Genomic DNA, 144,179 nt, shown 5'->3' on the forward strand with positions numbered 1-144,179 from the left:
CTAACTAATGCAGTATTTCATAACGGTATCCCTATTCTATCTCAAGTTGTGGCCAATCAAAGAGTTATTGCTCCTCCTAATGCTCCTACTGCAATTTCTAGACTGAGGGATTTTTAAAGTATGAATCCTGCCAAATTCTATGCTTCAAAGATCGATGAAGATCCCCAAGAGTTAATTGATGAGCTGTATAAGGTGATGGATATAATAAGGGTAACTTTGAAAGAAAATATGGAGTTGGTGGCCTACTAACTCAAAGGTGTTTCTCAAGTATGGTACAACCAATACAAGTCTGAGAGAGTTGACGAGGGTCCTATTGGTTGGGACGACTTCAAGCTTTCTTTCAATGATCTTATCTTCCCAATTGAGATAAGGGAGATAAAGGTGTTAAAGTTCATAAATCTCAAACAAGGTAACATGGGTATGAGGGATTATGCCCTCAAGTTCACCATGATATCCAAGTATTCTCCTTGTTTGGTTTTTGATCCACGAGCCCAAATAAGCTAATTCATATCAGGTGTGTCCTACTTGGTTGCAAAGGAATATCAAACCACAATTCTTTGTTAATTCTTGCTAACGAAATGGACATATCTCGGCTCATGCCATTTGCTGAACAAATTAAAGAAGAGAAAGTTAAGGAGATAAGGATGAGAGACTCTAAAGAGAGCTTGGTTTGAAGGTGGGTTCTAAAATTCTAAGACCGGTGGTGGTAATGGTCATTTTCAACATGGCCAAAGATTCTAAGGCCAAAGGTCTTCTGATATTTCGGGAAATAGGTTTGATAAAGATAGGATGACATACCCTAAGTTTCAACGTGGAGGTGTGAATTCTAGTGGTACTACTTTTCCCAAGAGTGCTAAGTGTTGGAAAAATCAGGTAGGAAAGTATTTTGATGGGAACGGGTGCTTGCTATGGATATGGCCAGATGTGCCACAAATAATGTGAATGCCAAAATGCTGCTAATAGAGGTATAAAAAGTCATCCTCGAGGATAAGTTTCTCATGGAGGGAAAGTGCAACAAGGTGCCCAAACTCAACCAAAAGGTGATCAACGCATTAACCGGTATTATGCTCTTCATGTTAGGCAAGATGTAGAAGTGACTCTCGATGTTGTTACGGGTATGTTACAAGTCTTTTACTTTGATTTTTATGCATTGCTTGATCCAGGTGCCAACTTTTCTTTTGTTATTCCTTACCTTGCTATGAGATTCGATGTGTGCCCTGAAATTTTGTTTTGAGCCTTTTTCGATTTATACTCCCATTGGTGATTCGGTGTAAACCAAGAGAGTTTATAGAAGTTGTCCTATTTTGGTTTTGCATAAAGTTATTCCTTGTCATCTTGTTGAACTTCACATGACCAATTTTGAAATTATTCTTTTTATGGATTGGTTACATGCCCCATATGCCTCTATTAATTGTAGAACCCGAAGGGAAGAGTTTAAATTTCCTAATGAGCCTATTCTTGAATGGAAGGGTACTAATTTGGTGATTGATGGTCGATTCTTCTCATGTATAAAAGCTCAAAAAATAATTTCTAAGGGGTGAATCTATCATATAGTACGAGTTGGGGCTATTGATTCTGAAACTCCTACTCTTTAGTCGGTCCCTATTGTAAATAAATTTCCTGATGTGTTTCTCAGTCGTTTTACCGGTATTCCTTATGATAGGGAAATAGACTTTGGCATAGATCTTCTTCCTGATACTCAACCTATATATATTTCTTATTATCACATGGCTTCGATGGAATTTAAGGAGTTGCAAGACCAATGGAAGGTTGTTGGATAAAGGTTTCATAAGGCCAAGTATTTCACCAAGGGGTGCTCCTTTATTATTTGTTTGGAAGAAGGATGGCCTACTTCGAATGTGTGTAGACTACCAGCAATAGAATAAGGTCACCATAAAGAACAAATATCCAATTCCGAGGATATATAATTTTTTTGACCAAAAGAAATGGACAAGTTACTTCTAAAAAATTAATCTCCATTGTAGTTATCACCAACTAAGGGTAAAGGAGTGTGATATTCCCAAGACAACGGTTCAAACAAGGTATGACCATTTTGAATTCTTAGTCATGTCATTTGGGTTGACTAATGCTCCCTCTATCTTCATGCATTTGATGAATCAAATATTTAAGCCATACTTATATATGTTTGTGGTGATGTTTATTGATGATACCTTGATTTATTTCCAAAATAAGGAAGAACATGTGAGTCACTTGAGGTTTGTGTTGCAAACTTTAAGGGATAATCAACTACTTGCCTAGTTTAGTAAGTGTAAATTTTGGCAAAGAGAAGTTGCATTTCTCGGCCATGTGGTGTCCGGTGATGAAATTAAGGTCGATCTAAAGAAAACGGAGGTGGTGAAGGATTGGCCTAGAATATTGTCACCTTCGGACATTAAAATATTTTTGGGCTTATTTGGATACTATATAAGGTTTGTTGAAAGGTTTTGTCTATTGCTTAGCCTTTGAAAAATTTTACCCAAAAGAAAGTGAAGTTTCAATGGTCAGACAAATATGAGAAAAGTTTCCAAATATTGAAGGATCATCGTACGTCAGCTCCTATTTTGACATTTCCCAAAGGTTATGATGGGTTTGTTGTCTATTGTGATAACTCATGTATTGTTTTAGGTTATGTTTTTATGAAACATGGAGAAGTTATAGCATATACCTCTAAGAAACTCAAACTGCATGAACTGAACTATCAAACATTTGATCTTGAACTTGCGGCAGTTATGTTTGCATTGAAACATTGGCCTCATTATCTTTATGGGGTGCATGTTGATGTATACACTGATCAAAAAAGCTTGCAATATGTGTTTATCCAAAGGTTCTTGAACCTTAGGAAAAGGAGGTAGTTTGTACTACTAAATCACTATGATATGAGTGTGTTGAAAAATCCGGGAAAAGCAAATATTGTAGAAGATGCTCTTAGTCAGTTGTCCATGAATAGCACTTCCCAAGTGGTGGAAGGTAAGAAAGAATTTGTTAACGAGGTACATAAATTGGCCCATTTAGGTGTTCGTTTGGTTGATTGTAAGGATGGGGGTGCTCTTGTGCATAATGGCTCAGAATCATCACTTGTGGCGGATGTTAAGGCCAAACAAGAGCATGATCCAGTTTTGATTGAATTGAAGAAATTATTTGCCAAAAAAGTCATTGAGGATTTCTCCTAAGGGGGATATGGGATACTTGATTAGCAAGGTTTCTTGTATGTCCCTAATATTGATGGTTAAGAAGATTGATATTGGATGATGCCCATATTTTTTGATATTCAATTCATCAGGGATCCACTAAGATGTATCGTGATTCGAGAGAAGTATATTGGTGGAATGGCATTAGGAAGAACATAGCAGAGTTCATTGCAAAGTGTCTAAATTGTCATAAGTGAAGGTTGAATGTCAAAAACCAAGATGTTTAGCTCAAGATAATGAGATTCCTACTTGGAAGTGGGAAGATGTGAATATGGACTTTGGACTAGTTTTCCTCGTACTAGAAGGCAATGTCACGACCCAACCCCATAGGCTGCGACTGGGGCCCGACCTGGACCCCCCGTATACCCAACTATCAGATGTGGTCAAATTGAACTGTAAATAAAACAATATTATATAACATAGCCCTATTGGGCGACAACATTTTCATAAACCTGTAGCCCTTTTCGTTTGTATCATAATATGACAGGGCACGTAAGCCGATAAGGCTGCCATAACATAATAACATATATCATTTAACATGTAGACCTAGCTGAACCAAAATGACATACACAACCTACATATATATATCTGCATACCTCTAAAAATATAAATGACAACATATGGTGGGACAGGTCCCTCGCCATACCCTTGAATGGACAAAACAATTTTTATACATGAGTGGATAGTATCAAAACTAGGCCCAGATACAATGGGGCCTCTTCCAGCTGAGCTGCATGGAATCCTAAGCTGATGGACTCCCAAAACCTGTATCTGTACATGCAGGCATGAACACAGCCCCCCCGAGAAAGGGGGTCAGTACGACATATGTACTGAGTATGTAAAATGTAACATACTACACTAGAGGTATATTCAAAATACAGAAGTAGGGGAACAAATTATTAAATCGAAGTCATGTACCTGTACTCTGTGAATCACAAAAACATGCATGCTTAAATTTTCAATATAGCCGGCCCCGTCAGGGGTCCGGTGAATCATATATACAGTATATCAGTATGAAGCCCCAGGCCATCGTCATAGTATCAGTATCAGGCGCCAGGCCATCATCATAGTATCAGTATCAAGCCCTAGGACATCATCATAGTTTCAGTATCAGGCCCCAGGCCATCATCATAGTATCCGTACGGATACCGGCCCTCTAGCGAGGGACTCGGTGAATAATGTAGTGAATTGCATGAATCTGTTAACCGGCCCGAGATTCGGAGAAGAAGTGTTACAATATACACGAGTAGAGTAGTGAGAAACCAAAGACAGATTAAATCATTGTCCAAGACTCAACTATATAAGAGAACTAAGTTATTGTCTAAGAATTCGAGTAACAGTATAGTCATTCTAGCTGCCCTCTAAATGCCATTAGGGGCTACACTAATTATATCTCGAGGTTCCTAGACATATACCAAAGTAAGACTATTCACTTAAGAGTTCCAAAAAACAGTTTGACTATTATAGGAATTCAATACTTAGAAGTAATTAAGAGATGTTTCAGAATGGAGTGACCTCGGAGTTCAGATCAGATTAAACTTACAACTAAAACTAGGACATGCCCAAAAGAAGAAAGAGAATAAGCTCTATATAGTGTATACTTTCCTTCAGGTGATCTTCATATAAATATTTCATACCCTGCCCTTCAGGGGCTCGGTGAACCACTATGGTATTGTAATCTTACTTTCGTTTCAAATACATGTCAATGGAAATGAGAGATAGCTTCCCATACATTACATTCTGACACATAGAAGCCCTACTAGGCAATACTTAATCTTCACAGGAACTCTAATACTGAACAGTAGATAGGAGTTATGAGGCATACTCGGAATTCTGAGAATGGAATTTTCTCCGCACTTCATATACAATTCACTTAAGTCTAAACATTTCCAAAAGGAAAGAAAGATAGTTGTATGAACTTATACCAAAACATGCCAAGAGAAAGCTCTACATACCTCTTCGGAGTTACCCTTTATCCTGCTTGTATCGTCGACTTCTGAACCTATTAAATATGAAAGTAATACTAATATCAACTACTTTTAACTTTCCAGCATCTTAGGTAATGCGTTCATATTAATGGGATCTATTTCTTTAGTCGTTTCCTCGACTAGTTCTTTAGTTTGTTAAGGCATTAACTAAAGTTGGGCAGCACCTCCCCTATAATGTACCCTATCTGAATTTCCATTTAGGTCCCTAATACCTACATCCAACCAACAACGACAACCTGCAGCAATTCATACCAACAATATACAACATAGACTCCGAACGATTTATTTAAAAATACTATATCACAATAGGGCGTCTAGCCTATATTTTGTAACGCCTTTAATTATACGCAATGGGGGGTCGTGTGGCTTCAACAAGAATAACCTTAACCCACATTAGAACATATTTAGGCATTGCAACAACACACCACACCCCTGCAGCAACAACTCACTCAAAACTATCAAAACGTGAATTCTGGACAGCTTACTATTTTACCTTATCGCTTCATTTCGAAGGGGTAATGGAGGGAAATAGGATTTACGTCCTTCATGAAAGTTATAGACATGTGTATTAGGGTCGCATACAATTTTATACAAAAAGATATGCCCAAAACACCAACAGCAACCCGTGTAAGATTTCCAAAATAAAAATCTGGGTAGTACTTCCAATAAACTTCATCACAATTTTTCAAGAATCTAAATTCAAAAATGGATTTTGAAGTCTAAATGAAAGTTATAGAAATATGAAATCCCTTTCCAAAACATATTAAATCATTCGAAACGAATCTGTAAACAAGAAGTTATGCGAATATTACTAACAACAGTCCTTTCTAAAAACGGGTTTGTTAATTAGTTCTTAACATTTTCTCCTTCAACTTTCTCTTATTTCTTTCCAAGTGTAAACTGCAACCATGGTTCCGTAGGCATCCTAATACACATGTATACACCCTAAAATAGTTGAAAAACATTGTAGATAATTAATTCACAGAGGAAAATTGAAGAACTCACCTTAAATTTGGCCAAAGTCGTAGCTAATCCTTTTCTTGCTTCACGTTTGTTCTCTCTTCTCTTTAGTTTCTTTTTTGCTGAAAATGAATGACTTAAGAGTCATTAACATACCTTTATGTGCTGTTTTGGGAGGTGACATGTGTCATCTCCATAGGGGACATGTTTCCACACCTTATTGGGCCAACGTAACCATGCAACTAGTTAGGGGCTGCCACGTGTCCTTGGTGGGGCCGATCCCTAAGTAGGTGGGTCACCTACTTGACCCCAAGCAGGTGGGTAACATGCTTGCTTGAGGTGCTTCCACGTGTCTCCTTTCTAGGATGCCACGTGTCATCTTCTCCTCTTCTCCGTGGGTTCATAATCTCATCTTATTTTAAGAACCCGTTTAATCCATGCTACGTAAATTTGGTATGTCCTCAAGTAGCTTAGGTATGTAAGACTTCTAAGCTAGTATCTTACGTAGGTAATTCGAGTCATACGTCTCATTTCTTGGCCTCCAACTCATTCCGGATTCCTACGATTATATTTCCAACCTTCCCTCTCACGGGGTATCACATTCTTCTTTCCTTTGGTTTATTTAATGTGTGTGGATAGTAGGGGTCTCATGTATACTTTCACGAAGATTAGGGACACGTTTCAAGGTTCAATAGTGTGAGTTGTAACATCCTTCCCCCCTTTAGAACATTCATCCCCGAATGTTAAACAAAATCTCTCTTAGAACTTATACAGACCATAAGGGGATTCATTTCTATTTCCCTAACACATATTTCCATCAAAGTACTCAGTATACGAGTTTCAGGAGTTGGGGTTACCTGTTGACATTAGGAATGGGTACGAATACTGGTGTTTTATGTCCTCTTTTTAATTTCTCAGGTCATCCCCTTTTCTGGTTGACTCCGTTATGAACATCCAATAATCCATTTGAACTCTGAATGTTGATGTCGATTATCTGTATATCATTTCTGCCGACTCTGGGTTGTTAGTCAATAGTTTGTTTAATCCTGTTTGTCCTACCAATTTAGTCTTTTTCCCCAATAGGGGGACTTATACACTTTGCCTTACAACATCTTGAAGGGGGTCATCTGAATACTGGAATGGTAGCCGTTCTCGTAGGCAAATTCAATAATTGGTGGACGATAGTCCTAGCTACACTTAAAGCCAACCTCATAAGCTCGCAATATATTTTCTAGCAGTTGATAGTATGCTTAGTCTATTGAGAAGCCCGAGGTAAATGTGGTATGAAGGCCTGTCTGTGCTCCTGACCTCCTCTTGGACTGAGGTCCAAACGTTAATCATATTTGAAGTCCCTTTATCTGAGATATTGGCTGGGTAAATTTCCCAGAACCTTATTACTTCCTTGTCCTGCAACTTCACTTAGTTCCAGCTGCAAAGATGGTCTTGCTTGAAAGCAAATGAGCTGATTCGTTAGCCTTCTCGCAACAAGCCGTATAGCACCCTACTCTTGAAGAGTATAACATATGTATGTAATAATGTTGATAATTTGGGAATCCTTAGCCTCGTATAGGCCTTCCCATCATTTTGTGTCATTCTTTACCTTTGCAAGATTATTAGAGGGTACAACAAGTATTCTAGCATTACCTCGCTAGTCCTCATATTTTACCCTGCCTTTTCTCACTTCCTACACTCGATGTCGGGGTAGATCTTTGGTCCAATCATAGACATGTCTTACTTCACCCGTAGTACTAATTCCATCTCGGTAGTTTGGCTTAACTTATCTTCGCACCTCTCGGTAGTTAATTGCAACTTAGGCTCTTTTGCCTGGGATAATAGCTGTGGGGACTCCGTAAGGTCCTACCACTCCCTTACCCTACAATTTTACACCTTCTCGTCGAAGTATGTATCCTTTGATCGAAGGAGCAGGGGTTAATATCGTTAATCCACAAGTAACCTTCCCTTCAGAGTCATCTGGCGCTGGAGTGCGAAATGAGTCTTGTAGACCTGGTCACATTGTGGAATTTTTGACCTTGGGTATTGCTTCCCGTCATTCGTAAATTACATCAGCTGGTACCCTTAACTTTTGGGTTTGCTTTTCTTCGCCCTCAGAATTGGTTGCCAAGTGATGTCGAAATCCCCTTGCCCACTAGTCCATATAGACCTTCGGTGGTTTGCCTCTCATTAACAGGTACTATATTGAAGAACTGTGGCTTGATTGTGTCGTCAGTTAGCAATTAGCTAATCCTTCTTGTTTTGCTTAAGTCCTTGTTACAATTGCCTTAATGTATCTTATAATACTCCGGGTACATAATCTCATATCGTTTCTCCATTGCTAGTTTAGATTCTTCTATCTCGCGTGATCATACCATCACTAACGCATTAAGTTCCATCAGAATTTCGAGGTTAAGCGTGCTGGGGAGAGAGTAATACTAGGATGGGTGACCTCCCTGGGAAGTCTTCGTGTTGCGTTTCATTATAATCCTTTCCATAATATATGGAGCACTCAACTTAGCTCCCAATTTACCTCAGCGTTGTCTCGCGAGTCTTTATGTTTTGCCCTGTCCTTTCGTCTGTTATCTTGCATCCAGTATTGGCGTAAACCTTTAGCTCCATCATCCTCTATTTACTTTGTTTTCTCCTCATTTTCTACCACAGGAGGCTCTCTATTCCTTTTTCTTTGGTTATTTATCTATCGCAACATTATTTGCGACTAACTCTATAACCAATGTTTTGGTTTTTGGTCTAGCATGCTGTCATTATCCTTCATAGTGTCTTTTGAATTATTCGATATCCTTTCATTGGTACATTCTTCTGTTTTTATACGTAGACGCCTTCTAGTGTTATGTTGTTCAGGGTCTCCTCGCAAACTTCTTAACACTGCCTTATGTAGCATTCTGTCTTCCATCCAATTATTGGTAGCTTTCAGACCTTTCGAACTTGGTTTGGCAAGATATCTTATTCAAGTTTAGACACCCATCTAAAATGAGGACCGTTATCCGTTGTTACTGAACCTGCTTGATTCGTTGTAGACTGCTTTCAAACCCATATATTCCCATATCGATTGCCTTCACCTTACTTTTGCCATTTTCTCATTAACTTCCCCCTTTAGAGGGTACTCGTATTTTCCTCTATTTGTACTTGTAGTTGTTCCAATTTCAATTAGGCAGTACTAGTATTCTAAGGATGACCATTTATGATTTTCCTGAAGTAATAGCTTTATTCCAACCTTTATCCTTTGCTTCTTGTGGCGAATAGAAGTTGCACCCTTTATTCCTTAAGTTTGCCATCCTCGTCCCTTGAGGGTTCCACTATTTTTGGGGCGACGTGGTGTACACGCGTCATTTTTTTTGGATCTTAAGCTCCATGCTCTTGCTGCGTTCCCAACACAGGCTTTTAACTTAATCAACGCATACTAAGTGCACCTTACTAGTGGTCCCACTTTATCCCTGCATACTCGTATCACACTATTCAACTTATACTTACCTATCCCCCTTTTTGTTCATATTCATATTCAGTTCCTGACATCTCTCTGAGGTGCTTCTATTCGAAGCTCTTTCTCCAATTAGTCAGTGGAGAACAATAAACTATTATCGTAAACCCTTTTCCAATCATTGTTGGAAGAAACTCGAATACCTTAATCATCATAGTACTTCCATTTTTATACTCGACCTACCTGGTTTCCTTTTGAGTTTATCTCGAGTTAGGAATAACTTATCTAATTTACAATTAGGAATTGGAGGTTTGGTATTTTAAAACGAGCGAAGCTCAATTACTGGACATCTTACCCTTCAACCTGAGCTTTTTTTTTTACAACACAGTTACGGTTGGAGATACTACGGTCTGAACTATATTGCTTAGACAGACTTTTGTTTCTTCAAAATAATTTCCTCGAGTAAGAAGAGTATACCTTATTGACGATATGAAGAGTACCTCTTATAGCTTTAACTAAACATAATAGGGGTACTTGATATCAATCTCAAGGACATCCTAAAAATATATGTTTCATTCCCTGTTCTCGTCCTAGGAAAATTTTGGTAAAGTTTCCTCTATATTTCTTACTTATCCCAAACCTGCACGCAGAAAATACCAACAATGCCTCAAAGGGAAAACACATATATATATTCATGTCACAGCCGCACAGGGCTTTCAACGTCAACAATAATATAAAAATACTGGACTTACCTCATATGTCCAACTTCAAACTACATCCGTTGCACTTCCTGTCTGTTTTCCTTTCAAATTTCACTTTACATTTCAATATTAGTTCAATACCTTACCAAACAGATATCTTCCGTGCCTTTACTTTACTTACCTGCATGCTTCGTAATGTCCCATGTCGTCAATTACCTTCTTTTGTTGGTGTCCTCCCTCAGTTAAGATCCAATTTTAGAATAAGGAATTTTCCTATGACTCGTATCTATAGCACAATCTCAGATGTGAAAGGAAGGTAGCATCCTAAATGCCTTGTAGCTTCCTCTTTATAGATGTGGCGTGCAACACACCGATAAACAAGATTCTACTAGACATGCTCTGCAGACAATTTGAGGACGAACTGCTCTGATACTACTTCTGTCACGACCCAACCCCGTAGGCTGCGATTGGGGCCTGACCCGGACCCCCCGTATACCCAACTATCAGCTGTGGTCAAATTGAACTATAAATAAAACAATATTATATAACATAGCCCCATTGGGCGACAATATTTTCATAAACCTGTAGTCCTTTTCGTTTGTATCACAATATGACAGGGCACGCAAGCCGACAAGGCTGCCATAACATATTAACATATATCATATAACATGTAGACCCAGCTGAATCAAACTGACATACACAACCCATATATACATGTTTGCAGACCTCTAAAAATATAAATGACAACATATGGTGGGATAGGGGCCCCGCCGTACCCTTGAATGGCAAAACAATTTTTATACATTAGTGGACAGTATCAAAACTAGGCCCTGATACAATGAAGCCTCTTCCGGCCCACCCTTCACTCTGTTCACGGTTAGCCGGGAATGAGACAGGGAGTTCTATTTCATTTATGACTTTCGCCTTGCACCTGAGCTGCATGGAATCCTAAGCTGATGGACTCCCAAAACCTGTATCTGTATGTGCGGGCATGAATGTAGCCCCCCGAGAAATTGGGTCAATACGACATATGTACTGAGTATGTAAAATGTAACATAATACACTAGAGGTATATTCGAAATAGAGAAGCAGGGGAACAAATTATTAAATCGAAGTCATGTACCTGTACACTATGAATCACAAAAACATGCATGCTCAGATTTTCAATATAGCCTGCCCCGTCAGGGGTCTGGTGAATCATATATACAGTATCACTATCAGGCCCCAGGCTATCATCATAATATCAATATCAGGACTTAGGCCATCATCATAGTATGAGTATCAGGCCCCAGGCCATCATCATAGTATCAGTATTAGGCCCCAGGCCATCATCATAGTATCTGTATGGATACCGTCCCTCTAGCAAGGGACTCGGTGAACAATGTAGTGAATTGCACAAATCTGTTAACTGGCCCGGGACTCGGAGAAGAAGTGTTACAATATACACGAGTAGAGTAGTGAGAAACCAAACACAGTTTAAATCATTGTCCAAGACTCAACTATATAAGAGGACTAAGTTATTGTCTATGAATTCAGGTAACAGTATATTCATTCTAGCTACCCTCTAAATGCCATTAGGGGATACACTAATTATATCTCGAGGTTCCTAGACATATACCAAAGTAAGACTATTAACTTAAGAGTTCCAGAGAAACAGTTTGACTATTATAGGAATTCAAAACTTAGAAGTAATTAAGAGATGTTTCAGAATGGAGTTACCTCAGAGTTCAGATCAGATTCAACTTACAACTAAAACAAGGACATGCCCAAAAGAAGAAAGAGAATAAGCTCTATATAGTCTGTACTTTCCTTCAGGTGATCTTCATATACATATTTCATACCCGGCCCTTCAGGGGCTTGGTGAACAATTATGGCATTATAATCTTATTTTCGTATCAAATACATCTCAATGGAAATGAGAGATAGCTTCCCATACATTACATTCTGACACATAGAAGCCCTACTAGGCAATACTTAATCTTCACAGGAACTCTAATACTGAACAGTAGATAAGAGTTATGAGGCATACTCGGAATTCTGAGAATGGAATTATCTCCGCACTTCATATACAATTCACTTAAGGCTAAACATTGCCAAAAGGAAACAAAGATAGTTGTACGAACTTATACCAAAACATGCCAAGAGAAAGCTTTTCATACCTCTTGGGAGTTACCCTTTATTCTGCTTGTCTCGTCGTCTTACGAACCTATTTAATATGAAAGTAATATGAATATCAACTACTCTTAACTTTCCAGCATCTTAGGTTATGCCTTCATATTAATGGGATCTATTTCCTTAGTCGTTTCCTTGACTAGTTCTTTAGTTTGTTAAGGCGTTAACTAAAGTTGGGCAACACCTCCCTTATAATGTACCCTATCCGAATTTCCAATTAGGTCCCTAAGATCTACAGCCAACCAAAAACGACAACCTGCAGCAATTCATACCAACAATATACAACATAGACTCTGCAGCAATTGAACGACTTATTCAAAAATACGATATCACAATAGGGCGTCTAGCCTTTATTTTGTAACTCCTTTAATTATACGCAATGGGGGGTCGTGTGGATTCAACCAGAATCACCTTAACCCGCATTAGAACATATTTAGGCCCTGCAAAAACACACCACACCCCTGCAGCAACAACTCACTCAAAACTATCAAAACGTGAATTTTGGACAGCTTACTGTTTTACCTTGTCGCTTCGTTTCGAAGGGGTAATGGAGGGAAACAGGATTTACGTCGTTCATGAAAGTTATAGACATGTGTATTAGGGTTTCATAAAATTTCAAATCATCCCTACATCAATTTTGGACAAAAGGATATGTCCAAAACCCCAACAGCAACTCGTGTAAGATTTCCAAAACCAAAATCTGGGCAGTACTTCCAATATACTTCATCACAATATTTCGAGAAGGTAAAAGAAAAGCTGGATTTAAAAGTCTAAATGAAAGTTATATAACTATAAAATAACTTTCCAAAACATATTAAATCATTCGAAACGAATCTATACACAAGAAGTTATGGGAATATTACTAACAACAATCCCTTCTGAAAATGGGTTTGTTAATTAGTTCTTAACATTTTCTCCTTCAACTTTCTCTTATTTATTTCCAAGTGTAAACTGCAACCATGGTTCCGTAGGCATCCTAATACACATGTATACACCCTAAAATGGTTGAAAAACATTGTAGATAATTAATTCACAGAGGAAAATTGAAGAACTCACCTTAAATTTGGCCAAAGTCGTAGCTAATCCTTTTCTTGCTTCACGTTTGTTCTCTCTTCTCTTTGGTTTCCTTTTTGCTGACAATGAATGACTTAAGAGTCATTAACATACCTTTATGTGCTATTTTGGGAGGTGACACGTGTCATCTCCATAGGGGGACACGTGTCCACACCTTATTGGGCCAACGTAACCATGCAACTAGTTAGGGGCTGCCACGTGTCCTTGGTGGGGCCCACCCCCAAGTAGGTGGGTCACCTACTTGACCCCAAGCAGGTGGGTCAACTTCTTGCTTCAGGTGCTGCCACGTGTCATCTTTTCCTCTTCTTCGTGGGTTCATAATCTCATCTTATTTTAATAACCCGTGTAATCCATGCTACGTATGCTTGGTATGTCCTCAAGTAGCTTAGGTATGTAAGACTTCTAAGCTAGTAACTTACGTAGGTAATTCGAGTCCTACGACTCATTTCTTGGCCTCCAACTCATTCCGGATTCCTACGATTCTATTTCCAACCTTCCCTCTCACGGGGTATCACATTCTTCTTTCCTTCGGTTTGTTGAATGTGTGTGGATAGTAGGGGTATCATGGCTACTTTTACGAATATTAGGGGCACGTTTCAAGGTTCAATAGTGTGGGGTATAATAGGCAACATGATTCTATTTGGGTTGTTGTGGATCGAATGACTAAGTCGACATTTTCTACAAGTTATGACTTTTTATAGTGATGAAGATTATTCTAAGTTGTATATTTGTAAATTAGTATACCTTCATGGTTTTATCTTTTCTTTTATATCAGACCTAGGTAATCAATTTAGTTTATATTTTTTGATATTTTTCCAAAAGGGTTTCGGTACGAAGGTCTAGTTAAGTATCACTTTTCACCCTCAAACCGATGGTCAAGCCAAAAGAATGATTCAAACTTTGGAGGATATGTTGAGGTAATTTTTCATTGATTTTAAAGAAAGTTGGGATGAGCATTTACCATTGGTTGAGTTTGTCTACAATAATAGCTATTATTCTAGCATCCAAATGGCTCCTTTTGATGCTTTGTACGGGAGAAGATGTAGGTCCCCTATGGGAAGGTTTGAAGTACTGAGATGGTATTGATTGGTCACTATTTGGTATTACATTCAGTGTAGAAAGTAAGGCTCAGAAGAGAAATATTAAAGACAACTCAAAGTCGCCAAAAGTCATATTCAGACATAAGAAAAATAGACCTTGAATTTGATGTTGATGATTGAGTCTATTTAAAGGATTCGCCCATGATTGGTATCATGCGTTTTGGTAAGAAATGGAAAATTGAGTCCTAGGTATGTGTGTCACTACCCAACCCCATGGGCCGCGACTTGGTGTCCGAGCTGGACACTCGCATATACCCTTGGTAATCGTAAATAAACCTGTTGTCGTTTTAAGTCACAACATCTCAATAGGCAAAACAACTTATAAGCCAGCGAGGCTATCATAGCTTGTGGGGTCGTCCCATTATAAATATACACGTGAGTCGACAAGGCTGCTCGACTAAAGGAACATCCCAAAATCTAATTCATACAAGCATAACTGAATACACATATATACACAACCCACACACATATCTACAGACCTCTAAGAGTATTAGTGATAATATAAGGCGGGACAGGGCCCCCGTCGTACCCCTGAATAAATAAATATACATAAGAGGTTTAGTTCCAAAAGCTAGGCTCCGACACAGTGGAACTTTTCCCAAACTTGCCGAGTGGAACCCTAGGCTGTCAGATCCCCAAAGCGCGCGTCTGTACCTGCGGGCATGAAATTCAGCCCCCTGAGGAAAGGGGGTCAGTACGACATATGTACTGAGTATGTAAGCATGTAACAATATATGAAGAATTATAGTTAAAACAGGGATGCAGGGACAATATTAATATTTAACCATTCATCGTGCCTGTATTTTATGAAATAAAGTCGTACATACTATTATCACGTATCGTACTTGGCCATTTCAGGGACTCGGTGTTACAAACATATCATCTATCATGATAGGCATATGCATATTATTAGCACTGTGGGACGTACATCCCGATCCATATATATAGCAAACACATGTCGAGAAACGACAACCCGATCTGTATGTCACATGATAATGCCGAGGTATGACAGCCTAATCTATATAATGCATAATAATGTCGAGGTACGATGGCCCGATCCGTATAATACATAATATGTCATGGAACGTACAACCCAATCTTTACATAGCAAAATGTGCCGAGGTATGTTCGGCCCAATCCATATATATCATAATGCATATACGTATACATAAAACTTTATAAAATATCAAACATCCCAAATATATCATCCTAAAGCATGTTTAATAGCCCCTAGGTATAGGATCTTACACATCCCAACACTATTCATCCTATAGGAGGCTTAAGGGCCGTAGTTCAACTACCTCAAGGTCCTTATCATTCAGAAGTGGGTACAAGTTATGAGTTACGACCAAAATCTATAAATGGGGCTATCTCCAGGTCCATCTTTTGTAGTACCTAGCGTCCAGTCTTTCTAGAAGTAGGAAAACACAAACTTTACATGTATCGTTTCCTATCACATGGAAGACATTGAAAAGTAATGACTCAACTTGTTACAGGAGTTCTAATCAGTAGGAAGTGAATAAGATCCGTAACTCACACTCAGAATTGTAAGAGTGGAATAAATTCAAACTTCATATACGTAATACTCACATCTAATTCATGCCAAAAAAGAGGAAGAATAACTTTACATACACCACTTCTCAGCATATAAAACACTTAAGGAATGGAAGCTTAACTACTTTAAGAGTCTTAATATTCAACAGTGAACACGAATTATGAATCATGAATCATGTTTAGAGCTCACGAATAGAGTTACCCCATGCTTCATACACATATCATTTGTCACTTAAATCTAAGACATGCCCAAAATAAAGGAAGGATAGGCTTTACATACTTATTCCAAAAACACGCCAAAAGAAAACTTCACATACCTTGTCTGAATTATTCCTTATCCTGCTTGCCTCACCGTCCTTTGAACCTATTCAACATGAAAGTAGTATGAATTTCAACCCCCTTTGCTTTCCATCACCCTAGGTGACATCTTAGTATTAATGGAATGTATTTCCTTAGTCGTTTCCCCGACTAGTTCTGTTATTCGCTAAGGCGTCGATGAACATTTGGCAGGACCTCCCTTATAATGTGCCCTATCCAAATTTCCAATTAGGTCTATAATACCTACATCCAACCAACCACAACAACCTGCAGCAATTCACACCAACAATATACAACATAAAATCCAAATGACTTATTCAAAAATACGGTAGGACAATAGGGCGTCTAGCCTTTATTTTGTAACGCCTTTCATTATACGGAAGGAGAGGTTGGGTGGATGCAACCAGCAGCATCCACACCTCTTTTAGAATGCATTTAGTCCCTCCAACAATAAATTACACCCCTGCAGCAACAACTTACAAGAACGACACTTTATTTCGACGACAATTCACTTCTAGCGACTCCAATTTAGTTTATTTCGGGCGTCAAACATATTTATCATATTTTCACATTTCCAGGAACTTAAACAACGTATAATACCCTCTATAACAACACCATAAATTCAAATTTAAAAGGTAAGTCCTTACCTTACGTTAAACATGTCAAACTCGCCAAAAATATCCAACAGGTGAAATCTGGATAGCCCACTGTCTTATATTGTCGTTTAGTTTCGGAGGGGTAATTGAGGGAAACAGGATTTGTGGCGTCAATGAAAGTTATAGACATATGTATCAAGGTCAGAAAATATTTTGAATTACCCCTACAACAATTTTTTACGAAAATATATGACCAAAATACTCACAGTTGTCCGTGTAGAATTTCTATAACATAATCTGGGCAGCAGCTCCCCCATGCTTCACCACCATTGTTCAAGCAGAGAAAAGTAAAAATGGTTGTAGAGTCTAAATTAAAGTTACATACCTATGAAATATCTTTCCAAAACATCTTGAATCACTTAAAACGAAGCCTTACACAAGGAGTTATACTAATTTTACTAACAACAGTTTAATTCAAAAACGGGTCTGTTCCCTAGCTTTTTCTCTTTAAGCTTCTCTTAGTTTTCCAAGTGTAGAACAGAAAATATGGTTCCGTAGGCATCGTAATATACACATATACACCTCCACATAGTTGAGGAACACCGTACATAACTAATTGACGGAGAAGAAGTGAAGAACTCACCTTTAATTCTTCTAAACCATGGCTACCTCCTTCACTTCTTCTTCTCCACGTTTTTTTCTCTATGTTTTGGGCTGATTTTGGATAAATAATGACTTAAGAGTCATTAGCATACATATATATGGTTCCTTAGGAAGTTCCACGGGTCAGCCCCTAAGGGTGACACGTGTCAAGCCCTTATTGGGCCACGAATCCATACCTAGCCTCCAAGGCTGCCATATGGCGGTGTGGGACCCACATTAAGTAGGTGTGTCACCTACTTGGTCCAAGTAGGTGCATCACCTACTTAGTCAAAGTAGGTGCATCACCTGCTTGCTTCCGAGTAGGTATTATGCCTCATTCCGCCTCTCCCATGGGTTCGTAATCTCGTCTTACTTTAGGAGCCTATATAATCCTTTCTACGTAAGCTCAACATGTACTCTGGTAGCTTAGTTATGTAAGTCATCCAAGTTGGTAGCTTATGTAAGTAAGTCGAGTCCTACGACTTGTTATTTTGGCCTCCAACTTGTTTCAAATCCTTATAGACCTATTTCCAACCTTCACTCTTACGGGGCATCACGTCCTTCCTTCCTTAGAGTGATTTAATCATATTATAGATAATTTGGGTCACGGGAAAAATTTCAAGAAGCTTAAGAAGATGTTCTGAAGCCTAAAGGTACGGGGTATAACATCCTTCCCCCCTTTAGAACATTTGTCCTCAAATGTAAACCAAAACCTTCCTCCGGACCTTATATCGATTATATGGAGAGGTCCTCTGTCCCATTGCCATAATATATACTTTAATCGAGCAATGAATATCAGAGTTCTAAAGGTCAGGATTACCTATACATGTAGGAAATAGGTACAGATACTTGTGTTTCATTTCCTCTTTCCCTAATCCTCTTGTCTTACCGATATTGTTACTTCTTTCAACTACAGGTCGTCATAGTTTATCCCTGTATATCCATTCAGACGGTGCCTTAATATCATTCTATTTAGATCTATCAGTCTTCTCTAAACCATCTTTTCATTTTTTGGATTATGAGTCTTTTCCAACTTCGTTTTACCATACCAGTATCGACCTCCTAGTTTTTATTGTCATCAATTCAGCAATTACCTCATTCCTCGAGGTCATCCACACTCGTAGTTTAATCAAATCTCATCATTGTTGTGGGCACAACCTTTCAAGACATACTACAGGCCTATATCTTATTCTCTTCTTATTTCTAGGAAAATTTGGGCATAGTTTCCTTTGTATTTCTCCCTATATTAACAACTGCATGCAGGAAATGCCAACAGTGCCTCACAGGGAACGCATGTATATATTCAGATCATATCATATTACAGCCACACAGGGCTCCCAATATTAACGCATATATATTTCGAAAGGAAATTGATAATATACGTGTACCACATCTGGTGGCGCCTCCTGATCCTTTCTGCTAGCTAAGGCATAGATACGGTTTGAAGGACCACTAGAACTAGAAGTTCCACCACGACCTCTACCACGGCCTACTATTGTCTATGTACCCTGCCTCATAGGGCGTATAGAAACCAAAGATGAAGAACCAGCAACTGACCCAGTAGGCTGGGCTACACTACCTTGGTTAGCCTTAAGTGGGCAATCTCTCATGAAATGGCCTTGACGACCACAAGTGAAACAAGCACCCAGAACAGAACGTCATTCCCTAAAGTGAGACCTACCACAATGAGAGCACCAAGGCAAAGGCAGCCTCGACCGACGCAAATCCCTATTCATCTGTGAGCTCTGACCGGCCTCTGAATACCCTGTGTTATTGAACCCCCTAACCATAAACTGTGGGGGTGTACTCTAAGCTAGTTAGGAAATATACCTCCTATACTATTGAGGTTGCTGGCCACTATCATAATCTCTATCGGGTTGTCGCCCTCCATGCCGATCCTCTACCCCTTGTGCATACGCCTGTACTCGAGCAATATCCATGCCTTGCTGAGAATCCATGGCCATACAACTATCAATCAAGTAAGGATCTAGCCCCATCACATAGCGATGCACACTATTAGCCATATCAGCCATAATAGTGGGCGCATGCCTCGCATACGAGTCAAACTCAAGACTATAATCTCTAATGTTCCTGCCATCTTGACTCAACTATAAAAATCTATCAACTATGGCTCGCTTTATTTCTAGAGGTAGAAAATGGTTAAGGAAGGCTTTCACAAACTCATCCCAGACTGTTAAAGGGGTACCCTCGCCACCTGATAATTTCCAAGACTCATACCAATTAATGGCTACATCACGCAGCCGATATGAAGCCAATTTAACAGACTCGATATCAGAAGACCAAATTACTGTTAACGTACGCTGCATCTATCGAATGAACTCATGTAGATCATCTGTGGGTCTCGACCCGTAAAACTCTAAAGGGTTACAAATCAAAAAGTCAGAAACCCTCAAGCTATCATGTCTATCCACATCATCGGCTCCTAGCCCATGCCTTCGAGCCTGTCCTGCAACTATCCTAGTTAGAAACTGAACTGCATATATCATGGCCCTATCTTTCGACCCTGGCTGTGGGACTGGAGGTTCAGGCACTGGAGTCTCGGGCTCTGCAGTTGCTTCTTCCCTATGTTCCTCCGGAGGTGGTGGTGTAGTAGAGCTGCTGCTGCTCTATACTTCTCTGAATGTAGCGGTGTAGTAGAGCCTGCTGACTGGAGCGCAACCCCCGGCATAGACTGGGCACGCGCCGTTGTAACTCTTGGGGTCTGACTAGTTTCCTCCGCTACTAATTTGCCCTTCTGGGCAGTTGTTACTTTTCTTGGAGGTATTACCGTAAACAGAATAAATTGTTAGGGAGGAATCATGTTAATATTATAGCTCTATCGCACAATATATAATAAGAAAAAAAACATCATCCTAAATGTCCCATAGCCTCGTGTTTATAGATGTGGTGCACAACACACCGATAAAAAAGACTCTACTAGACACGGTCTATAGACACTCCGAGAACAAACTGCTTTGATACCACTTCTTTCATGACCCAGCCTTGTAGGCCGCAACTTAGTGTCCGAGCTGGACACTCGCATATACCCTGGTAATCGTAAATAAATATGTCACCTTTTTGGGTCACAGCATCTAAATAAGCAACATAACATATAAGCCGGCAAGGCTATCGTATCTTGTGGGGTCGTCCCATTATAAATATACACGTGAGTCGACAAGGCTGCTCGACTAAAGGAACATCCCAAAATCTAATTCATACAAGCATAACTGAATACACATATATACACAACCCACACACATATCTACAGACCTCTAAGAGTATTAGTGATAATATAAGGCGGGACAGGGCCCCCGTCGTACCCCTGAATAAATAAATATACATAAGAGGTTTAGTTCCAAAAGCTAGGCTCCGACACAGTGGAACTTTTCCCAAACTTGCCGAGTAGAACCCTAGGCTGTCAGATCCCCAAAGCGCGCGTCTATACCTGCGGGCATGAAATTCAGCCCCCTGAGGAAAGGGGGTCAGTACGACATATGTACTGAGTATGTAAGCATGTAACAGTATATGAAGAATTACAGTTAAACTAGGGATGCAGGTACAAATATAATATTTAACCATTCATCGTGCCTGTATTTTATTTAATAAAGTCGTACATACTATTATCAAGTACCGTACTCGGCCATTTTAGGGACTCGGTGTTACAAACACATCATCTATCATGATAGGCATATGCATATTATTAGCACTGTGGGACGTACAACCCGATCTATATTTATAGCAAACACATGCCGAGGAATGACGGCCCGATCCATATGTTACATGATAATGCAGAGGTACGACGGCCCAATCTATATAATGCATAATAATGCCGAGGTATGATGGCCCGATCCGTATAATGCATAATCTTTCGTGGAACATACGACCCTATCCTTACATAGCAAAATGTGCCGAGGTACGTTCGGCCCGATCCATAATATCATAATGCATATATGTGTACGTAAAACTCTGTAAAATATCAAACATCCCACATATATCATCCTAAAGCATGTTTAAGAGCCCCTAGGTATAGGATATTACACATCTCAACACTATTCAACCTATAGGAGGCTTAAGGGTTGTAGTTCAACTACCTCAAGGTCCTTATCATTCAGAAGTGGGTACAAGTTATGAGTTACGTCCAAACTCTATAAATGGGGCTATCTCCAAGTCCATCTTTTGTAGTACCTAGCGTCCAGTCTTTCTAGAAATAGGAAAATGCAAGCTTTACATGTACCATTTCCTATCACCTGGATGACTTTGAAAAGTAATTAGTCAACTAGTTACAGGAGTTCTAATCGGTAGGAAGTGAATAAAAGCCTTAACTCACACTTAGAGTTTTAAGAGTGGAATAAATTCAAACTTCATATACGTAATACTTACATCTGATTCATGCCAAAAGAGAGGAAAAATAACTTTACATATATCACAACCCAACCCTGTGGGCCACGACTGGGGTCTGACCTGGACCCCCGTTTACGTAACTGTCGACTACAGTCAAATTGGACTATGTATAACGTGATACTTCTCACAAAAACCTCAATGGGTTAAAACTTTTTCATGTTCATATAGCCTCCTAGATATAGGAACCAAACAAATGAACCCAGTGGGTGATAAAATATTCATACACGTATGGCCTCTTTCATTTGCATCATATCATGAAAGGGAAAGCCAACCGATAAGGCTGCCACAATATAATAGTTTTTACAATATATCACATAGGCATAACAGAAATAAACTCCTAAACAACCCACACACATAGGTCTACAGAACTCTAAGAATAGGAACGACAACATATGGCGGGACAAGCCCCCGCCATACCCTTAACCAATATGTACAAATGTACAAAAAAATGCTAGTACCAAAATAGGGCTCTGGACAAGGATCACTGCCAACCAATAAGGTGGATGTCCTAGGCGAACGGATCGGCAAACCGAGCGTCTGTACCGGCGGGCATGAAACGCACCCCCCGAAGAAAAGGGGGTCAGTACGAAAAATGTACCGAGTATATGAAGCATGGACTGTAATAAGTAAAGTCATTACCAGAGCAGAATTTGCAAAAATGAGCAAAATATCCAGAATATCAAAATGCTTTTCATAATCCTTGATAATGTATGTAAAAAAACATATGCCACATCCGGCCCCATTAAGAGACTCGGTGAACAAATATAAAACGTGGTCACCACCCCTTCACTGGCGCCATAGCACATCATAACACCATAGTAGGGAATATCTCCATAACAGATTATATCATATCAGATCATATCATACCATAAGTGTACATGGCACATCATAACTCCACAAAACCCATGTACAGGTCGTACCTGCCCCCTCACGTCGGGGCAGGGCGAACAATGCAGAGAAGTACGCATGATAACAAAACCTTGCCCGGGCTCGGTGAAGAAAATATTGAGGCATCTACGAGTGTAGTAGTGAGAAACTACATGCAATTTAAATCATATTGAGACTCGAAGGAATAATCAAAATGAGCTTTCCTTCAAAATCGACACAAAAGTCATATCAAGTACCTTTTGAAAGTCACTATGGACTATATCAAAATAGAACTTTATGAAATCATATATATGTTTCAAGGCATAAGAAAATATCTTTTGTAAGTCGAAAAATTGGCCATCCTAGTGGCTTTAAGAATAGGACTTCTTGGGAATCATATGGAAATCATATACTTGTTTCGTAAAAACATGCAAAAAAGGGAGATTAGCTTTATATACTTATGTCAAATTATGATAAGAGAAGGAATAAGATTTACATACTTATGCCAAAGAAATACTAAAATAAAGTATAAGCCTTACATACGTATGCCAAAACATGCCAAACGAAGGAAACGTTAGCTTTACATACCTGTTACGGGTTACTTCTTATCCCGTTTATCTCGTCGTCCTTTAAACCAAAGTAACATAGAAGCAATACAAGTATCAACAACCTTAGTCTTTTCAGCACCTTAGGTTACACACGAATATTTATAGAACTCATCTCCTTGCTCTCCTTCTCCCCTATAATGTGCCATATCCGAATTTCCAATTATAATCCTAATAGATACAGCCAACAAAAAAAAATAACCTTCAGCATATATATATACAATTCACATCAATCTTATACCACATAAACTCCAAACGACTCGCTCGAAACCACGATACCAAAGTAAGGTTTCTAGTTTCCGTTTTGCAAAACCTTTCACCGTACGAAGCGGAGGACCATGTGGATGCAACAAGCAGCTCCCACACCTCTTTTAGAATAACTTTAGGACCTGCAACACACCATCACACAGCTTCAACAGCCCCCACATGCACAACACCACATTTCGACTATAATTTAACTATAGCGATTCCAATTTGGTTTATTTTGGACGTCAAGCATATTTATCATATTTTCACATTTCCAGCCACTTACACAACGTACAATACCCTCTATAACAACACCATAAACTCCAATTTAAAAGGAAAGGCCTTACCTTACGTTAAACTTGTCAAACTCGTCAAAACTATCAAAATGCGAAATCTGAACAGCCCACTGTCTTATATTGTTGCTTAGTTTCGGAGGGGTAATTGAGGGAAACAGGATTTGTGGCCTCAATGAAAGTTATATACATATGTATCAAGGTCGAAAAATATTTTGAATTACCCCTACAACAATTTTGTACGAAAATATATGACCAAAATACTCACAGCTGTCCGTGTAGGATTTCCAAAACACAATCTGGGCAGCAGCTCCCCCATGCTTCACCACCATTTTTCGAGCAGAGAAAAGCAAAACTGGGTTATAGAGTCTTAAGTAAAGTTACATACCTATGAAATATGTTTCCAAAAAATCTTGAATCACTTAAAACTAAGCCTTACACAAGGAGTTATACTCATTTTACTAACAGTAGTTTAATTCAAAAACGGGTCTGTTCCCTAGCTTTTTCTCTTTAAGCTTCTCTTAGTTTTCCAAGTGTAGAACTGAAAATATGGGTCCGTAGGCATCGTAATATACACATATAAACCTCCACGTAGTTGAGGAACACCGTAGATAACTAATTGACGGAGGAGAAGTGAAGAACTCACCTTTAATTCTTCTAAACCATGGCTGCCTCCTTCCCTTCTTCTTCTCCACGTTTTTCTCTCTATGTTTTGGGCTGATTTTGGATAAATAATGACTTAAGAGTCATTAGCATATATATATATGGTTCCTTAGGAAGTTCCACGTTTAAACCCCTAAGGGTGACACGTGTCAAGCCCTTATTGGGCCACGAATCCATACCTATCCTCCAAGGCTGCCATATGGCGGTGTGGGACCCACCTCAAGTAGGTGTGTCACCTACTTGGTCCAAGTAGGTGCATCACCTACTTAGTCAAAGTAGGTGTATCACCTGCTTGCTTCCGAGTAGGTGTTACGCCTCATTCCGCCTTTCCCATGGGTTCGTAATCTCGTCTTACTTTAGGAGCCTATATAATCCTTTCTACGTAAGTTCAACATGTACTCTGGTAGCTTAGTTATGTAAGTCATCCAAGTTGGTAGCTTACGTAAGTAAGTCGAGTCCTACGACTTGTTATTTTGGCCTCCAACTTGTTTCAAATCCTTATAGACCTATTTCCAACCTTCACTCTTACGGGGCATCACGTCCTTCCTTCCTTAGAGTGATTTAATCATGTTATAGTAATTTGGGTCACGGGAAAACTTTCAAGAAGCTTAAGAAGATGTTCCAAAGCATAAAGGTACGGGGTATAACATCCTTCCCGCCTTTAGAACATTCGTCCTCGAATGTAAACCAAAACCTTCCTCCAGACCTTATATCGATTATATGGAGAGGACTTCTGTCCCGTTGCAATAATATATACTTTCATCGAGCAATCAATATAAGAGTTCCAAAGGTCAGGATTACCTATAAATGTAGGAAATAGGTACAGATACTTGTGTTTCATTTCCTCTTTCCCTAATACTCTTGTCTTACCGATATTGTTACTTCTTTCAACTACAGGTAGTCATAGTTTATCCTTGTATATCCATTCAGACGGTGCCTTAATATCATTCTACTTAGATCTATCAGTCTTCTCTAAACCATCTTTTCTTTGTTTTGATTATGAATCTTTTACAACTTCGTTTTACCATACCAGTATCGACCTCCTAGTTTTTATTGCCATCAATTCAGCAATTACCTCATTCCTCGAGGTCATCCACACTCGTAGTTTAATCAAATCTCATCATTATTATGGGCACAACCTTTCAAGACATACTACAGCCCTATATCTCAGTCTCTTCTTATTTCTAGGAAAATTTGGGCATAGTTTCCTTTGTATTTCTCCCTATCTTAACAACTGCACGCAGGAAATGCCAATAGTACCTCATAGGGAACGCATGTATATATTCAGATTATATCTTATTACAGCCACACAGGGCTCCCAATATTAATGCATATATATTTCGAAAGGAAATTGATAATATACCTGTACCACATCTGGTGGCACCTCCTGATCCTGTCTGCTAGCTAATGCGTAGATACGGTTTGAAGGACCACTAGAACTAGAAGTTCCACCACGACCTCTACCACGGCCTACTGTTGTCTAAGTACCCTGCCTCATACGACGTATATAAACCAAAGACCAAGAACCAACAACTGACCCAGTAGGCTGGGCTACACTACCTTGGTTACCCTTAAGTGGGCAATCTCTCATGAAATGGCCTTGACGACCACAAGTGAAATAAGCACCCGTAACAGAACGGCATTCCCTAATGTGAGACCTACCATAATGAGAGCACCGAGGCAAAGGAGGCCTCGACCGACGCAAATCCCTATTCAACTGTGAGCTCTGACCGGCCTCTAAATACCCTGTGTTATTGAACCCCCTACCCATAAACTGTGGGGGTGTACTCTGAGCTAGCTAGGAAAGAAACCTCCTATACTATTGAGGTTGCTTGCCTCGAAACTCCCCTAAATAATGACCCAACCTAGCTTTCTTATGCTGGCCACTATCATAATCTCTATCGGGTTGTCGCCCTCCATGCCGATCCTCTACCCCTTGTGCATACGCCTGTACTCGAGCAATATCCATGTCTTGCTGAGAAGCCATGGCCATACAACTATCAATCAAGTAAGGATCTAGCCCCATCACATAGTGATGCACCCTATCAACCATATCAGCCTTAATAGTGGGCGCATGCCTCGCCAACAAGTCAAACTCAAGACTATAATCTCTAATGTTCCTACCATCCAGCCTAAACTATAAAAATCTATCAACTATGGCTCGCTTTATTTCCGGAGGTAGAAAATGGTTAAGGAAGGCTTTCACAAACTCATCCCAGACTGTTAAAGGGGTACCCACGCCCCTTTATAATTTCCAAGACTCATACCAATTAACGACTACGTCACGCAGCCGATATGAACCAATTCAACAGACTCGGTATCAGAAAACCTAATTACTGTTAACGTATGTTGCATCTATCGAATGAATTCATGTGGGTCATCCGCGAGTCTCGACCCGTAAAACTCTAAAGGGTTACAAATCAAAAAGTGACGAACCCTTAAGCTATCATGTCTATCCACATCATCGGCTCCTAGCCCATGCCTTCGAGCCTGCCCTGCAACTATCCTAGTTAGAAACTGAACTGCATCTCTCATGGCCCTATCTTCCTGCCCTGGCTGTGGGACTGGATGTTCAAGCACTGGAGTCTCGGGCTCTGCAGTTGCTTCTTCCCTATGTTCCTCTGGAGGTGGTGGTGTAGTAGAGTTGTTGCTGCTCTATGCTCCTCTGAAAGTAGCGGTGTAGTAGAGCTTGCTGACTGGAGCGCAACCCCCGGCATAGGCTGGGCATGCGCCCTTGTAACTCTTGGGGTCTGACTAGTTTCCTCCACTACTAATTTGCCCTTCTGGGCAGTTGTTGCTTTTCTTGGAGGTATTACCGTAAACAGAATAAATTTTTAGGGAGGAATCATCTTAATATTATAGCTCTATCGCACGGTGTACGATAAGAAAAAAAACATCATCCTAAATGTCCCACACACCGATAAATAAGACTCTACTAGACACGATCTATAGATACTCCGAGAACGAACTACTCTGATACTACTTCTTTCACGACCTAGCCCCGTGGGCTGCGACTTAGTATCCGAGCTGGACACTAGCATATACCCCTGGTAATCGTAAATAAACATGTCACCTTTTTGGGTCACAACATCTAAATAGGCAACACAACTTATAAACTGGTGAGGCTATCGTATCTTGTAGGGTCGTCCCATTATAAATATACACGTGAGTCGACAAGGCTGCTCGACTAAAGGAACATCCCAAAATCTAATTCATACAGGCACAACTGAACACGCATATATACACAACCCACACACGTATCTACAGACCTCTAAGAGTATTAGTGATAACATAAGGCGGGACAGGGCCCCTGCCGTACCCCTGAATAAATAAATATACATAAGAGGTTTAGTTCCAAAAGCTAGGTTCCGACACAGTGGAACTTTTCCCAAACTTGCCGAGTGAAACCCTAGGCTGGCGGATCCCCAAAGCGCGCGTCTGTACCTGCGGGCATGAAATTCAGCCCCCCAAGGAAAGGGGGTCAGTACGATATATGTAATGAGTATGTAAGCATGTAACAGTATATGAAAAATCACAGTTAAAATAGGGATGCAGGAACAAATATAATATTTAACCATTCATCGTGCCTGTATTTTATAAAATAAAGTCGTACATACTATTATCAAGTACCGTACTCTGCCATTTCAAGGACTCGGTGTTACAAACACATCATCTATCATGATAGGCATATGCATATTATTAGCACTGTAGGACGTACAACCCGATCTATATATATAGCAAACACATGCCGAGGAATGACGGCCCGATCCATATGTTACATGATAATGCAGAGGTACGACAGCCCGATCTATATAATGCATAATAATGCCAAGGTATGATGGCCCGATCCGTATAATGCATAATCTGTCGTGGAACATACGACCCTATCCTTACATAGCAAAATGTGCCGAGGTACGTTCGGCCCGATCCATAATATCATAATGCATATATGTGTACATAAAACTCTGTAAAATATCAAACATCCCACATATATCATCCTAAAGCATGTTTAAGGGCCCCTAGGTATAGGATATTACACATCTCAACACTATTCAACCTATAGGAGGCTTAAGGGTTGTAGTTCAACTACCTCAAGGTCCTTATCATTCAGAAGTGGGTACAAGTTATGAGTTACGTCCAAACTCTATAAATGGGGCTATCTCCAAGTCCATCTTTTGTAGTACCTAGCGTCCAGTCTTTCTAGAAGTAGGAAAATGCAAGCTTTACATGTACCGTTTCCTATCACCTGGAAGACTTTGAAAAGTAATTAGTCAACTTGTTACAGGAGTTCTAATCGGTAGGAAGTGAATAAAAGCCTTAACTCACACTTAGAGTTTTAAGAGTGGAATAAATTCAAACTTCATATACGTAATACTTACATCTGATTCATGCCAAAAGAGAGGAAAAATAACTTTACATATATCACAACCCAACCCTGTGGGCCACGACTGGGGTCTGACCTGGACCCCCGTTTACGTAACTGTCGACTACAGTCAAATTGGACTATGTATAACGTGATACTTCTCACAAGAACCTCAATGGGTTAAAACTTTTTCATGTTCATATAGCCTCCTAGATATAGGAACCAAACAAATGAACCCAGTGGGTGATAAAATATTCATACACGTATGGCCTCTTTCATTTGCATCATATCATGAAAGGGAAAGCCAGCCAATAAGGCTGCCACAACATAATAGTTTTTACAATATATCGCATAGGCATAACAGAAATAAACTCCTAAACAACCCACACACATAGGTCTATAGAACTCTAAGAATAGGAACGACAACATATGGTGGGAAAGGGCCCCCGCCGTGCCCTTAACCAATATGTACAAATGAACAAAAAAATGCTAGTACCAAAATAGGGCTCTGGACAAGGATCACTGCCAACCAACAAGGTGGATGTCCTAGGCGAATGGATCGGCAAACCGAGCGTCTGTACCAGCGGGCATGAAATGCAGCCCCCCGAAGAAAGGGGGTTAGTACAAAAAATGTACCAAGTATATAAAGCATAGACTGTTATAAGTAAAGTCATTACAAGAGCAGAAGATACAAAAATGAGCAAAATATCCAGAATATCAAAATTATTTTCATAATCACTGATAATGTATGTAGAAAAATATATGCCACATCCGTCCCCATTAAGGGACTCGGTGAATAATTACAAAACATGGTCGCTGCCCCTTTACTGGCGCCATAGCTCATCATAACATCATAGTAGGGAATATCTCCATAACAGATTATATCATATCAGATGGTCATATCAAATCATATCATACCATAAGTGTACATGGCATATCATAACTCTACAAAACCCATGTACACGTCATACCTGCCCCCTCACGTCGGGGCAGGGCAAACAATGCAGAGAAGTACGCACGATAACAAAACCTGGCTCAGGCTCGGTGAAGAAAACATTGAGGCATCCACGATTGGAGTAGTGAGAAACTATATGCAATTTAAATCATATTGTGACTCAAAGGAATAATCAAAATGAGCTTTCCTTCAAAATCGACACAAAAGTCATATCAAGTACCTTTTGAAAGTCCCTATGGACTATATCAAAATAGAACTTTAGGAAATCATATATATGTTTCAAGGCATAAGAAAATATCTTTTGTAAGTCGAAAAATTGGCCATCCTAGTGGCTTTAAGAATAGGACTTCTTGGGAATCATATGGAAATCATATACTTGTTTCGTAAAAACATGCCAAAAAGGGAGATTAGCTTTATATACTTATGTCAAATCATGATAAGAGAAGGAATAAGATTTACATACTTATGCCAAAGAAATACTAAAATAAAGTATAAGCCTTACATACGTATGCCAAAACATGCCAAACGAAGGAAACGTTTGCTTTATATACCTGTTACGGGTTACTTCTTATCCCGTTTGTCTCGTCGTCATTTAAACCAAAGTAACATAGAAGCAATAAAAGTATCAACAACCTTAGTCTTTTCATCACCTTAGGTTACACACGAATATTTATAGAACTCATCTCCTTGCTCGCCTTCTCGACTAGTTCCTTAGTTAGTTAAAGAGTTAACCAAAATTGGGCAATATCTCCCCTATAATGTGCCCTATCCGAATTTCCAATTATACTCCTAATAGATACAGACAACAAAAAAAATAACCTTCTGCATATATATATACAATTCACATCAATCTTATACCACATAAACTCCAAACAACTAGCTCGAAACCACGATACCAAAGTAAGGTTTCTAGTTTCCGTTTTGCAAAACCTTTAACCGTACGAAGCGGAGGACCATGCGGATGCAAGAAGTAGATACCACACCTATTTTAGAATACCTTTAGGACCTTCAACACACCATCACACACCTTCAACATCCCCCACATGCACAATGCCTCATTTCGACTACAATTTAACTATAGTGATTCCAATTTGGTTTATTTCGGACGTCAAGCATATTTATCATATTTTCACATTTCCATCAACTTACACAACGTACAATACCCTCTATAAAAACACCATAAACTCCAATTTAAAATGAAACGCCTTACCTTATGTTAAACTTGTCAAACTCGCCAAAACTATCCAACAGGGGAAATCTGGACAGCCCACTGTCTTATATTGTCGCTTAGTTTCGGAGGGGTAATTGAGGGAAATAGGATTTGTGGCCTCAATGAAAGTTATAGGCATATGTATCAAGGTCGCAAAATATTTTGAATTATCCCTACAACAATTTTGTACGAAAATATATGACCAAAATACTCACAGTTGTCCGTGTAGGATTTCCAAAACACAATCTGGGCAGCAGCTCCCCCATGCTTCACCACCATTTTTCGAGCAGAGAAAAGCAAAAATGGGTTGTAGCGTCTAAATTAAAGTTGTATCCCTACGAAATATATTTCCAAAACATCTTGAATCACTAAAAAAATAAGCCTTACACAAGGAGTTATACTCGTATTACCAACTTAGTGTTTCTCCAAACCATGGCTGCCTTTGCTTTCTTCTCCACGTTTTTCTCTCTATTTTTGTTCAAGTTTTTGGCTAAAAATGACTTAATAGTCATCCATACATATATATATATATCTTTTTGGAGAGTGAAACATGTCATCCCTTAAGGGTGACACATGTCACACCCTTAGGCAGCCACCTCAATTATGAAACCAATCCATGGTTGCCACGTGGCAGGTGGGGTCAACCCTATGGTGTGTCACCTGCTGCCACGTGTCACTTTCATGTGATTCCATGTGTACCTATCACGTGCTACCATGTGTCAAGTAGGTGAGTCACCTACTTGCTTCAAGTAGGTGCGTCGTTTCCTTATTTCTCTTCCGTGGGTTCATAATTTCGTCTCACTTTAAGAGCCTATGTAATCCTTGATACTTAGTCTCAACACGCACTCGAGTATCTTAAGTACGTAAGACCTCCAAGTTGGTAGTTTACGCGAGTTAATCGAGTCCTATGACTCATTTCTCGGCCTCCAACTCCTTTCGAATTTTTATAACCTTATTTCGAATCTTCCTTATTATGAAGCATTTCGTTCTCCTTTCCTTGGAGTTATTTGATAGGATTATAAACTATCCAACTCACATAATGATTTTTAAGAAACTTAAGAGCCTTCCCAGAAACTTGAGAAGCTTAAGAAGCATTCTAAAGTACCAAAGTACGGGGTGTAACATCCTTCCCCCTTTTAGAACATTCGTCTCCAAATGTTGACTAGCCTCATAAGGTCTTACGAGTGCTTCAGGATTCTTTTGTACTGGCTGCCGTTCATAGGCCTTGTATCAACTCATATGGTCTATTTAAGAAGGTAGATTACCTGTAGGCATAGGGAACAGGTGATATTTCTTTTCCATTACTTCTTTCTAGTTTTTTTACCACACATCATATTGCACCTTTTACACAAACATGTGTAGGAGCTTAAAATAGTCCAAAAGATGCTTTAGCATCACCATACTAGTCTGTACGTAAACCTGTATCATTTCTTACTTCCTTCCTCTACTTACCCTTGAGTTTCCTCATATTCCGGTATAGGAGAGATCTCTCATCCCTTCCTTGTTTTGCTGCTTGTACACCACAATATTAGTAGTCAGTAACTTTGTTACCAATGTCTTACCTTCAATCGAGTATAGCCTGTCTATTCCTTACAGTATGTTTAAGTTCTCATCAAAATTCTCTTGTTGTATTCATCCCCTTTGTATGCACCTATTCTTTGATGTCATACTATGTAAGTCCCTATTATTAATTCTCCGCACTGTCTCCGATATCATGGCTTCTATCCATTAATTGCTGGCCTTTAGATCTTATTAACTCGTGCCAATATGGGATCTCACTTGAAGCCACTTCCCCCCTTTAGGGTGTACCCATGTCACTATCTGTTATGTTCTACCTTACGCCCTTATTTCCAATTTTCCAATACGTATGATTATTTTCCAACACATTCAGTATACTGTACCACATCTAAGCCTTCCTTTATATCTTCCATACCTTTCATTGCCTAGGTACGACAACTTAACACAATTATGAGGTTCTAATCCAGTCTAATTATGGGTACTCGAGTCACGTAGCAATTTATTCGAAGCCACTTTCTCATAAGGCTTTACTTATTTTCATAATTATCCTTATTATATTCACATCATATCTGAACATTCTACCCCATAGTATAACACTTCTTAACCTTTTTCACGATTCTTACTGTGGGTTACTTACCCTTCTTAGTTAGTCTTATCTTTAATATATCATTCTATCCAGAACTACCAGTCTTTCCTAAATCATTTTCCTTTTATTTCAAGGAAAATTTAGGCAGAGTTTCCTCTATATTTCTTACTATCTCAACACCTGCATGCAAAAAATGCAAACAATGCCTCACAAGGGCAATACACATAAAGATACATATATACGTATCATATCACATCATATCGCAGCCTCACAGGGCGCCCAATATCAACAATAGTATAAACTGATAGACTTACCTCGTATGTCCAACTCGAACTGTACCTGTTTAGACTTTCCGTCTACTTTTCCTTTCAATTTTCAACTTTACATGTCAACTGTAATTCAATACCTTATCTGGCACCTATCATTCGTGCCTTGCTTACCTGCGTGCTGTGTAACTTCCAATATCATCAGTAACCTTCTTATATTGATGTTGTCCTTCTGCTGAAATCACAAGTTAGTATGAAGAATTTCATTCCCTATGACTCAGCTCTATCGCACGATCGTAGATATGAAAGAAAGGTAATATTCTAAATGTCCTATAGCCTCTTTTCTATAGATGTGGTGCACAACACACCGATAAACAAGACTCTACTAGACACGGTCTATAGACACTCCAAAGACGAACTGCTCTGATACCACTTCTGTCATGACCCAACCCTGTGGGCCGCGACTAAGGTCCGACCTGGACCCTGTTTATGTAACTGTCGACTACAGTCAAATTGGACTATATATAATGTGATACTGCTCACAAAAACCTCAATGGGTTAAAACTTTTTCATGCTCATATAACCTCCTAGATGTAGGAACCAAACACATGAACCCAGTGGGTGATTAAATATTCATACACGTGTGGCCTCTTTCATTTGCATCATGTCATGAAAGGGAAAGCCTGTCGATAAGGCTGCCATAACATAATAGTTTTTACAATATATAGCATAGGCATAACCGAAATAAACTTCTAAACAACCCACACACATATGTCTACAGGCCTCTAAAAATAGGAATGACAACATATAGCAGGACCGGGCCCCCGCCGTACCCTTAACCAATATGTACAAATGTACAAAAAAATGCTAGTATCAAAATAGGGCTTTGGACAAGGAGCATTGCCAACCAACAAGGTGGATATCCTAGGAGAGCGGATCAGCAAACCGAGCAGCTGTATCTGCGGGCATGAAACACAGCCCCCCGAAGAAAGGGGGGTCAGTACAAAAAATGTACCGAGTATATAAAGCATGGACTGTAATAAGTAAAGTTGTTACCATTGCAGAATATGCAAAAATGAGCAAAATATCCAGAATATCAAAATTCTTTTCATAATCACTGATAATGTATGCAGAAAAACATATGCCACATCCAGCCCCATTAAGGAACTCGGTGAACAAATACAAAACGTGGTCGCCGCTCCTTCACTAGCGCCATAGCACATCATAACACCAGAGTAGGGAATATCTCTGTAACAGATCATATCATATCAGATGGTCATATCAGATTATATCATACCATAAGTGTACATGGCACATCATAACTCCACAAAACCCATGTACAGGTCATACCTGCCCCCTCACGTCGGGATAGGGCGAACAATGCAAAGAAGTACGCATGATAAAAAAACCTGGCCCGGGCTCGGTGAAGGAAACATTAAGGCATCCACGAGTGTAGTAGTAAGAAACTAAATGCAATTTAAATCATATTGAGACTCGACGGAATAATCAAAATGAGCTTTCCTTCAAAATCGAGACAAAAGTCATATCAAGTACCTTTTGAAAGTCACTATAGACTATATCAAAATAGAACTTCTGGGAATCATATATATGTATCAAGGCATAACAAAATATCTTTTGGAAGTCGAAAAATTGGTCATCCTAGTGGCTTTAAGAATAGGACTTCTTTGGAATCATATGGAAAGCATATACTTGTTTCGTAAAAACCATGCCAAAAAGTGAGATTAGCTTTATATACTTATGTCAAATCATGCTAAGAGAAGGAATAAGATTTACATACTTATGCCAAACGAAGGAAACGTTAGCTTTACATACCTGTTACGGGTTACTTCTTGTCCCGTTTGTCTCATCGTCCTTTAAACCAAAGTAACATGGAAGCAATAAAAGTATCAACAACCTTAGGTTACACACGAATATATATATAACTCATCTCCTTGCTCGCCTTCTCGACTAGTTCCTTAGTTAGTTAAAGAGTTAACCAAAATCGGGAAGTATCTCCCCTATAATGTGCCCTATCCGAATTTCCAATTATACTCCTAAAGGTACAACCAACAAACAAAAATAACCTTCAGCATATACATATACATTTCACATCAATCTTATACCACATAAACTCCAATAGACTCGCTCGAAACCACGATACCAAATTAAGGTTTCTAGTTTCCATTTTGCAAAACCTTTAACCGTACAAAGCGGAGGACCATGTGGTTGCAACAAGCAGCTACCACACCTCTTTTAGAATACCTTTAGGACCTGCAACACACCATCACACACCTGCAACAGCCCCTACACGCACAATGCCTCATTTCTACTACAGTTTAACTATAGCCATTCCAATTTGGTTTATTTCGGACGTCAAGCATATTTATCATATTTTCACATTTCCAGCCACTTACACAATGTACAATACCCTATATAACAATACCATAAACTCCAATTTAAAAGTAAAGGCCTTACCTTACGTTAGACTTGTCAAACTCGCCAAAACTATCAAAATGCAAAATCTGGACAGCCCACTGTCTTATATTGTCGCTTAGTTTCGGAGGGGTAATTGAGGGAAACAGGATTTGTGGCCTCAATTAAAGTTATATACATGTGTATCAAGGTCGCAAAAAAATTTGAATTACCTCTACAACAAGTCTGTACGAAAATATATGCCCAAAATACTCACAGCTATCCGTATAGGATTTCCGAAACAAAATCTGGGCAGCACCTCCCCCATTCTTCATCACCATTTTTCGAGCAGAGAAAAGCAAAACTGGGTTTTAGAGGCTAAATGAAAGTTGTAGCCCGACAAAATTTCTTTCCAAAACATCTTTAATCACTGAAAAAGAAGCCTTACACAAGGAGTTATACTCATATTACCAACTTAGTGTTTCTCCAAATCATGGCTGCCTTTGCTTTCTTCTCCATGTTTTTCTCTCTATTTTTGTACATGTTTTTTGCTAAAAATGACGTAATAGTCATCCATACATAGATATATATCTTTTTGGAGAGTAACACATGTCAGCCCTTAAGGGTGACACATGTCACACCCTTAGGCAGCCACCTCATTTATCCAACCAATCCATGGTTGCCACGTGGCAGGTGGGGGTCCACCTCATGGTGTATCACCTGCTGCCACGTGTCACTTTCATGTGATCCCATGAATACCTATCACGTGCTGCCATGTGTCAAGTAGGTGAGTCACCTACTTGCTTTAAGTAGGTGCGTCATTTTCTTATTTCTCTTCCATGGGTTCGTAATTTCATCGCACTTTAAGAGCCTATGTATTCCTTGATACTTATTCTCAACACCCACTCAAGTAGCTTAAGTACGTAAGACCTACAAGTTGGTAGTTTACGCGAGTCAATCGAGTCCTATGACTCATTTCTCGGCCTCCAACTCCTTTTAAATTTTTATATCCTTATTTCCAATCTTCCTTATTATGAAGCATTTCGTTCTCCTTTCCTTGGAGTTATTTGATAGCATTATAAACTATCCAACTCACATAACGATTTTTAAGAAACTTAAGAGCCTTCCTAGAAACTTGAGAAGCTTAAGAAGCATTCTAAGGTACCAAAGTACAGGGTGTAATAACATACAACACTTCTCAGCATATAGAACACTTGAGGAATGGAAGCTTAACTACTTTAAGAGTCTTAATATTCAACAGTGAACACGAATTATGAATCATGAATCATGTTCAGAGCTCACGAATAGAGTTACCCCAAGCTTCATACACATATCATTTGTCAATTAAATCTAAGACATGCCCAAAAGAAAGGAAGGATAGGCTTTACATACTTATTCCAAAAACACGCCAAAAGAAACACCCCTTTTACTTTCTAGCACCCTAGGTTACATCTTAGTATTAATGGAATCTATTTCCTTAGTCGTTTCCCTGACTAGTTCGGTTATTCGCTAAGGCGTCGACGAAAATTGGGCAGCACCTCCCCTATAATGTGCCATATCCAAATTTCCAATTAGGTCCCTAAGACCTGCAGCCAACCAACCACAACAACCTGCAACAATTTACACCAACAATATACAACATAAACTCCAAACGACTTATTCAAAAATACAGTAGGACAATAGGGTGTCTAGCCTTTATTTTGTAACGCCTTTCATTATACGCAACGAGGGGTGTGTGGCTGCAACCAGAAGCATCCACACCCCTTTTAGAATGAATTTAGGCTCTGCAACAATACATTACACCCCTGCAGCAACAACTTACAACAACGACACTTTATTTCGACGACAATTCACTTCTAGTGACTCCAATTTAGTTTATTTCGGGCGTCAAACATATTTATCATATTTTCACATATCCAGAAACTTAAACAACGTATAATACCATCAATAACAATACCATAAACTCCAATTTAAAAGTAAAGGCCTTACCTTACGTGTGAAATCTGGACAGCCCACTGTCTTATATTATCACTTAGTTTCGGAGGGGTAATTGAGGGAAATAGGATTTGTGGCCTAAATTAAAGTTATATACATGTGTATCAAGTTCTCAAACAATTTTGAATTACCCCTACATCAATTTTGTACGAAAATATATGACCAAAATACTCACAGCTGTCCGTGTAGGATTTCCAAAACACAATCTGGGCAGAAGCTCCCCCATGCTTCACCACCATTTTTCTAGAATATAAAAGCAAAACTGGGTTGTAGAGTATATATGAAAGTTATAGACCTATGAAATATATTTCCAAAACATTTTGAATAACTTAAAACGAATCTTTACACAAGGAGTTATACTCATTTTACTAACAGCAGGTTAATAAAAAAACGGGTCTGTTCCCTAGCGATTTCTCTTTAAGCTTCTCTTAGTTTTCCAAGTGTAGAACGGAAAATATGGTTCCGTAGGAATTGTAATATACACATATACACCTCCACATAGTTGAGAAACACCGTAGATAACTAATTGACGGAGGAGAAGTGAAGAACTCACCATTAATTCTTCTAAACCATGGCTGCCTCCTTCCCTTCTTCTTCTCCACGTTTTTCTCTCTATGTTTTGGGCTGATTTTGGATAAATAATGACTTAAGAGTCATTAGCATACATATATATGGTTTCTTAGGAAGTTTCACGTGTCATCCCCTAAAAGTAACACGTGTCAAGCCCTTATTGGGCCACGAATCCATACCTATCCTCCAAGGCTGCCATATGGTGGTGTGGGACCCACCTCAAGTAGGTGTGTCACCTACTTGGTCCAAGTAGGTGCATCACCTACTTAGTCAAAGTAGGTGCATCACCTGCTTGCTTCTGAGTAGGTGTTACGCCTCATTCCGCCTCTCCCATTGGTTCGTAATCTCGTCTTACTTTAGGAGCCTATATAATCCTTGCTACGTAAGATCAACATGTACTCGAGTCCTACGACTTGTTATTTTGGCCTCCAACTTGTTTCAAATCCTTATAGACCTATTTCCAACCTTCACTCTTACGGGGCATCACATCCTCCCTTCCTTAGAGTGATTTAATCATGTTATAGATAATCTGGGTCACGAAAAAACTTTCAAGAAGCTTAATAAGACGTTCTGAAGCATAAAGGTACGGGGTATAACAATGTTGGACCCTATAAAATCTTAAAGCTTATTGGCAAGGTGGCATATGAGTTATAATTGCCCTTGGAGTTGGCTATGATTCATTCGGTATTCCATGTATCGACATTGAGGAAGTTTGTGAGTGATCCAAATTCTATTGTACCATTGAAAAATTTGAGTGTTCATGAAAACTTGACTTATGAGGAGGTTTCAGTAGAAATTTTAGACTAGAAGGTGACGAGGTTAATAAACAAAGAGGTTTCGTCTGTCAAGGTATTATGGAGGAATCAACAAGTAGAGAGTGCTACATGGGAAATGGAAGCGGACATGATGAACCGATATTTGTATCTCTTTCCTCCACTAAAGCCTAAGGTGCTTAGTTTTTCTTGCTCAATTTTCCTAAACTTCTACATTTCATCTTTTCTATGCCCATCATATGCATGCTCATGAAGTTGATTTTAAAGTCGTGTTTTATGATAAGTTTGAATATCTCATGGTTTATGCATTCTTATGTGTCATTTCATTCATGTTGGGTTGCTTGTCCTCCTTCCGCGTCCTTTCTATGCTAGTTCATTCTCATTTGAGGATGAATATTGCCAAGGGGGAGATATTATAAGAACCCAAAAGTTAAAAAGTTGAAACAAGGAAAAATGTAAAGAAGAATGTGAATTGTCAAATGTTATGAGAGGACATACAAGGCATAGGGATTACTATGAGTCGTAGGAGTGATTCGTAGAGTGGATGCTAAAGCTTCAAATTTAGTTAAGTCAGGAAGCGAGTCTATGGGTCGATTGAGAACTCATGGAAATTATGATGACTCGTGGAAGTTAGTCATAGGGACAGTGCCTCAATTATGCACATAACAAGTTTTCACATTTTTATCTACAACTCAATAAGATGACTTGTACAAGTATTGACGAGTCATAGATGGACTCATTGTCACAACTCGACACTATAGGTCATGATGGTGCTGTTATATCCCACCTATAAACAAGCAACCCGATAACTAAGATGACTTGTCTAGCAAACTGTGAATGGCTTTAGCTAAACAACAATAATTCAAGCCAAAGATCTCCTATCCCAGAATAAGGAAGTCAACTGTACAGAGTAATATAAATATAAATACAAACCAAACTATGTACATAGGCTAGTGTCTAGATACAAAGACATCCAAGCTAGACAGAAGAAGACTATAGAAGATCCCAAAAGCCACATACTGCACACCAAAAGTCTCGTAGGATGGCAATGATATATTGAAGTTAGCAACGGTGGTTCATGCTCGAACCTGCACCATGGAAATATGCAAAAAAGTCAAGGTGAGTACCAATATGAGGTATCCACTAGACATCACCGGTCGAACGAGTGAAATATAGTAAACAAAAGGTATTGGTATACTTACGCACAAAAATAGGGGTATATAGGTATATTGGTATAGGTATTGGTAAAGAGTTGTACGATATCTCAAATTGAACATAACCCCAAAGCCTCATCGAGCCTCTAACTCCTAAATTATGCCTAGCCATTACAGACATCTTCCCAACAAGGCCTCTAGCCGGGAAAGTAAGCCAGGGCCAAGTGGTATGAAAATCAAATGAGCATCTAACCCAGATAAACTAAGGATCTAATTCTTGAACAATCAACTAAGCCTCCATCTCAAGAACAATCAATTGAGACTCTACTCTAGAGAACTAAAGTCTAAAATATGCTAAGCTGGTCTATAAGGATCTACGCCTCCAAAGTCACACAGTGTGTCTTTGTAACAATTACCTGCTCTGAACAATGCAAGTCTAGGGATTCATTATCCTAACCCTAGAGCAAGGCCCAATAATCAACATATTGTCAAAAATACTATAGATAGCCAAAATAGCAACATAAACCCACAAGTATCACATATTAATTAGTATACAACACACAACAATTCTAGCAGGTTAAATGGATACCATGTCAGCCCTATGTATCAGTTAAAAGATCAAATTCTATAGTTATGACCTTTAATGCATCAAATTTAGTAAGTGTAGTCTTAATCTAATAATTCTAACAATTATCCAGCTATCCAGGTATGATTTACGTATTCAAACTCAGCCTGAGAGAAAGGGAAAGCCTAGCCTACTTCGAAGGTGAATACAAGTACTCTGGCTCAGTCTTCATAATCTTTCCCTTTCCTTATCGCCTCCAAATATTTGGCTGTTGTCAAAACATAATTCATGACGTTAATATGATCATATCAATACCAAAATACCAAGAAAAATAGAAGAAAAGTTAATTGTGACTAAAATGGGAAAAAAGTGGGGCATGCACCCAAAATCCCGAAACAACCCCCGTAACACGACCTCTATGCCTCCCCGATCCTTTAGCCATCAATTGAGCTCAAAATGATTAACAGATCAACGTAAAATAACTCAAAACTTAATAACATTTCTTATCGGGAAACTTATGTTTCAAATAGTTTCTTCATCAAATTCTCTAAAATACAATAAAATCAGCAGAATCTAAAATACCACGATGTTAAACTCGGAAAATCCTTCAATTTAGACTAAGATTTCACTAAATTCTAATAAGAAATGGCGAGTTATTGCATTCCAAAGTTTTTGGCTAAATTTGATACCAAATTGCAACAAATATGGAAAATTTACACGGAACAAAATGCCAAAAGCTATTTTCGACACTCCCATGATGTTCTCCTCAAAATATGACCTAAGATTGCCTCCGGAATAACTCAAATCAGCCTAAAATTGAATGAGAAATTGAGTCCAAAGTTTCCTTTTAAAAGTTTCTATTTTTGGAAAGAAATAAGGAACCTTGACAATATAAATACACACTGCCACTTGACGTCACATCACCCAGCCACGTCACCACCACCTTAGATATGAGCTACCCTTCAAACTTACTTTGGATGCTCCGGCCTCGTCTAAAGTCAGAAAAACACAAACTATATATGGAATCTTTTGGTGCAGGTTCCTACAACTCAACCTACGATCCATAGAAAGTATTATGACTTGTAGAAATGACAGGTAAGAAGCCTAGAACTTGGGTAAAATTTGAGTTCTGATACGAGTCAAGTGACGATCCATAAAAAGTTTGAGGATTCGTAGAAATGACCTATAAGAAATGTCTTATGAAACAAAAAAATCACTTAGTTTGAGCCCACATTACGAGGGGTTCTATGGACCATTGAATTTCCTAAGATTCGTAGGAAAGACTCATAGGAAAGAGTTACAATTTAGATTTACACATTTTTTGAAATGTTGTAGGGCAAGGTGTATATACAACTCGCAAGGCTTTCGATGAGTCATATAAAAAGGCCATACTTCCTAACTACAAGTTCCATTAGCTATTTTTTTGGGCCCACGAGTTCTATAATTGGAGTTGACACCCCTTAACAACCCTACCACTCCTACAAAGTGAGTCATAGATCCCTTCAGCTAAATTTTAATGAAGGGCATATTTGATTTTTTCTTATTATTTTAGCCATGTATAACGTTTTTAGCGTATGATGCAAAGCCTATAACTACTTAGGTCCTTCAAATTATAACAATTCCTTCTTATTTTCTCAAACTCACTCTAACTCTCTAAGGATTCTCTCCCAAAAATGTTCTTTTTCTTCATTAGACTAGGATTCTAGGATTCCAAGCTCTCCTTCAAAATTTCAAGTCAATCTTCATCAAGGTAAATAGGACTTCATCCATGCGTACCTATCACCCATGGAATGCCATGTTTTTCTCTCCAAATTCCCTTATGATTTCTTATTCAAAAATCCCTAATTTCATAATTTTATTAGGTCTTCTTAATTATGATATATCTCAATGTTATTAGCCTAATTATGTATAATTCAAATAATATTGTATGATTTTAAAATTAATTCCAATGGCCCATACTATATGCTAGTTTTGAAGTATTATTTAAGGATTATGATTATCATTTCCAAGTTATATTCAATGAAAGCTTCATAAATTATTGTCTAGATTTATGAATTTCTCATGAAAGATTTTCAATGATGTTCAATGATTTTTCAACAAAGATTAATGAAAGGGTCACTTAAGATCCTTAATTAATAATGTGACTTAAGACACTAATGATGTTTTATGAAAAATGATTTGTAATGATGGAAGACCTACACCCACATTAGATGAATCACATGATAATGAGCTATTCTTATGAACAAGTATCTATGAACTATGATTATGAAAAAAAAACTTATGAACCATGATAAGCATGATTTAAGATTATGATATGATATGTATTCCATGGAAATATTTACTTAGAACTGAGAGGACTTTGAGGTGGGGCATTGACATCCATTTTGAAAAGGTATGTTCAAGGAATTGGTTTTTCTTCGGGGATATGTACACATAAAATCAAACTTCAAGAGGATTGCTTACCTTCAATTAAGAACCAATGACCTTTGATTTTACTTATGTAAGAGGTGATCAAGAAATTATTTATCAAGTTGTTAGATATCAGAGTGGTGTATCCTATAACGGTAGTGCTAGGGTGAGTGTAGTGCCATCACTGTCGTCCAAAACTAGTGTGTATGGACTATTGCAAGTTCAATTCATTGACAAAATGAGATCATTTTACATTGCTATTCATGTATCAAATATTGGATAGGCTTGATGGCCAAGCATATTATTGTTCAATAATGGGTACTCCGGTACAACCAAATCTCCATCTCTCTGAAACATCAAGAGATACTAATTTCACATGTCACTATTTAACATTTCCTTTAAGAAAATGACTTTCATCCTCTGTAACCCCCTACTACTATTTCAATATTGTATGATGTCTATCTTATCAAAAATTGGAAGATTCCATGGAAATATTTATGGACAATTTTTTTGTGGTTGGTGATTAATTTAAGGAATGTTTGAAATAGTTTGTTGAAATATTGAAAAGGTGCGAGGAGACCAACTTATTACTCAATTGGGAAAAATATCATTTTATGATGAAGGAAGGGATTGTTTTTGGCATAAATATTTTTTAAAAGGCTTCCAAGTAGACCAACCGAATAAAAATTATTTCTAAGTTGCCACCACCCTTGTATGTTAAAGGAGTTCATAAATTCCTCAGTTATGCGGGTTTAAAGTGTTTATCAAAGAATATTCAAGATTGCTTTCCCCTTATGCATGTTATTGGAGAAGGATGTCAAATTTTAAATTCCATGCGACTTACATGAAAATATTTGAATATTTGAAGAAGAAGCTTACTTCAATATCTATCCTTATAGCTCTATAGGTCTAAACCATTTGAAATAATTTTTGATGCAAGTGGGGTAGCTTTGAAGGTTGTTCTTGGTTAAAGACATAAAAATTATGCCCAGCAAACTACTCAAGTAAGACTCTCAATAATGCACAAAAAATACACACAATCACAAAGCAACAATTGTTTGTTGTTGTATGTGCTTTCGAAAAGTTTCATGCATATGATAGGTGATCGAAATCGCTCAGGTAAGTGAGGACTCACTCACTCATCATTTGCTTTCTGGTTGCCCTTCTTTTCTATTTGTTGTAGTGTAGTAAAATAATTGTACGCGGACCATGCAGCTATTTAATATCTCATGAAAAAGAAAGAGGCAAAGCCTATGTTGATTCATTGATTTTTACTTCACCAAGAATTTGAATTTGAAGTCAAGGATATAAAACTTTGTGAGAATCAGGTGGTTGGACACCTTTCTTAGCTTGAGGAAAATGGGATACCATCGGGGGATTGACATTGCTAATTTATTTTAAGATGAACTTGTGTACATGATGTTATACCATGGTATGTCAATTTCTCTAACCATCTCACTTGTGATGTAATGTCAGATAATCACAAACATTACCAAAAAAAGAAGTTTTCCATGTTGTGCATAATTAATATTAAGATGTGATAATGCTCAACTACACTCTTATAAATCAAAGTGTAGGTGTCAATATCCAAGCTACCCCGTAAGAGTGACATGACGAATAGAATCAAGAAAGACACTAAACAATCCACTTGACATAAGCATGATACTACGATAAACAACATAGTCAATTAAATTGGAAAGCATAAGATCAATGTCAAATGATAATCTCATTATAGCATAGAAAATATGTAAGCAAGATCGTAACAAGGAATCTAAGTCTCACATAACCCTATAGTAACATAGGAGGGTTTCAAGGACATGTCAATAACTAACTTTGAAAATCTGAAACTGAAAATATAGTCTAAAAGGAAAATAAGAACTCATAAGTGGCATGTTGCCGAATCATAAGGATTTTGTCATGACCCAACCCCGTGGGAATTGACTGGGTGCCCAAGATGGACACTCGCGTATACACGTGTAAACTGTAAGTAAGCTTGTCGTATGACCAAGTATTAGCCCAACCTATCTCTTGAGAGGCTACAACTTATTATTCAGGAAGCATAACATATAAGCCGACGAGGTTATCATAGCATGTGGGGTTGTCCCATTATATACATACATGCGAGCAGATAAGGCTTCCACTATAGAGGGAACATCCCAAACATACCTCATACAAACACAATTAGGCACACATATATACACAACCCACTCTCATGTCTACAGAACTCTAAGAGTAGTGACGATAACATATGGTAGAACAAGACCCACGCTGTACCTTTGAATAAATGAAAGTAAATATATACACCAAGGATCAGTACCAAAAACTAGGATCCGATATAATGGAGCTTCTTCCAAATTGGCTCAGCAGAATCCTAAGCTGGCAGACTACCAAAACTTGTGTCTGTACCTGCGGGTGTGAAATACAACCCCCTCCAGTTAAAATAGGGATACAATGGGCAAGTATAATATTTAGCCATTCACCGTACCTACATCTATAAAATAAAGACATACATACTATCATTATTGTCATCATGAGCACCTATGTATTATTAGTATTATGGGACGTACATCTTGATCCATATATATAAAAAATACACACCGAGGAATGACGGATCGATCCATATATCATATGATAATGACGAGAAATGACGGCCAGACCCGTATCTTATATATTAGTGTCGAGGAATGACGACTCAATCTGTATACATACATATCAAATAATAGTGCCAAGGTACGATGGACCGATCCATATATCATATGATCATATACACATATATTATAGCCGGCCTGGGACTCGGTGCAAGATGTATTATAGTATGTATGAGCAAGGCAACACGTAATCATATTTAAATAAATTACTATCCAAGGCCCAACCGAGTAATCAAGCGAACCATCACCTGAATATCAAGGTAGTAGTCATTTTAAGTACCCTCTAACGGTCAGTAAAGATCATATCGAGTGAAGTCTCAAGCATCAAAAGCATGTGTCAAGGAGATGCCATATAGTTTATGTAATTAGAGACTTTTACTCTTATAGGCTTTTAACATTCACGAGTAGTATGAGTCATGATTTATATACAAAACTTAGGAATGGGATGACCTCCAAGCTCATATTATACATAACTTAACTTGAAGATATGCCAAAAGAAAGGAAGAGATAAGCTTTACATACTTTTTATCGAGTAATCATAACCACTCTTGCCACGTCGCCTCCTCAACCTATTTAACATGAAGGTAATACTAACATTAATAACCTTCAACCTTCCATATTCTCAAACTATTAACAAGTATCCATAGGAATCATTTCCTTAGGCCTTTCTCAAGTAGTTTATTACTTGGTTCAGAAGTTAATGGAAATCGGGAAACATTTCCCCTATAATTTGCCCTATCTGAACTTTCAACTACATACTCAATTAATACAGCCAACCAACAACAACATTCATTAGCTTATATATAAGTAAACCACTTCAACATTACGCAGCACAAACTCCAAACAACTCGCTTAAACTACGATACCAAAATAAGGTTTTCAATAATTAATTCATAAAATCTTTAACCATGAGGAAAGGAGGGTTAGGTGGCTGAAACAAGAAGAAACCACTCCTATTTTTACCCAGGTTCCATCCCTGAAACACGCCATAAAACCATCTCCAAAGACAACGCCACAATCACAACAAAACTATACAACCTTAACAACTTTAATTCGTCTAGAACGACTTCAATTTAGTTTGTTTCTAACGAAAAGCATACTTATACATTTTTCCTACTTTCAACGTAATTTAACAACTGTAATACAACCCATATAAACATAATTAACTCCATCATGAAAGGGAAGAACTTACCTTGTTCAAAACATGCAAAAACTAGCCTTAGAAGTTCCTTAATGCGAATGAAAATTAGCAGACTATTTATTACCTTTCCTTGTTGCCCCAAACCAATAATTTACATTATTAAACACCGTAAGATACTTTAAATAATTAATTCATGAAACAAAATCGGTACTTACACTTTTGTCTTGCTCAACCCGTAGCTCCTTCTTCTCTTTCCCTTAGGTTTTGCTCAACTCTCTCTTATTTTCTAAGTTAAAATCTGAAGTTAAGTGAAGATAAGTCTTCAAATGACATGTATATATTATTCCTTAGGAGGTGAAGCATGTCATTCCCTAAGGGTGACATATGTCAAGCCCTCATTGGGCCACCACAACCATGCAACCTCTCCTAGGCTTCCACGAGTCCACATGGGATCCACCCTAAGTAGTTGTGTCACCTACTTGGTCCAAGTAGGTGCATCACCTACTTAGTAAAAATAATTGCATCACCTACTTGCTTCTAAGTAGGTGCTACGCCTCTTTTTGCCTCTTTTGTGGATTCGTAATCTCATCTTACTTTAAGAGATTATGTATTCCTCACTATTTAAGTTTGACGTATAATCAAGTAACTTAAGTAAGTAGGATATCCAAGTTGATAACTTATGCAAGTAGATTTTGTACCACGACTCATTATTTGGTCCACCAACTCCTTTTATGTCCCTCTAGACCTATTTCTAATCTTCCCTCTTATAGGGAATCACATTCTCCCTTCCTTGGAGTTATTTGGTAAGGTTGTAGATAATCTGGATCACAGGGCATCTTTTAAGAACTTTAAGAAGTGTTTCACAGTATAAAATTATGGGGCATAACATCCTTCCCCCATTTAGCATATTCATCCTCGAATGTTAAGCAAAACCCTCTTCAAGGTTTTAGACATCAGGAATAAGTATGGATATTTTTTCTTCATCTCCTCCTCAGATTCCCAAGTAATCTCTTCTCTATTTTTATTTCACCACAGCACCTTGACGGAGGTCACGTCTTTAGTGCGCAATCTCCTGACTTGGTGATCTAGTATGACTATAGGGAGTTCCTCATAAGAGAGTTGCTCAGTCACCTGGATATCATCTACAGGGAATATTCTAGAAGGATCACTGGCATATTTGCGAAGTATCGATACGTGAAAGACGGGGTGTACCACTTCCAGATCCGATGATAGGTCCAACTCATAGGCAACCTTGCCTATTCTTCGGATGATCCGATAAGGACCAATATATCTTGGGCTAAGCTTTCCCTTCTTACTTAAACTCAACACTCCCTTCATGGGTGTCACCTTCAAGAACACCAATCATCCACCTGAAACTCTAATGGTGAATGTCAATTATCTACATATACCTTTTGTTGACTTTAAGTAGTTAACAATGTTTCTCGAGTAAGCTTCATTTTATCCACCTCTTGTTGAACTATATCTGGTCCTATTAGTTGTGTCTCACTAATATCAAACCAGCCAATCGGTGACCTACACTTCCTTCTATATAAAGCTTCATACGGTGCCATTTGAATATTAGAGTGATAGTTGTTATTATAGGCAAACTCGTTAAACAGTAGATGATCATCCCAGCTGCCTCTAAAGTCAATAATACAAGCCCGCAACATGTCTTCTAATGTTTGAATGGTACGTTCAGCCTGCCCATCCGTTTGAGGGTGGAATGCTAAACTAAGATTTACCTGCGTCCCCAATTTCTCTTGAAATTATCTCCAAAAGTCAGCGGTGAATTAAGCTCTCCTGTCTGATATAATCGATATGGGTACACCATGATGTTTTACCACCTCCTTGAGGTACAACATCGCATAATCCTTAGCTGAGTATGTGGTCCTAAATAGGAGGAAGTGGGCTGATTTCATCAGTCTATCCACAATAACCTATATGGAATCATATTTCGGTAGAGTGCGAGGTAAGCATGTAATGAAATCCACATTGATTTCTTCCCACTTCCATGCTGGTATTTCCATCTCCTATAATAGCCCACCAGGCTTCTGATGTTCAATCTTAACCTATTGACAATTTGGGCAGTGGGCCATGAATTCGGCGATATCTTTTTTCATGCCATCCCACCAATACATATATTTGAGGTCATGATACATTTTGGTCGACCCTAGATAAATAGAGTAGTTGGTATGATGTGCCTCCCCCATCACCTGCTGCCGTAGCCCCATAATTTTAGGTATACAGATTCAGCCTCTACATTTTAGTACCCCGCCGGGCGTGATCTCAAATGGAGTTTTTTCTTTGTAAAGAGTTGTGTCTCTATACTATACAAGGATAGGGTCCTTGTACTGATAGCGCTTTAAATCGTCCTTTATAGAGGATTCGGCAACTCCTCGAAGCACAACTCCACCATCCTCCAATGCGGCCAATCGAACTCCAAGTCTAGGTAATTCGCAAATTTCGCAAACTATCTCTTTCTGCTCGGGTTGTACATTTGCCAAACTACCCATTCATTTATGGATAAGTGCATCAGCCACAACCTTTGGTTTCCTTAGGTAGTATAAAATATCGACATCATAATCATTCAGCAATTTTAGCCACCTCCTTTGCCGTAAATTCAGCTCCTTCTGTATAAAAATGTATTGGAGGCTCTTATGATCTTTATAAATATCAACATATACGTCGTATAAGTAGTGCCTCCATATTTTCAATGCATGAATTACTGCTGCCAGCTCCAAGTCATGGGTTGGATAGTTCTTCATGTGTTTCATGAGTTGTCAGGTGGCATAGGCTATGACTCTATCATGCTGCATTAGCACACAACCTAGCCCAATACCGGAGGCATCATAATAAATAATGTAACCATCCGGTCTCTCAGGAAGAGTTAGGACTGGGGTTGTAGTCAACTTGTCCTTAAATAACTAGAAGCTCCATTCGCATATATCGGTCCATTAGAACTTGGCTGCTTTCTGATTTTGCCTGGTTAAAGGTGCAGAAATCGAAGCGAAGTTTTCTATGAATCTCTTATAATATCCTGCTAACCCCAGAAAACTACGTACTTCCATGGGAGTCGTTGGTCTAGGCCACGACCTTACAGCCTCAATATTCTGCGTATCAACCCGAATGCCATCCGCCCCAATAACATGCCCCAAGAATGATACCGAGGTCAACCAGAATTCACATTTAGAGAATATTGCATATAATTTCTGGTGTTGAAGCACCCTGAGTACCATCCGCAAATAATCTGTATGTTCTACTTCAAATCGTGAATAGACCAGGATGTCATCAATAAACACGAACACAAATAAGTCTAGAAATGGCTTGAACACCTGGTTCATCAAGTCAATAAATACTGCTGGGGCATTGGTCAGTCCAAATGACATTACCCTAAACTCGTAATACCCATACCGAGTTCTGAATGTAGTCTTTGGAATATCTGCTTCTCTTACCCATACTTGATGGCAGCCTGACCACAGGTTTATGTTTGAGAAACACTTAGCACCTTACAACTGGTCAAACAAATCATCAATCCTGGAGAGAGGGTATCTATTATTTATTGTTGCCTTATTCAGCTGATAGTCAACACACATTCGTAGCGACCCATCCTTATTTTTCATAAATAGTACTAGTACTCCCCAAGGTAATGTACTGGGCCTAATCAAGCCTTTTTTTAACAAGTCCCTCAACTTTTCTTTTAATTCCTTCAATTCTGCAGGTGGCATTATGTAAGGAGGGATAGATATAGGCTGAGTATCTTGTAACACATCTACAGTGAACTCGATCTCCCATTCAGGTGGAAGACCTGGGAGTTAATTTGGGAATACATCTGGACACTCATTGACCACTAGTACTGATTGAGGAATCGATACCTCTGCTTCCAGGTCATGCACCTGCACCAAATGATAAATATACCCCTTTCGAACCATTTTCCTTTCCTTGAGGTATGAAATAAACTTACCCCTCGGCGATGTTGTATTCCTCAACCATTCGATAATTGGCTCATCTGGGAGCTAGAACCGAACTAATTTGTTTCTATAATTAACATTGGCATAACAAGAAGCTAACTAATACATACCCATAATAACATCAAACTCCACTATATCTAACTCTAGTAAATCAGCCAAGGTATGATGACTACTTACTTTACTATAATAGAGTTTCCTATTGGGGTAGCCACCTCAAACAGATCTATTGACTCATGTTTTATTTCGAATCAAATCGCAACAAAAGGAGATATATATGATAAAGTGGAACTTGGATCTATTAATACACATACATCCTAGGAACAGATTGATAATATAATTATAACCACTTCTGGTGACGCCTCTTGGTCCTGTGTACTACCCAAGGAATAAATGCGATTTACAGGGCCGCTAGAGTTAGAAGCTCTACGAAAGCCACTACCATGGACTGCTGGTACCTGAATACCCTACCCCATAGGGCGCATAGCCACCGAAGACGAAGAACCAGCAACTGACCTAGTAGGATGGGCTGCACCACCTCTGTTACTCTTAAGTAGGAAATCTCTTATAAAATAGACTTGATGGCCATAAGTGAAACAAGGAAACGTAACAACATAGAATTCCCCAAAATGAGACCTACCACAATAAGAGCACCAGGGCAAAGGTGGCCTCGACTGACGCAAATACCTATTCATCTGTGAACCTAAAACCCCGGAGCTATGACCAGCGTGTGAATACCTTATACTATAAACCCTCCTACTTATGAATTATGAGGGTGCACTCTAGGCTGTCTAAAAAGGGTATAGACCATACTGTTGAGGCTGCCCGCCTCAAAAACCGCCATAATAACCAGCTGATTTTGTCCTCTTATGCTGGCATTTGTCAAAATATCTCTCGGACTAACGTCCTCTGTGTCGATCCTCCACTTCTTATGCATACGGTTGTAACCAAGTAATATCCATGCTTGGCTGAGAAGCCATGTCCATACAGCTATCAACCAAGTGACGATCTAGTCCCGTAATCTGCGATAAGTTTGTAGAAGCATTGTTTGTCCATTTTCTACCTCCAAAAATAAAATAAGTAAGAGTTGATAAATTATTGTAGCTGAGGTGGAATGGTAGGAGCATTAAGGACTATAGCCTTGATTTTGACTCATTGGCGAGACATGCTCCCATTATTGTGGCCGATATAGCTGATAGGGTGCATGGAAGAGCACCCTTACCCTTCGATAATTCCCAAGACTCATAGCAGTTAACGGCTACGTCATGCAGCTGATATGAAGACAACTCAGTAGACTCAGCCTCAAAAGCCTTAATTACTCTTAATGTGCGCTGTATCTATCGAATAAACTCCTGTTGGTCATCTACAGGACTTGACCCATAGAACTCTGGAGGGGTACAAGTCAAGAAATGATGAGCAGTCAAACTAATATGTCTATCAACATTATCTGCTCCTAACCCATGCCTTTGAGCCTTCCCTTCTAGTATCCTAGTCAGTAGTTATACTACATCCCTTATGACCCTATCTTCCAACCTTGTCTATGCAGCTGGAGGCTCAGGCATTGGAGCTTCAGAATCTATAGCTGCTACTATTCTAGGATCCTTTGGAGGTGGTAGCATAGTAGAGATCACCGATTGTAGCACAATCCCTGGCATAGACTGGGTAGGAGCCCTAATAACTCTCGAGGTCTAACTAGTTTCTCCTTCTATTGACTTGTCCTTCTAGGCAGTGGTCGATTTTCTTAGAGGCATTGTAGTAAACATGATGAACCGTTAGGGAGAAATTATCTTAATATTACACCTCTATCGCATGATGTAATATAAGAAGGAAAGACAACATACTAAATATCCCGTAGCCTCCTGTTTATTGGTGTGGTGCATAATACACCAATAAATAAGACTCTACTAGACATGATTTATATATAATCTGAGGACGAACTGCTCTGATATAACTTTTATCACGACCCAACCCCATAGAATGTGACTGGGTGCCCAAGCTGGACACTCGTGTATACACCTGTAAACTATAAGTAAGCCTATCATATGATCACGTATTAGCCCAACCCATCTCCTAAGAGGCTACAACTTATTATTCAAGCAGTATAATACATAAGCCAATGAGGCTATCATAGTATGTGGGGTTGTCCCATTATATACATACATGCAAGCCGACAAGGCTGCCACGATAGAGGGAATATCCCAAAAATACCTCATACAAACACGATTAAGCACACATATATACATAACCAACTCCAATGTCTAAAGACCTCTAAGAGTAGTGACGATAATATGTGGTGGTAAAAGGCCCCCATCGTACCTTTGAATAAATGAAAGTAAATATACACACCAAGGCTCAGTACCAAAAACTAGGCTCCGATATAATGGAGCTTCTTCCAAATTGGCTAAGCAGAATCCTAAGCTGGCGGACTCCTAAAACTTGTGTCTTCACCTGCGGGTATGAAACGCAGCCCCCCTCACCCCTGGAAAGAGGGGGTCAGTATGAAATATGTACTGAGTATGCAAGCATACAACACTATAAAGAAGTTATAGTTAAAATAAGGATACACGGGGCAAGTATAACGTCTAGCTATTCACCATACCTGCATCTATAAAATAAATACAAACATACTATCATTACTGTCATCATGAGCACCTGTGTATTATTAGCGTTGTGGGACGTACAACTCGATCTATGTATATAGCAAATACACATCGAGGAATGATGGCCCGATCCACATATTGTATGATAATGCCAAGGAATGACGGCCCGACCTGTATCTCATATATTAGTGCTGAGGAACGAAGGCCCAATCCATATACATATATATCAAATATTAGTGCCGAGGTACAATGGCCCAATCCACATATCATATGATCGTATACACATGTAATTAGAGACTTTTACTCTTATAAGGCTATAGGGCCTTTAACATTCACGAGTAGTATGAGTGATGAGTTATATACAAAACTTAGGAATGAGATGACTTCCAAGCTCATATCATACATAACTTAACTTGAAGACAAGCCAAAAGAGAGGAAGAGATAAGCTTCACAAACTTTTTATCGAGTAATCGTAACCACTTTTGTTGGGTCGCCTCCTAAACCTATTTGACACGAAGGTAATACTAACATTAATAACCTACAACCTTCCAGCTTCTCAAACTATAACCAATTATCCATACGAATCATTTCCTTAGGCCTTTCTCAAGTAGTTTATTACTTGGTTAAGAAGTTAATGGAAATTGGGCAGCATTTCCCCCATAACTTGCCCTATCCGAACATCCAACTACATACTGAATTACTACAACCAACCACCAACAAATTCAGCAGCTCATATATAAGTAAACCACTTCAACATTATGCAGCACAAACTCCTAACAACTCGCTTAAAACTACTATACCAAAATAAGGTTTTCAATCGTTAATTAGTAAAATCTTTAACCACGCGGAATTGAGGGTTAGGTGGTGCAACCAGCAGTACCCACTCCTCTTAAAACTACGATACCAAAATATTTAGTTTGTTTCTAACACCAAACATAATTATACATTTTTCCTACTTACAACTTAATTTAACACCTGTAATACACCCCATATCAACATAATTAACTCCACCTTGAAAGGAAATAACTTACCTTGTTCAAAACTTGCAAAAACTAGCCTCAGAAGTTTCTTAATGCGATTGAAAATTAGCAGACTGTTTGTTACCTTTCCTTGCTACCCCACACCAATAATTTACATTATTAAACACCGCTATACACGTGTCAAGCCCTCATTAGGCCACCTCAACCATGCAATATCTCCTAGACAGCCATATGTCCATGTGGGACCCACCCCAAGTAGGTGTGTCACCTACTTGGTCTAAGTAGGTGCATCACCTACTTAGTCCAAATAGGTGCATCACCTGCTTGCTTCCAAGTAGGTGCTACGCCTCCTTTTCCCTCTTCTGTGTGTTCATAATCTCATCTCACTTTAAGAGCTTATGTATTCCTCACTATTTAAGCTCGACGTGTACTCAAATAACTTAAGTGCGTAGGACATCCACGTTAATAACTTATGTAAGTATATTGCATACCATGACTTATTATTTTCCCCCCTAACTCCTTACAAGTCCCTCTAGACCTATTTCTAATCTTACCTCTTATGGGGTATCACATTCTCCCTTCCTTGGAGTTATTTGGTAAGGTTGTAGATAATCTGGGTCACAGGGCATCTTTTAAGAAGTGTAAGAAGTTTTTATAGTACAAAAGTATGGGGCATAATAGATTTACATAGAATTGCAAAGCTAATAGGACCACTAGTAATCGGTGGTGTAAGATGGACCGTCAGAACCTATATTATGAAATAATATATATAAAAGTATGTGGTCGGTCTATGGAATGTACCGAGTGTAGAGAATGTGCAATGCATGATATGAAACATGTTAATGTAATGACTAAGCTAAAACATGATATAAAATCCTCAAAACATCTATAAAAACATGATGCATGGTCTATGAAATAATCTTAAGAAAATCATACTCATAACATAAGTGGGAGATAATATTAATATATATAAACCATATCATCTATGACATGGAGTCTGGTGTCTTTCTCCTGCACCAAAAAAAGAATGTCATACTTTTAAGGACCATGAAACATAAGCTAATGTGAATCCGCTGAGCTTAAGCTTATAGTCCAATCAGACATCCTATAGGAGAACATAGTTAGGGGGAAAAGGGGATTTCTTTTAAGAAACTTCACCTCTACTAATGGGTGAGCCTTCATTCAAAGTCCACTTGGCGCATAGTAAACTCTCAACAAGATATCATGCATAAACCTATGCTTTTTAAATGGTAAGAATCTAATAATAACAAGTTCATCATAACATACATAAATTATAAGAATTTCTCATTTTAACATAATAATGATTTCATAGAATACTCATACGAAACACTTATCTAAAGTATCTAAATCATGCTAAGGTTTTTATAGAAAAATTACACTTTTATCGAAAGTGGCTAAATCATAGAAATCCTTCATAACTAGAATACTTTAATTTCAAGCAACCTTGTTTTCATAAAATATGTATTGATACTTCATTCAAAAGCATCCTTAAATCATTGTTTCCTCAATTCATTATGCATGCTTAAAGTCTCAATACTTGATTTCAAAATCAACGTATTCATATAGTATGGGTTCAAGTAGCAATCCATAAAAATATGTAAGTAACATTAAATCATGCATAATATGATCCATAGGAATAAAAAAAATCCTAACATATTGAACCCATAGCATAATCATAAAAATTCTACAGTTTTGGATGAAATCATAGAGAGAATTTGAAGGTTCTTTCGGACATCATAGATGAAAAGGGATCCATAGATGAAATTTCCATATACCTTAAGGATTCCAAACATTGGAATTGGAAGAGGAGACATGAAGATTGAAAAACCCCAATTCACCTTAAGAGATTACATGGAGAAGAAGACTTAAGAACATTGGGGTTTTGAGTGAATGAGAGGGAATGGGAGAATTTTGAAGGGTAGAGTTAGCTATACAAGTTAGGAATAGGCTTGAAATGACATATTATAGGTATTAAAGGTGTATGAAAATACCTAAATACGCTTTGTTAAAAACTGCGAGAAAGACTCCATGTACCCCACCTATGGTCCGTAGGAGGACTAACAGACCGTCTATGATATCATGGAAAACAAGGGAAGGATATGGGTATCTAAAGTTTGGTCTATCACAAAAATCTATGGGCCATACTTGCTTCTACGGTCTGTAGACCCTCTCATCCTATCAAATCACTAAACTCAACTCTATTAATCTCCTCTATAGGGCCATCTGTGAGATATATTTCCTTACATGACCCATAGACACCTCTATAGAACCAAAGTACAGAAATTCCCCAAGTCTAGAACATCAACAATGAGTCACTTGCACAAACCATATTTCCTTCAAAAGGTCTATAGGTACACTTCATAGAACTCAAGACTAAAATCACTTTAGCTGAATCTCAACTTACGAGGATTGTCTATGGCTTGTAGACCCATCAACGAGCCGTCTTATTGGCTCATACAAAATATCTAAGGCTTGAAATATTTTCCAAATTTTAGGCCATAATCTATGCCTAATTACCTATAAGGCATAGGATATTATATGGTCCATAGGTGGCATTATGGAAACTGGCACCAACAACATTTTTTGAACTTTCCATTCTAAGTAAACTTCCTAACACCCCGAGGTGTTATAATATCTCCCTATGGGAATATTCGTCGTCCAATAAAAGTTAATCTAGCATAAATAGATTAGGTAAAGAGATCTAAAAACCTAACATGAATGAAAATCACGTCAAAATGCATAAAACTATGGAGAAATAGACCCCAATATAAAATATGAACTTTTAAACTGATTTCATGAACATGCATGCACATAGAAATATGAGAATAACTGAAACACATGGGTATTGCATTTTCCAAGGCTTCTGATCAAATCCTGAGGCCCGTTGTGGAAATGGACAAAATATTGCACTTGGGTATGGCGCCCACTTTTCATTTAATTAACATTGTATGGGAATTTCAAATGCGCTAGTGAGTCTAGAATGTGGAATTTGGTGAGGTAGAATATCACATTTGAGAGCATAGAATTTTGAATGAATTTTGAGTACCCAGTCAGAGAGTTAGACTTTGTAAAAATAATTGGGTTGCAGCAGTTGCTGGTTCAAGAAAACATTATCTTCATGTACATGACCCCCCTTGGCCACGTTAATGGAGGAAAGGTTCTTTTTCCTCCATATTATTGGAGACCTAATGGTTACTTCTCCGCGTTCTCAGGATAGGCTCTGCATTTCCAGATCTTTGCTTTTTCCTTCTCCATATTTGTATGGACTCCTCCGCATTTGTAGAGATTGAGCTTGTTCTTCTATACGATCACTGGATACAGTATCCATGCTTAGACATAGTAAATCCCTGATCTTTTAACTAAAGATAAAGGAAGAACTCAACATTTGCCTTAAATTTGAAAACATAATTTTTAGAGTTATACTTGTCTAAATTTGGTGATTAGAAGTATTGATGTCTGGAATGGTTGTGGTTTTGTGGGTTAGTGTTCAAAAAGAGTTTTATATTCTTCTTGTGAGGTAAAAACACGTATTTAGTTACTGTCCTTTGTTCTTTATGGTGGAAAATGTAATTTCAAGTTGTTATTTTGGCTAATTTGAGCCCCGAATTATGTTGACTTTGGTCAACATTCTGGGTAAATGCACTCGGATGAAAATTCTGTCTGCACAGTTAGTTATGGAATATTGAGTTTGGTCTAAAATGATACTTCATTCATTTTTTGAGTCTTCTAGTCAAATCATGAGGTCCATTGTGGAAATGGACTAAATATTGCACTTGGGTATGAGACCAATTTTTTATTAAATTGACATTTTATGGGAATTTCATGATATTTCACGCCATTCCTCCATAATTTTGCCTATTAAGGAGGAGACAGTCTATTGTTTTGTGCATGGTCTTTGATTTTAGCTGAGGATCGAAAAGAGTCGATGGCTTCAGTATGATGGTGTTTTCTAAATGTGGTGGATCATCCCTGGATTATGGATCTTATTCATGGTGAGGCCCATGGGTCTCAATCTAGGCCTACTATGATAGATATGACCTACAGTTTTAGAAGACTCAATCTAGCTGGCCTATTAGGGAGCATTACCTACGTCAAAGGGTAATCAGCAGTGCTTGGGTAATCCTAGAATAGGCCATAGTTCTAGGGATTCAGATTCAGGGTCTATAGGCAATGGTGGCCAATTCCATGTGGGTCATTCTTCTAAGGAGTACTATGGTTATGCAAATGTAGACCACAAGTATTAAGATGGCCCAACTCTTACTACATCCAGACCACGTTCAGCAGTACCCTCTCTATCTAGTGGTGGTAGTTAAGTTAGGACTATCATGACAGCCTATAAGATGCTAGAGGTGGAGTACAGAAAGGTAAGTCAGGTGGTAGATATGCTTAGGGCCAATTTTATGTAGCACCAGCGAGGGCGGAGGTAGAGACATCTGTCGATATCATTAGAGGTATGTTTTTATTATGCCATCAATGTGCTACAATGCTATTTGATTTGGGGTCTACATTTATGCATATTTTTGTGTATTATGCTCTCCAACTAGGTGTGTGTTCAGAGTCTTTGGAAGAACTAGTTCATGTTTTAACCCTAGTATTGGAGTCCTAATGTCACAACCCAATCTCGTAGGCCGCGACTGGGGTCTGACCTGTACCCCCGTTTACGTATTTGTCGACTGTAGTCAAATTGAACTATGAGCGAAGCAATACTGCTCACAAAAACCCCGATGAGTTAAAACTTTTTCGTGTACTTATGGCCTCTTTCATTCATATCGTATCATGGAAGAGAATGCAAGCCGACAAGGCTGCCATAACGTAAAAACATTTACAACATGCCGTAAAGGCACAACCAAAATAAACTCCTAAACAACCCACACATATATGTCTACAGACCTCTAAGAATAGGAATGACAACATATGGGGGGACAGGCCCCCCGCCGTACCCCTGTGTAACTAAATATATACATAGGTGGTTTGGTACCAAAACATGGCTCCGAATCAATGGAGCTCCTTCTAAACTTGTTGAGTAGAATCCTGAGCTGGTGGACTCCCAAAATCTGTATGGTACCTGCAGGCATAAAATGCAGCCCCCTAAAGAAAAGGGGGTCAGTACGATACATGTACTAAGTATATAAGCATAACATAACTGAGATAACAATTGAAACAGGGATGCAGGAAACCAAGTATAACATTTAGTAGGGTACCGTACCTGCATCTCATAAAATAAAGTCATATATACCATTATCACGTACAGTATCTGGCCCACTCGAGGACCTAGTGTTACAAATACATCATCTATCATGATAGGTATATATATACCATTAACGCTGTGGGACATATAGTTCGATCCCTATATATAGAAAGTACATGCCGAGGAATGATGGCATGATCCATGTATCATATAATAATCCCGAGGAACGACGGCCCGATCCGTATATCGTATAACAATGCCGAGGTACGATGGCCCAATCCATATAATGCATAATAATGCCAAGGTATGACGGCCCGATCTGTATAATGCATAATAATGCGAAGGTACGATGGCCCGATCCGTATAATGCATAATAATGCTGAGGTATGATGGCCCGATCCATATAATGCATAATCTATCGTGGAACGTACGACCCAATCCTTACATAGCAAAATGTGTCGAGGTACGTTCGACTTGATCCATATATATATCATAATGCATATACATGCACGCAAAACTCTATAACATATCAAACATCCCTTAGATAGCACCATACAACATGTTCAAGAGCCCCTAGGTATAAGAGCTTACACATTCCAACACTATTCAACGTATAGAAGGCTTAAGTGTCGTAGTTCAACTACTTCAAGGCCCTTATCATTCAAAAGTGGGTACAAGTCACGAGTTACATGCAGAGTCTATAAATGGGGATATATCCAAATCCATGTCTTATAGTACCTTTAGTCTAGTCTTTCTAGAAGTAGAAAAAGACAAGCTTTACATGTACCATTTCCTATCACATGGAAACTTTGAAATTACAGTAGTTCTAATCAGTAGGAAGTGAACAAGAGCCTTATATCACACTCAGAGTTTTAAGAGTGAAATAAATTCAAACTTCATATATATAATACTTACATCTAAGTCATGCCAAAAGAGAGTAAGAATAACTTTACATACACTACTTCTCAGCATATAGAAGACTTGACGAATGGAAGCTTAACTACTTTAAGAGTCTTAACATTCAACAGTAAACACGAATTATGAATCATGAATCATATTCAGAGCTCATGAATAGAGTTACCCAAGCTTTATACACATATCACTTTGTCATATAGATCTAACACATGCCCAAAATAAATAATAGATAGGCTTTACATATTTATACCAAAACATGCCAAAAGAAGGAATGGCTTTACATACCTCTGGACTTTCCTTCAGGTGATGTTCACATACATATTCCGTACCCGGCCCTTCATAGGGCTGGGTGAACCACTATGGAATCGTAATCTCATTTTTGTATCAAATACATCTCACTGGAAATGAGAGATAGCTTCCCACACATATTATATTCTGACACATAGAAGCCCTACTAGGCAATTCTTAATCTTCATAGGAACTCTAATATTGAACACTAGATAGGGGTTATGAGGCATACTCGGAATTCTGGGAATGGAATTATCCCCAGACTTCATATACAATCCACTTAAGTCTAAACATTGCCAAAAGGAAAGAAAGATAACTGTACGAACTTATACCAAAATATGCCAAGAGAAAACTTCACATACCTTGTCTGAATTATTCCTTATCCCGCTTGCCTCCCCATCCTTTGAACCTATTCAACATGAAAGTAGTATGAATATCAACCCCTTTTACTTTCCAGCACCCTATGTTACATCTTAGTATTAATGGAATCTATTTCCTTAGTCATTTCCCGACTAGTTCTATTATTCGCTAAGGTGTCGACGAAAATTGGGCAGCACCTCCCCTATAATGTGCCTAATCCAAATTTTCAATTTTGTCTCTAAGACCTACAGACAACCAACAACAACAACCTTCAGCAATTCACACCAACAATATACAACATAAACTCCAAACGACTTATTTAAAAATGCGGTAGCACAATAGGGCGTCTAGCCTTTATTTTGTAATGCCCTTCATTATACGCAACGAGGGATCGTGTGGATTCAACTAGAATAACCCTAAACCACATTAAAACATATTTAGGCCCTGCAACAACAAATCAAACCCCTGCAGCAGCACCTCACACGAACAACACTATCCTTCGACGACAATTTAACTATAGCAATTCCAATTTAGTTTATTTCGAACGTCTAGCATTTCTACGACATTCTTAAAATTCCAGTAGCATAAAAGGGGTTTAATACACCATATAACAATACCATAAACTCAAATTTAAAAGGAAAGGCCTTACCTTATGTTAAACTGGTCAAACTCGCCAAAACTTATCAAAATGCAAAATCCGGGCAGCCCACTGTCTTATATTGTCGCTTAGTTTTGGAGGGGTAATTGAGGGAAAAAAGATTTATGGCCTCAATAAAAGTTATACACATGTGTATCAAGGTGCAAAAAAATTGAATTACCCCTAGAACAATTTTGTACGAAAATATATGACCAAAATACTCAAAGCTGTCCGTGTAGGATTTCCAAAACACAATCTGGGCAGCAACTCCCCGATGCTTCACCACCATTTTTCGAGGAGAGAAAAGAAAAACTGGGTTGCAGAGTCTAAATAAAAGTTATATACCTATGAAATATATTTTCACAACATCTTGAATCACTTAAAACGAAGCCTTACACAAGGAGTTATACTCATTTTACTAACATCAGTGTTTGTCCAAACCATGGCTGCCTTTGCTTTCTTCTCCACGTTTTTCTCTCTATTTTTGTTCAAGGTTTTGGCTAAAAATGACTTAATAGTCATCCATACATATATATATATATCTCGTTTGGAGAGTGACACATGTCATCCCCTAAGGGTGACACGTGTCACACCCTTAGGCAGCCACCTCAATTATGCAACCAACCCATGGTTGCCATGTGGTAGGTGGGGGTCCACCCCATGGTGTGTCACCTACTGCCACGTGTTACTTTCCTGAGCTTCCATGTATACCTATCACGTGCTGCCATGTGTCAAGTAGGTGAGTCACCTACTTGCTTTAAGTAGGTGCTTCATTTCCTTATTTCTCTTCTGTGGGTTCGTAATTTCATCACACTTTAAGAGCCTATGTATTCCTTGCTACTTAGTCTGAACACGCACTCGAGTAGCTTAAGTACGTAATACCTCCAAGTTGGTAGCTTACGCGAGTCAATCGAGTCCTACGTCTCATTTCTCGGCCTCCAACTCCTTTCGAATTTTTATAACCCTATTTCCAATCCTCCTTATTATGAAGCATTTTGTTCTCCTTTCCTTGGAGTTATCTGATAGCATTATTAACTATCCGACTCACATAATGACTTTTAAGAACCTTAAGAGCCTTCCCAGAAACATGAGATGTTTAAGAAGCATTCTAAGGTATTAAAGTACGGGGTGAAACATCTTTCCCCCCTTTAGAACATTCATCCCCGAATGTTAACTAGCCTCATAAGGTCTTACGAGTGCTTCAGGATTCTTCTGTACTGGTTGCCGTTCATAGGCCTTGTATTAACTCATATGGTCTATTTAAGAAGGTAGATTACCTGTAGGCATAGGGAACAGGTGATATTTCTTTTCCATTATTTCTATCCAGTTCCTTTACCACACATCATATTGTACCCTTTACACGAACATATGTAGGAGGTTAAAGTAGCCCGAAAGATGCTTTTGCATCACCATACTAGTTTGTACGTAAACCTGTATAGTTTTTTACTTCCTTCCTCTACTTACCCTTGAGTTTCCTCATATTCCAGTATAGGAGAGATCTCTTGTCCTTTCCTTGTTTTGCTGCTTGTACACCACAATTCTAGTAGTCAATAACTTTGTTACCAACATCTCACTTTCAGTCGAGTATAGCCTGGCTATTCCTTATAGTATGTTTAAGTTTTCATCATAATTCTCTTGTTGTATTCATCCCCTTTGTTTGAAACTATTCTTTGATGTCATACTATTCAAGTCCTTATTATTAATTCCCCTCACTATCTCTAGTATCATGGCTTTTATTCATTTATTGCTGGCCTTTAAATCTTATTAACTCATGCCAGTATGGGATCTCACTTGAAGCCACTTCCCCCCCTTTAGGGTGTACCCATGTCACTATCTGTTGTGTTCTACCTTACACCCTTATTTCCAATTTTCCAATAAGTATGATTCTTTTCCAACACATTCGTTATACTGCACCATATCGATGCCTTCCTTTATATCTTCCATACCTTTGGTTGCCTAGGTACGGCAACTTAACACAATCATGAGGTGCTAATCTAGTCTAATTATGGGTACTCGAGTCATATATCAATTTATTCGAAGCTACTTTCTCACAAGGGTTTACTTATTTTCATAACTATCCTCATTATATTCATATCATATCCTGTTCGCATTCTACCCCATAGTATAACACTTCTTAACCTTTTTCACAATTCTTACTGTGGGTTACTTACCCTTCTTTGTTATTCTTATCCTTAATATATCGTTCTATCCAGAACTACCAGTCTTTCCTAAATCATTTTCCTTTATTTCAAGGAAAATTTGGGCAGAGTTTCCTCTGTATTTCTTACTATCTCAACACCTGCACGCAGAAAATGCCAATAATGCCTCACAGGGGAAACACGCATAAAGATACATATATATGGGGTGTAACACCTAAGTAGTGGATCACCTACATCAATCTTGCTTAGTGTCTATATAAGGTAATAATACTAGAATTGATTTTATATTGCTTGATATGGTTGATTTTGATGTGATTCTGGGCATAGACTGGTTATCTCCCAACCACGCAGTCTTGGATTTTTACCTTAAGACCATCACCTTATCCATGCCTAGCATTCCTTTGATGTTGTTGGAAGGAGCTTATAGTCGCACATCGATGGGGATTATTTCTTTGTGAACTTAGCAGTTGTTTTCTTCTAGGTGCTTAGCTTATTTAGCCGATGTACGAGATATCACTTTGGAGGGACTTTTTGTTCATTCAGCTCCTATCATCCAAGAGTTTGTAGATACCAAACTACTTTACCTACCCTTGGACTGTTATATTGGTTTTTCTATAGACTTGGAGCCAGGTACCCATCCTATATGTGCTCTGCCTTATAAGATGGCCCCCGCAGAGCTCAAGAAGCTTAGTGTTAAAATTGAGGAGCTTTTAGGAAAGAGGCTTATTTGGCCTAGCATTTCTCCTTGAGGTGCGCTAGTCGTATTTATAAGGAAGAAATATCATACCATGCAGATATGTGTTGGTTAATGTCAATTGAATAAGGTGACTATGAAGAATTGTTAACCCATATCTTATAATAATGACCTCTTTGATCAGTTTAATGGGTGCCGTAGTGTTTTTTGTGATTGACTTGAGATTATGTAACCAGCTGTTTCGGATTAGGAAGAAGACATCCCTATGACCACATTTAGGACTTGAGACGACCACTATGAGTTCGTAGTGATGTCTTTTGGGTTGACTAATTCCCTTGCTGCCTTTATTAACTTGATAACCCATGTAATCATGTCATACCTTTATTCTTTTTTCATAGTCTTCATAAATGACATTTTGATATACTCTTAGAGCTGGAGTGAGCATGAGCAGCATTTGATATTAGTACTCCAAACTTTGAGAGGTTAGAGGTTGTATACCAAATTATGAAAGTACAAGTATTTGCTTGATTCAATAGATTTTTAGGGGTATATGGTTTCCAAGGATAGCATCATGAAAGATACGATAAATATTGAAGCAATTCGAGATTAGGTTAGGCCCATCTCTATTACTAAGATTCAAAGCTTCATCAGACTAGCAAGTTAATAGCATCGATTTGTCAAGGGATTCTCTACTATTGTAGTGCTATTGATTTGGTTGACTCATAAAGATGTTTTATTTGAATGGTTTGAGGATTGTGTGTTTATGTTTTTAAAGCTCAAGGAGTTACTTACCACCACTCCTATATTAACTCTTCAAGTTGAGGGCGAGGGCTTCATTGTGTGTTATGATGCATCCGACATTGGTTTGGGTTATGTACTGATGAAGTGTGGCCAATCTATTGCTTATTCATTGAGTCATCTTAATTTGCATGAGCGAAACTACCCCTGCATGGCTTAGAGTTGGCTATGGTAGTGTTTGTACTCAAGATATAGAGGCATTACTTGTATGGATTTCATTGTGAGTTCTACACCGATAACAACATCCTTCAGTATATTATGAGCTAAAGAAACCTTAATTCGAGGAAGCACCATTGGTTTGAGCTCCTGAATGACTATGATCTCTGTATTCTATACCATTCGGGTAAGGCAAATGTAGTAATAGATACCTTGAGTCGGAAGGTGGGGATTATAGGTAGTCTAGCCTTTCTTTCTACTTTCGAGAAACCTTTGGCTTTTGATGTCCATTTATTAGCCAACAGGATGACTCAACTTGATACTTTAGATTCCAAGCAAGTGTTAGCTTAAGTGGTAGTTCGATCATCTCTAGAGATCAGATCAATGGTCAACAGTTAGAGGATGAGGTATTGGAACCACTTCGAGATAGAGTATTAAGAGGTGATGCCAATCAATGTACCTTGGATCTTGATGGGGTTTTGCAATTTGATGGTCGCTTATGTGTTCTTAGAGTTGGGGGTTCGATCCAGCTAATCCTTAGCAAGACTCATAATTCCAAATACTTTATTCATCTGGGCATAGCTAAGCTGTATCATGACCTGAGGTAGCATTACTGGTGGAGAGATATGAGGAGAGACATCACAGACTATGTGTTTCATTTCTTGTGTTACAAGCTGGTGAAGGCCGAGCATTTAAGGCCTAGTGGTGAGTTTCAGAGATTACCTATTCCTGAATTGAAATAGGAGTGTATCACCATCGACTTCATTGGGATGCTGCCTCGCACTTCTAGAGGTATAAATAGTATTTGGGTCATCGTAGATTAATTGACCAAGTCAGCACACTTCCTTAAGTGCTGATAGATTGGCATGTATATACATATGGGGGGTGGTCAGTCTTTATGGTGCCTATTTCTATTATCTCAGGTTATGGCTCATAGTTCACATCTACATTTTGGAGGACATTTATGAAGGATTTAGGTACATATGTAGATCTCAGCATAAATTTTCACCTGCAGACTGATGGTTTGTCGAAGCACACTATTCAAGTTTTTTATAATATTTTGTGAGCTTGTGTTTTGGACTTTAGGGGTTAGTGGCACCATTTCTTTTCCTTAGAAAAATTTGAATTGAACAACTACCACGCTAGTGTTCAGATGGCCCCGTTTGAAGCCTTAAATAGTAGGAGTTGTCACTCTTCATTTGTTTTTCTTGAGTCTACAAAGCCGAGGCTATATGGTACAGATTTGATTGAGGGGTCATTTGATCATATGAGGGTGATTCAGGCTAGGATTAAGATAACTTAGAGTATACATCAGAGTTATGAGGAACGCAGGCATTGGTTATTGAAATTTTCCTTTAGTGATCTAATATTCCTCTTAGCGTCACCCCTGAAGGGCGTGAAGTTATTTGGTAGGCAGGGCAAGGTTAGGTCCAGTTAAATTGACCCTTTGAGATATTGAGGATAGTTGGTGAGGTTGCATATGAACTTTGCCTCTGATATTATTAGCTATTCATCTAGTTTTTCATAAATCAATGTTGTGCCAGTATGTTCTAGATGAGTCACATGTGCTCCAATATGATGCGATTAAGTTAGATAATTGCCTCAACTTTATTGAAGATCCAGTTGCCATTCTAGACAGAAATGTGAGGCTATTGTGATCTAGAGTCATTCCTGTTGTTAAGGTCTAATGCAGACATCGTCAAGTCGAGGAGGCTACATGGGAGACTGAGCAGGAGATGCGCGAGCAGTTCCCTAATTTATTTAAGCCTTCAGGTAATTCTTGGCTCTTACTTTTGCGATGAAAGTTCTTTTACTAGTGAATATCGTAATGACCCTCTAGGTTATTTTTTAATTAATTCATTTAATTCATCGTGTAGAGTATTTCTTTAGTGATCCCATAACCTTTATAAATTGTTGGTATAGACTGTTCGGTCTTCTAGTCATTCATTTGGGTTTTAGGCCAGTTTCTCTATTTTTGAAAATTTATAAGTTGAAAAAGTTCATTTTTGTAATTCTTTCAATTAAACCACCTCATAACAAAATTTTGACAGTTTTATCTGCTCTGGAATGGCCAAATAAGGCTAGTAGCATGGTTAGCAGGAGTATTAAGGTAATCAGTGTAAGTTTGAGGCCATTTGACACTTTAACCTTTGAAATTTGGCCAAAGGTTGTCATTGGTCAACGTTCTTGTTAAACGCACTTGGACGAAAATTCTATTTGTACGGTTAGTTTCACAATATCGAGTTTGGTCTATAACGACTCTTCATTCTCTTCCCGAGGCTTATAATCAAATCTCGAGGCCCTTTATAGAAATGGGATAAATATGACACTTGGTTGTAGGGCCCACTTTTTGTTAAGTTTACCTCGTATGGGAATTAAAAATGCGCTAGTGAGTTCCGAATGTCTAATTTTGTAGGGTAGCATATCTTATTTGCATGCATGGGATTATGACACAATTTCGAGCACGCCTTTAGAGATTTGGACATTGTAAAAATAGTTTTGTTGCAGCAGTTGCTTGTACAAGGCAACTTTCTCTTCTTTTTGCGGGACCCTTGTCCTCTTTCGCTAATAAGAGGCCCTTTGTTCTCCACTTTTGCGGGCCACTTACCACGTTTTTGGAGGCCTAATGGTTGCTTCTCTTAGTTCATGGGTCAGGCTACTATAGCCGCTTTTGTGGAGAGTAAATCCCCGGTCTTTTAATTAAAGATTAAGGATGAACTAAGCATTTGCATAACATTTCAAAATAGGATTTTGAGATCTATACATATCTAAATTTGGTGATTCAAAGTTTTGCACATCCGTAATCATTTTAAGTGTGAGGATTAATATTTAGAAAGAGGTGGAGACACTTCGTGTGAGGTAAAAATAGGTATCTATTTGTTGTCCATTCTGCTTTAATGATGGAAAATATGATTTTGTTGCACATTGCTGTTAGGTTGACTTGAGCCCTGAATTGTTTTCCATTTTGGAACAAAAGTTTGGTGTGAGGGTTAATAATTTGATGGAGTTAATTTTGGAATTTCTAGAGCGGTTCTCGTATTTCTGTTTTTCACTTTGAAGATGGCCCATCTCTGAATTTAGTAATTTTAATGTCAAAATCATCGTGTTAACATTGTGTATCTATTTTTGATAGCATGAAAGCATGCAGAGTCCATTAAGAAGGGGAAAGGTCTTATTCTGTTATTTGGAGGATGCATGATTGGACTACAGGTAGGCTACGACTTTACTTTCCCTAGATTGAGCTTGACAATGTGATTTTCGGTGGAAATCATGCCTTAGGTTTATTACAAGGAATTTTGGGTTCTTGCAGGCATGTGTTTCATTGTACATTGATCATCCATGCCTTGTAGGCTTATTTGACTATTATTTCGTGATTATAAGCCTGTTGGCTCTAGTCCAGGATTAGACTAATATTGTTGTTGACTGGAGATAGTTGTAGCCATTTGGTCTGTCCTTTACTTCGACATCGATTCGGACGACTTAGCTCCATGTAGACTAGAATAACAGACTTGGATGTGGTAGGTGAGCTTTAGATTAGGTGTTACCTCTGCTGGACGAACTTCTACCCTCTCTCTCTCTTTTTACTGGTTGCTTATGGATTATTTAAGCTTTGGGGCCTTTTTAGCAGAATAGGATCAGGTTTGGGTAAAGTTTGGGAGTATTAAATGGACTATCTGAGAATGGAAGTATATCCACGGTGACTTTTTTATGATAGAATGAAATGATATCTTTTGGTAATCATTATCATCGAAAATTTAAAATCTTTTCATGCGGTCCACTTATCCTCTACGGAGATGGCTTATCTGATTACGGACCATTTTTCCTTTGAGATACATCCACTGTTTAAGGTCCGTACACTGGAATTCTTAGCTGCATTATCCATATTTACTATCTAGAGATTATTACCTCTTTTCAATTTTGAGACACATCTGCAATTCGAGGTCCGGGTACTGGACTTCTTAGTTGGGTTGTCCATATTGGCTATTGTCATGACCCGACCTAGGACCTAATTATAATACAATGATTGAAAACCAGAAGGGCTCCAACCAATCCTATTAACATATCATTAAGCATACATAAGGTAAAGTAAATAAGGAAATAACATAAAAGAATTCAACTCATGAATCATAAAAGAATAATGTAACTTGACGACGTGGACTCTATAACCTTTGTCCAACTAATGTCTCTACTAAGAAAAAAGAATGAGAGATCAGACATGTCCCTATCTCACCCTCAAACATGAATAAAGTAAAAATTCTTTGGGATAGGACAAAGTCATAACTCGCCCTTGATAAAATGAGGACTCACCAACACTTTGCCAAATGAAACTCAACTAGTCACACATATGAATATGATCCCCAACCACTACATTATGAGAAAATATATGAAAAATATACGTTACTTCGTTTGAATGTACTAAGTATGTGGGTATGACATACAACATAAACCATAGGATGCAATGACTAGGTAACATAAATAATAAGAAGAGTCAAGTAAAGTCATGAGGAAAACATAATGATCAAAGTTTTTAAAAGACGTATTAAGATCATAGGAGAGCATAAGGGAAGTATACATACGTGGGATATGATTAGTCATTTAAATCATTAAAAGGACCATACATATGTGGGATAGAACCATAACTGACAATAACACCATACAATTTATAATATGGAATCCTTATGTCTCCCTATACAATGGAAGAAAGGGGAATCTACTAGCCAAGGTAGACTCTACCCCGCTAGGCGGGTCATGTAGATATATTATATGGGGATCCAATAGCTAAGACATAAAGGAAACCTACGGTGGAACGTAGTTTAAGGGACTAGAGGCTACTACTATGGCTTTTGGTAGGGCCCCATTCAAGTCCTCTCGCTGCTAAGTCAAATCCCACGGAAGACATAACATGACATAGTAATTATAGTTAACATATATTATAGACTTGGTCATAGGTTTGAAATTCATAGAATTGCTCATTTCATAAAATAGTGACAATGTGAGTATTGTCCTTTCATTATTACAAATCATACATACATACAACAACAACAACAACAACCACCTAGTGAAATTCCACAACTTGGGGTCTGGAGAGAGTAAAGTGTACGCAGACCTTACTCCTACCAAGGTAGGATGGCTATTTCCAAAATACCCTCATCTCAAAAATCATACATACATAATACATGCTATTAGGTTCTTTGGTCCCCAACATAAGGCCCTAAGTTACCTTTTTGATAATTTGCATGAAATTTATGTTTTGGTCATAATTGTGATAATAATCATAACTTATACAAAAGTTTATCATAAAACTTGAATACATAATCAATTTGGTTGAAAACCATAAGATACTTGAAAAATTATTGGACTTCATAATCAAAATTTATATAAACTACAATGGAAAATATGTTCATGCTTGCGCATTCATAATAAAAAGGTAGTTTGAAGAATTATATATATATATAGACTTTGAAAATTGCCATAAAAGTGTCTAGGTTCATTTAACCAAACTTGGGAAAAAACAGAATTAACCTTCATTAAAAACAAAAATTTGATTGTACGAGTTGTAGGAATAATGATGAGTCATCAAAAAGACTCATCTTGTAGGATTTGGAAAATGCTTGAAAATCATGTCGCTGAAGTTGAGTTTACGAGTAATATTTATGACTCGTTATTGTGACTACGAGTCATCGATTCAACTCGTCCTACATGTGTGGAAACCTACAAAATTTGAGGGTCTCTGAAGTTTTGCTAAGACTAGACTCTATGAGTCGTAATCTTGTCTACGACTCATCCTGTTGATTCGTAGATAAGGTTCTAAGGCTTAGTAGATGTAGATGTTCAAACCCTACACTACGGCTGGTGTGTATGAGTCATAGACTTCTTTAAGATTCATCGAACGAATTATAGACCAACACACTTCCCTTACTAAATTTTAAGACTAAACTTCACTTGCACGTCCTATCTTTATGACTTGCACTAGTCACTACGAGTTGTAGACTAACTTGTAGACCTAGGGTCAGTTCCTTTTCTTTGAGATTCTTTCTTTGTTCTCACTCTACGACTTTCAAGGTCTTACAAAATCTCCCCCTCGAGAAGATTCATCTTCGAATGAGATTAACTTAGCATAGAAAAGATATGGAACAAGGAATAGCAACGTAACATGAATACAATGACACAGAGAAAATCATAGACCATGAGATTTTTAAAACTTAACATAAATCATGACTTTAAAACCTAACTTCTTGTACATACATGCATGTGAAATAAATACTAAACTAGAATGTAGGGGTTTAATCGATATGATCAAGAACACTTAGTACCTTAGGCTTGAGTGGAAGGAAAGAGATACGAGTAACGCTTTATCATATCTGCTTCCACTTCCTATTTAGCACTCTCTACTTGTTGATTTGTCCGCAACACCTTGACGGATGCAAACTCTTTGTTCCTTAAGCTATTCACTTGTTAATCTTAGATTTCCACCAAAATCTCCTCATAAGTAAAAGTCTATTCAACATTTACATTTTCCAATGGCATAATAGAGTTTGGATTACTTATAAATTTTCTCATTATCAATACATAAAATACTGGATGAACCATAGCCAAATCAAATGGAAAATCTAACTCATATGCCACTTTGCCAATACACTTCAATATTCTATAAGGTACTACATATCTAGGACTCAATTTCCCTTTATTACCAAAATGCATTACACTCTTCATTGGTAAAACCTTCAAATAAACCCAATCATTCACATAAAATTCAAGCTCTCTTATTCTTATGTCCGAATAGGAATTTTGATGACTTTGAGCCGTCTTTAATCTTTCTGTTATGAGCCTTACCTTTTTCATTGCATCAACTATTAAATTGGTATAAATCAATTCTATCTCACCCACTTCAATTCATCCCTCCAGGGTTCTACATATTCTTCCATACAAGGTTTCAAAAAGACCAATTTGGATGCTAGAGAGATAACTATTATTATTGGAAAAATAAATCAATGGAAAATGCTCATCCCAACTTCCTTTCAGATCAATCACACATAACCTTTACATATCCTATAAAGTTTTGATCATTCTTTCAGCTTGTCCATCAGTTTGAGCATGAAAGGTGGTACTTAGCTTAACCTTTGTACCAAGACCCTTTTGAGATAACTTCCAACAATGTGAAGTGAATTGAGTACCCTTATCTAATATAATAGACAAGGGAACACCATGAAACTTTACAAGTTCATCAATGTACAACTTAGCGTATTCTTCAGCATCATAGGAAGTCTTTACTGGTACAAATTATGGCGACTTAGTAATTCAGTCATAAAATAAGCCTAATAGAATAATATTGCCTTCTAGTACGAGGCAAGCCCGTTACAAAGTCCGTATTCACAATCTTCCCACTTCCAAGTAGGAATTTAAAACTCTTAAGCTAAACATTCCAACCTTTGATGCTCAACTTTAACTTGTTTACTATTTGGACACTTAGCCACGAATTTCTCTATGTCCTTCTTCAGACCATTCCACCAATACACTTCCCTTAAATCATGATACATCTTGGTTGATCCCAAAAAAAATTAATCCTAAGTATTATAGGCCTTACTCCATATCAATTCCCTTAGTCCATCCATATTAGGCACACACAAACAACCTTGGTATCATAGTTCCCAATATCTCCCTTGAGAGAAAGCCTCAATAGCTTTTTTCGTCAACAGACTTCTTCAATTCAAACAAAACCAGATTATGATCTTTTTTGGCCTTAAAGTCCACCATAAGAGAAAATTATGAGCCATTATGTACTCCATCATTGAAGTCAACCAAACGCACACCTTCACCAATAAGTCATAAATCAACGACTACAACAACGCACATACCTAAAACTACGTATCCAAGCCTACCATTCTAACCCACTTTATGGCTTACTTAATGTCAATATCAGTTATGAACTCTCATGGATACCTTATCATATCTATGTCTACATTTGCATTGATTCCTACTAATATACCTCTAATCTTATAAAAAGGCAAGGAGTAACAAAAAATAATGTGGAAGACGAGTCAAGTAAAATATAAACATCAAAGTCAAAGGCTTTTCAAATTTCCAGAGGATACATCCCAAACCATCTCCTTCCACTTTTAGTAGCCACCGGAGAATCCCTCATCTAATTCCCCATTTCACTACACTTGTAGCAACCCTTCTTACCAGCCATGCATTCTCTTAGATAATTCTAACTGCACTTCTGAAAGGTGGGAAAAGGATGCCCCGATGAAGGGTAGGGCCGAAATCTTCAATAACTATCCTCCTTATCCCTAGCAATCCAAGGATAGAGTCTCAACATATGATCCATCGCACCACAACAAAAACATGAACCCAAATCGACTAATAAATCTCCTAGATGGTATTTTCAACAATCATGGCATGCTATGATATCTATGATACACATAAAAATGAACATCTTTGAGCAAGGAATCCCTAGTTGAATGATTCCCGATCAATACAATATAAGTTTTATACCTAACATCATCATCTTGGTAACTATGGTTAGGAAACTTGTCCTTGTGATACTTAGGTACTGTAGCACTATCAAAAAATGAGCCATTTTCAATTAGGGTCTTCTTACTCATCATAGCCCTCTCTTTGAGCTTTCCCTCTTCAGTTTGATTGACATGATTCATGAGCCTAGATATATCCATTTTGTCACGACCCAACCCCATAGGCCATGATGGGTGCCCGAACTGGACACACACGGGTACTCCTGCCAATTGTAAGTGAAACTATTTCCTATTCGACTTGTAGTGTACCGATAGATTAAAAAAGATACAAGCCGACGAGGCTATCGTAACATATTGGGTTGTTCCATAATACACATACACGTAAGCTGACAAGGTTGTCACAACACCGGGAATGCCCAAAATCATAAGTCAGATAAGCACACTGTACATACATATATATAAAACTCATATACAACCCATGTATATATCTAAAGACCTCTAAGAGTAAGAACAGTAACATAAGGTGGGACAGGGCCCCTACCGTACCTATGAACAAAAATATATACATCAAGGTTTAGTACAAAAATTAAGATCTAACACAATGGTGCACTTCTAGACTGCTGGGTGGGACTCCTACGTTGGCGGATCCCCAAATTGTGTGTCTGTACCTGCGGGCATGAATGCAGCCTCCCAAAGAAAGAGGGTCAGTATGACTTATGTACTGAGTATGTAAAAGATGATATAGCATATCTGAGACAGAGAAACAGGGGACAAAATATAAAATTAGAAACCTGTACCTATACCTTATAAATCATAAAAGCATGCATGCTCAGATTATACAATATAGACGACCCTATCTGGGATCTGGTGAATATACCTATAGGACGATCATAAGCCCAGCACCATCACCACTTTATTACAATACATCATCATATATATACATACGTACTCGACCCTCTAGTGAGGGACTCAGTGAGTTTTTCATATCATTGTATTATTATGTCCTCGTGTAGCATACCCAGCCCTTTAGTGAGGGGCTCGGTGGATAATGCAGTGAACTATACACGTATACATACCCAGATTGGGACTCGTTGATATAAGCGTTACAGCATGCACGAGTAGAGTAGTGAGTAACTATATGTAATTTAAATCATTATCAGAGACCCAATTGTATAAGTGCATTAAGCTACCATCTAAGGACCCGAGTAGTAGTGTAGTCATCTTAGCTTCCCTCTAAATGCCATTACGGGCTATATTAATTAGCATATCGGGGTCCCTAGATGTATACTAAAGTAATTCTAACTACATAAGGACTAGGACTAGGATCCCGTATACTCATTAGTCCCTTAGCATATAGAAGGTTCAAGGAAAGTAGCTCAACTATTATATAAGTTCAACATCTAGAACTGAATAATAGACACTTAGGGGAATCACTTCAGAGATCATATCACTTTTTACTTACCTCTATGACATGCCAAAAGAAGAGAAAGAATAGGCTTTACATACCTGTTACGGACTTCTCTTAATCACGTTCACGTCGTCATCCTCCAAACCTATTTAACATGGAAGCAATGCAAGTATCAACAACCTTAGACTTTTCATAGTCTTATACTACCTATGAGTATTCATGGAACTCATTTCCTCACACACCTTTCCCAACTAATCGCTTACTTAGTTAAATTAACGGAAATCGGGCAGCATTTTACCTATAATATGCCCTATCCAAATTTCCAATTACACTTCTAATAACTAGAGCCAACCAACAACAATAACCTACAGCATATATATATGCAATTCACATCAACATTATACAACATAAATGCTAAACGACTTGCTCGAAACCATAATACCAAAATTGGGTTCCTAGTTTCTATTTTGCAACACTTTTAACCATACAAAATGGAGGGTCGGGTGGCTATAACCAGCAGCATCCACACCTCTTTTAGAATAGTTTTCAGCACCTTAACACACCACCACATGACCAGCAGCTGCAGCACCACAAACATCATCCACTATTTAACTTTAATTTAGCTACAACGACTTCAATTTAGATTGTTTCTAACGTCAAGAATTTCTACGAAATTCTTACACTTCCAAAAGCATACAAGGTGTGTAATACACCCTTGTATTACAAGATTACGAATACAAGGTGTTTAATACACCCTTGCACCTACTTGGAAAGTGGTCCCCATGAAGCCATATAGCAGCGTCTGATTGGAGCATAGAGGGGATGAATAAATAGGAGTTGGACACATGTCACCATTGGGGTTGGACACGTGTAAGAGTTGGACACATGCCACCCTTAGGTGCTGACACATGTCATCTTCGAGAATTATGTATAAAGCCAAGTTATGACGAAAATAAGTCCTTAATTCATTCTTTTCTTATCCTTAACCCTAAACAAAACTAGAGTGAAGACAAATAGAGAGTTTGTCCATTGTTGGAGAAAAATGAAGGATTCGAGTATTGCTCTGTAAATTATTCTATAAGGTAATTTCGACCCATTGGAAGGTGATTAGCTATGTGGGTTTCATTTCTCATCCTCACACTTGAAGAATTTTTGATAGAAAAGAGAAAAGAGCTATGGCTAGGTATGCAGCAAGGTAAAGCCTCAAATTTTGATTCATAACTTATTTATCTAAGGTATTCTTTGGTCACGTGAAGGTGTTTAATGATGTAAATTGATTGTTGGGGCAGCAAGACAGTTCACCCTTGCGCCTATAATTTTCAGCAAGTTTGGGAAGCTGTGTGTTAAGGTAAGGGTGGCTTCTCTTATCATACATTTTAGTAAGGGTTTAAATATGCCGTGGGTGTGTAAATATAGACTGGAAATATGAAATTATACCCATTAGTGTTGAAGGTTATCGAAGCCGTGTAGGGGGCTGTTTTGAAGATATTCTAATGCATTAAAGTTTGGCTAGTGTTGTCGTTTTTATGGTGTTGTATTTGAAGGTAATTTGTACATGTTGAAAGGATTAAAAGTGGTTATAAAATGAGTATATGTTCTTCTGTCACAACCACATTATGGTCCCCTCTATGTGGTTAATATTTTATGAAATAAAGATTGAAAACCGTATTTTAATGTCGTAGTTTTGAGTGGGCTGTTTGGAACATGTATTGAGTAGTATTAAAGTAATTTAATTATATAAGACTTCTAGTTGTTGTTGTTGGTTTGGATGTAGTACTCGGAGGTTAATTGGAAATTCTAATAGGGCAAATTATAGGAGAGATGTTATCCAATTTCTGATAACTTCTTAACTAATTGACATACTAGTCGAGAAGTGTGAACATGGAAGTAATTCCTATAGATAATTGGTTGTATATTTGAAAAATGTAAAGTCAAAGGTTATTAATAATAATGTTACCTTCTTGTTAAATAGGTTAAGGAGTAATGAAGCAAGCTTGGTTGCAATTGATCCAGAAAAGGTATGTAAAGCTATCCTTCTTTTCTCTTGGCATGTATTAGCCATATGTGGTTTTTATATGAAATGTGGGGATAATTCCATTCATAAAGCTCTGAGTATGATTCGTAACTCTTATCCACTCCTTGATGTTAGAACTCCTACAACAATTGAGTTATTGCCTCTCAAGTCTTCTATATGATACAAAGTATTAAGTATGTAAAGCCTATCCCTTATTTTCTTTTGGCATGTCTTAGATATATGTGAAATATGATATGAACTTTTAGGGTAAGTCAATTCATAAGCTCCGAGTATAACTTGTGACTCTTATTCACTTCCAAATGTTAAATTTCTTAAAGTAGTTGAACTACTACCCTCAGGCCTTCTATGCGTCAAATAATAACTGAACGCATAAGCTCCTATTCCTAAGGGATCTATGATAACAAAGGTCTCTAATTTCATAAGTTGTGTAGTATTATCTTAATGCACGTCTATAATTCCTGAGGCTCTAGTTGATATGATCCCTAATGATATTTAGAGGGTACTTAAGACAATTACTACCCTAATCTTCAAATGATGGTTCACTTGACTGTTTCATTAAATCTCAGATGATGATTTATTTTGTATATGGTTTCTCACTACTCTGCTCGTGCATACTATAACACATTTTTTACCGAGTGACATAATAGGCTGAGAATCTTATTGGGTGCAGCTTTACAATATTTTCACCGAGTACTAGGCTAGGTATGATGTATGTATGCGATGATATGCCGACATGATATAATAATGTGATTATTCATCAAGTCACGGGCCGGGTATGATATAGGTATACGATGATATGATGATGGCACCGAGTTCCTCACTAGAGGGACGGGTACGGTATGATATATATAATGATATCATATGATGACATTATGAGATGATGATGGCACCGAGTCCAGATTGATGACTTATTTTACAATATTTAGGGTGCAACCATGTTCTTTAAGATATACTTGAGATCAGGCTACCATCAGTTGAGGGTTAGGGTGGTGGATATCCTTAAGATTTCCGTAAAGACTTGGTACGTACATTATAATTGTTAGTGAGGTCTTTTGGGTTGATTAATTCCCCAGCAGTATTTGTGGAGCTGGTGAACCATGTATTCAGGCCCAAATTAGACTCTTTTGTGATGATGTTCATCAATGACATTCTAGTCTAATCTAGGAGTAGGGATAAGCATGATAAGCATCTAAGGTTGTATTCCAGACCTTGTGAGATCAGCAGTTGTATACCAAATTCATGAAGTGTGAGTTTTTGCTTATGTTTATGCATTCTTGGGGTACGTAGTGTCTAATGATTGTATTAGGATGGATCTAACAAAGCTCGACGCAGTTCATGATTGGCATATACCTACTTCTCCCTTTGATGTTCTGCAATTTTATTAGTTTCATAGGCTACGGTGGAGAGTTTATGGGGGTGTTTCTTCCATAATAGAACCTCTGACAAGGTCAACTTAGAAGAATATCCCTTTCAAGTGGTCTGATGAGTGTGAGGTGAACTATCTGAAACAAAAAGCCTTGTTGACTCCCACTATGATTTTGACTCTTTTTGTTGAGGGCCGTGGGCTTACGGTCCAGTATGAAGCTTTCGGTGTTGGCTTGGTTTTGTGTTAATACAGTAGGGTTGTAAGACCCTGGAATTTGGACAGCCAAATAAAGAATTCAAGTTGCAAAATTTTGCTGGTGCAAGTTGCTACGAGCCAACCTATAGACAGTAAAAATTTCTACGGGTTGTAGGAAGGTTGCCATAAGGATCCCAACACTTGGGAAGATCTTTGAGTTATAACACAAGTCAAGTTGATGAATTGTAGGAAGATTGATAACTCATAGAAATGACCTCTATGAAGGGTCCTGAGTAGGGAAAAATTCACAAAGTATGAACCCACTCTACCAGAGGTTCCTACGGATTGTAGGAGTACCTATGATTAGTAGGAAAGACCTATAGGAGAGTTTCAAAAACCTAGAGTTTTAGGATCTGAGTAGTTTCTAGGATGTGGGGTCCTTATGACCCATATGACTTTTGTCAGACCACAGGCTTTGGTCGAAGGATGTGTCCTGAGATTGGGAAATTTGGCTTCTATGACCCATAAAACTTGTTCGTAGGGTCAACTTGAAATTTTAAGTAGATTGATTTTTTGTGAACCAATTTTGATGACTCGTTCCAACAATCTATGGAAGGACTTATGACCCATAGGTCCTAGTCATTAGTCCACTTCGACTAGATTTACTGAGGGTTACATTTTATAATTCCTACCTATTCTAAACCTATACTGTCATTTTGGGGTATTATTCTAATCTTATAAATACCTAAGACCTCCAAATTATCACCATTCCCTCATATTTTCTCAATATCACTCTAAGGCATCAAGGATTCTCTCTCAAAGAACACTTCTTCTTCATCAAGCTAGGGTTCTAAGGTTCAAGCTTCGTCTTCAAATTTCAATTTTGATCGTCATCAAGCTATGTGAAAATTCATTCATGTATCCTTTCCATCCATGGAGTACCAAGGTTTTCTAATTAATTCTATATCAATTTCAATCTAATTATTATAGGATTTTTATCAAATTGCATTGAGTCAACTCAAATATGTTTTGACTTGATTCCAATGATCCATTCATTTTGATTTCAATTAAACTACATGTTTCGAATGAATTTAACAAACACCCATGCATTATAGTAAGAGTTTTAACTTTCAAGTTATGAATTTATGATAAATGATTTATGTATAATTTATGAATGTTTTGTATGATGATTGAAGAATGTTTCATGTATAAAACCATTAATTGTCAAAGATTTTCTCACAATATGCAAGTTATGATTATTTGGATGCTTAGAAAGGTAACTATCCATATGTTCAAGTTATGATCACGATTTTCAATGAGCTATTCTTATGTTATATTTTCATGATATTGGATTGGTTAATTTACCTTTCCTAATTACTATGTTGTATGTATTATGTTGGGATTAACTTTGCACCGAGCAAACTTTATGGTCGGGATCTACGAGAGAACCCTATTAGTTACCATTCACTCCTAAAATACATGACACCATAGGTTTTTCTCTTTGGATTAGCCCGTAGATCCACTATAGCTCAAGTTTATGTTTATGATGCAAAGTCTACCTTGGCAAGTAGCCTATATCTTCTCGATATGGGAGTTACATCGAATTCCATGTTATGGCTCACATGATCTTACATGTCGGTTAAAGTTAATATCCTACATATGGATATTCTATGTTACAAGTTTTTATGATGTTTAATGATGCATTAACCATATGTTATTTCTTACTTTGTTTTAAATTTTTACACATATTTTCAAGATATTCGATCATATATCTTATGTACATATTGATTATGCTCAATTATCATTGTTGATTCATGTTCTCCCATACTTAGTGCATTCTATATACTAACGCATACTTCTTGCCTACATTGTTTTGTAATGTAGGGTCGAACGATCATCAAGCATTTATGTTTCAAGGATGTAACATTTATGTTTTCTGAATGTTCCTTATGAAATTTATTCTCTTGTGGTGATCTAGGAACTTTTCCTAAGCCCCATCCACAGTAGTAAAGCATTATTAGATTTTTATGGAGTCTATGATGCCATAATTCTTTCGGAGTTTGATTCTTATTTATTGAGACACTTATGTTTAGAAATTTATTTCCCACTTACAATTTAGTCTTATTATATCATTTAAATTATATATGCGCATAAATGATATGCTAAGAAGGTTGGTTGGAGTTCATCATGATTCTAATCATTGTGTCATGCCTAAGGACTAGCTTGGGTGGTGACAAACTTGGTATCAGAGAATAAGGATTAATATGTCCCACTGAGTCTACAACGTCGCGTCAAGTAGAATCTTATTCATAGATGTGAAGCTCATCACATCTATGGATAGGAAGCTATGAGGAATTTAGGAAACATCAGTTCTTTCATCATTCTTATGTTGTGTGATAGAGTTGAACTTTAATACTTTTCCTTCAATCACTTTCTCTTTGCAATTACAGAATCATCCCTCAAAGAAGAATCCCCGCAAGAAGGAATGTCAATGAGGAGAAACAAGCTCCCCAATTTCCAAATGAACCCTTAAATAAGCAAGTCTCTCATGCGGAGTTTCGGGATGCATTCCAAGTACTTAACCAAGCCTTAGCCACTCAAGCTAATAGGTTATTGTTTCTGTGGTGAACCCAAGTAGGTGTACGACAACTAGCTGAGTTTGTGATTTCAACCATATGAACCCTCTCAAATTTCTTGGTTCTAAGGTGGATGAGGATCCCTAAAAATATATTGAGGGTATTGGAAAGATTGTGGACATCATGGGCATTAATCCTGTGGAAAAGGTGGACTAGGAGGCGTACCAACTTAAGGGAATATCACAAGTTTGGTATAATAAATGGAAGGGTTAAAAGGGTAGAGATAATGGTTCCACTAATTGGGATAATTTCTAGGGTATCTGCCTTAACTGATTCTTTCCTTTGGAGTTTTGGGAAGATAAAGTGCAAGATTTCTTCAATTTACGATAAGGTAATATGAGTGTGAAGGATTATTCCCTCAAGTTCACTAAGTTTCAAATTATTCTCCTTTTATGGTTGCTGATCCTAGAACCCGTATGAGCAAGTTCATTTCTGGTGTGTTGAACTTGGTTTTTTAAGAGTGTAGAACCGCTATCATAATCAAGAAGATGTATATATCTAGGCTAATGAAACATGTCGAGCAAATAGAAGAAGAAAAGTTGAAGGACAGGTCTAGAAGGGAGTCTAAGAGAGCTCCAACCAATGGTGGTGGATATTCATATGGTAAGTCGAGAAATGATGGCCGTCCTCAATTTCTCCAAAAGTACTCCAGCAAAAATTATTCTAAAACTTCGACTCCAAAGTACAATAAAGATAGGATGTCTAACCCTAAGACTCAATAAAATAATTCTCTTTGATAACCCGAACTTACTTCCAATTAAGAAGTATAAAGACGTCGCTGTCAAATATAGATCCCAACTAGGTTGGGGTCGAACTCAAAGAGAATGTAGAGAAAATTAGTCTACTATCACTTATGTTCAATTGTAGTCACTATCTCCAGAAAGTAAAAAATACATAACGTAAACTGGGATTTTAGTTATTTAGTAAGTAACAATTATCAATGTTTGTAGTAACAGAGTAAGATGCAATATTTTAAATAGTATGAGAAGGTATCTAGTAGTTGTCTCATATTGGTGATACCATTTCACTGTGTTGCATGAAAAATCTAGAAATTTATGTACATCTTCCGAATGTGTATGTAACTAACCCTTGCTTTTAACCTCAATAAAATATCCCCTCCTAGGCTCAAATTTTTAGATAAAGGTTTCTAAATTCGAATTTCTATTTTTTTAATTTTATTTTCCTATTCACTACCCTTTTATCAAGAAAGTAATGAATACATGGGAGTTTTAACCCGTACACTCGTTAAAAGAAAAACAAGATGAAGAGAACTATAATGCATGCTAAACAATGGACAACAATCACCTATATGTTTATCTACTTCGTTATTCTGTCATAGTTCTCAAAACCGTTGTTATGGGGTTAGGTACTCATATGCATAAGTAAACAATTAAGAATAGAAAAAATACTTACCTTATTGCAAAACTAAACCTTTAATCACAAGAACAAAGAACAAATCAAGAAACCAAAATATTGAATTAACGTTTTGATTCTAAAAAAGTCATTCGAAAATATTCTTCTCATGTTGTTCAAAGTCTCAAAAATTTAAAACTTTGTAACCCAGTAATAAACCCTACTTCAGCTTTTTAATGAATAAAAAGCCAAATCTAAAAAAAATTATGAAAACTAAATCATCATTGGTCCACAAGTGGTCTTCACAACCTGTATTCATCTTCACTGCCTGTATAGATGCCTTATGGTCTTACATTTGTCTTCCAGCTGTGTTTTCTTGTAACCTTTCCACAGTAACCTTCACAATCTATGAAGGGCTTCATAGCCCACAGAGGTTCTCATTGAAGCTCCTCCATGATTTTCCTATATTGATTCTCACGCCTCAATTTCATGATTAGTGAGCACTTGCAAGACCTGTATAGGGTTCTATCACACAACAGTGGGAGAATTTCCTGTATTTCATCATAAATCCTCATTCATGAACACAGTTCACAGCTCGAACACTCCTTCATGTCCTGTGAAAGAAGGTATGAGGATTTACTTGGGAAAAATAGTTCTACAAATTTTCTGTCATGACATGAATTGGGGCCAGGCCGCAACACGATGATAGAGATTACAACGGATCCCAACCAATCCATCTTATCATACACTGCATTCGTAAGTTAAGGAATATAGCAATTAAGTGGAAGTAACAACTCTAGGGATTGGGTCTAATATATAGAAAACTCAATCAATATCCAACCGAACAATATCACAGTAGTATCTAAATATGCCTTTAGTTTAGTCTTTGATGGGAGCTTAGGAGAAGGTACTAGCTCACCCGAAACATAAGAAAACAATAAAATAAATGATGAGAATGAAATTCATGTCCTCGATAGAATGATGAATCACAAACTTCTTGATATCTAAAGAACTCTATCCATGAATTGTATGATTGACATCCACCCGTACATTATGAGACAATGAAGGAAGAATATGTATTAGTACATAGAAGGTACTAAGTTTGTGAGATATGCATGAACAAGTAATAAGACAAGATCAATATGACATAAGATGCATGACCAACATAAGAAACATATGAAAACTCACAGTCAATACATATCATAAAACTTCATCGTAAAACTCATAGCATAACATTCAAATTGTGTGGCATAAGACCTTTAACCGATATCTTAATACCATACAAGCTATAATATGGAATCTGATATAACCCTCATCGAGAAGAGGGAGGCTACCTTGCTAAGGTATATTCCATTATGGTACTCAACTAAACTCAACTATGCTTTATATGGATCCACTAACTAGGCCATGAAGTCAATCCTACGTGGGCAACTAGTTTGGGATTTTGGGTTACTACTAGGATTCCCTTGGGTAACTAACTACGTTACCAGACTGAACCCCACCAAGAATTCCTCGATTCTTATTCAATATGCCAACGGAAACTCATAAAAACATGATCATAACATAATAGAGAAATATAAAAACTACCTACCAATCCATCTTTTAAAACATATTAGGAGTAGCTCATTAACTTTAGTGATTCATAAGAATCCATAACTTCTGTGAGAATTATCCTTATCACCATCTTTAAATATTATTGTATGAGAATTGTGATTATCACCAAATAATAACCTTGTTTGTTCATAATTTATCATCATCATAACTTCATCATTATATCATAATCTCAACTTTAACTTTCCTTAAAAATCATTAAACTCATAATCGACTCATGAAAATCATTTTTAACTTCATAATCATAACTTGGAAATTGCATTATGCATGGGAATTCACAATTGCATTATGCATGGGAATTCACAATTCAACTTAAAATCAAGGAACTCATATTAAACACATGCTGATAAAGATCATTGATAATCATCTAAAATGAAATTCAAACAACCCAATGAAATTCATCAAAGCTAGGGTTCATAAACCATTAAAAATTATGGAAAACTCCGAGAAACTTTGGGACTCTATGGGTGAAACGAGCCCATGGATCAATCCCCATATACCTTGATTGAAATCATTTGGAATTGACAAGAAACATTGAAGAAAATATGTAACCCTAGTAGATAGCTTGAAGAAGAATCCTTGAGAGAATTTAGTTCTTGCCTTGGAGAATTTTAGAAGAATGATTCAGAATGAGGGAAATTTTAAAGGATTGGGTAGATATACGCTTGAACTTAGCCATAATAGTTTCTAAGTTTATTGGACCAAATTTGGTAAATGACACAAATACCCTTCATTAAAGCTCAAACTTTGGACCTGCGAATCAATTCCTATGACTCATCCTAAAGTCTACAATTTGTAGACTTGAGTTATAGTGCAGGTCTCTAAGAATTCTTGAAAACTTGGTCCCTGAACTTTTTATCCAAGTCATTATTATGAATCATAATCACGTCTACAAATCATAAAATTGATCCATCCTGTAGGTCCTTTTTTCTGGGATAGGGAATTTCTGAAGTTGGTCCTACGAGTCATTATTACAACCCGGCATTGCACCTATGAGTTATCATCTAGACTTATCTTGCAGGAATAAAAACCTGCAAGTTCATTAGACTCTAAAATTTTGAAATGAGTTGTTCTTACGACTAGTCAACAAGATGGCGACTCGTAGTGTTAAGTCGTAGAACCTCTCCTAAGGGTGGAACTGAACAGCACTCAAGAGGTCACCCTACGACTAACTCCTACAAGTCATAGAATGCTCTACGATTCGTAGAGTGACTCGTTAACATGGGATCACTCAATTTTTTAAGAATTTCTCCATGGTTAAAACTTCCCAACTTTTGGGGTCTTACAATTTTATAACCTCCTTTAAAGTCTAGGTAGCTTCCACGAAGAATAAAAAGGTTCACTACCCATGGTGGCCCTCATGATTCCACCACTTTAGTCATTCTTCAGTCAAAATTCACACTATAACCCGACCTTATGCATGACCTAGTTTTCCTGCAATATAAAAATAAAAGAACATTACATTTACAAACACATGCTTGAAACTCATGATAATTCATTGTTTTGAGCATCGATAGTATCGTAAATACATGGTACATTAACACCCTTAAATTAGAACAATTGTTTGTCCTCAAGAAATGATGGTCAAATACAATCAACTATCAGAAGATATACAGCTGCCCAAATACAAAGTACATGACCTTCTCTTTTCACCAAGTCAATTATGCAATGCTCTAAACATTCCAACTAACCCACAATGATCGATTTATGATGTTATACTACTCATAGTCAACAAAACCAATGCATTGTACTAGATAAATTATCTACCAAACAATGCAGCCATAGTTCCCTCACCATAAAGAGACTAGCATGAAATCATTCACGCTCTCAAATGAAGTTCAATCATGCACATATACAGACTATAGACTTGCCCTTATTTTCTACACTTTAACTTTTTAATAGATCTTTTAGGATCCCAATAGGAATTTCTTTGCTATTAATATAGGATCAGGCTTGGTAGGATACATTTAGTATATAACTGACTATTTTTCACCTCAATGATGCGACATTGACTTATCTATGCATTTTAGAACCCCAAACTTGTGTTACCCCTACTTTCTTCCTTTATTTATGCCCGGGCGTAGTTTCCTCTCTTTTTTCTTTCTTTTTCTAAATTTTTCCGCATTGCATTTGTTTTTCTACTATTTTATTCTTATTTTTCATTTTCCTTGTGACCATAACCCATTTTTGTCTTTTTCCACTCGCTACACACTTCTTTTCATACCCCAACATTTTCTCTTTCCTCTATCATAGACACCCTCAACTTAGGTTTTTAGCCTAAGTTGAGGTACACATTGTCCTAGGAGGGACCAGGTCCAAGATAAATGTCTAGAGTCAAACGGAGAAGGTGAATTGTGTTTTTTTTACAGAAAAGGCCTTTTCCAAGCTTAAGCTTTTGCTTTATAGGATACACTTTCATATAGTTGGTTGTGTTTAGGCTGAGTGACTTAAGTTAAAATATTTCCTATGGTCATGAACTAATCAAACTATTGAATCCTTTTAGTGGACTAACCAGGCAATTTAAAGCTTAAATATGCATTGTTTGCTCTAGAGAATTCAGGTCATACACACATGGCACATATCCCACAATATTCACGACCAATCAACACTATAATGTTCTAGTTAGAATTTGTTCGACAAGTCAATAAGGACAATGTTATAAAAAGATCCTAACAAGTCCATCTTCATAATTCAGATACATATTCACATAGCATTTTTTTTCAAAATCTAGACATGGGTCATTTTTATTTAAATTAAATCATCAAACATAATAGTCTATTGTATACTTCTTCAAACTCTTGTATTTACTACAAAAGAAACTAAATATGCCTTTTCTACTAGATATTATGCTTGAGAGAAAAGAAACATGGCAACCAAAAACTCCCAAGTATCCAGGATGCCCCCATCAAAAGTTGTGCATTATCTTGTCAATAATTTGAAAAAGTAAAAGCAAGGGAGGTGATCAAACTTGTGATGCCCTCAGTGTCAATCGATGGGATTGAAATGGCACCAACACGATACAGGATGCATGAATTCTCATACTTTGTCAAGTTTCCAAATAGGTTGGCTTCAATAAAGTGTACTATTTAATAATGGGCATGACATCCTTAAGTTTTACTATTTTTCCATCCTTGGGTTCAGAATGTATCGCTGGGGAGTGTACTATTCTTTCTCTAATTCAAAGTGACTGATAGTTGTCCTATCTAATACTCCAACTTTTTGATGAAAGTGGAGTGTGAATCTACCAACTGAGTTATTTTGGAAATGTCACCTTTTAACTCTTTGACACCATCTTCTTTTGATTATACCTTTTGTAGATACTTAACCAGCATCTCTTCTATTATTGGGCTACCTGTTCCAGTTCTGACCCAATCTCTATTTCTAGGAGGTACATCGATACCGCTTCAATCATTTTTATAGTTTTCCATGTTCTGCCAATTTTCTTAAGCATGGTTTTGTTACCTGTAATAGTATCCATCCCACTGATAGTTCCAATCAAAATAGGAGAATTAATGGAAAACGTTTCAGTTCAATGCAATAACTATGAATTTATATCAAAATAGACTCATGATCATACTTTGAATCATAATTCATGCAATAGGAATAGAGATCATAAAACGCATAAAATATTATACTTTAATTGATAGAAAATCTTGAGAAGTTGATTGGACTTCATTGATGAAAGAATGCATGAATCAATAACCACATATCTTAAGTGAGAACATAAAATAATTGGAACAACTTGAGAGTTTGATGTAGATATTGAGTAGATTACTTGAATTCTTTAATGGAAATCCTTAAGAGCCTTTTTGTAGAGAGAGAAGTATTTGATAGATTATTGTAGAAGAATGAATATAATTAGGGGTTTAGCTAAATTTATAGAGTCGGATTAGGCCCTAAAAATGTCTAGGTTCATTGACTAACAATTTGGTAAAGGTCTAAAACGCCCATTAAAATAACTCAACTCGGCCAAAAAACTCTCTCGCAGACCTGTCACGAACCCTACTATTTCTATAATTTATTCGAAAATCTATCTTTCGATATACTATTCCTAAAAATCCACCGAGACCATTTACCTGCAGGTTTTGACCCCTTAATCTATATTCTGAACTCTGATTTTCTAAGCAGATTAAGGATGATGCATTACTTAAGCGGCTTATTCCCAAGACATTCTTAAGGTACTTGTGTTCATTTTTGAGGGTGGTTAAAATATCTCCCCCTTTGGGAATATTCGTCCTCGAATTAGATCAACCTAATATAGGAAGTTCATGGACAAAGGAATAGCAACCCAACATGAACATCACTTTGAAGAATTCATAGAACATGTAAACTTCATACTTAACATAAAACATAGTCTTTGTAAAAATCATTTTCATTAATCATGCTTTCATATGAATGACATATGGAATTGAAACATAGTAGTTTAATGGATTTGATCATGAAAAACTTAATACCTTTAGGTTTGTGTGGAAGGGAAGAGATACGGATAACACTTTATCATGTCCGATTCCGCCTCCCACGTAGTACTTTCTACTTGTTCGTTCCTCTGTAAGACTTCGACAGATGCAACGTCTTTGTTTCCTAACTTCTTTACTTTATGGTCTAAGATCTTTATCGAAACCTCCTTATAAGTCAAATTTTCTTCAATACTTACATTACCCATTGGCACAATATAATTTGGATCACCCATAAACTTCCTCACTTTAACACATGAAATACCGAATGAACCAAAGCCATCTCAAGTGGTAAGTCTAACTCATATGCTACTTTACCAATGCACTTCAATATCCTATAGGGTCCTGTATATCTAGGATTAAACTTCCCTTTATTGCCAAATTGGATTACCTCTTTCATAGGTGAAATTGTCAAATACACCAATCACCCTCATCAAATTCAAAGTCTCTCCTCCTAGTGTCTGAATAGGACTTTTGACGATTTTGAGCCATTTTCAATCTCTCTATTATGAGCCTTACTTTCTCCATTACATCAACTACCAAATATGGACCAATCAATGCCATCTCACCTACTTCAAACCACCCCACCAGAGACCTACATTTTCTCCCATACAAGGCTTCAAAAGAGGCCATTTGGATGCTACAGTGGTAACTATTGTTGTAGGCAAAATCAATCAGTGGCAAGTGCTCACCTCAAGAGTACTACCTGTTACTACCATATTCTACAAATCTCGAGAACTAATAAAGAAACACACAATACATCATACATTCACCCGTATGCCATCAACACTACATTCAAGCCTAGTTCTATAATCATTTTAATACATTTATTTGAAACATTTAACGAGAAGTCATCAATAGCCTACTACAATCACACATATACCTACAACCATACATTCGGGCCTACCATTCTAATCATTTTATCTCTCCCTTGAAGTCAACATCACTTAACAATTTTCATATATATCTTATCATCTCTATATCCTCATTGGTATTCACTCCTACAAAAGGTTACACCAATGTATTCTTACCTATCCATTGCACATAACAAGGTCTCATCTAGCTCTTGCTCCAAGTCTATAACCTTAAATGTGCCAAGCATACCACAATTATCATAATATTGAACATCCATTCCTTCTCTACCTATCATGATTCGTCTAATATCATCAATCTCGAAACACATAACTGACCTTGGTAACTAGGTACTCTATCTCCCCCTTAGGGAAAGGCTTCTACTCGCATATTTCTCCACCAATTCCTTCACTTTGTCTATGATGGGTCAAGGTATTGTTTGACTTAACATCTACTACCAAAGATAATTCGGATCCAATTTGACCCACTATAATTGGAACCACTCAACTTCACCCTCACTCTAGCCAAACGATGGACATCCTTTACGACTCCCTCTTCCATTCATTAACATGAGCCATGCTCCCCATAAACACCCTACTAAGTAAACTGACCATATATTGTCTTTATCTAGACGAGAATACACACTCATGTTATAAGACTCATTACCTTCGAAACCCAACTCAAGAGAAGGACTTCTTGAGTTGATATTCCTAACCAACACAGTATAATAAATACAACTCCTAGAATCAACCTTGGGGCCTTAAGACGAGATAATCTACCCTTTAACTACTGAATCATAACCCTTCTATTCAAGAATAGACTTACTTAGGAATTAAAACTTTACTTAATGAGTTTAAAAATCTATTGAAGCAAAAAGGTGCTTGCAACCAATCGACCATAATCATTATTATTTCAAAAAGGGAATTCACACTTACCGGATAACGTACCACGCTAAGGTTTGGGACCCATAGAGGGATACAGCTTAGATCTTTGACAACACTGACATGCACCCGAACTTGTAGCACCCCCTTTGGGAGGATGCCAGTTATGAAATAAAAGGTAGTTTTTTTAAAAAAATCACAAATAGTCAACACCATTGCGGGTCCATAAAATACACAAAACTCAAATCAGTAATTATTACAAAACTATTATCTTCCTTTATGCAAAATTATAAGCCAATATATAAATGCAGTATAGGCATGACTTGTGTTAAAAACATACTCCAAAATAGAAAAACTAGTCACCCTGTTCAACATATAAGCATATAGTTTTGTTTTCACAAGCCATATGTATCATGTACAAGTCCTCCAATATTTTTACAAAAACTAGATGTATATGCAGATGTGATCTTCACAAGGGCTCTACAAAGTCTACTCCAAATGGCCATCTTCATACCTCATTTCGCACATTACCTATGATAGAAAACAACTATCATTAAGCATAAAGCTTAGTGGTGTATAAACCTTGGGCTTGGAGCCATTAAATTCTTCAATTCCCTTGTTCGTCACTATGATGACCCATCCCCGTAGGCCGCGACTGGGGTCCAACTTTGACCCCCATATATATATCTATCAGCTGTGGTAAAGTCGAACTATAGACATGTAGTGCATATAAATTAAGTATAGTCAAACTGGATTATAAACAACACAATGCCATGCATCAAAGCCCTATTGGGCGATAACATTTTTATAAACCTATAGCCTCTTTCATTTGTATCACCTCATGAAATGGCACATAAGCCGACAAGGCTGCCATAACATAATAACACATACAATATATCATATAGACCCAGCTGAACCAAACTAACATATACAACCCACATATACATGTCTGCAGACCTCTAAAATATTAACGACAACATATGGTAGGACAGGGCCCCCGTCGTACCCCTGAATAGACAAAATAATTTTATACATTAGTGGCCAGTATAAAAAACTAGGCTCCAATATAATGGAGCCTCTTCTAATTGAGCTACGTGGAATCCTAAGCTGTCGGACTCCCAAAACCTATATATGTACCTGCAGGCATGAAACGCAGCCCTCCAAGAAAGTACGACATATGTACTGAGTATGTAAAATGTAACATAATACAACTAGAGGTATATCTGAAATAAAGAAGCAGGGGAATAAATTATCAAATTAGAAGCCTGTACCTGTACTCTATGAATTACAAAAGCATGCATGCTCATATCATAGCATATAGCTGGCCCTTTCAGGGGTCCGGTAAATCATATCTGTAAAACCATCATGGCCCCAGTGCCATCACCACCTTATTACAACACATCATCATATATATACATACGTACTGGGCCTCTAGTGAGGGAATGGTGAAAAATGCAGTGAATTGTACACGATTACTATTCCCAACCCGGGCGCGATAAAAGAAGTGTTATAGTATACACGAGTAGAGTAGTGAGAAACAAAACACAATTTAAATCATTAATGGAGGCTCAATGAAGTCATCAGGTGAATCATCCCTAGAGATTAGGGAAGAAAGTATCTAATGTATACCCTCTAAATGTCACTAAGGACTATGTAAAAGAGAGTTTTGGAAATCTTAGACATATATCAGTATGAAATATCATATAGCAGTTCGAGGGTTGGTTGGCTCAGAGACTTTTTTTTTCACAAAAAAGAGCTTAGTCGAATGAATCGTTATACAGTCATATAAAAGACTCGAGGAGTAAGAGTTTAACTACTTTAAAAGACTTAACATCCAGAAATGATCAAGACTCCTGAAGTCATATTCAGAACCTAAGAGTAAAGTTTCCCCGAAGCTTTCACCCTCCATAGCCTACATCTAAGACATGCCAAAAGGAAGAGAAAGAATAGGCTTTACATACCTATGTCAAAAACATGCCAAAAGAGAGCTTCACATACCTCTTATGAGTTACTCTTTATCCCATTCGCCTCGTCGTCCTTTGAACCTATTCAACATGAAAGTAATATGAATATCAACCACTCTTAGCTTTCCAGCATCTCAGGTTGCACCTTAGTATTCATGGAATTTATTTTCTTGTTCATATCCTCGACTAGTTCTTTAATTAGTTAAGGCGTTAACAAAAATTGGGAAGCACCTCCCCTATAACGTGCCCTATCCAAATTTCAAATTAGATCCCTAAACACTAAAGCCAACCAACAACAATAACCTGCATCATACTTTTGAACAATTCACACCAACAATATACAACATAAACTCCAAATGACTCACTCATAATTACGATATCAAAATAGGGTGTCTAGCCTTTATTTTGTAACACCGTTAATTATACAAAACGAGGAGTCGTGTTGCTGCAACCAGAAGCACCCACACCCCTTTTAGAATAAATTTAGGCCCAACACACCCCTACACACCTGCAGCAGTACACCACAAGCATAACCCTTTACTTCGACGACAATACTTGAGATAATAGTCATACCAAAATACAAAACAAAGAGCAAGGAAACAACCTATCAAAATACTTCAAATTTCAGCAAATAAAATATTTTAAGTTCAATTTTATACACAAACCTTGGCGTTTTAGCATACAACATGTTCTACCACAACTCGAGGGGCTCACTTCCTCTCCACCATAGATTAACCAAAATCTACTTCATCAAACAGTACCTCTTAGCTTCTATAAGCACATATACACCTTAAATACACAATCAAATATCTACTTAAGTTTATAGAGTCTCATCATATTGAAACTAAATATGAAATTAATAAAAATCAACCCAAACTATTCAAACCGGAATTCCGGACAGTCTACTGTCTGGTGTTGTTGCTCAGTTTCGAAGAGGTAAATGAGAGAAATAGGCTTTGTAGACTCAATGAAAGTTATAGAAATATGTCTTAGAGTCTCATAGAATTTCGAATCAACCCTACAACAATTCTGTACAAAAAGATATACCCAAAATACCAATAGCTATCCATGTAGGATTTCCAAAACAAAATCTGGGCAGCACCTCCCCTATACTTCATCACCCTTTTTCAAGTATCTAAAAGCAAAACTGGGTTTCTGATCCTAAATGAAATTTATATTCCTATAAAATATCTATCCAAAACATCTTGAATCACTCGAAATAAAGTTTTACACAATGAGTTATACTAATATTACTAACGACAGTCATATCCAAAAATGGGTTTGCTACGAAGAATAAGAACCTCCTCGCTACCCCAACTATAAATTTTACATTATTAAACACCTCCATTTGATCGAATAAAACCTTAGATAATTAATTGACTGAACGAAATTGGAGCTTACATTTCTTCCTTGTTGCTACCGTAGGTACTCTCTCTTATTCTATAAGTTTTTCCTCTCAAATTTCTACGTGTAAGGATGAAAAATGACTTCTTTGTCATCTTAATATGTATATATATGCTCCCTTAATGTATGACACGTAGCAGCCCCTAGGGGTGACATATTTCCATCCCCTAGGGCGCCACCTCATTTATGCGACCAATCCAAAGTTGCCACATGGCAGCATGGGGTCCACCCCAAGTACTTGTTTCAAGTAGGTGTTATGTCTCTTTTTCTCACTTCCGTGGATTCATAATCTCATCTTACTTTAGGAACCTATGTAATCCTTGCTACCTAAGCTCGACGTTTACTCAAGTAGGTTTGTTACGTAAGACATCCCAATCAATAGCTTACATAGAACTTCATAGATAATGTGGATCACCTGGCAATCCTTTAGAAAAACCATAGAAAGAAAATTGGGGTGTTACAACTCTCCCCCCTTAAGAAATTTCATCTTGAAATTTACCTTATAGTCAAAACAAAAGTGGATATTGAATTTTCATATCCTCTTCTCGCTCCCAGGTTGCTTCCGTGCCAAAATGATTCCTTCAAAAGACTTTTACTAAAGGAACTTTCTTGTTCGTAAGCTCTTTTGTCTCACGGGCTAAGATTCAGATAGGTTCCTCATCATATGTCAAGTCAGGACTTATCTCAATAGATTCGATAGGGAGAATATGAGATGGATCGGAGCGATATCTTCTAAGCATAGAAACATGAAAGATATTATGGATTCTATCTAAGTCCAGTGGAAGAGCCAGTTTATATGCAACTGGACCAACTCTCTTAAGTACTTCATATGGTCCAATAAATCGAGGACTAAGTTTTCCTTTTTGGCCAAATCTTATAATCTTCTTCCATGGAGAAACCTTTAAAAAGACCGTATCTCCTACTTGATACTCAATTTCATGCCTCTTTAGATCAACACAAGAATTTTGTCTATCTGAAGCAATTTTTAGACGATCCTTGATGACTTTTACCTTATCTTCAGTTTGTTGCACAATCTCAAGACCAACCAGTTTTCTTTCACCAACTTCATTCTAGCAAAGAGGAGTTCTACACTTTCTCCCATATAAGTCTTCATAGGGAGGCATTCCTATAGTTGATTGGTAGCTATTATTATAAGCAAATTCTATCAAGGCTAGGTGTCTGTCCCAACTACCTTCAAGTTCTATAATGCAAGATTGAAGCATATCTTTCAAGATTTGAATCACCCTCTCGAATTGACCGTCTGTCTGAGGATGAAAAGATGTACTAAAGTTCAAACTAGTGCCCAAAGCTTCTTGCAATCTAGTACAAAATCTAAACGTAAACCTTGGGTCTTGGTCAGATACAATAGAAATAGGAACCCTATGTAACCTCATAATATCCTCAAAATACAATTCGGCTAGACGTTCAAGTGGGTAGTCCTCCTTGATGACCAAGAAATAAGCACTTTTGGTTAGCCTATCAACTATAACCCAAATTGCATCATGATTTCTTTGAGTGCGTAGAAGCCCAGAAACAAATTTCATAGCTATTCTTTCCCATGTCCACTCAGGTATCGACAAGGGTTGTAATAAACTAGTCGGGACTTGATGCTTGGCCTTTATCTATTGACAAACTAAGCATCTAAAAGTAAACTTTGCAATTTCTTTCTTCATACCATTCCACCAATAGTGTTATTTAATGGTTTGGTACATTTTAGTACCTCTAGGATGCATTGCATATGGTGAAGTATGTACTTCATTCAAAACTTCTTTTCTCAAATTGTCATCTTTAGGGACACATAACCTATTTTGATAAAGTAGAACACCATCCTCCCTTAATTTAAAATCAAGTTTTTCTCTAATTTGAGCTTTTTTGATCAATTTCACCAACTTCTCGTCTAACTTCTGTGCTTTTTCACCTGTTCAAGTAGAACTAGTTTGACTTGCAAAACAGCAGTAATAGAGCCATCATAGTTAAATGCAAGACAAGCATTCATGGCTCTCAATTTAACAAACAAAGGCAAGTGGCTTAGCAATGAACTAGTAACGGCTTTACAACTTAGAGCATCTGCTACCATATTAGCTTTACCCAGATGATAATCAATCATGCAGTCATAATCTTTAATGAGTTCAAGTCATCTACGCTGCCTCAAATTCAACTCTTTCTATGTACCCAAGTACTTCAAACTCTTGTGATCAATAAATATGTGACACTTTTCGCCATATAAGTAGTGCCTCAAAATTTTCAAGGCAAACACTATGGCAGCGAGCTCAAGGTCATCAGTAGGATAGTTCAGCTCATGTGGTTTTAATTTTCGGGAAGTGTACGCAACCACTTTCCCTTCTTGTATCAAGACACAACCCAAACCGCGATGAGAGACATTACCATATATCACATATTCCTTCCCTTCAGTTGGTGGAGTAAGGATAGGAGCTTGTGTTAATAAGGATTTGAGCTTTTCAAAACTCTCATGGCATTTTTCATCCCATACAAACTTGACGTCCTTCCTCAAGAGTTTAGTCAAAGGAGATGCTATAATGGAGAAGCCTTTGACAAAGCTTCTATAGTATCCCGCTAAACCCAAGAAACTCCTTACTTCGGTTGGACTTTTAGGTGGTTTCCATTCAACAATAGCGTGAATTTAACTAGGATCCACTTTCACACCTGCTTCCAACACAATATGTCCCAGAAAGGCCACTTCAATTATCCAAAATTCACATTTAGACAAGTTGGCATAAAGCTTCTTCTCTTGCAGAATTTGCAAAACAATTCGAAGATACTTTCTATGATCTTCATTATCCTTGGAATATATTAACACATCATCTATAAAAACCACTACAAATTGATCAAGATAAGGATTAAATACGCGATTCATCAAATCCATAAATGTCGCGGGAGCATTCGTTAAACCAAATGCCATCACCAAAAATTCATAATGGCCATACCGAGTCCTAAAGGTAGTTTTAAGGATATCATGTTCCCTTACCCTCAGTTGGTGATACCCAGACCTTAAGTCAATTTTTGATAACACACTAGCACCCTTTAACTTGTCAAATAAATTGTCAATCCTAGCCAGTGGGTATTTATTCTTAATAGTTACCTTGTTTAGTTGCCGGTAATCAACACAAAGCCTAAAGGTCCCATCTTTGTTTTTCATAAATAGCATAAGAGCTCCCAGGGAGAAACACTCAAGCGAATAAATCCTTTCTCAAGGAGTTCTTGCAATTGATTTTTCAACTCTTTCAGTTCTACTGGAGCCATTCAATAAGGCATCATAGAGATAAGAGTGGTTCCAGGAACAACTTCTATGGGAAATTCAACCTCTATCTCTGGGGGCAGTTCGAAAAGATTTTCAGGGAAGACATCAAGCAATTCAGACACCATGGGTATATCCTCAAGGCTTGGACCTTTTAAGAGTGTATCAAATATATGAGCAAGATATGCTTCACAACCTTGTTTAACCATCTCCTTTGCCACTACCGTAGAGATAATATTAGATGTCAATTATCTTTCACCTTGAACAATGATGTGTGAAAGTGAAGGAGCTCTAAAGGTCACATGCTTTGACCTATAATCAACTACCGCATGGTATCTATAAAGACAATCCATACTAATAATGACATTATAGTCTTGGAAAGGCATTTCAATTAAATCAGCAAGTAAGACTAGATTTTGAATCACCAAGGGACATAGATTTGATTGCAAACAACTTGTTGCCTCAATGGACTTAGGAAAAGCACTCCACAATAGAGTCTCAAAGATTTCACAGTCAGGAAAAGCCAATGATGAGCAAATATATGAATATGTAGAACCAGAATCAAATAATGTAATAACACATAAGTTGAATAAGTGAAATTTACCAACAACTATATCTGCTCCATCCTGGTCATCCCTCTGTCTCATTGCATAAGCTCGTGCTGTAGCTCTTGACCCACTAGTTGGATTGGATGCACTTGCACCTGTTGCTTGTGTGTTTCTCTATCTTGCACCTATATTCCCTTAAGAAGGAGTGGTAACAGGTTTTTGAACTGAGGCTTCCGTACGCGGAGAAGAAGTGGGGTTAGGATTAGGACAATCCCTCACCTTATGATCGAAGATACCACAATTAAAACAAGCACCAGAAGCTCTTCTACAAGTAACAATGTGATTCCTTCCATATTGCGCACAAGGGGGTATACGAGTCTTACCTTGGACAGAGCTTGGAGTGCTGGCAGTAAAAGAACTTGATCTATTCTACTTATGTTGGGCTAACTTGCGAAAAGTATTAGCTTGGGAACTGTCAAACCTCCCCCTTTTTGATGGACCTCCCAAATCTGCATAAGCTTTCCTGAACTTATGTTCATTTCTACAAGCTTGTTCCTTTTCGGTCCTTTCCCAAGTAAGAGCAGTTGAAACTAATTTACAAAAGTTTTCATGTTATAGGACCGCTACAGATTTTCTGATACAATCATTCAAACCGTCTTTTAATCACCTGCAGTTATCTTTTTAATTATTAATAATACCCCCAGCATAGCGGGACAGCCTGAGAAAGTTTTGCTGATATTTACTGATAGACATACTCCCTTGCTCTAAATTTAAGAACTCTTTTTTCTTTGCATCATGTTAACCAGGTGGGACATACTTCTTATAAAATTCTTTTACAAAATCATTTCAAGTAAGAATAGGATGTTTTACCTTGTCATTCGGTACACGTAGCCACCAATCAAAGGCATCTTTTTATAACAGTGAGACAGCATACTTAAATTTGGCAGCATCTGAACACTCTAACTGCTAAAATACTCTTTTAATCTGTTCCAACCACTGGTCGGCATCTGTATGGTCAATAGTGCCTTCAAACTCAACTCCACCCATTTTTCTCATTTTCTCAAATTTCATTTCATTAGGTTTAGGCACTTTTCTAGCCATGTGATAAAAGAAATTGGCCATTTGATGAAAAGGGGGATCAACAGCAGATGCACTATGACTCATTTGCGGGTGTGGTCCAACTCTCATACCCTGATTACTTCCCGCTTCAGATCCTCTTATACTAGGAGGATTAAAATTAGAAAAATATTCCTCAACCCCTTCTTGTAGGTGAAGTTGGGCATTCGAAGTATTTAAACTCTCACGGGCGGCTTTTATAAGCCTATTAGAAGTAGAAGATGTCACGAATTGATTCTTTCATAAGGGAAGATCACATTACATTAGGAATATGTACATGATTCATATGCACTTTATACAAAAACAACATGTAACAAAAATAAACAATATACCAACAAGTCACAACAAAAGTCCTAAAATTATAAACCTAGGCTCTGATATCAATACTTGTAGCACCCACTTTGGGAGGATGCCACTTAAGAACAAAAGGTAGTTTTTTTTAAATAACAAATAGTCAACACCATTGCGGATCCATAAAATACACAAAACTCGAACCAGTAATTATTACAAAACTATTATCTTCCTTTGTGCAAAATGAAAAGCCAACATATAAATGCAGTACAAGGATGACTTGAGTTAAAAGCATACTCCAAAATAGCGAAACTAGTCACTATGTTCAAGTTACAAGCATATAGTTTTATTTTCACAAGCAACATGTATCATGTACAAGTCCCCCAAGATTTTTACAAAAACTATATGCATATGCAAATGTGATCTTCACAAGGGCTCCACAAAGTCTACTCCAAATGTCCATCTTCATACCTCGTCCCGCACATTACCTATGATAGAAAACAACTATCGCTAAGAATAAAGCTTAGTGGTGTATAAATCTTTGGCTTGAAGCCATTAAATTCTTCAATTCCCATGTTCGTCGTAGGGGGTTCAATAAGATAAAAGTAAGATCACGTGAACAAGTATACCAAAGTATAGAATACAAACCTTGAAGAGTTTTAAAATCAGTATCAATATTCAAAGGCTCAAGTATCAAGAGATGTATAATTCAATTCAAAAGAGTTGTCAAATAATAAATTTCGCCCAATAGGTACGTCATTCCTTCACACTAAGCATAATCAATATCAAGATGGACCGAAGCCCCAAAATCAAGAAAGACGAAAGACCATATCAAGAAGGGTCGTCACCCATTATCAAGAGAATCAAAAACCATGTTGAAAGTGGCTTTCCACTCGTACTTGAAAATGGATGAAAATCCCATCGTCAAGACGAAATGTAAATCCAAAGTCAAGATGGGCAAGATCCGAATCAAGAGGCATGCCAATATCAATGACAAGTCACCATAACAAGAAGGACAAAGTCCCATCAAGAATGCAAATTGATCAAACAATTCGTACAAGTAGGCGGTTTAGCAAAAAGTTTGTAATACTTGAGATAATAGTCATACCAAAATACAATATAAGGAGCAAGGAAACAACCCATCAAAATACTTCAAATTTTATAAAATAAAATATTTTAAGTTCAATTTTATACACAAACCTTGGTGTTTTAGCATACAACATGTTCTACCACAACTCGAGGGGCTCACTTCCTCTCCGCCATAGACTAACCAAAATCTACATCATCAAACAGACCTCTTAGCTTGTATAAGCACATATACACCTTAAATACACAATCAAATATCTACTTAAGTTTAAGAGTCTCATCATATCGAACCTAAATATGAAATTAATAAAAATCAACCCAAACTATTCAAATCGGAATTCCGGACAGTCTACTGTCTGGTATTTTTGCTCAGTTTCGAAGAGGTAAATGAGAGAAATAGGCTTTGTGGACTAATGAAAGTTATAGACATGTGTCTTAGTGTCTCATACAATTTTGAATCAATTCTACAACAATTATCTACAAAATGATATACCCAAAATACCAACAGCTATCCATGTAGGATTTCTAAAACAAAATCTGGACAGCACCTCCCTTATACTTTATCACCCTTTTTCTAGCATCTAAATGCAAAAATGGGTTTCCGAGCCTAAATGAAAGTTATATTCTAATGAAATATCCTTCTAAAACATCTTAAATCACTCCAAATAAAGTTTTACACAAGAAGTTATACTAATATTACTAACGACAGTCATATCCAAAAATGGGTTTGCTACCAAGAACAACAACCTCCTCGCTGCCCCAACTATAAATTTTACATTATTAAACACATCCATTTGATCAAAGAAAACCTTATATAATTAATTGACTGAACAAAATTGGAGGCTCACATTTCTTCCTTGTTGCTGTCGTAGGTACTCTCTCTTATTCTATAAGTTTTTCCTCTCAAATTTCTAAGTGTAAGGATGAAAAATGATTTCTTCATCATCTTAACATGTATATATATGCTCCCTTAAAGTGTGACACATGGCAGCCCCTAGGGATGACACATGTCCATCCCCTAGGGCGCTACCTCATCTATGCGCCCTAAAGCTGCTACGTGGTAGCATGGGTCCACCCAAAGTAGGTGTGTCACCTACTTGGTCCAAGTATGTGCGTCACCTAATTGGTCCAAGTAGGTGCATTACCTACTTAGTCCAAGTAGGTGGTACCCCTCCTTTTTTCACTTCCATGGGTTCGTAATCCCATCTTACTTTAGGAACCTATGTAATCCTTGATACCTAGGCTCGACGTGTACTCAAGTAGCTTTGTTACGTAAGACATAACAATCAATAGCTTATGTAGAACTTCATAGATAACGTGGATCACCTGGCAATCCTTTAGAAAAACTATAAAAAGAAAATTGGGGTGTTACAGAACCGGGTAAACAATCTCTCGAATGGTACCTTCCATACTTTTGGCATGTGAGAAAAGTTAGACCACTATCATTGTCAAATACTCGAAACTTGCCTATAACCACATCGGAAGACTCCTCAACATCTTGCCTAGCTAGAATTGCATAAATTTGGTTGTTGCATTGGCCACCCTTAACAAGAGCTTAGGAGCCTTGTTGTACTTGGCCTTCTAGAGGACGGCCTTCTCCACCCTTGTTGGCAACAAAAGGGCACTCGGATCGCTTGTGGCCTATCTTGCCGCATCTACAGCAAGTATTCGTTCCCATTAAGTACTTTTCCACATGATTCCTTCCATACCTTGCATACTAAGGAAAGGAAGGGTTACTAGCATTCATACCTACACCTTGGTCCGTAGGGTGTGTCACCCTATCTTTATGATACTTAGGCATTGAAGCACTATCAAAAGATGATCCATACTCAATCCGGACTTCTTGGTTACCCTAGAAACGACCATAATATTTTCCTTATTCATCCATTTTATTTTCTTAACATTCACGCTGCTAGAATTTACCTTTTGTTGATTCAACTGGGTGGTCAATGTTTGAGCCAATAACATGATGGCATCAGGAAATCCTGCATTTTTCACTTGTTCAGCTAGAGAATCATTAGGGATTTGTTACTCTTTAACATCGACCCCTCCTTAAATTAGACCCTTCGGAACAGAAGTGACTTGGTCCTCTATAGCATCTATTGCTCTACGTGAAGGTACTATTCTTTGAGGTATTATCTAAAAACATGAAATAATTTGTTAGATAAGGAAAGTCTTAGGACAACTCTAAGGCACGACATGAATAATAAAAGAAGTGAGGTTTTCTAAAACATCTCATAGCCTCCTATTCATAGATGTGGCATGCCTCACAACCATAAATAAGACTCTACTCGATGTGACATGTTGTACTTCCTAGGACACTGAAAAGCCATGTGCTCTAATACTAAGTTTGTCATGAACCGGCCTTGGGACTAGCCGTAACACAGCAATCTGAACCCTGAAGAGCTTCAACCATGCCTCTTGTACATATAATAAGCATACATAACATAAAATATAAAAGAGGAAATATCATAATAGAGTCTAAAATATGAATAGAAATCTAAAAATGTCTTATGACAACATAGACTCGAACATATGTCTAACTAGATGCCTCTAAACATGAGTATGGGCGGGGGATAAGATATGTCCCTAGCTCACCCTCAATATACAACGTAAACAAAAGTATTTTGAAAAGAAAATAGTAACTAACTTGAAAACTAATCCCCGATCAATGAGGACTCACCACAACACAGTCGAATAGAGAATGCCTACTAGTTATGTGGATGATTAGGATCTTCAACCTCAACCCCTACATTATGAGACAATGTAGGTAAAAAATATGCATTAGTACGTTGGAAGGTACTAAGTATGTGGGAAATGCAATGCATGAAAAACCATTTTGGTAACATGGACCATTTGAAATAGCATGTTAGGAGAAATAGTCGAAAATCATAAGTAGTGTTTAAGAAAGATCAATGCATAATAACCATAAGAGTATCATATAAAATAAAAGATAGGATTAGTCATTTAAAACATAAAGAAATGTACATATGTGGGATAGGAACCATAACCGACAATAAGACCATATGAGCTATAACATAAAATTCGATGATACCCACATCGACAAGGAGGAGGCTACTTTGTCAAGGTAGACTCTTGATCATGAACATGTGTTGTTTGTGAATCCATTACATAGGCCATAAATCAACCTACGGTGGAACATAGTTTATGATATATGAGGATTTACATAAAGACCCCTTATTTCGAGCCCCCCACCTCAAGTTCACATTCGATTCTAAGTCAAATCCCATAGAATACATACATAGCATAGAAAATCCTAATTACATATATCATATCCATTATTATATGTTTGAAATCATAGAGCAACTCATTTTTATAACATACGTGCAATGTAGGCATTATCCTTCCACATTATAAATTATACATACATAGATATGATTCATACTTAGAAATTCATGATCATAGCTTCAAATTATGGTAAGACATGGATGTATGATCAATTCATTTGAAAATCATCAAATTGATTTGAAAATATGCATGATCATAAACTTTCTTTCGGCCAATACATAATTGATATAGATAATATCATTAGGAAGTATAGTTGAAAATAATCATATTTTACATCATTAACCCTAGAAATTAAAATAAGAGAATTCATGGAAAACTCTTCAATTCAATTAAATAACCATCAATATATATCAAAATAGACTCATGATCATATTTTGAATCATAATTCATGCAACAGATATAGAGATCATAAAATCAATAAAATAACATACTTTAATTTGATAGAAAACCTTGAGAAATTGATTGGAATTCATGAATAAAAGAAACCATGAATCAATACCACATACCTTAAGTGAGAACAACAAATAATTGGAAGAAATTGAGAGTTTGATAGAGAAATTGAGTAGATTACTTTAATTCTCCAAAGGAAACCCTTAAGAGCCTTTTTTATAGAGAGAGAAATATTTGATAGATGAATTGTAGCAGAACGTCTAGGTTCATTGACTAACAATTTGGGAAAGGTCTAAAATACCCAATAAAAAACTTAACTGAGCCAAAAAAATTCTCCCAGGTCCACGACGTGGACCTGTTGTGGACCTTACTATTTTGTGAATTTCTTTGAAAATCTATCTTTCGATCTACTGGTCCTAAAAATCTATCGAGACTATTTTGCTACTGGTTTTGACCCCCTAATCAATATTCCAAATTCGGATTTTCCAAAAAGATTAAGGATGATGCATTACATGAGTGGCCTATTCCCAAGGCATTCTTAAGGACTTGTGATCATTTTTGATGGATGTTACATCGTATCCCCTCCATGGTAACCTTCACGATTCGTGAAGGACTTCACCTCCCTTATAGGGTCTCATAGAAGATCCTCTATGATTTTCCTTAATTGATTCTTACTCCTCAAGTTAAAAAGCCATGAACACTTGAACAACCCATATACGCTTTCGTCTCAGTACACTTGAAGAATTTCTTAGATTTCATTAGAGATCCTAATTCACGAACATTGTTCACAGCTCCTACATTCTTTCACATCCCATGAAGGGTGTCATGGATAGTCACTTGGGAAAAAGATTTCATTAGAAATGATTAGCCACCTTTTAATGACTAGCTTCCACGAGGCGTACAAGGGTTCATGACCTATAGAGGCCTTCATGAATGTAACACTTTAGTCAGTCGTCAGTAAAAAATCACATTATAGCCCAACCTTGTACATGAATTAGTTTTCCTACAAAATAAACATAAAAACAAATCATATTTACAAACACATGCTTGGAACTCAAGATAATTTATTATATTTAGCGTAGAAAGTATTTAATTTGTTTATTTCAATTCTTTAAGGATAGCATTTGGACCATGTGAGGTCCGAATTGGAATCCATCTCCGCCCAACTTTTGGGGAGGTAATGCTCACCTTGAGGGGAAGATAGTGAAAGATTTAGTTTTATAATTTCGTAACATCGTTTGAGGGTCAATTTTGATCTAATTTCATTATGTATTTCTTAATTATAATATGGGTATCGTTACTCTCATATTCATTCCCTTGTTCTATTCTGAATAGCTTGACAATAGTCTAAAACTCACTTGAAGGAGAAAATGCACGTGTAGTTGTTCAGGTTCGGTTTTCAGCCTTTAGGTAGTTTTGTTGTTTTTGTCCTCTTAGACATGGGTTAGCTTGATTATCTATATATTGAGTAGTTTAATAGATAGAATTTATTTAGGACTAGGTTATATATGTGCTTGATCCTTAATGAGATTTATTCATCATTTTGGGTTATTTAGCTTTGTAATTTAGTCGATGAGCATTACTTTAGGTTGATTCTTAGTTTTGTTGTCACTTAGATCCTTAGATAATCCTAGGTTGTGTGAATTTTTTTTTGCATGCATATTGCTTTGTTTGGTGAATTCTGTGCCTCTTTTTTATTATGTTTAACTTTATCTCCCAACTTGATTGAACTATTAGGCATAAGGCAGTCAACTTGGACTTATGAGAATTTCAACTTAGTACATTTGAGTTGTGATAGATGTTTACCTAGTTGTGTGTATGATTTGGATTGATTTGTGATGATGAATAGATTGTGTTAGCGAGGAAGCATTTTCATGTAATAATTTCACATAATATTTGGAAGAAAAGAGGTATTTTGAAATACTTTTGGTTACACTACACTCTCCAACAGAGTGGGATTACTAATTTTCAATCTAATAAAGCCCTTATCTAATATGTCCATTAACTAATCCTTTAGATCTTTATGTTCTATCGAGGCCATTCTATAAGGAGAGATAGAAATAGGATGGTTATCTGGATAACATAGACAACAAAGTCTATTTCCCTTTCAGGAAAAATACCAAGAAAATCATGGAGAAACACTTTTGGAAAATTTCACAATAGAAACTGACGAAAGAGCAGAGGCTTCAGAATTTATATCCCTAACCCATACTAGTTGATAGATGCAATATTTGGAAATCATATTTCGAGATTAAGGCATGAGATTAACTGACCCTTAACTACTGAATTGCTACTGTGGTTCATTTGTAAATTGAAACTTAACAACTCAGGTGCTACAATCAATAGAGGCATAACAAGTATGAAGTCAATCCACATGCAAAATAACATAAAATTAGTCATATCAAGCTTTATATGATCTGCTGAGTTAATTTTATAGGCAATTTCTATAGACCCATTTAGCTATAACTAAATCACAAATAGTAGTATATGCGAAAAAGGCCTCTAACCGGATTTTGGCAGTGACATCAAAATTCATAGCAAGATCAGGAGTCACGAAAGAAATATTTACTCTCGGATCATACAAATCATAAACATCATATTGAAAGACTTGTAATATACTAGTCACCACATTCAAATAATTCTCCAAATCATGTCAATTTTGAAGAGCATAAAACTTGTTCTGGCGCTAGTAACCAAAATTTGATGAATTACCTTTTTGAGACGGGCAACCCAAAGAAGTAGTCTAAGTCGGACGTCTAGAATCTCCACCCTTACTAGGAAGTGAAGGTCAATCCCTCATCTAGTGTATCAACTTTCCAAATATGATGCAACTATCTATACCAGTTACACATCTCCCTAACTAACATTTTCCACACTTTTAAAAAGTGAGAAACGTTAGACCAGTATGAGCACCTCCTTGAGGCTTCGGTTAAACACTCTATATTTCTTGAACTTTTGCTTCAAAACACTAAAAGAATTCTTACTGATGTAATTTGGGTGAAACATACAGATAGTTCCATTACCAAGCCTCAAATGTCAAAAGTCACCATTATCGGTCCGAGCCCGCTTAGACTATCTAACCCTCTCCTTAATTTGTTCATAATGATTCATTAACATCGATATATCAATATCTTTGATCAACGTTGTGGTACTACATCCTTTGACAATCAAGTCTAAAAATTGGAAACAAATTTGCTCATACGAGCGCTAGAATCTACCATCAAAGCAGAACATATTCGAACAATTATGTGACTTTGAATGCATAATCGTTTACACTCATGTTTTCTTGCCTCAAATTGATGAACTGTTTCACTTTATCCTCCCTCAACTCAAGGGAAACAAAGGAGTCTAGAAAATCATCTTTGAACTCACCTTAATTTAATAGAACTTCACTCATAGCTCTTCTTATTTCAATTAATTGAACCAAACTTGAGCCACTAACTTCAATTGTAATAAGAAAGCTCTTCTTATTTCAATTAATTAAACTAAACTTGAGCCACTAACTTCAATTGATACGCGAACAACCCTACCTTGTACATCAAAGTCACACCCATGATATCAATAAACTTTTGATTGCCCTCAATGAACTCTTGTGGATCCTCATCCACCTTTCAACAATGAATTTTTAGAGGATCATTCTTGTGAAGTCACTTATAGTCATCGTAACAACATTTGGGTTCACAGGTTATACCACCACTTGGTTGGATTACGCCGCCATAGCTTGGGAAAATACTTTAAAACCAGTCCTAAATTTGGTATGACAGAGTTGTTTGGTGGATCAACCATACTTTGAGTTTCTTAAAACTCCTCATCTTTATTCATATTTAAACTCCTTCTCACGTAAGAACTTCTTGGAGGCATAATTAAGTAATGCAAATGTAAAACCCAGAAGTGGGAAATTCAGAAAATGAGGAATAAAAGATGAAACTCAAGAAAAATACAACTTTTGGAACCAAATGGTCTTCAAAACACCCACTACGGGTCATAAAGAGCACCACAGGACGTGAGGGGATATCGTGGTCCATGCCCTATAAATTGGGTTTCAGAGATGAGGACCATGAGGTTCAACCATGAGCCATGGTGTGGACCACAAACGTTATGGATCCTACGATGGATACCCTTACAGGTCTTCTATAAGACCCGAAATGCTAGAAATTTTAAATCAAGAGGAAATCCTCAAAAATGTTGACAGGATTCAGGATTAGAACTTACTCTATGAATCATATAGGTTCTTATGACTCGTAGAAATGAGTCATAGAGAGAGTATTGGGTATTGATCGAGACCAAAGCTCTTAATACATCCTATGAGCTACCATTATGAATCATAGTTCATTCGACGAGTCATATATTGACTCATACCCCTACTTCTGAGACTCCTAAAATGCAGGTTCTTAGACATGCAGGATGATAAGGATTGATGATTCATAGGAATGATTAAGAGTTGTAGACATGAGTCGTAACCAAAATTCAGAAATTCCAAAACCTGAAGGTTCTTAGACTTGCAGGACGAGTCCAAATGACGAATCGTAATTAAGAAGATGAGTCATAAAGATGACTAGTATGAAAACATTAGAGACTTAAAGATTAGGACTTTTTCTTGGACCTTCAGGATGAGTAATTTTGACGACTCTTCATCTCTCCTATGATTCGTAGTAACGGAGTCATAGGGTTAAGTTTCAAATTTAATGAGGGTAATTATGTCATTTTCCAAGTTTGATTCAATGATCCTACACACAATTATGGCTACGTTCAAGCATATATCTACCCAATACTTTGAAGTTCCCTTATTCTAAATCACTCTTCAAAAATTCCCTAAGGCAAGAACAAAATTCTCTCAAGGAACCTTCTCCAAGCTGCAAGCTAGGGTTTTAGATTTTCTTCAATTTTTAATAGTATGTGAATCCTAGATTTGATGAATTGCATTGGACTGTTTCAATTTTGTTTTGAATTGTTATGAATGGTTATTTTAAGCATGTATTTACATGAATTGCGTGATTTTAAGTTGAATTATAAATGTCCATGCATAAATATATTTCCAAGTTATCATTATGAAGTTAATTATGATTTTCATGAATTGATTATGAGTTTAATGATTTTCAAGGAAAGTTCTATGATTTAAAGTTTAGATTATGATTTCACAATGAAGTTATGATGATGATAAATTCTGATAAAAGAAAGTTATTATGGTCTGATAAGTACAATTCTCAGATAATCATTTTAAAGATGGTGATAAGGACATTAGCGAAGTTATGGATTCCAATGAATTACAAAAGTTAATGCACTACTCTTATTATGTTTTACGAAAATGGATTGATATGTACTTACTATATTTCCCCTATTATGTTATGATTTTGTTTTAAGAAATTTTGTTAGGATATTGATTAAGCACCGAGTAGATATATAGATAGAGTTTGGTCCAGTAATGCAGTTAGTTACCCAAGTGAATCCTAGTAGTAACCTAAAGTCCCAAACTACCATTGCCTTTATGGCCTAGCTAGTGGATCCACATATAGCACATTTGAGTTGAGTTAAAAACCATGATGGAGTATACCCTGACAAGGTAGACATCTTCTTCTTAATAAGGGTTACATCAGATTCTATGTTATAGCTCACATGGTCCAAAGAAGTCTGTTAACGGTCTTATCCCACACAAGTTCAATGTTAAAAATTTGAGATTTAGTATGAAGTTTTGTGATGCATTGACCATAAGTCTTTATATGTTTTCAAATGTTTTCAATCCTTGCTCATGTTCATTATGTTGGTCGTGTATCTGATTCCATATTGCTCACATTCCTTTATTTGTTCATGCTTATCTCATATACTTAGTATCTTCTATGTACTAACACATATTTTACTTACATTTTCTCATAATGTAGGAGTAGACGTCGATCATCAGATTCATGGCTAGAGGGCTTTAGATATCAAGGAATTGGTAAGTCCTCATTCCATCGACATGACTTGCTTTTCACATTATTTCATTGACTTTCTTCTTATGTTTTGGGTGAGATAGGATCTAGTACTAAGTCCCTATCAAAGACTAGACCAGAGGCATGTTTAGATGTTATGTGATGTAGTCTAGTAGGACATCAATTGAGTCTTTTATCCCTTAGACCCATTACCTTGAGTTGATACTTCAAATTATTTGCGATATTTCTTTACCTTATAAATACAATGTAAGCTAATATGGCTTGGTTGGAATCCCTTGTAATATGAATCGTTTTATCATGGCTTAGCCCTAGTTCGGGTCGTGACAAACTTAGTATCAGAGTATAAGGTTTACAAGAGTCCTAGGAAGTCTAAAATGCCACATTAAATAAAGTCGTATTCATTGGTATGAAGCATGCCATATCCATGAATAGGAGGCTATGAAACATCTAAGCAAAATCTCACTGCTTTCATGATTCATATCATACAGTAGAGTGGTCACTAAGTCTTTCTCTTTAACGCTTGTTCGTTGTGATTTTCAAAAAATGCCTCCATGAAGAAACCCCACAAAAGGAATATGGTTGAAAAGGAGAAACAAGCTCTGAATGATCCTTTGAATGACCAAGTCTCCAATGCCAAGTTTTGGGCATCCTTTCAAGTGCTTGATAAAGACGTTACAACTCAAGCTAATCATGAAGTGTTTTCTCATATGAACCCAAATGTGGGTACAATGGTGGTAGGAGTTTGTGATTTCATAAGGATGAATTCTCTAGTGTTTTGGGGTTCCAAGGTGGAAGAGGATCCATAAGAATTTTTTATAGCATTCACAAGACAGTGGAGATCATGGGAGCTATCCTGGTTGAGAGAGTGGAGTTGTCTACGTATCAATTAAAAGGTGTTACTCAAATTATGTTTGATCAATGGAAGAGTGATAGGCCTATAGATGCAATTATGTGACTTGAGAGGAGTTCAAATGAGTGTTTCTTGATCAATTTTTCCTATTAGAGTTAAGGTAGGCCAAGGTATAAGAATTCATCAACCTTAAGGAAGATGCTAAGAGTGTGAGAGAGTACGTTTTCAATTGCACCCAATTGTTAAAATGTGCTCTATTCATGGTTGCTGACTTAAGATTTCGTATGAGCAAGTTCATTTTGGGTATATCGGATGTGGTTTCTAAGGAGTGTAAGACATCCATGTTAATTCGAGAAATGGACATCTCTGGACTTATGACCTATGCAGAGCAAAAAGAGAGTGAGAGGCTAGATTAGAAAACAAGAGAGTCTATGAGGGCAAGGACTGATGATGGTGATTTCTCTTAGTGTAATTCCGTAGGTAGTGGACATCTTCATTTTTGCCAAAGATACTCCGGCCTAGGATCTTTATATGCCACTAATACAAGGTTCGACAAAGATAGGGTGCCCAACCCTAAGCCTCAAAGAGGTACTCTTATTGGCCAAGTTACTCCCTTATGCAAAAAGTGTGGAAAGAACCACAAGGGTGAGTGTTCAGTGGGGTTTGAATGTATGCTACCGATATGGGAAGCCGAGTCATCATGCTAAGAAATGTAAGGTTAAAGATAGTCGTCCTCAAGGCTAAGTTGCTCAAATTGCTCAAGTGCAACCAAAAGGTGGTCAATGCACCAATCAATTTTATGCTCTTAATGGTAGGTAGGAGGTAGAGAAGACTCTTGATATTTTTACTAGTATGTTATGTGTCTTTAACTATGATGTTTATGCCTTACTTGATTCGGGTACAAATTTGTCTTTTGTTATTCTTTATATGGACATGATATTTGAAGTTAGCCCCAAAATATTGTTAGAGCCCTTTTCTATTTATACTCCCATAGGTGAGTCGGTTGTGGCTAAAAGAGTCTATCTAAGTTGTCGAATTTTGGTTTTCTATAAACTTACTCTATGTGATCTAGTTGAGCATGAGATGATGGATTTTGAAGTTATCCTTGGTATGAATTGTCTATATACATGTTATGCTTTTATTGATTGTAGAACCCGAGTGGTTAAGTTCTAATTCACAAATGAGCAGGTCCTAGAATGGAAGGGTAGTAATTCTGTGTTCAAAGGTCAATTCATTTCATGCTTTAAAGCTCAAAAAATAATTTTCAAGAGTTGTATCTATCATCTTGTGAGGGTGAGGGATGAATATTCCGATTCCCTACTCTAGAGTCGTTCCACATTATTAATGAGTTTCCAAATGTATTTCCCGATGATTTACCCGGTGTTCCACCTAAAAGGAAAATCAACTTTGGCATAGACCTTCTTCCCGATACTCAGCCTATTTCTATCCATCCTTACTCAATGGCCACGATAGAATTAAATAAGCTAAAGGATCAATTAAAAGACTTATTATACAAAGGTTTCATTAGAACATGTATATCCCCATGGGGGGCTCCCCTTTTGTTTGTTAGAAAAAAAGATGATCCGCTACATATGTGCATTGATTGTCGTCAACTGATCAAAGTAACCATCAAGAATAAATACCCAATTCCGATTATAGAAGATATGTTTTACCAATTGCAAGGGGCAAGTTATTTTTTCGTTCTGGTTATCACAAATTATTGGTGAGAGAGTGTAGTATTTGCAAGACAATATTTCAAATAAGGTATGGCTATTATGAGTTCGTAGTTATGTCATTTGATTTGACCAGTGCCCATGTGGAATTCATGGACTTGATAAATAGAGTGTTCAAACTATAATTGGACATGACAGATTTGTTTACTCTCAGAATGAGGAGGAGCATGCAAATCATTTGAGGATTGTTTTGCAAACTCTAAGGGACAAGCAATTAATTGACAAGTTCAATAAATTTGAGTTTTGGTTAAGAGAAGTGGATTTTATTGGTCACATTGTGTTAGGTGAAGGGATTATGGTTGATCCTAAGAGAATCAAGGGGGTTAAGAATTGTCCTAGACCATTGTGTCTTTTGGATATCAGAAGTGTCTTGGGGCTAGCCTGATATTATAGGATATTTGTAAAATGGTTTTCATCGATTGCATCACTTTTGACTTAGTTGACTCAAAAGAAGGTTATGTTTTAATGGTCGAAAGCTTGTGCGAAGAGTTTTTAAGAGTTGAAAGATCTTGTACTACAACCTCTATTTAGACCTTGCCGGAAGGGTCCGATGGTTTTGTTATATATTGTGATGCTTCAAGGGTTGGTCCTGGTTGTGTTTTGATGGAACATGAGAAGGTGATATCCTATGCTTATAGGCAACTAAAGGTGCATGAAAAAAACTATCTAACTCATGACTTTGAACTAGCGGTGGTTGTATTTTCTTTGAAGATTTAGACACACTATCGTTATAGTATCCATGTGGATATGTTCACCGACCATAAGAATTTACAATATGTATTTAAGAAAAGAGGTTTGAACCTTCGGCAAAAGATATGGATTGAATTTTTGAACGACTATGATATGAGTGTATTTTACCATCCAGGCAAAGCTAATGTGATTGCCATTGCACTAATTAGATTGTCTATGAGTATATTGAAGAAGGTAAGAAAGAATTGGTTAAGGATGTTCATAGATTGACATGTTTACGTGTGCGGTTGGTTGACTCCAATAATGGATGTGTTATTATGCATAATGGTTCAGAATCATATATTGTGGATGATGTTAAGGTCAAACAAGACCATGATCCGATGTTAGTCGAGTTAATGAAGCTGATTGCCAAAAAAGCCATTGAGGCTTTGTATTAAGGGGGATATTATGTACTGAGTTATCAAGGGTGGTTGTGTATGCCTAATGTTGATGGTTTAAGAGAGTTGATATTGAATGAGGCTCATAGTTCTTGGTATTCGATTCATCCGGGTTCCATAAGGATGTATTGTGACTTGAGGGAAGTATATTGGCAGAATGGCATAAAGAAGGACATAGCAAAGGTTGTAGCTACTTGTCCAAATTAATAACAAGTTGACCATCAAAGATAGAGAGGTATAGCTCAAAACATTGAAATTCCTTCTTGGAATTAGGAAGATGAAAATATGGACTTCGTAATTGGTTTGCCTCATACTAGGAAATAATATGAATCCATTTGGGTTATTGCACATCAGATGATAGTTGGCTTATTTTCTACCGATAAGAACTTCTTATGGTGCCGAATATTATGCGAAGCTATATGTTCGCGAATTGGTAAGACTTCATGGTGTTCCCTTGTCCATTATATTAGATAGAAGAACTCAATTCACTTTAAACTTTTGGTAGTCGTTCCAAAAGGGTCTTTGGTACAAAGGTTAAGTGAAGTACCATTTTTCATCCTCAAACTGATGGTCAAGTCAAAAGAATTATCCAATCTTTAGAAGATATATTGAGGGCATGTGTCATTTATTTTAAAGGGAGTTGGGATAAACATGTGCCATTGATTAAGTTTGCCTGTAATAATAGTTATCACTCTAGTATCCAAGTTTCTCCTTTTGAAGCCTTGTATGGAAGAAGATGTAGGTCCCCAGTGGGATGGTTTGAAGTAGGTGAGACAGCCTTGATTGGTCTAGATTTTGTAATAGATTCTATGGAGAAGGACTCATAATTGAGCGGTTGGAAATAGCTTAAAGTCGTTAAAAGTCCTATTCAGATGTTAGGAAAATAGAGATTGAATTTGAAGTGGTTGATTTGGTCTATTTGAAGGTTTCACCCATGAAGGGTGTAATGCATTTTTGAAAGAAAGGTAAATTGAGTCCTAGATATGTTGGACCTTATAAGATCTTGAGACATATTGGCAATGTGGATTATAAGTTATATTTTCCATTCGAATTAGCTATTGTTCATCCGGTGTTTCATGTATCCATGTTGAGAAAGTTTATGGGTGATCCAAATTCCATTTTACCATTGGAAAATGTAAGTGTTGAAGAGAATTTGACTTATGAGGAGGTTCTGGTGGAAATTATAGATCGGAAAGTCAAGAATTACAAAACAAAGAAGTTGCATCCGTCAAAGTATTATGGAGGAATCAAAGTAGAAAGTGCTACTTGGGGAGGCGGATGCCGATATGATGAAATGATACTCGTACCTCTTTCCCTCTACTGAACACTAATGTAGTAAGTTGTTCTTATTTAAGTTAATCAAACTCTTACGTAATAAATTTATCCTATGTCGTTCATATGCATGCATGTTCATGTAATTTCATTTTAAGCCACGTTTTATGTTAAAGTTTAAAACATTCATATTCTATGCATTCCAAGGTGTCATTATTATTATGTTGGGTTTCTAGTATTCTTTATGTGTCCTTCCTATGATAAGTTGATATCATTTGAGGATAAATGTTACCAAGGGGGAGATATTGTAAGACCCCGAGAGTTGGAAAGTTAGAATGAAGAGAAAATCCTCAAAAATGTTGACTTCACCTAGTATTATGACTTACTCTATGAATCATATAGGTTTCTACGACCCGTAGAAACAAGTCGTAGAGGGAGTCTTGGGTATTGATTAGGACGAAAGCTCTTACGAGTCAACATTACGGCTTGTAGTTCATTTCACGAGTCATAACATTGACTCGCACCCCTACTTTAGAGACTCTTAAAATATAGGTTGTTAGACCTATAGGATGACAAAGATCGATGATTCGTTGGAATTATTAGGAGTCGTAGACATGACTCGTAACAAAAGTTCAGAGACTCTAAAATTTACAGGTTCATAACTAGACGACAAGTCTAAATAACAACTTGTAATCAAGAAGACGAGTCATAAACATAACACGTATGAAAACTTAGACACTTGAAAATCAAGAATTTTTCTCAGACCTGCAGATGAGTCATTTCAAGGACTCGTCATCTCACCTACGCTTCGTAGGCCCAAGTCCTAGGGTAAGGTTTCGAATTTCATAAAGGGTAATTGTGTCATTTTCTATGTTTGTTTCAATGAACCTAGACATAATTATGGCTAAGTTCAATCCTATATCTACCCAATCCTTTGAAATTCCCTCATTCTAAATCACTCTTCCAAAATTCCCTAAGGTAAGAACTAAATTCTCTCATAGATTCTTCTCCAAGCTACAAGCTAGGGTTCATATTTTCTTCAAGGTTTCTTCCCAATTCTAAGTGGTTTCAATCAAGGTATGTGGTGATTGATACATGGATTCCTTATTATGTTATGATCATGTTTTAATGAAGTTTTTGGGGATATTGTCTAAGCACCGAGAGGACTTCGAGTGGGGTTCAATCCAGTAATATAGTTAGTTATCCAAGGGAATCCTAGTAGAAACCTAAAGTCCCAAACTATGTTACCCATGTAAGATTGACATTATGGCCTAGCTAGTGAATCTACGTATAACACAGTTGACTTGAGTTAAGAACCATGATGGAGTATAACCTGGCAAGGTATCCTCTCTCTTTTCAATGAGAGTTATATTATATGCAAACATTTTCGAATGTTTTTAAGCCTTGCTCATGTGTATTATGTTGTAGTGCATCTTATGTCATACTGTTCACATTCCTTTATTTATTCATGTATATCTCACAAACTTTGTACGGGTTATGTACTAACACATATTTTGCCTATATTGTCTCATAATGTAGGAGCGGACATCGATCTTCCAATTTGTGGCTAGAGTGCTTTAGATATCTAGTAATTGGTGAGTCCTTATTACATCGAGGACATGACTTTATTTTCACATTATATTGTTGACTTTCTTATTATGTTTCAGGGGAACTAGGAGCTTGTCCTAAGCCCCCATCAAAGACTAGAAAACAGGCATGTTTAGATATAATGTGATGTAGTCCGATTGAATATCAATTGAGTTTTCTATGCCTTAGACCCATTTCCTTGAGTTGATACTTTTACTTATTTGCTATGTTTCTTTACCTTATGAATGCAATGTATGCTAAGATGACTTGGTTGGTATCCCTCATAACCCCGATTCTCGTGTCGCAACTTGGACAAAAATTGAGTTTTCTATCTCTTAGAACCATTCCCTTCAGTTGATACTTCCGCTTAATTTATATGTTTCTTTACCTTATGAATGAAGTGTATGCTAAGAAGGATATGTTGGGATCTCTCATAATCTTGATGGTCGTGTCGCTGCTTGGCCCTAGTTTGGGTTATGACACCTTTTGTTAGGATCCTTTTCACGATCTATGTTAAAGGACCATAGCAACCTCCTAAAACTAATAAGGTCTCCGTGGAGGAAGTTCAAAAACCTTCCCTGCAATCCCCAGGATTTCAATTCCAAGTCAACCACCAAGGAGGACCACCACAGACTGTGGTGCCTATAACAGGCCATGGTGGATCTCTTGGTGGCAAGCCTTCAAAAAGTCTTTTCTACATATATCAAGTCTGTCACAATATAGGGGAATCACAGACCTTAGTGGCTGTGACGGTCCATATTGAAGGCCTATTTTGGGTTCCAGATTCAGTTTTAATGAGGGTTTTTATAGTCCTTTCTCTATATCTCATTAATGAATGTGGACGGTTTAGGGGACTAAATTCCTACCTATTAACTATCCTAAAGTCTTCTAACCATCCTATTCTCTACATAATTCCCAAAATCATAAAACCTTTTATCCCAAGTTTTCTGTCAAGGTCTTTTTCACCCTCAAGAAATTCAAAAGGGTTCTTCAAGGTCAAGCTTCCATTCATATCAATTTAGTGCTCATCAGGGTCAAAGTATGTGGGACTTCATCCACGGGTTCCTTTCATTCATGGAATCCCAAAGATTTCTTCTCAATTCTCTTATGATTTCTTCAATTAAAAGCCCTAATTTCATGATATGCGTTGGGGGGTTTTAATTATGATATATTTCAATTCTATAGGAAAATTATGCATAATTCACATTATACTACTTGATTTTAAGGTGAATTTCAATGACTGATGCCATGTTCTAGTTTCAGTTATGATTTATGAGATATGATCATAATTTTCAAGTTATATTCTATGAAATATTTATAAATGATTTTAAAGATCCTTTATGCAAAGAAGTTCATGAATGATGATTCTATGATATTTCAAGAAAAGTTACATATAGGGCAAGTTATGTCCCTAAAGATGTTTATGATCAAATATAAGTAATGATAGAAGGTCTACACCCACATTGCATGAGTTATATGAAAAATGAGCTAATCTTATGATTTTTTTATGATGCTAGATGAGCTATTCTTATGATATTTTATAAACATAAATTGATAAGTAGATATTTTCTTTCCATATGATGTTTGTGATTATGTTTTATGATTTCTGTTGGAATATTAACTAAGCACAAATAGGACTTTTGGTGGTGTTCGGCCTGGTAATGCAGTTAGGTAACAAAGAAAATTCTAGTAGCAACATTTAGTCCCAATTCGCATTGCCTATATAGGTTTACATATGACAATATGGCGAAGCTTGAGGATCCATAGAGCCAGTTAAAGAGTTACTTAATAGAGTATATTCTGGCAAGGTAGCTTCCCCTATCATGATGTAGGAGTCATCAAATTCCATGTATTAACTCGCATTGTCATATATATAGGTTAAAGGTCCTATCCCATACAATTTCAGTTGAGAGATGAGTTGTTATGAAGATTATGAGATTCTTTTGATGCATTGACCAATGAGATAAATGTTTTAATATTTTCATGACTTTATTCATTTTTAAAGATATTGTTCTTACATACCATGATTCATATTGATTATGTCTTACATTTATAATTCATGCATATTCTCAAATACTTAGTACATTCTATGTACGCATGCTTTTTTCCTACAGTGTATCATAATATAGGGACACACGATCACATTCATCCTCCTCCCGCTCATAGCTAGAGTTTTGCTATTAGCTCCTTACTGTTGGTGAGTCATCACAGTTCAAGGACCTGACACTTATTTATTAGCTTGACAGTTGTTATTTCATTCCCTTATGCTTTCTATACAGGAAAGCTGGAAGCTTGTCTATTTCCCCCATCGATTTATTAGAGGCATGTTAGATAATAAAAAAGAGTAAGTTGTCGTTTCTCTGTTAAGACTTATGTTGTATTTTAGATTTTGCTTCCGTATCTTGATTTAGCCTTATTTATTATTTACCTTATGTATGCTTATGCATGTTATGGTAAGAGGCTTGGTTTGAGTCTCTCGATATTCTTATCATCGTGTTACGATTATGCCCTTGTTGGGTCATGAAAAACTTAGTAACTGAGCATAAGGTTCAAGAGTCTTAGTGAGTCTAACATGCTGCATTGACTAGAGTCTTATTCATCAATGTCAAGCATGTCATATCTATGAATAGGAGTCTATAAGGTATCATAGGAAACACTTCACTTCTATCATGGTCTATCATGATATAGAGTTGAACTCTAATATTTCTTCCTCTAACGCTTTCTCTTTGCGATTACAGAATCATTCATCCAAGAAGAGCTCATTTTCAAAGAAATGTTAAAGATGAGACACAAGCTCCAAATACTCCTTTAAATGATCAAGTGACGAATGCAGATTTCCAAGTCGCTTTTCAAATGCTAGCCCAAGCTGTTACTACTCAGGTTAATTAAGGGGTAGATACTCCTCCAAATATGTCTACTCTGGTATCAAGGGTTAGAGATTTTACAAGAACCCTTCTAAGTTTCATGGATCCAAGGTTGATGAGAATCTCCAAGAATTTGTACATGAATTGTACAAGATTGTTGAGATTATGGGAGTGTGTTCGAAAGATAAGGCGGAATTGATGGCCTACCAACTTAATGGTTTCTCACAAGTTTGGTACAACTAATGGAAAGCCGAAAGGGTAGAAGATGGTCCAATAGGTACCGGAAAATTTCAAAGTTGTATTTCTTGATCACTTCTTCCCACTTAAGTTAAGGGAGGTGAACATGTTGGAATTTATCAACATCAACAAAGGAAACATAAGTGAGTGGGAGTATACCCTCAAGTTGATAAAGTTGTCCATATATGCCCCATCCAGCTAGCCTAATCTCTTGCCTGAATGAGTAAGTTTATTTTTGGAGTATCAGAATTAGTTATGGAAAGGTGACGATTTGCCATTATTATCAAAGAGTTGGACATTTGTAGGTTCATAACTTATGTAGAGGAAATTGAAGGAGAAAAGCTTAAGGACAGAAGTGCAAGGGAGTACAATAGGGTTCGGTATCAAGGTGGGCTTTCTCACAAAAAATCTGGCAGTGGAAATGGTCATTATCGACAATGCCAAAAGTTTCAAGACAAGGTTTTTCAAACACTCCGGCTTTAAAATTTGAGAAGGACAAGGTGTCAAATCCCAAGGCACAAGGTGGAGCTTCGGGTGGTCAAGTTATCGATTTATGTAAGAAGTATGGGAAAAACCATAGAAGAGAGTTCTTGGCGTGGTTAGATATTTTTTTTAAGTGTGAAAAGATTTATCATCATACAAAATAGTGTAGGGTGGGTCTAGTCCCCTAGTTCAGACTCAGGTTACCGGTCATCCGAATCAGCGTGTTACTACTTCGGGTGGCACTTACTGCAAAAATAGAATTTATGCCCTTTAGACTCATCATGAGTTAGAGGATTCCCTCAATGTTGTGACTGGTATGTTAAAATTCTTTGACTTTGATGTTTATATATTATTAAATCTGGGTGCTACTCTATCAGTTGTTACTCATTATCTTTCTTTGAGACTTTTTCTTAGTCTTGAGGTCTTAATAGAGCCTTGTTCGGTCTATACTCCTGTTGGTGATTAAGTAGTGGCTAAAAGATTTTATAGTAATTGTCAAGTTTCAGTATTTTATAAAATCACATTAGTTGATTTAGTAGAGCTAGATATGACAGATTTTAATGTTATTCTTGTTGTGGATTGGCTTCATGCATTGTATGCCTCTATATGTTGTAGAACCTGTGTGGTTAAGTTTTAGTTTCCTAATGAGGAAGTCTTATAATGGAAAGGTATTAATTTCGTGTTTAAGTGAAAATTAATCTCATGCCTTAAAACTCGGAAAATAATTTCCAAAATTTTCATCTATAACCTAGTTCAGGCTAAAGACACTAATTCTGAAACTCCTACTTTTGAGTAAGTTTCAGTTGTTAATGAGTTTCTAAAAGTCTTCCTCAATGATCTCCCAAGTATTCCTCCTGAAAGGAAAATAGACTTCGATATCGATCTCCTTCACGATACTCAACCTATTTCTATCCCTCCTTATCTAATGTCTTATTTAGGATTGAAAGAGTTAAAGTACTAGTTGAAGGATTTACTAGATAAGGATTTAATTAGAACGAGTATCTCTCCATGGGGTGCTCTAGTTCTCTTTATCAGGAAGAAGGATGGTTCTCTTCATTGTGTATTGATTATTGGTAGTTGAACAAAGTCACAGTTAAGAATAAGTATCATATTCCAAGGATTGATGACTTGTTCGATAAACTTCAAGGATCAAGCTACTTCTCAAAGATTGATCTCCGATCGAGTTATCATCATCTTCGATTAGGGAATGTGATATCCCAAAGACGACCTTTAGAACTTGGTGTCATCACTTTGAATTTTTGCTTATGTATTTTGGAATAACAAATGCCCCATCTTTTATTGATTTGATGAAAAGGGTGTTCAAGAAATACTTAGATATGTTTGTGATTATGTTTATGGATGATATTTTGATTTGTTATCAAAATAAGGAAGAGCATGTCGAATATTTGAGGATTGTGTTGCAAATTCTCAAGGACTGTTGTATGCAAAGTTTAGAAAATGTAAATTTGTGTTAAGGTCAGTTGCTTTTCTTGGTCACATTATTTCCAGAGAAGGAATTATAGTTGATCAAAAAGACTGAGGCGATGAAGAATTGGCATAAACCATTGACTACTTCTGTTACTTGGAGTTTTTTGGGCTTACCCAGTTATTATAGACAGTTTGTGGAATGTTTCTCTTCCATTGCATCACCCATGTGTTATACCCTGTACTCTTGTCCTTTGGAACGTCTTCTTAAGCTTCTTAAAAGTTGTCATGTGACCCAGGTTATCCATAACATTATCAAATAACTCTAAGGAAGGGAGGACGTGATGCCCCATAAAAGTGACAGTTGGAAATAGGTATATAAGGATTTAAAACAAGTTGGGGGCCAAATAACAAGTTGGGGGACCTGACTTACTTGCATAAGCTACTAAATGGGATGTATTACATACTTAAGCTACTAGAGTACATGTTGAGGTTTTGTAGCAAGGATTGCATAGGCTCCTAAAGTAAGATGAGATTACGAACCCACAAAAGAGACGGAGGGAGGCATAGCACCTACTCGAAAGCAAGGAGGTGATACACCTACTTGGACCAAACAGGTGACACACCTACATAAGGTGGGTCCCACACTGCCACGTGGCAGCGAAGCAGTGGGCGCATGAATGAGGTAGCACCCTAGCGGGTTGCCACATATCACCTCTAGGGGATGCCATGTGTCACCTTCTAAAGAGGTGTATATATGTATTCTCAGCTGAAATATAACTCATTCTTCAGTTGCACTTAGCCAAAAAAACATAGAAAAAAACATTAGAGAAAAATGTATAAGTATTCTCGACGTTGTAAGTGAACGAAATTAAAGTTGTTCAAGCCGAGTTAAAGTTATTAAGGTTGTATAGTGTTATTGTGATAGTGTCATTGTCTTTTGAGATGGTTTTATGGTGTGTTGCAGGGATGGAACATGGGTCAAAAGAGGTGTGGGTGCTTTTGGTTGCAGCCACATGACTCTCTATTTCATGTGGTAAAAGATTTTATGAAATAGAGATTAAAAACCCTATTTTGGTATTATAGTTTTAAGCGGGTTGTTTAGAGTTTGTGTGGCGTAATGATGAACTAGTTTACTTGTATATGAGCTGCTGATTGTTGTTGATCGTTTGATGTAGTAATTAAGTATTTAATTGGAAGTTCGGATAGGGAAAGTTATAGGGGAAGTGCTGCCCATTGTCCGTCAACTTCTTAACCGATTAATAAACTACTTGAGAAAAGAATAGAAGGAAATGATTCCTCTAGATTCTTGGTTAAAGTTTGAGGAGATGGAAAGTTGAAGGTCTGACCTAGTAGGCTGAACTGCACTCTGTGGGCTGCCCCTGAATAGACACTCCCTCATAACATGGACTTGATGGCCACAAGTAAAATAGGCAGTTGTCCTAAAATGACATTCCCATAAATGAGCCCTATCACAATGAGGATACTGAGGCAAAGATGGCCCTGACTGACGCGAGTATTTGTTCATCTGTGAACCTAGAACCCTGGAGCTGTGACCGGCTCTTGAATACCCTGTGTTATTGAATCCCCTACCCATAACTGTAGGGGTGCACTCCGGCCTGACTGGAAAGGATACCTACTATATTGCTAAGGTTGCTCGCCTCAAAACTCCCCCGAATAACAAACTGACCTAACTCTCTTATGTTGGCCCCTATCATAATCTTTGTTGGGTTGTCGGCCTCTATGCTGATACTCCACTCCTTGTGTATACGCCTGTACCCGAGCAATATCCATGCCTGGCTGAGAATCCATGGCGATACAACTATCAATCAAGTGACGATTCATCCCCATCACATAGCAATACACCCTATCAGCCATATCAACAACAATAGTAGGTGCATTTCTCTGCAACGAGTCAAACTCAAGGATATAATCTCTAATGCTCCTGCCATTCTACCTCAACTATAAAAATCTATCAACTCTGGCTCATTTAATTTCTGGAGGTAGAAAGTGGATAAGGAAAGCTTCCAAAAACTCATCCTAGACTGCTAAAGGAGCACCCTCGCCCCTTGATAATTCCCAGGACTCATACCAATTAACGACTATGTCAAGTAGTCGATATGAAGCCAAGTCAATAGACTCAGTCTCAGAAGCCCTAATTATTCTCAACGTACGCTGCATCTATCGAATGAACTCTTCTGGCTCATCTATGGGTCTTGACCCATAAAACTCTAAAGGGTTACAAGTTACAAAGTCACGAACCCTTAAGCTATCATGTCTATCTACATCACCAGATCCTATCCCTTGCCTTCGAGCTTACCCTGCCATTATCCCAGTCAGCAACTGAACCTCATCTCTTATGGCCCTATCTTTTGGCCCTGGCTGTAGGGCTTGAGGCTCAAGTACTGGGGTCTTGAGATCTGTAGCTGATGTTTCTTCTCTAAACTCCTCTGGAGGCATAGTAGAGCTTTCCAACTAGAGCATAATCCCTGACATAGACTGGGCACGAACTCTAGTAACTCTTGAGGTCTGACTAGTTTCCCCTGCTACTGACTTGCCCTTCTAGACAGTAGTTTCTTTCCTTGGAGGCATCATTTCATGCATGAGGATATGTTACCAAGAGATTATCCTAACAGCATAGCTCTATCGCACGATGTAAGGCAAATAAAGAAAGACAACATCCTAAATATCATGTAGCCTCCTATTTATAGATGTGGTGCACAACACACCAATAATCAAGACTCTACTAGACACAGTTTGTAGACACTCTAAGGAAGAACTGCTCTGATACAACTTTTGTCATGACCCAACCCCATAGGTCATGACGGGTGTCCAAACTGGACACTCGTGTACACCCCTAGTAATCGTAGGTAAACCTATCGCCTGTTTGGGTCACAATATATCAATAGGCAACATAACTTATAAGATGATGAGCCTATCGTAGCATGCATGATCATCCCATCATAAATATATACTCAAGCCGACAAGGCTGTCACGACAAAGAAAACGTCCCAAAGCATAAGTCATATAGACACAACTGAATACACATATATACACAACCCACACATGTATATACAGACCTCTAAGAGTAATAGTGATAACATATGGCGGGATAGGACCCCTGCCATACCCCTGAATAAACAAATATATACACTAAAAGAGCAATACCAAAAACTAGTCTCTGATATAATGGAGCTTTTCCCAAACCGCTGGGTAGAGTCCTAAGCTGGCGGATCTCCAAAGTATACATCTGTACTTGCGGGCATGAAACGCATCCCTCCGAAGAAAGGGGGTCAGTATAATACATATACTGAGTATATAAAGCATAACACAGCATAAGTAATATTACAACAAAATTAGGGATGTAGGAAGCAAGTATAACATTCAGCAAACTATTGTACCTGTATCTCATAAAATAAGTTATATATACCCTCATCAAACCCCATACCCAGCCTATTAGGGGACTCAATGTTATCATATCATCATATATGGTATCGTAACATAGTATACGGCCTCATCCGATATGTGACAAATACATCATTATATTTTTATATGCATGCCTATATATTGTATCTGGCCCTTTAGGGAGGGACTCGATAAAGAGAGTAGTGTTTATATAGCATACAATTATACTATATCAGGCCCATTATGAGACTCGGTGTCACAAATGTTTCATTAGGTAATCCTATGCACATATTTTTCATACCCATCCCTCTAGTGAGGGACTCGGTAAATAATTATACTATCATAATAATCATACCATCATATAACGTACCTAGCCCTTTATGGGACTCGGTCGTACCCGGCCCTTTATGGGATTCAGTGAGTGCTCATATCATCATATATCATACTTGTCCCTTTATGGGGATCGATCATACTCGGGGCTTCATAGGACTCGGTGAATAATCATGTCATCGTACATCATACTTTGCCCTTTATGGGACTCGGTCATACCCGACCCTTCATGGGACTCGATGAAAGATATATTAACCATATGCATGAGTAGAGTAGTGAGTCACCATATGCAATCAGTTCATCATCTGAGACTCATTATAATAATCATCATGAACTATCATTTGAGCATCAAAATGATCATCATCTCGAGTATCCTCTAAATTCCATTAGGGTCCATATCAAATGGAGTCTCAAGAATCATAGACTTGCATCAAGATAATGCTACATAGATTATGCAATTAGATATATTTATCATCACCAAGTGGTTAGAAATAGGAGCTTATGTACTCAGTCACTACTCAGCATATAGAAGCCTCGAGGGTAGTAGTTTAACTACTTTAGGACTTCTAGCATTCAGGAGTGAACACGAGTCATGAGTTATGTCCGAAATTTATGAATGGAACTCCCACCAAACTCATATCATTTATCAATTCCCTTACATTTATGACCTTTCAAAGGAAAGGAGAGATAGGTTTTACGTATACTACCCTTCATCATATAGAAGCCTTAAAAGGCAATAACTCTACTATTATAGGAGTTCTAATACCAAGAAGTGGGTAAGAATTACGAGTCATGCCTGGAGTTTTATACATGGAATTATCCCCATATTTCATACATAAACCAGTTATGGCTAAGACATCCCAAGACAAAATAAGGATAGTTTCACATACTCATCACTTCCTAAGGTATGGAAGGCTTGAGAAGCCCTAATTTAATTACTGTAAGAGTGCTTTCATCAAAAAGTAAATAAGGACCATGAATTACGCTCGGCATTAACTTGAAGACATACCGAAAGAAAGGAAGAGATAAGCTTGACATACCTTTTATCGAGTAATCGTAACCTCTCTTGCTTCGTCGCATTCCGAACCTAGTTAACATGAAGGTAATACTAAAATTAATAACCTTCAACTTTCCATCTCCTCAAACTTTAACCAAGAATCTAGAGGAATCATTTCCTTTTGTGCCTTTCTCAAGTAGTTTATTAATTGGTTAAGAAGTTGACGGACATCGGGCAACACTTCCCCTATAACTTGCCCTATCATCCAACAAACAACAACAATAATCAACTCATATACAAGTAAACTACTTCGACATTATGCCACACAAACTCCAAACTACTCGCTTAAACTACAATACCAAAATAAGGTTTTTAATCTCTATTTTGTAAAACCTTTTACCACATAAAACAGAGGGTCATGCAGCTGCAACCAGAAGAACAAACACCTATTTTGACCCATGTTCCATCCATGAAACACACCATAAAACTATCTCCAAAGACAACACCACAATCACAACAACACTATACAACCTTAACAATTTTAACTCGGCTAGAACAACTTCTATTTCATTCGCTTTCAACTTCCAGCATACATATACATTTTTACTACTCCCAACTTCATTTAACACATGTAATACATTCCATAACAATATTATTAACTCCACTTTGTAAGGAAAGACCTTACCTTGTCCAAAACATGCCAAAACTAGCCTCGGAAGTTCTCTTAACGTGCTAAAACTTAGCGGACTGTTTATATCACTTCTTTGGAGCCAAAAAATTAAATTTTACATTATTAACACCTTAATTTCATCATAGTATACCGTAGATAATTAATTCACGGAACAAAACTGGAGAACTCACCTTATTTTCCTCCAAGCTGTGGCTGCCTTTCTTTTTCTCTAACGTTTTTTTTCTCTATTTCTTTGGCTAAGTGTAGCTGAAGAATGAGTTATATTTTAGCTAATAATACATATATACACCTCCTTAGGAGGTGACACATGGCATCCCATAGAGGTGATACGTAGAAGCCCCCTAGGGTGCCACCTCATTCATGCGCCCACTCCTTCGTTGCCACGTGGCAGTGTGAGACTCACCTTAAGTAGGTGTGTCACCTACTTGGTGCAAGTAGGTGCATCACCTACTTAGTCCAAGTAGGTTCATCACCTCCTTGCTTTCGAGTAGGTGCTACGCCTCCCTCCTTCTCTTCCGTGGGTTCGTAATTTCATCTTACATTAGGAGCCTATGCAATCCTTGCTATAAAAGCTCAACATGTACTCCATTAGGTTAAGTATGTAATACATCCCATTTGGTAGCTTACACAAGTAAGTCGGGTCCCATGACTTGTTATTTGGCCCCCAACTTGTTTTAAATCCTTATAGACCTATTTCTAACTGTCACTCTTATGGGGAATCACGTCCTCCCTTCCTTAGAGTTATTTGATATGCGACCCATGGGACAAGGTATTCAGACACCAGTAGGCGAGGGTAGAACATTTAGTTCTAGCGGTCCTTCGAATCGTATCTACGCCTTAGCTACAGTTATATTATTAATTTTCTTCCATAATATATTTGCATTGGTATTGGGAGACCTATGTGGCTATAATATGATATCATATGTATATATATATATACATGTCAGCCCTGTGAGGCACTTTTGGTATTTCCTGCATGCAGGGTTTTGAGATGGTAAAACATATAGAGGAAACTCTACCAATTTGTTTTTTGGAACAACAAGAGAATGAGATATAATGTCATCACACGGCTTGGAAGTTGATACTGAGTACCCTTGTTATGATGAACTAAAGCAGTAGGGGTACCCTCCATATTATTGGTAAAGGGGGGCCTATGTTCATTTAGGAAGTCTTATTTCGAAAGAAAACTCCTGTTGGAGGGCAGAGTGTCCAATGACTAGATTCCACTTCTGTGGGATAGCACAGAACCCTCCACTATTAGTGGTAAACTAGATAGTTTGTTCACAACTCACGAATGCATCTGGAGGGAAACCATCTGAGTCAAGCACAAAAAGTGTTGAGGTGCTTATGGGAATTTCAATTCCCTTCTGGTGATGGTTGGAGGGGGCGTTATAGTAGACTTTTATTGGTTACTAAGCGACTTTATGAGACTTGTTAACATTCGAGGACGAATGTTCTAAAGGGGGGAAGGATGTTATACCCCATACCCTTGTATTTTGGAACGTCTTCTTAAGCTTCTTAAAAGTTGTCCCATGAACCAGGTTATCCATAACATTATCAAATAACTCTAAGGAAGGGAGGACATGATGCCCCATAAGAGTGACAGTTGGAAATAGGTCAATAAGGATTTGATAGGAGTTGGGGGGCAAATAACAAGTCGTGGGACCCGACTTACTAGCGTAAGCTACCAACTAGGATGTCTTACATGCTTAAGCTACTGGAGTACATGTTGAGCTTCGTAGCAAGGATTTCATAGGCTCCTAAAGTAAGACGAGAATATGAACCCACAGAAGAGATGGAAAGAGGCGTAGCACCTTTTCGGAAGCGAGCGGGTGATGAACCTACTTGGACTAAGTAGGTGATGCACCTACTTGGACCAAGTAAGTGACACACCTACTTAAGGTGGGTCCCATACTACCCAACAAAGGAGTGGGCGCATTATTGAGGTGGCACCCTAGGGGGCTGCCACGTGTTACCCTAGGGGATTCCATATGTCACCTCCTAAGGAGGTGTATATATTTATTATAAGATGAAATATAACTCATTCTTCAGCTGCACTTAGCCAAAAAAAGAGAGGAAAAAACGCTAGAGAAAAAGAAAGGTAGCCACGGCTTGCAGGAAAATAAGGTGAGTTCTCCAATTTCATTCCGTAAATTAATTATGTATGGTATACTATGATGAAATTAAGGTGTTAATAATGTAAAATTTCATTTTGTGGCAGCAAAGAAGTGATATAAATAGTCCGCTAAGTTTCAGCACGTTAAAGGCACTTACAAGGCTAGTTTTGGCAAGTTTTGGACAAGGTAAGGTATTTCCTTTCAAAGTGGAGTTAATAATTTTGGTTATGGAATGTATTTTTTAAATGAAGTTAGGAGTAGGAAAACTATATAATTATTATGGATTTTGTAAGCGAACGAAATTGAAGTTGTTTAAGCCGAGTTAAAATTGTTAAGGTTGTATAGTGTTGTTGTGATAGTGGCGTTCTCTTTTGAGATGTTTTTATGGTGTGTTGCAGGTATGTAACATGGGTCAAAATAGGTGTGGGTGCTTCTGGTTGCAGCCACACGACCCTCCGTTTTATGTGGTAAAAGATTTTATGAAATAGAGATAAAAAACCCTATTTTGGTATTATAGTTTTAAGCGAGTTGTTTAGAGTTTGTGTGGCGTAATGATGAAGTAGTTTACTTGTATATGATCTACTGATTGTTTTTGTTCCTTTGATGTAGTAATTAAGTATGTAATTGGAAGTTCAGATAGGGAAAGTTATAGGGGAAGTGCTGCCCGATGTCCGTCAACTTCTTAACCAATTAATAAACTACTTGAGAAAGGCACAAAAGGAAATGATTCCTATGGATTCTTGGTTAAAGTTTGAGGAGATGGAAAGTTGAAGGTTATTAATGTTAGTATTACCTTCATGTTAAATAGGTTCGGAAGGCGACGAAGCACGAGAGGTTACGATTACTCGATAAAAGGTATGTAAAGCTTATCTCTTCCTTTCTTTCGACATGTCTTCAAGTTAAGTAATAAATGATATGAGATTGAGGGTAAATCTACTAATAAATGCCAAGCATAATTCACGGTCCTTATTTACCTTTTGATGAAAGCACTCTTATAGTAATTAAATTAGGGCTTCTCAAGCCTTCCATACCTTAGGAAGTGATGAGTATGTGAATCTATCCTTCTTTTGTCTTGGCATGTCTTAGCCATAAGTGGTTTATGTATGAAATGTGGGGATAATTCCATGCATAATACTCCAGGCATGACTCATAATTCTTACCCGCTTCTTGGTATTAGAACTCCTATAATAGTTGAGTTATTGCCTTTTAAGGCTTCTATATGATGAAGGGTAGTATACGTAAATCCTATCTCTCCTTTCTTTTGAAAGGTATTAAATGCAAGGGAATTGATATATGATATGAGTTTTGAGGGAGTTCCATTCATAAGTTTCGGACATAACTCATGACTCGTGTTCACTCCTTAATGCTGGAAGTTCTAAAGTAGTTGAACTACTACCCTCAAGGCTTTTATATGTTGAGTAGTGACTGAGTAAGTAAGCTCCTATTTCTAAAGACTTTGTGTAGCATTATTGTGATATCTCTGATTGCATAAGTTGTGTAGCACTATCTTGATGCAAGTCTATGATTCTTGAGACTCCATTTGATATGGCCCCTAATGGCATTTAGAGGATACTCAAGATTATGATTATTTTGATCCTTAAGTGATAGTACGTGATGATTGTTATACCGAGTCTCAGATGATGAGCTAATTACATATGGTAACTCATTGTTGTACTCATGCATGCTATTAATACATCTTCCACCGAGTACCATGAAAGGATAAGTATGACCGAGTCCCATATAGAGCCAAGTATGATGTATGATAATATGATTATTCACTGAGTCCAATGAAGGGCTAGGTCTGACCGAGCCCTATAAAGGGCCGGGTATGATATATGTTGATATGAGCACTCACTGAGTCCCATAAAGGGATAGGTACGATATATAATGGTATAATTATTATAATAGTATGATTGTTTACCGAGTCCCTCACTATAGGGACGGTTATGACACATATATGCATAGGATGACCTAATAAAACATTTGTGACACTGGGTCTGATGATGAGATGGATATAGTTTAATTATACGCTATATGTACACTACTCTCTTCATCGAGTCCCTTACTAAAGGGTCGGATACAGTATATAGGCATGCATATGAAAATATAATAATATATTTGTCACATACGAGATGATACCATATACGATTGTATGATGCAAAATATAATGATATGATAACACCAAGTCCCCTAGCGGGCTTGGTGCAGGGTTTGATGAGGGTATATACTACTTATTTTATGAGATGCAGGTACAGTAGTTTGTTGAATGTTATACTTTCTCCCTACATCCCTAATTTTGTTGTAATTTCACTTATGCTGTGTTATGCTTTATATAGTCATTACATGTATCATACTAACCCACTTTCTTTGAGGGGCTGAATTTTATGCCCGCAGGTATAGATGCGTGCATTGGAGATCCGCCAGCCTAGGACTCCGCCCAGAGGTTTGGCAAAAGCTTCATTATATCGGAGACTAGTTTTTGGTATTGCTCTTTTAGTGTATATATTTGTTTATTCAAGAGTATGGAGGGGGCCCTATCCCGCCATATGTTATCACTATTACTCTTAGAGGTCTGTAGATACATGTGTGGGTTGTGTATATATGTGTGTTTAGTTGTGTTTGTATGACTTATGCTTTAGAACGTTCCCTTTGTCATGGAAGCCTTATCGGCTCGCATATATGTTTATGATAGGATAATCCCACATGGTATGATAGGTTTACCTACGACTACCAAGGCTGTACACGAGTGTCCAATTTTGACACCCATCACGACCTACGGGGTTGAGTTGTGACACCTTGAATACTTTGTCTCAAAAGAAGGTGAAGTTTTAATTGTCCGAAGCATGTGTGAAAAGCTTCAAAGAGTTGAAGGATAGGCTTACCTCTGCTCCTATGTTGACTTTACCGGAGGGTTCTAGTGAGTTTGTTATGTATTATGAAGCTTCAAGAGTTGGTCTTGGTTGTGTTTTAATGCAAAATGGTAAGGTGAGAGCTTATGCTTCTAGGAAACTCAAGGCATAGAGAAGAATTACACAATTCATGACTTGGACTAGGTGGTGGCGGTATTTTCTTGGAAGTTATGGAGATGCTATCTCTATGGTGTCCATATGGATGTTCACACTAATCAGAGGAGTTTGCAATGTGTATTCACTCAAAAGGACTTAAATATTCATTAAAGGATATGGCCTGAGCTATTGAAGAACTATGATATGAGTGTGTTGTACCATCCGTCTAAGGCATATGTGGTTACCAATGCTCTTAGTAGATTATTTATGAATAGTGCAGCTCATATTGGGGATGAGAAGAAAGACCTAGTTCAAAATGTGCATAGATTAGCCCCTTTGGGTGTTCGATTGGTTGATTCCAAGGATGGTGGTGTTATTGTAAAAAATGATTCAGAATCATCTGTTGTGGCAGATGTAAAGGCAAATCAAGAGAGTGATCCTTCTTTGGCTGAATTGAATAAACTAGTTGTCGAAAAAGCCATTGAGGCTTTTTCCTAAGAGGGAGATGATGTTTTGAGATATCAAGGCCGATTGTGCGTTTTCAATGATGATGATTTAAAAGATATGATATTTTTTTGAAGTTCATAGTTCATGGTATTTTATTCATCTCGATTCTGCTACGATGTATTGAGATTTGAGGAAAGTGTATTAGTGGAATGGTATGCATAGAGATATTGCAAAATTCATGGCTAAGTGTCTAATTGCCAATAAATGAAAGTTGAGCAACAAAAACTAGGAGGTTTGGCTCAAGACATTGAGATTCCTACTTGGAAGTGGAAGCGTTGAATATGGACTTTGTTACTGGTTTACCTTGTGCTCATAGGAAACATGATTCTATTTGGGTGATTATTCACTAAATGACTAAGTCGGCTCATTTTCTTCCTGTTAAGACTTCATATACATCCCGAACTATGCTAGACTGTATAGCCGAGAATAGGTTAAGCTTCAGTGTTCCATTATCCTTGCTCAATTACTTGAAATCCTTGCATTTCAACTTTTCTTGTCATATGCATGCAAAAATATGAAATATGTGTTGAATGATGTTGTAAATTACACTATTGCATTAATGATAGATTGTCCATTTACACTCTACTCTACTCAAGCCCAAGAGTGAGATAAGTTAACACCCTCTAAAAAGCATTGTATATGGTATTCCAATTCTTGATAAAAATGATACTCTTCTGTATTGTTGGCATAACTTTTCATAGGATGGTCTATATTAGGTGATTCAAATTTTTGAATAAATCCAATATCATTACCTACAACTTTTGTGAAGACCATAGCTTAAGGTTAAAAGGCTATATAGGTCAAATAAATTAATCTTTGCACAACCTAGTATTGTGATGAAATTGAGTATTTGTAGAAGAAATATCATGTCTCACTATAGGATGCTCGAAATCAGTTGATTCTTGAATGACATGAAAGAATACGTATATATTTACAATTCATATGAGATGGCAAATCCTAATTAGGAATTTATTTTGTTCAAGCATAGCGTCGAAAAAGGGTGTTCCATAAAAATAAGATTCATCTCACTAACCATAGAAGATCTAGATCCATTTGACATCATCCATGACATCACAATCCTCAATTAAATATTCATATTTTTCTTTACAACTATTTTAATTATTGTGAGGTCCCTCCTTCACCCTTATAAATACCCACCTTATTTCATCATTTTATTCATCAAGCTTTCTCAAGAAACTCTTCTCTCTATAAACTTCTTTACTCATTCTAAAAATATAGTTTGAGTTCTTAATAGTGTATAAATACTATTATGGTGATTCATGTACTCCAGGTAGTACACAAAATGTTCCGACGAGGAGAAAAGGCTAGGATTCAAGAGTCTTCATTAAGTCCTTCGATTTTAAGTAAATAATCGGATTCCAGGTATGTAAGGCTTCAATGAGAGTATTCATTCAACTCTCATGCCTAAAGTATTTTGATTATATGATAAATTATGTTTATTTTCTTTAAACTTTAGTGTAAGGTATATTGGTGTTTATCCATGGGTTGTTCCAACCAATTAGTCAAAAACTCTTTCAACTAAATCTCTTGATTTCAAGTAAGATTTTCGTAGGGGTAATCTTATTTCTACTTAATAGCATGAATTATGGTTAAACTAATGATTATTAGTCTATTTTAATGAATAAATGATTTCATATGTATGGATTGATGGTTTGCCAGTAGTTTCTATATTTAGCTCTTTAAAGGTTCTTGAAATTCATGGTGGGTTGTTTAAGGAATGATTTTTTTGATGAATTTCAAAGTATTGATACATAGTTTCATTTACATACATGTTTTGAAATTTGAAGTGATTTGAACCCACCTAGTTTTACCATATTTTCAATGAAATTTGACTTGAAATCTTTGACTCAAAATAAATAATTATGAAAGTAATGTCTATGATCAAAAGGTAGTCTTATGAAATAAGAGAATAATGAAATGCTATGAATGATAGATTCTTTATTCTATAAAGATAATTCTTGCATACTTGAACCACCAAATATTTTAATCAGCTATTCCACCGAATATGATGATTTGAATTATCAAGCTATATGTTATTAATATTTTGAAGTATTAAACTATTCTGTGGAATTGACTTAGTAACGAATGGGGCATTAAGGTGGGATCCTGTAAGGGAATCCTAGTAGAAAAGCCGTATCTCATTAAGTATGTGCCAATATTGGATCCCCTTAGGCTTAGGCTAATGGATCCATGAAATCCCTTAAAGTTAAAGTTAAAGAATAAATGTAATATTGACGGAGTTCTACCCTAGGTAAGAAGACTCCCCGGCCAACGTAGGGTGGATTCCATGTAGTAGCTCATATGGTCTTAATGTCGGTTATAGTCAACTTCCCACAAATGAACATTTCAAATGCTATTTACATGATTAATCATGCATGTATAGATCCACATATGTATGATTTAAATTATATCAAGTTGATTGCTCATGCATACATTCATTTATGTACATTGCCTTATAAATGTCCTAAACGTTTTACTTTGTAATTTATGCCTGCATACTTTGTACATTCAAAGTACTAACGCATACTCTTTTGACTATATGATATCACCATTTAGGGACCGGTGCTCCTCCTTGTTCTCCTCCATGTGGCTAGTAGAGATTTCGTTTGAAGGCTACTTTTGGTGAGTTGCCATATTTCGGGAACAATACTCCTTTATCTTTCTAGCTTATGATATGTTGAGATCTTTAGATACTAACTATGTAATTTCTTTCTATTATTATTAACGGTCAGCTAAGTACTTGTCTTATCCCCGTTAAATCTAAGAATTAGAAGTATTGTTGCTCAAATGTAAGTTGAATATTTACTATTATGATTTTGAGTTATTTATTTATTTTAATTACCTATGAAAGGCTAAAATAATGCTACGAGGCTTGTTTGAGGTAATTTCGGATTTCTCATTCGCCATGTCACGTTTAGACCCTAGGCTTGGGTTGTGACACTTATGATGTTTATGATCATATTTTATGAGTTTCATTAGGATGTTGGCTAAGAACAGAGAGGACTTTTATGCTTGGTTTTATCCGATAATGTAGTTAGCTATAGGAATCCTAGTAGAACCCTTTAGTCCAAAACTACGTTGCTCATGTAGGTTTACATATGCTAATATGGGGAAGCTAGTGGATCCACTTAACCTAGTTAAATAGTTACCTAATGGAGTATGCCCTGGCAAGGCAGCCTTCTATGTATCAATGAAGGTGTCAACGAATTCCATGAATTAGCTCGCATGCTCTTATATGTCAGTTAAAAGTCTGATCCCACACAGTTTCTATTAAGTTATGAGTTCTTATGATGATTATAAGATTCTTTTAATGCATTGACCAATGAGATAAATATTTTAATGTTTTCATGAGTTTATTCATGTTTTAAAGATATTGGTCTTGCATCCTATGATTCATGTTGATGATGTACTATGTTTATTATTTATGCATATTCTTTTATACTTAGTGTATTCCATGTACTAATGCATACTTTTTGCCTACTTAGTATCATAATGTACGGACCAACGATCACATTCATCCTCCTCTCGCTCTTGGCTAGAGTTTTGCTATAAGCTCCTTATTGTTATTAGTCCTCGCAGTTCAAGGACGTGACACTTATTTCTTGTGTTGACAATTCTTACCTCATTCCTTTATGTTGTGTATATGGGTGACCTAGGATCTTGTCTTATGCCCCTGTCAAGTTATTAGAGGCATGTTAGATAGTAAAAGAGTCTATGTTGTTGTTTCTCGTTTGAGACTTATGTTCTTTTTGACATTTTGCTTCCATATCTTGATTTAGGTTTATTGCTTAATTACATTGAGTATGCTCATCAATGTTATGATAAAAGGCTTAGTTGGAGTCCCTTGGCAGTATAATCGATGTGTCACGACTAGGTCCTAGGTAGGATTGTGACAACAAAGAACAAGAGTTAGAAGAAAAACCTTACTGAGTTCGACTCTCTCGCATGACTTGAGAATGATGAAAAAAGTGAAGTTTCTTAAATGACTCAAAGCCTCTCATTCATAATTGTAGCACACTTCACATTAATCAACAACACTCTACTAGATGTGGTTGTGTCAGACACCTTAGTACACTTGAACTTGGGTTTGATACCAAGTTTGCAACAACCCAAACTTGGCCCTAGACGCAACATGGCGAATACAATCCCGAGAGACTCTGGACGAGTCTTTTAACATTGCATGACATAAGATAACATGATAATCAAGAAAAATGTAGAAAGATAGTCTCAAAAAATAAATCTAGAATAAAAGATAATTTAAACATAATACCTCAAATAAAAGGGAAATCATACTAGTCTACACTGACAAGCCTCTACTACCATAGATGGGGGCATAAGACAAGCTCTAGCTCATACAAAACTTCTGAAAATGAAATAAATCTAAAACAAAAAGATGAAAAAAATAGTTGTGTCATCGAAGCATGGGGACTCACCAATAAAACAATGCCAAGAGAATCCTATACTTGTCACGGAGATGTGTAGGAGCATCGTGAACTATATTATGAAACAATATAAGGAAAAGTATGTGTTAGTAATATAGAATGTACTGAGTATGGAGAATATATAATGTATGACATTGATAATAATAATGCAATGACCATGGTAAGCATAGTAAAAACCATAAAAAATCATTAGAAGCATAAGACATTGCTAATGCCAAAACTCATAAAGAAATCATATAGTAGACATAGTATAGTGTGAGTCATAAATAATTGTGATAGATACCATTAACCGACATAAACCATGTGACCTATAACATGGAGTCCAGTGTCTACCACACATCAAAAAGAAGTTGTCCTACTTTCTAAGGTAAGGACCATAATATTGCCTAAGATCCACTAAGCTATAAGGGATCAAACCTCTACTAACAGATGACCTTTTATCCTACGGTGGCATGTAGTTAAGTGACTACGATATTACCTCTAGAGACCCAACCTCTACTAAAGGGATATCCTCCATCCCAAAGTCCTCTTGGTGCAAGATGATGTTCTCAATGGAATATCATACGTAAATATGAACATATCATAATCTTAGAAAATGGTACAAATCTAGTAATACCAAATTCATCATACCATGCATAATTCATAAGGATAGCTCATTTAATATAACATGATCTCATAACATATTCATAAATAACACTTATCTAAAGATTCCTAATTATGATGAGCTTTTTCATAAAATTAATATCAGTACTTCATATAGAAGCACCATTAGATCATACTTCTGTTACACCTCGCACTCTCGAGCTCAGAATGTCTTCTTAAGTTCCTTAGACACTATCATGTGAGCCGGATAAGCTACGACACTATCAAACAACTCTAAGGAAAGAAGATTGTGATACCTCGTGAGAAGGAAGGTTGGAAATGGAGTCAAAAGAATCCGAAAAGAATTGGAGGCCAAGTAATGAGTCGTAGGACTCGATTTACCTATGTAAGCTACTAACTTGGAAGTCTTATATAATTAAGCGATTGGAGTACATACCAAGCTTGCGAAGCATGGATTACATAGGCTCTTGAAGTAAGATGAGATTACGAATCCATGACGGAGGAAACAAAGTGATGACGTGGCAGCCCAGGAGGGTGACATGTGGCAGCACCTCAAGCAAGAAGGTGACCCACCTACTTAGGGTCAATTAGGTGACCCACCTACTTGGGAGAAGTGGACCCCACTACCACATGGCAGCACCCCATTGGCCGCATAGTTGAGGTGGCCTAATAAGGGCTTGACATGTGTCACCCTTAGAGGTTAGCACGTTTCACTTCCTAAGGGACCATATATATGTATGTTAAGGACTCTTAAGTCATTTGAAGTCTAAAAATCAGCCAAAGTATAGAGATAAATGTGAGAGAAAGAGAGTACACAACCGCAGCCATAAATTGGAAGAAATTAAGGTAAGCTCTTCACTTTTCTTCCATGAATTAATTATTCACGGTGTTCTCTAAGTACGTGGATATGTATATAAGTGTTTTATTATGTTTATGGAACCAAAAATTCAGCTTTACAATTGGAAATTTGGAAGAAAAAGAAGAGAAAAATGTTAAAGGGGCAAGGAAGGAGGGCTACGGGTTTGGCCCTTTTGGGGTAAGCTTCCGGGTTTCGTTACGTGAATTAATTATTTGAAGTGTCCCTAAGTTGTTTAATGGTGTTTAATAACATAAAATTTCAATTTGGGGCAGCGAAGAAGTAACACAAACAGCCCGCTCAATTTCAGCGCGTTTGGAGAAGTTACGAGTTGCGCTTTGACAATTTTGGCTAAACTCGGGTAAGATAAGGTTTCTCCTTTTAATTTAGACTTTATGGTGTTTTTATGGAGTGTATTATACACATTTTGTGTGGATGGAAACGTGAAAATAGTATAGAAATGCTTGGCGTTGAAGACAATCCAAATTGTAATCGTTATAGTCTAATTGTCGTCGAAGTAACGTGTTGTTCTTGTGAATTGCTGCTGCAGGGGTGTGATGTGTCGTTTCAGGGACTAAATATGTTATAATCTGGGTTAGGTTGCTTCAGTTTGAAACCACATGACCCATCGTTTCGTATAGTTAAAGGCTAGACGCCCTATTGTGATATCGTATTTTTGAATAAGTCGTTTGTAGTTTATGTTGTATATTGTTGGTATGAATTGTTGCAGGTTGTTGTTGTTAGTTGGATATAGGTATTAGGGACCTAATTGGTAATTTACATAGGGCACATTATAGGGGAGGTGCTGCCCAATTTTCGTCGACGCCTTAACGAATAACATAACTAGTCAGGGAAACGACTAAGGAAATAGATTCCATTAATACTAAGGTGTAACCTAGGGTGATGGAAAGTAAAAGGGGTTGATATTCATATTACTTTCATTTTCAATAGGTTCAAAGGAAGGCGAGCCAAACAGGATAAGAAATAACTCAGACAAGGTATGTGAAGCGTTCTTTTGGCATGTTTTTGGCATAAGTATGTAAAGCCTATCTTGTTTCTTCTTTTTACATGTATTCAAGTTAAGTAATGAAAGATATGATATTAAGGGTAAATATATTCATAAATGCCAAGCATAATTCACGGTCCTCATTTACTTCTGGATGAAAGCACTCTTACAGTAATTGAACTAGGGCTTCTCAAGCCTTCCAAATGTTACAAAGTGATGAGTATGTAAGGCTATCCTTCGCTTCTCTTGGCGTGTATTATTCCTAAATATGATGTGTATATACCATGTAGGGACGAATCTACTCATGAATTTCCGAATATGATTCAGACCCCTACCCACTTCTAGAAGTGAAAGCTCCTATGCTAATTGAGTTAGTGTCTCTCACGGTCTCCTAGATAATGGAAGGTAGAGGGTACGTAAAGCTAATTCCTTGCTCTTGGTATATCCTTGATAGAAGTGCAATATGTATATCTACGTATGCAAGTAGGGATAATCCCAGTCATTAGGCCCCGAGCATACCTCTTGATTCTTATCCACTGCTGATTACTGGACACCTACGATAGGTGAATTATTGTCTATCAAACACCTTTGGGATAGGAAGGGACAAACAGGTGAGTCCTACCATTTCTTTCATTTGACATGTCTTAAAGAAAATGATACATGATACGAACTCTAGAATAAGTCCATTATTAAGCTCTGAATATGCTATATGTCTCATATTTACTCCTTGGCAGGAAACTCTCATTGTAGTTACGCTACCTTCCCTGAACCGTCTATATGTTGATTAATAGTGGGACTTAGAGCTCCTATTCCTAAGGACTCTGTGATGACAGATGTTTATGATTTCCTTATGTCAGTTGGCATTACCCTAAAATATGTCTATAATTCCTGAGACTTCACTTAATATAGATCTAGTGGCACTCAAAGGGCACCTGAGATGATTACTATCCTGATCCACGAACGATAGTTCAGTATGATTACCCTAGTGAGTCTCGGATAATAATCTACCTATCTATGATGATTATGACACCGAGTCCCCTAATGGGTCGGGTACGGTATATAATGATATGATTATAACATCGAGTCCCCTAATGGAACGGGTACAGTATATGATGATAACACCGAGTCCCCTAATGGGCTGGGTACGGTATGTGATGATATAATTATAACACCGAAACCCATACAGGGCTGGGTACGGTATGATATGTAATGATAGATAGGGATGCATGTGAAAACATAATAATGTAATCGTAACATATGACACAATGTCGTATGCGATGACATGGTAACACCGAGTCCCCTAGCGGGCCGGATATAATATGTGAAGATGGTGTAAATGCCTTTATGTTATAAGATGCAGGTATAGTGCCTTATTAACTGTTATACTTGTTCCCTACATCCCTACTTCAGTTGTTCTCTAAGTTATGATGTGTTATTCTTTATATACTCAGTACATATATCGTACTGACCCACGTTCCCCGGGAGGCTGCTTTTTATGCCCACAGGTACAAATGTCCATTCTATAGATCATTCAGCTTAGGAGTTCCTCTGAACTGTGTCGGAAGTGCTTCAGTATTCTGGAGCCTAATTTTTGATACTGGTCACTTAAAGTATATGTTTGTATATTCAAGGGTACGACAGGGGCCTGTCCCGCCATATGTTGCTGTTACTATTCCTAGAGGTCTATAGATATATGGATGTGGGATGTTTGTGAGTTCGTTTCGATTGTGCCTATACGACATGTTGTGAATATAGTTATGTTATAGAAGCCTTGTCGGCTTGCATTCCCTTATGTGCTATAAAATGAGTGAAAGAGGCCACACGTGCACGAAAAAGTTTTAACTCATTGGGGTTTTTGCTAGTAGTATCCCCTTGTTCATAGTTCAGTATGACTACAACTGATAGATAGGTATACGAGGGTCCAGATTGGATTCCAGTCGCAACCTACAGGGTTGGGTCATGACAGAAGTGATATCAGAGCAGTTCGTCCTTGGAATGTCTACAGACCGTGTCTAGTAGAGTCTTGTTTATCGGTGTGTTGTGCACCACATCTATAGAAAAGAGGCTACAGGATATTTAAGATGTTACTTTCTTTCATATCTAAGATCGTGCGATAGAGCCAAGCCATAGGAAATGAAATTCCTCATACTAACCTGTGATTTTAGCAGGAGGACAATGCCAATAGAAGAAAGTAACTGACAATATTGGATGTTATGAAGCACGCAGGTAAGCAAAGGCATGAAGGACCTATGTCAGGTAAGGTGTTTCAATACAATTGATATATAAAGTTGGAAAATGAAAGGAAAATTATACAAAAAAGTGCAACAGGTGCAGTTCGAGGGGACATACAAGGTAAGTCCATGTTCATACTGCTAATGTGGGTGCCCTATCTGTCTGCGATATGAGATGATACGAATATATATCTGTGTTCCCTATGAGGCATTGTTGGTATTTTCTGTTGCAGCTGCTGAGATAGTAAGAAATACAGAGGAAACTCTACCCAAATTTTCCTACAAATAAGAGAAGAATGAGATATAGGGTTGTAGCATGTCTTGAAAGATTGTTCACGCAACAATGATGAGATTTGACTAATCGAGTATGGCTGACCTTGAGAAATAAATTAATTGCTAAGTTAATGGCAATAGAAACTAGGAGGTCAATACTGGAATAGTAGAGCGAAGTTAGAAAGGACCTATAAGCCAAAGAAGATGACTCAGAGAGGACTGATAGATTGGGATAAAACGATATAGTAAGGCATCGCCTGAATTGATACATAGGGATAAACTATGACACATTATAGTTGAAGGAAGTAACAGTATGATTAAGACAAGAGTACCAGGGATAAAGAATTATGATGGATATAAAGTGTTAATAAGACAGCTTGTGAAACATTAAGGATAATACTAACTAAGAAAGGTAGGTAGCCCATAGTAAGAATCGTGAAGAAAGTCAAGCGGTGTTATACTATGGGACTTAATGTGAACAGGTTACCAGGTGAATATAACAAAAACCGTTGTGAGAATAAGTAAAGCTTAGTAAGGAAAGTTTCGAATAAAGGTTGTGTGATGATAAAAAGGATAGCTAGTACAAGGAAATAAAGAGTAATATAGAATTCCTTGCGCATAACCAAAAGTGGAAATGAGCTGGAGGAATAATAAAGAAGTTATAATATAGGTGTTCAAGATAGATGTGATTAATTAAGTATGAGTACCGAACAAAAAGGGAGATAGACAGTTACGAATTGAAAGTATAAAATGATGAAAGAGTAATAAGATAAGGCCTCTACTACAACGAAGTTGATATGGTTTTAAGTAGGATTAGAAATGAGCCTTAAGCACACGACAAAAATGCAAGCTCAGGAGGCGTAAAGAAGTATGCTGTACACGTGACTCCACTTTAATGATTAGTGGTATCCACTGGAATAAGGTTAATATAATGATGGGGCTTGAAACTCGAATCATCCAAGTATAAGTATTCCCAAGTGGAGAATTGGAACCAATTATGAGCACGAGCTAATTACCTATTGGGATGAATTGGATGTGGCTTTAAATGCACCGCTATATTATGGATATTACTCGAGTATCAACGATTAGATGAGATTTTATACGATACATTGCGAATACTAAAGCACCCTACATATGTGCTAGGGTTTCCTAGAAAGGCAACCTAACGTGGGGATGATTTATCAGAAGATGTAGATATGGTACAGCACGTTAAATATGTTGGAGTAGAATCATTCCCGTGTGAATAGCTGAAAATAAATGGAGGATGACATGGGTACACCATAAAACGGGGGAAGTGGACAAGAGAATTACAAGAGTAAAAGAAAATCAACTAACACTATCGTATGTAAATGGGAATGCTTACACTTCAAATGAGACCCCATAAGGGATGGACGCGATCATACCTGCACTAATGCACCGGATTCCGTCAAAACTTCA

Source organism: Solanum dulcamara, chromosome 2 (assembly GCF_947179165.1).
Source record: "Solanum dulcamara chromosome 2, daSolDulc1.2, whole genome shotgun sequence".
NCBI lineage: Eukaryota > Viridiplantae > Streptophyta > Magnoliopsida > Solanales > Solanaceae > Solanum > Solanum dulcamara.